The 124,279-nt window shown below is 41.9% G+C and overlaps 4 protein-coding genes and 1 long non-coding RNA gene across 8 annotated transcripts; 4 read left to right on the top strand and 1 right to left on the bottom strand.

The window, feature by feature from the left end:
- Positions 1-392: 392 nt before the first annotated feature.
- On the top strand, positions 393-33,064 carry LOC140993649 (autotaxin-like). The gene is made up of 25 exons (XM_073463153.1): positions 393-566; positions 4,023-4,125; positions 4,583-4,732; positions 5,365-5,490; positions 5,595-5,655; positions 6,032-6,129; positions 6,255-6,334; positions 6,471-6,590; positions 7,143-7,198; positions 8,118-8,183; positions 9,456-9,528; positions 9,606-9,714; positions 10,241-10,366; positions 10,451-10,482; positions 10,592-10,719; positions 10,934-11,012; positions 11,106-11,193; positions 11,408-11,580; positions 11,669-11,729; positions 11,987-12,126; positions 13,124-13,265; positions 13,388-13,465; positions 15,924-16,056; positions 16,301-16,457; positions 32,439-33,064. The coding sequence occupies exons 1-25, from the start codon at positions 549-551 to the stop codon at positions 32,607-32,609; spliced, it is 2,568 nt and encodes an 855-aa protein (XP_073319254.1). The 5' UTR covers positions 393-548; the 3' UTR covers positions 32,610-33,064.
- Positions 33,065-37,084: 4,020 nt separating this feature from the next.
- On the top strand, positions 37,085-77,405 carry LOC140993514 (venom phosphodiesterase 1). The gene is made up of 25 exons (XM_073462973.1): positions 37,085-37,253; positions 38,839-38,908; positions 43,997-44,152; positions 44,261-44,386; positions 44,854-44,914; positions 45,484-45,581; positions 46,933-47,012; positions 48,105-48,224; positions 49,202-49,311; positions 51,715-51,780; positions 51,876-51,948; positions 56,704-56,812; positions 58,702-58,824; positions 59,794-59,825; positions 59,935-60,062; positions 60,837-60,906; positions 61,605-61,692; positions 61,776-61,948; positions 68,767-68,812; positions 68,955-69,109; positions 70,194-70,329; positions 72,973-73,050; positions 73,133-73,265; positions 76,044-76,200; positions 76,841-77,405. The coding sequence occupies exons 1-25, from the start codon at positions 37,215-37,217 to the stop codon at positions 77,012-77,014; spliced, it is 2,601 nt and encodes an 866-aa protein (XP_073319074.1). The 5' UTR covers positions 37,085-37,214; the 3' UTR covers positions 77,015-77,405.
- A 3,506-nt stretch (positions 77,406-80,911) lies between these two features.
- LOC140993722 (tumor necrosis factor receptor superfamily member 6B-like) lies at positions 80,912-95,151 on the top strand. Of its 4 annotated transcripts, none has more exons than XM_073463241.1 (5): positions 80,912-81,156; positions 87,634-87,707; positions 90,590-90,977; positions 92,533-92,706; positions 93,883-95,151. In XM_073463241.1, the coding sequence occupies exons 1-5, from the start codon at positions 81,102-81,104 to the stop codon at positions 94,218-94,220; spliced, it is 1,029 nt and encodes a 342-aa protein (XP_073319342.1). In that variant the 5' UTR covers positions 80,912-81,101; the 3' UTR covers positions 94,221-95,151. The 4 variants fall into 4 exon arrangements, with proteins under 4 accessions (XP_073319342.1, XP_073319344.1, XP_073319345.1 ...); XM_073463243.1 differs by lacking the exon at positions 80,912-81,156 and adding an exon at positions 84,477-84,912; XM_073463244.1 differs by lacking the exon at positions 80,912-81,156 and adding an exon at positions 87,425-87,491.
- LOC140993723 (uncharacterized) lies at positions 87,426-90,719 on the bottom strand. The gene is made up of 2 exons (XR_012178679.1): positions 90,465-90,719; positions 87,426-87,734 (listed from the first exon to the last, which is right to left on the bottom strand). It is a non-coding gene; the product is annotated as an uncharacterized lncRNA (long non-coding RNA).
- A 25,055-nt stretch (positions 95,152-120,206) lies between the features above and the next one.
- LOC140993882 (kelch-like protein 10) lies at positions 120,207-123,601 on the top strand. The gene is made up of 5 exons (XM_073463437.1): positions 120,207-120,288; positions 121,522-122,005; positions 122,213-122,821; positions 122,991-123,140; positions 123,259-123,601. The coding sequence occupies exons 2-5, from the start codon at positions 121,589-121,591 to the stop codon at positions 123,577-123,579; spliced, it is 1,497 nt and encodes a 498-aa protein (XP_073319538.1). The 5' UTR covers positions 120,207-120,288; positions 121,522-121,588; the 3' UTR covers positions 123,580-123,601.
- The last annotated feature ends 678 nt before the right edge of the window (positions 123,602-124,279 follow it).

Raw genomic sequence — 124,279 nt, forward strand, 5'->3', positions numbered from 1 at the left:
CAGAGGTCAGGTCCACTGTATGTTTACAGCAAGCTTCCCCAAAATGCTCCTTTAAGACTGAACATTGGACATTATACAACCCCTCTTCTCCCTCAGAGTGCCCCTCTCTCTCTCTCTCTCTCTCTCTCTCTCTCTCTCTCTCTCTCTCTCTCTCCCTCTCTCTCTCTCTCTCTCTCTCTCTCTCTCTCTGGGTGAGCGGTTCAGTGCTGCTGACTGTGTTGGACTCCGGAGCGTCACCCCGACCTGACGCACTCTTGTACCAGAGCGCAGCTGTCACCATTACTTCATGCGCATTGGCCCGAGACCGAGCGAGGCAGAGGCAAAGCAAAGGCAAACAACTGGAGAGAGAGAGGGAGGTAGAGATAGATAGATAGATAGATAGAGATAGAGAGAGAGAGAGAGAGAGAGAGAGAGAGAGAGAGTTGGACCCTCTGCTCCATCGATCCGCAGAGGCGCACAGTGGAGACTCTACCGGACGTTTGGCTACAGTTTCTGAGCTTTCGGTTTTTTTCAGGGGGAATGCCAAAAGTAGATTCGCTGCTTGGATCATGCAAGTGGAAAATTTGGTAGGTAAGACCGTGACAGCTGTGTCTCTGTTGTGTTTTATTCCCTCCTGTCTCTCGTGTCGCTTCGTTTTTAGCGTTCATTTTGGTGTTTCCCAGCTCTCCCCCTCCTCCTCCTCGTCCTCCTCCTCCTCCCTTCCTCTCTGCGCTCTTGCAGAATAGATGTATCGACCTGTGAGGGAGAGAAAACTGCACTTTGACTCGCATCAATACGAGCCACGAAATGTGGAAGCTTTACCTTCTTAAGAGAGAGAGAGAGAGAGAGGAGAGAGAGAGAGAGGGGGAGAGAGAGAGAGAGAGAGGAGATTACATAAGTCTGTATGAATTATAGAGCAGGAGTGACTGGGGACGAGATGTGATGATGATGATGATGATGATGATGATGATTCACAGCTCATTGTCAACAGTCACACAGGTTTGTTTACCTGGGGGAGGTAGAGGTAAGCAAAAGGTTAATGGTCACACTGTCATCATCATCATCATCATCATCATCTTCAATAACTGGAGGGTTATCTGAAACACACCTGACAACACCTGTCTGTCATTTCTGATGAATAAGGTCAAATGTTTACTGTCCTCATCATCAAAACGTCTCACTGATGTATTTCCAACTTTAAAGGAGCAGTTCACCCAAAAATGATCATCCAGTCATCCTCTCCTCGCAGCCTCGTGCTGATGGACAGTTGAAGTAGCTGGAGACTTAAAAAAATGGCTCCATACAGCTCGACCAGCGTAATCCAAGTCTCCAGACCGCTTCAGATCCCAAATGGATTTTCTAAAAAGAAGTTGTTTACAGTCTCGACACTTTTCAGCAGCTACGGTGAAGATTTAAGCTTTAATAAAGGGTGTAAATGACGTCTTTTCAAATTAATTTGGGATCTTGGGGCTTCTGGAGACTTGGATTACACCAGTTTGGGTTTTTGTTCAGTGTTTTTCCTACATTTTTAAAGCTGCTTCAGTTGTTAAGGAGAATATCTGCAACACAGAAGCTCCAGAAATGTTTTGTGGACGATGAAACTTCACCTGACTCTTTGAGATAATGACTGAATTTTCATTTTTGGGTGAAGTGTTCCTTTAAAGTTGGAGACAGGCAGGCAGACTGAAGCTTTCTATCATATAGATATTATTAGGACATTTATCTAATTGTCAGACAGGCGCTCTCAGCTGCTGTCCTCCATATAATCCTACAGCTGATTATGATGATGATGCTGAAAGTGTGACCACAACATTTTAGGGTGAACTTATCCTTTAATACTGCAGTTATTGCAGTAAACATGCAGCGTTCTGGCCAAAATCATGTAAAAGTGAAATATTCAAGTGGGAATGTTGCTCACTGAGATGTTCAGAGCGCTGGCTCCTCTCTGGTATGTGCCAGTATCTGAAATTTCATGTTTAAATATGCAAAAAGGTGTTATTTCATTCCAAAAAATCACCAATTTGCAGGACAGGAATGTGAAAATTATTTTCTGGAATCAAAGAGGGTAATTTAGTGCAGTAACTACTGTCAACAGCAATAAAAATAAATCAATTTTTCTTCATGTTTTAAGTGACAAAATGTTCTGTAAATCAGGCTGGAGGAGCTGCCAGAGTGGAGATTTCTGTCTCAAAGTGTGAGAAAAAACTCTCACACTAAAAGCTCATCATCATTTTTTGGGATGATTTCTTTCTGCAAAGTCTGAAAGGAAACAAGTTATGGAAGTAAAATCTTAAAGTCTTTACTGTGTGACAAACAAATATGTGAGCAGCTACAAGTTAGGAGCAATCTACCAGTTAACGAACTGTTAATGAGTAGTTCCTGAATTACTGTGATTAAAGGACTGTAGCAGATGATGACGAGTCTTCTCCTCCATCAGGATTGTTTCTGAAGGGTAAACAATAGTGAAGTAATCATGATGTAATGAAGAAACTACTCAGTATGATGTGTGAGAACAAAAAGAGCAAATAATGATTAACTGTGAGTTACAAACTGGTAACGACTCATTCATTTCTAATTACTTAATCAGGAACGACTCATGAAGAACGTGGCTGTTATTTATCACAGATTCTCACAGACGACAGACGAGGAGATACCTCAAATAACACTGCAGTATTTTTAGTCTATATCATGAAACATAATTTATACCTTGATGTTTTGAAATCTTAATCTTAATGGATGCAAAGACGGGAAACAACGATATCGATGTTGTGACGATATTATTATTATTATTATTGTTCATCATGTAACAGTCAGTTTCATCTCATGACCCATGTGGCTCGGCTCCACTGCTGAGTGATTACATCGGTTACTTAACTCTCTGGTTCTGGCTCTGAAATCTCCTCCAGGGAACTGCAGGAGTCCTTGACAGGTTTCCAGGAGCTTTCTTAAAAATATAAGTTCAAGAGTCACTCAAGAGAGTGATGTCCAAGAACTCCCAGACAAAAAGAGATGTCGCCGTACTTATGTTAGTGCAGAGACTATTATTGGACAGAAACTTAATCGCAATCTATTTCACCAAATATTTAGTTGATTAAGTCGCTTTTCAAGCAGGAATGTCAAAAGTGTTTAGCTCTTCTCTGTTTTATATAATTGTTAATTAAACATCTGTAGGTTTTGAACTGTTGATGAGAAAATCCAAAACTTTTATTCATTTGATATTTGAAAGTATATGAAGAACGTTTAACTGAAAAAACAATCAAATATTTGAAATAATCACAAAGTGAGCAAAAGCTTCACCTTTTCTGTTCAAGTCAACCTGTGACAAACTCTGACACGACAGGACTCAGTGTGAGCTCAGCTGCAGACTCGACACTGCAGATCATCTGTGTTTTCTGTTTGATCGCGTCCTTAAATGTGAAGAAAGGTTCAGATTCAGTGGTCGGATCTGAAGATGTTACTCTGTGAGGCTGGAAGTCCTCATCTAACTGTTTTATTACTGACTGAATTTGATTATTTTCCATGTTTGAAGCCACTTTCTTCTGCCCATTATTGATCTGATACCTAGAAGATTTTATTCTGACAATAACGTGACGTTGACCTCAGAAACTATTCTTCCTGATCTTTGCGTACAGGTTTGTTTCACAGTTAAGCTCCACCGGTTTGTTTCTGTGAAGCAGTTTAGATCTCAGCCCACTGAACATAAACCAGCTCCATGCAGCACATTGTGTGAGAACCGAACCTTTATCTGCAGTAGGCTATAAAAGAGACGGACACACTCAGGTCTTCCTGGCTGCCCGTTGACCTCTGACCCCTCTGGTGAGATGTGAACATGAATGTGTCTCAGAGGAGGAAGAAAACAAACTCCTAGTTAGGGCAACACGGTGGCACAGAGACCATCTTTACAGGCTCTATTCTGGTCGGACTGAAGCTGTCCTCGCCTCAGAGCTGCTGCTGAGCCTGACCTTTGACCTGCAGGAGATTTGGAGTCGATAAAAATGTTAATAAATCTTTTAATGTGTGTTTTTGTGTGTGTCCTCCTGCAGGTAGTGGTTGTGTTCTGTCTGTGGAGTACTGATGTCAGCAGAGCTTATGTTTTTCAAGCCAGTCGACCAGACGGAGGAGACAACCCACCGCCTCACACTAAAGGTGAGATGAGATGGATTTTCTGTTATTTTTGTTGGTGCTGACCCGAACGCTTGGAAGCGTCCATCGTTGCCATGGTAACTAACGTCCAAACCCACTTTAAAGAAAGCGAAAAAGTGGAGCATTTTCTTCTCCGTGTGCACAAATGCTTTCCGCAAAATGTCATCCAGGCCGTGCTGTAGATGGTTTAAATGTATTTCAGTGTGGAGTTAAAACTCATTGTGCTATAATCTGCAGAGACTTCGAACCATCACAGTGACATTTAGATGTTTTTATATTATTTTATCATCACATGTGAGCAGGGACCATTTTGGTGCGTTCATAAATGCTCTGACGTCTCAGGATTAAGAGTGTCTGGCAGAAAAGCCACTTTAATCACTGTTTCATCATTGTGAAGTGAACTCTGAATGAACCGTCTTTTACAGTTGTTTTGTCTAACCGTGGCTCTCTCCCCCTCCAGTCGTCTCAGAGTGGGTCAGCTCAGCGGGCTCCTGCAAGGGGAGGTGCTTCGAGCTGGAGGAGGCCAAACCTCCAGGATGCAGGTGTGACAATCTGTGTAAAACCTACTACAGCTGCTGCTCCGACTTCGACGAGCACTGCCTGAAAACAGGTCAGTCTGACGTCGCCCTGCATCACTTCTCCTGGTTTAATCTCTAAAATATGATTATTCTGCAAAGAGCTGCGTTTTCTGTCCTTAAAAATGACTTTAGTGGATCAGCCAAGGGACTATTTTCATGCTCATTAACACATTTTGTACACATATTGATGCTGCCACTCTTGATATATCAGTAACAGTAAGCAGTCGTGGAGTTATTTATCTATTATTAAATTTATTTGGAGTAGTACACAGGCAGTAGTAGCTCCAACACCTCGAGGGCTAACTCTACAACATGATAAGTGCTTTCTGCTGGAACACAGATGTCTAAGAGGCAAAATGCTGATTTCCATCTGATGCTAATTTAGATCTTGGCCCGGGTGAAGAAACACAGTCGCAGCTTCAGCTTGAAAACATTAAGCAAAGAATGCTGGGACATTTTCCAAAGTCTGACGAGTGTAGATCATGAACGCTGCCACCGTGAGCTACTTCAGAGGATTATATTACATGGTCGGCTAATTTGTGACAGACTGTAGGTGCCTGCCACAGTTCAAGATATTAATCCCTGGAGGTTTTCATGTTGTTGCCAGCCTCATTAACGGGTTTTTTACTGAATTAAACTGATATATTCTCCTGTGCGTTGTCAGCGGGAGGCTTCGAGTGCACTCAGGATCGCTGTGGGGAGGAGAGGAACGATGACCACGCCTGCCACTGCTCAGAGGACTGTCTGGAGAGAGGAGACTGCTGCTCCAACTACAAGTCACTCTGCAAAGGTACTTATCCTAACACATTTACTCTTTATTACAGAACAATTAGACATAGAGAATGAACGGGCGTGGAGGTAGATAACGACTCTGTGCTGCTTTTTTCATGTCAGGTGAGACTTCATGGGTGCAAGGAGACTGTGAGGAGATCAAGAGTGCTGAATGTCCTGCAGGGTGAGTCTGAAACCGACGTCCAACTCGACAACAATCCAACATACGAGCGTGTTAACTAAAACAAAACATGCTGTGGTTTATATGCTTTGCACGGCTGGAAACGAGATATTGTCAGAAATATCCAGTGGTGTCACGCTTACAAATGTTGAAACGCAGGCTTTTCTTGCTTAGCTGTAACACCACCAACCCTCCCCTCCACCTCCTGACACGTATTTTGACGTTGATATGATTTGTTTGACGTGAACGTATCTGTGGTTTGCAGAAATGTAAAATGGACGATGATCTCCAGCTGATCAAATCTCCTTCAATGATTTACATTTCCTTCGTTCCAGAGAAAGTTAAAGAACTTTTAACATTTTGTCTTTGCATCCCGCAGCTTCATCCGTCCTCCTCTCATCATGCTGTCTGTCGACGGCTTCAGAGCCTCCTACCTGAAGAAGGGCAAGTCTGTCATCCCCAACATACATAAACTCAGTACGTCTTCTTTACCTTCTCTTCTTTAAGTCCAGATTTGTGTTGTGACATCTAACTGCAGGTTTTGATCTTTGTGCCTAAAATATAAGTTTGATGATGAAATGTTAACATCTGTTTGCTCTCAGGAACGTGTGGTACGTCAGCTCCTTACATGCGACCAGTCTACCCAACAAAGACCTTCCCAAATTTATACACACTGGCCACAGTAAGTGACCCGGGCTGATGTCGCAGTGACTGTTTTATATCTTGTAGAGCTAAAGGAAACAGTAAAGCAGGGCTGTTGATATGTTTTACACTGCTGCAGAAGAAATAACTGAAGTGATGTTGCTCTCTCCCTGCAGGGTCTGTACCCAGAGTCCCATGGGATTGTGGGTAACACCATGCACGACCCGGTGTTCAACGCCACCTTCAGCCTGCGAACCAGAGAGAAGCTGAACCATCGCTGGTGGGGCGGACAGCCTGTGAGTGAACACAGTCCAGTTTCACTTCCTGGAGACCAGCTGAGAAACTTTTTATGAAGAGCTTCACTTTTCAAAATGCTCTTATTTGACATTTTTCTCTGAGTCACATGGGAAGACTGAAGAGATTTTATGTTCAGTGGCATTGTGGGTAATGTAGGCGTCAGGTTTTGAAAAGGAAGAAGAGTGTGTGGAATAAAACAGGTGACGTCTCTGATCGTGCTGCATCGATCTGTTCATAGTGAGTCCAACAACGCTACTCAGTGGACTCCTTTCACAACCTGCACAGCCTACATTACCCACAATGCAACTTCACCACTGAGTGACATCACTGGAGGCATTTTTTTCAGATTACACTTGATTTCAGGCTTTATACAACTTATTTCACAAATGCTTTAATGTTCAGTGCAAAACAGCATATTGACTTATTGTAACTGGAAAAAAGAAGGTGTACTGCAACAGTATGATCTCAGGAGCAAAGGTGAAGCATTGCATCATGGGATTTTGTGTGCTAACGTCTACTTCTGATGACGTTCCTTCTTTCCTGTGTTTCAGATCTGGGTCACATCAGAGGAACAAGGAGTGAAAGCAGGCACTTTCTTCTGGCCTTGGTACTTAAGTTAGTACTGGAATATTTCTCATTAGCTTCAGACACTGAACGCAGCGCTGCACCGGTAACTCATGATACCTGTGAGGCCGAGCAGAGATCATGAAGGCAAACAATGTCGGCAGTAGTTTGGGTTAACTTCACTTTGTGTGTTTCTGAAACAGACGTACAGCGCTGAGCGACACCCGCACACTAAACTTCAGGTCATGTTTACACTGACGAGGGCAAGTTGGACAAATGTTCCAGTTTTCAGTCCACTGAAGCGTTTTCAGGCTGTTTTGTGAAATCTGAAACAACAAGTAGAAAATAGAAATAGAAAAAATAGAAAACTTATTGTTATTTAAAATTAATTTCCTTTTTCATTAGTTGATATTACAATGCCATCACTGAAGTAAAGCTGCAGGAGCAGAAATCAGTTTGTATTTAAGATCCCAAAGCTTATCTCAGCTTATCATCACCTAAGTCTTTATTTCAGTTTAACTGACGGCACGGACGGATTAGTTTCAGCAAACATCTGCACGTCCATGACACAATGATCACGAGGGGAAAGAGAGGCCGAGCGCTCGTCACATCCTGAGACTGACTGACAATGGCCTTACACACACACACACACACACACACACACAGAAGACAATAGCTCGACACACTCGGTCACAACAGAGGCCATTGAAGACTCAATGCGGCTGAAGCTCTGGCCTGTCGAAGCACTGAGCATAAAATATACTTAAATAGAGAAACAATATCTTTATACACTGATGTATTGATGCTGATCGGCTACTGTCGACATGTTGCACACACGGTTACAGACGGATCAGCTTTATATTCTCAGGTGGTTCTTTGTACCCAGAAATGAATTATTTGTGTTGTGCAGTTCACTTTTATTCCTCCTTCTTAAATCATCCGTCACCATGTTTTGTTTCCAGGGTGATTCCTCTGGAGAGGAGGATCCTGACCATCCTGCGCTGGCTGCACCTGCCTGACGACGAGAGGTAAATCTTTTCTTCAGACTTAATATTTTGAGAAAAATACAGTGTTTTCTGACTGGGGTCTGGTGGCCGTTGGGCTCTCTGATTGCAAAAACTTTGACTTTTTAGTCGCAGAAAAAGCAGGTGAAAGATCAACACGTTATACACAACACCAGGCTGCTGGAGCTGGGCCGACTAAAATGAATGCAGCCATTTTAATGTAATTAGTTGTAGTTTGAAGTCAAAATGTGTGACAGAAAAAAAAGTCTCTCCACCAAAACAATACACATTTCTCATTTCTCTTATAGAGCATTAGTTAAGTTGTGCAGGTTCACCTTCCTCCTCCTCCTCCTCTTTTGCTCTCACTCCTCCTCCATGTTCTCCTCTCTGCTGCTTCATCTCTTCCCTGAAGCAGTCGAGGTCACCTGAGGCCTCGTTTATCCTCTGACAGGTGACGTCAGTCAAGTTGACAAGTTTGAACAACTTTTACTGAAACACACATGCTCACTTTCCAGATGTAATTTCACTTTTTATACGTTGCTGAGTTCTTATTCTCCGCTGGACTGAAACTTGTCAGACTCGTGAAGGTCTAAGTGACGACTGAGCGCTGCGCTGTATGTCTCGATGCATAAACAAGTCATAGTCTTCTGCAGCTTCAACTGAAATTATGTACAACTTCTGTTAAATGTCGATAATCTCAGAGATTATTGTCACCCTTGCATGGGCTTGTAGGAAGTTCTGTGTGTTTTATATTTAGCCGGTGAGTTGGTTGAGTGTCTCTTGAGGACTTGAAGATAAAAGCTGTTTTTAGCGTCGAGCAGCAGCCGGGTCAGTGAAGGGGTCACGAGCTGATGAGTGTTTTTACAGAGCGGCTAGCTGGGAAGGTTTTTTAATGTTCCTCAGTTCCCTGTGGGTCGAAGTGAGACGCTCTCTGCCAGAAACAACAAACTCAGCTGAGGGTTTCATCATCACGCTGACCTCAAAATGCTCCCACGCCTGACTGATTAGAGGAGACATGACGGGGGACAACTACATTTTTCATGCAGTGGTCAGTTTAGAGATTTTGGCCTATTTTGCTGGTTCGTCTTCTTTCAGAGAAGAGGAGAGAAAATGTCCAAAACAACATTCAGGTGTTTTATTTATTATTATTAGGTATTTTTGTTCAGATGTCTTCTCTGGACATTCAGCAAATCAGAGCTTATTTAATCACACACCCTCATAAAATATCAGAAAACTTGTCAGCTGTACTTTCTCCGTCTTCGTTATAAATCATGATGATGTGTCGTCTCTCTTCAGGCCGTACGTCTACGCCGTCCACTCAGAGCAGCCCGACACCTTCGGACATCGGCTGGGACCGCTCAGCAGTGAGGTGAGTGTGAAGACGTGCTTCATCACATCAGTCCGTCGTTTATGTTTCCTGATGTTTCTTATTTCCTGTGTCTGCAGCTGGATAACCCTCTGAGGGAGATCGACAACATCATCGGTCAGCTGATGAACGGTCTGAAGCAGATGAACCTGCATCGCTGCGTCAACGTCATCATCGTAGGAGACCACGGTACGACCGGCACATACTGCATAATGCTTTGTGTTGGTTATGTCTCTTTTCTTGAGTTACATATGGCCACAAACAAACAAACAAACAAACAAACAAACAAACAACAGAACCTTCTTGGTGGAGGTTAAAGAACGCTGGTGCCAGTTTAGTTTAGTTTAATTTGTTTAAGAAAGTTGATCTAATCTAAAGACGTAGTGAGTAATTAATCCAATGAATCCTTTACTGGTATCGAGGATTTAGTTTGACGTGATAAAACATGACGACAGACATTTTTCATCTTGAGGATTCGGTACAGAGAAGAGTGTAACTGATGAGCGCAGACTTAGTGACGGATGAAGTAAAGACAAAGATTCGGCTCGGGTCTCTGGTCACATTCTGGTCTCGAGTTTGGCAGCTTCACGTGGGTTCAGTTTGCTCGATTCATGAAGAAGGTTCTGTACAGAACTCCACTCAGACGTTAAAAACGTAGAATACATCCAAATCTTGACATATTAATAACACACCGTGGCTGTCCTCTGTGTCTCAGGTATGGAGGAGGCTCACTGTGATCGGACCGAGTTTCTCAGCAGCTACCCGCTCAACATAGACGAGATCACGCTGATCCCCGGCTCGCTGGGCAGAATACGACCCCGCGACCCCAAATCCACCACATGTAAGACGACACTGACGAGCCTGTATCTGGTGATTTAAAAAGATCAGACTGGTTTTCATTTTGATTTTATATTTTCTTTTACAGACGACCCAAAAGTCGTGGTGGCAAACCTCACTGTGAGTACGACAACAGAACCACAACCGGATCCTCTTTTCATTTCTCAAACTGTCCAGTGTGTGTGTGAGGTCAGATCAGGTGATTCACCTTTTAACCTCCTTGTTGCAGTGTAAAATGCCGACTCAGCACTTCAAGCCGTACCTGAAGCAGCATTTACCCAAGAGGCTTCACTACGCCAACAACCGCAGGATCGAGGACGTCCACCTGCTGATGGAGAGGAAGTGGCACATCGCCAGGTAACAGTCAGGACCTCGTAGATCCACCGGACACAGAACGACACTTTCTCCACCTTAATGTCCGATCACGTCCGAGTTCTTTGATTATTCACATTTCATCCAAAACAGTCTAGAGTCTCATAAATGTTCTTGTTTTTATATGTTTTAATAAATTAAGGATGCTGAAACATTTGATTGTTTTCAGTTGTTCACATTTTTTGTGTGTTTGCTTCAGGAAAATGCCGGAGAAGCTGAGGACTCGCTGTGGTTTCTTTGGTGACCACGGCTTTGACAACAAGATAACCAGCATGAGGGTACAGTAGGCTTCACTTTAATGCAGGTGTAACACTGATATAGAAGAGAATATGTATATTTAATGTGTGCTTTTCTTTTTTCTTCTCATGCAGACCATATTCATGGGTCACGGACCGAGCTTCAAGTTTAAGAAAAGAGTGCCAGAATTTGAAAATATAGAATTATACAACGTCATGTGTGGTGAGAACATTATTATCTGTCTGTAATGCTTCGACGTAGTTTAAAGAAACTAAAGAGTGGCTAAAAAATATGTTTCTCTTTTCAGAAATCATGACTCGATTAGCTGAGATGATTGATCTTCATGTGTTAGCAGAGATCTAAACCTTTTCTTTACAGCAACATAACAAACTGAACCTGGTCAATACGTTTCTGACTGTTTCTCCTCCTGTCTCAGACCTGTTGGGCTTGAAGCCGGCCCCGAACAACGGGACGCACGGCAGCTTGAACGCCATGCTCAAAGAGCCGCCGCACCACCCGAGCATGCCAGAGGAAGTGACATCGCCGTCACCGGCGTCTGACTCAGGTGCCGCTCTGACCCACGACCTGGGCTGCAGCTGCGATGACGAGGTCAGAGGAGGACGGTGGCGCCACACGGAACAAAAACCTGAGCTGAGTAGACGGTATTCATCCATCAGAATGTGTTTCTGTGTTACAGAACAAAGTGGAGGAGATCATCGAAGCCTTCACTCCTGCGCCAGACGGGATCTACGGTTACAGTACGTTTCTCTAAACACTGCTCAGATGTTTGTCGGTGACGGCTGAGGAAGGGTCGTCCAAGTGTTTCCACTTTAAAAGCTGCAGCAGTAGTTTTAGTAACAACACGAATAAATATGAAAATGTAAAGCTTTTGGATGGTTTTTGGCCTCTTTGTTGAAACCTTATCCTCTCTCAGGTTTGGTGTTACTGTGACTTAACTGACGTGTGTGTGTGTGTGTGTGTGTGTGTGTGTCTGTGTGTGTATGTGTGTGTGCAGACAATACACACCTCCCGTTTGGTCGTCCAGCCGTGATGTTTGACACTCAGTACAGTTTGCTTCATCATGTGGAGTTCATCAGCGGCTACAGCAAAGAGCTCGCCATGCCTCTGTGGACAGCATACACACTGCAACGACAGGTACGCACACACACACACACACACACACACACACACACACACACACACACACACACACACACACACACACACACACCCCGGGAGGTCTGTTGTCAAAGGGTTAAACATTTATGATGATGTATTATTTGTTTTCAGGCTTTTGATTTTTAACAACAATGTTTTTCACCTCAGATGTTCCTTGAATGCGCATGTGTTCCCCATTCACTGGCTAAAAAAACACATCCTCTGGCATCTGGTTTTTGTCTACGATGAAACGGATGCAATCAGTGTCACTCACTACACACTGCGTGTAATGACTGCAGTAGTCACGGGTGTTTAAACGGCTGTGATGGAAACATTAAACATACGATGCTCGTTGAAGTTCAGGCTGTGGGGACGTAAATAGTTTCCATCTGTCTCCATCAAGCAGCAGTCAAACATCAGTTGTGGATGAGTTTATCATCGCTGGTCTCCAGCTGCTTTGTTGTTTGTTTTTCTGTTACCGCTTTCAAAACAGAACAGTTTGTTTATTCCCCCCCCCGCCGACCTCATTCAGCTCCCGACTCCCTCATGTCGTTAAACTGCTTGTCAGGTTGTAAAACTGTGGTGCAGGCCGACGTTAATGACGGAGCGGTCGCGTGTTAGAACATGACGGAGCTGCACAAACACGCAAACACAAACACAAACATGTCCGACAACACCGGCGAACACACAGGCTGTGTGTCTGAACACACGCGTGTTACAGGAGCAGGCTGCAGGTTTACGAGGTGCAGCTGCTCACACGTCGGACGCGTAACTACACACCATCATCAGTGAATACCTGCACATAAACACACACACGGCATGGAAACAGGAGCACCTACTTGTTTTTGCCTGCTTCAGAACGACACTGCTCTCTTTGTTTGTATGTTTCACTCCTTCTCCTTCACCACATCAGCTCAGGTTTATTTACGATGCATTTTATCCAACATGACATGAATATAAAGCCAAAATATATCAAACACGTTTTGTCTCTCAGGAGGACTTGACCCCTGTTCCAGATGTTTCGCCCGGTGTTCAGTGTATCCGAGTCGACTCCAGAGTGTCAGCGGATCACAGTCAGAGCTGCACCACCTACAGCCAGAACAACCAACTCACCTACGGCTTCCTGTTCCCCCCAGGTACACCTGCAGGACGCCCAGGAGAGGAGCGTTCATACTCCAACATTTAACGTGATCTTTTCTCGACATATAAACTCAGCGAATAATACGAGTTTCTGTCAATCCTGTGGTTTTATTGACAGAGCTGGCGTCGTCTTCAGAGTCCAGATACGACGCTTCGCTCATCACCAACATCGTCCCCATGTACCCGGCCTTCAAGAGTGAGTCACACATATTTGTTTCATGCTGATGTCAAATGTAGGTTGTCAAATTTAGACAGTGAGCGAGAAGGTTGAGAGAGAGACACTGCTCTGATCACTGATTATACGACTATACTGTGCCATGAATGTGGCAAAAGATGCATTATGCAATAAAACTGTAAAAATGAAAGCATCAGGGTGGGAAATGAGTGACATACAGTAATAAATAACTGTGTTTGCACCTGAGTGTGTTGCATCCATCTGCTGTCAAACATGAGATATCATTTATCTGGTCACACAGGAGCCTATAAACCAGTATACAGCAACACGTAGGAACAAACTGACAGTAAAACTTGTTGTTTTACATTTGCCGAATTTACGAGAGGGGACAGATGATAAAGAATTCGTCACAGACAATGTTTCACAAAGATTATAAAGTTCCTCGAACTCAAAAACTCACAAAAGTCTGTGATTTCTTAAGGGAGTCTGGGGCTGATTTGCCACCACCTGAAAGTACTCATGTGCAGGTCCATGTGTGGAGGGCAGAGATCAATATACAGCACAATGTAACCCAGAAGTTTTACTGGGAGATAAAAGCAGCGACAGTTCAGATGAATTTAGTGAAATGTGGTTATTTGTGGTGCCTGTACCTCAGGAGTGTGTCTGTAACAAGCCTGCAGCCGCTGACATCTGAATCGAAAGAGAAAGTCTTATCTCCTGCAGGACTTTTGTCTCGTCTTTTAAGTTATTTCTGCCTCATTCAGCTGTCTGTGATCATCAGATTTACGTGTCCCTTCTCTCTTCCTGTACACCACCCGTGTCACATGAGACAAAGGACAGATTGGTGGTGATGTCAGGTCTGAGCGAGGACGGCCTGATACCCATTGTTGGTGTAGAGGAGAGAGGACTTATCAGGACAGAGCACACTCTCTCCTCTCTCTCTCTCTGAATCGCTGTCTCATGCAGATACACAGAAGTCATCATTGTCGTCAGCTCTGTGAACACAGTGTGTGTCCGGAGATGTTATTCCACTTTAATTTATGAAGGCTGGTAAACGGACAGGTTACATCAGGATCAGGTTGTGGTGACAGTACTGAGCCGAATATCTGATGCAGAACAAGCTTCAGTTGCCACAGACTCTCTTTTTAAAAGGACCTAAAATAACCTCTGATGTGTCATGAAGATAATTAAGACACGTTTTATTTTCCAACACATTTTGTGATGATTAACGTCCCCGGTAAAATGTGGTTTGATCATTCCTCGAGGTTTTATCTGCCTTAAAAGAAAAAGCAAATAATGAATTAATTTATAAATTGTATGGAATGAATCACTTGGCTATTGATGTGCAGTAAACACGCAGATCTTTTAAAGACAAGCTGTTAAATATGATTAAACTCAAACCTGTCAGGGGAATTCTTCAGAGAGGAAGCGTTTTTATTATTGTCCCCTCGAGATTACTTTCAGAGCGGCTACTAATTGTTTCAGAACGTGAAGAGAGGCATGTTAATCTGTGATCAGTGTCTGGATGGAAAACTCAGTGAATCTGCTCCAGAATCAGAAGCTCAGTATTGAGGTACTTGTTCTTTGAGCGTTTTCTTTTCATGCTATTTGAAGACGGATGTAGACAACAACGTTTTATGATCCCTGGGCTTTCTACAGCTTCTCACAGTCAGTGCCAAATAATGGACATGTGTTCATTTTTATGCCTTCATGCCAGCAACAGCAGTCCTGCAGGCGTTATGTTTTTTGGGTCGTCGGTCCGTCCATTCGTCCGGGTCTCGTAAACGTGATATCTCAAGAATGTCTGGAGAGAGTTTCTTCAAATTTTGCACAAACTATCTCTCGGACTCGAGGATGATTTGTTAAGATTTGAGTAGTCGAAGGTCACTGTGACCTGACAAACACATGTCAGTGATGACATTTTAAAAAGTCTACGGGTCAACTTCACTGTGACATCATAATATTCTGCAGAAAATGTTCTGCTCATTAGTCGAAACCACAACTCAGGAAATTGACCTGTGGCACACAACTGCAATCCAGTAGTCTTAGTTTCCATTGTGGTTTGTCTGTTTCCACTTTGAACAAATTAATTTAATGTTCAGTGAAAGTAAAATGTGATGTTTCACTTTGTATCAACATCTGTCTGAGATCTGATCACAATGTGAGTCGGTCAGGCTCCAGATGTGATCCAGCTGCATCCCAGTGGACTCTTTACACAGCAGACATTTTGACTTGTTGTGGAAGCAGAAAAAGGCACAGGTGTGACCAATAGTGTTAACGATGGCTTCATTCAAGTCATTTCAGCGAGTGAGTATGTGCAGCATCAGCATGTCTGTCCTGAAAAGGGTCTGTCTGCACTGACAGGTACACCGGGTGTAGATGAGGTGGACTTGTTCAGGAAGGAACCTCCATCATATCAGAGGTTGATCAGAAAGTCAATATTTGTATAGTTGTATCTAACCCTGGTTTTTGTCTGCAGGGATTTGGAGTTACCTGCAGGGGACGCTGCTGAGGCGCTACGCCGAGGAAAACAACGGCATCAACGTCCTCGCTGGGCCCATCTTTGACCTCAACCACGACGGCCTCCGAGACACCACAGAGAAGATTAAAGAGTAAGAAGGAGTGTCATGGTGGTTAACGCCGTGGAAGTAGCAGAATCTGAGCTGAACCAGCAGGCTCGGTCGTCCTCGAGTGGCCTACGAGTGTATATTAAATCCTGCTGTTGTTTTAGGACGGACCGGTAGGAGTGAAGATTTTAAAACACTAAAAGAAGAGTAAAGAAAAGTATTAAAAGAGGAACTGTAGCTCAAGAAAAAAAGGTTCCACATGAGCGTCTGACCTCCGTCCTCTGTCCAGGTTCACGGCCGACGACGCCCAGCCCGTCCCGACCCACTTCTACACGGTGGTGACGAGCTGCCAGGAACAGAACCAGACGGTGGAGGAGTGTGACGGAGCTCTCAGGGTCTTCTCCTTCCTGCTGCAGCACAGAGCGGACAACAGTGAGGCTTGCAATGTGAGTACAAAGTGTGAGACAAAGTGTCTCCAGCAGGGGGCAGCGCTGTCTCAACTGTCAGTCATCACCCAAGACCCAGAGACAGCACAGTAACTAAGTACATTTACTCAAGTACTACTCTTACGTTTGATTCTTTACTTTTTACTCGTACTTCAGTTGAGAATTTTCATTTTTTGCCTCTTCATACTTCCACTCCACTGCACTTTGGCAGCAAATACTGTACTTATACTCCGTTACAATTATTCAATAACTTTAGTTACTAGATACTTTGCATAATTTATGCAGCAAATTTTTTAATTAATTTATTTTATCAGCAATCAGGAAAAAAAAGAGAATCTAGATAATGAAAGAAATGCTGAAAATCAAATTTTGTAATCGTAAAAACATGTATAATTCATACGAGTGACTTTTATTTTGCCACAATATTTTTACTTAAGCTTGTAAGTACGACTTTTGGGTACTTTTTACTACACTGCTAAGTACAAATTCAAGGTACTTGTACTCTACTTGAGTATTTCCATTTTGTGACACTTTCAGGGGCAAATATTGAACTTTTTATAGCACCACATTTATCTGAAAGCAGCCTTACAAATTAAAATTGTACATGCAAAACATATACGGAGCTCAAGATGCATTTTACATTTTAAAACCATCAAATTTGAGCTTTAAGAGTAGTCAGTTGATCTGAAAATGAATCAGCAAATGTTTCAATAAGAAAATAAAAGTTTATCTTAAGCCAAGCTCAGCATGGAAATGCAAAGAAGAAACTGTGCACTAACATGACAGTCACTCTGGAAGAGATCATAAATGTTTTACTCAGAACAAGTTCTGTGGATTTTGTCCCACTTTAGGCGTTTCTTAATATCCAGGATGAACAGGAGGGATGATTACTCCAATAAAACCCTGATTCACAGTTCATAGTAGCTCCTGACTGTTTCCTAACACAGTCATGTTGTGAGCAATAACACCAAACATCATGTGGTTTGAGTTTCTTAGATGTGAGTCATGGTCTTGATTTATTTTGACGTTCCAGTTGTTGGTTGGATTAAATAACACGTTTGAGGATGTGACTTGGAGCTATGAGTATTCTGATTGGCATGATCATGGGAATTTCTTTGGATCGTTTATTCTTCGGTTTGATTTTTGAGCATTTTTTGGAGGTACAGGCAACATTTTCTGTCAAGTTTATGCAATGATGGACCCAAACACAAGACACGCACAGAAGCAGGCAGGCAAAGGAATAAAAGGTGTGCTTTAATGCTGCTAACCAAAGTTTGAGTAACAAAAAGGCAGACAAAGGAAAAAGGACAAGGCAGAAACACACAATGACCGGAGAACAGGCACAAGAGCACAGGAGACATGTGGACAAAAAAACAGACAAACCAAACAAGAGTGAGGGAACAAAACAGGCTTAAATAAAAGCTGAACTAACGAGAGGATGAGGCGGAGATACACTGGGGAGAGGGCGGTGCTAACGAGGCTAACGAGGCTATGTCCTTTCCTGCACAGGTGAGCAGGAAAGGACCAGGACATTTTCCAACTATGTAAAATGCAAAAATACAGTTTATAGTATTCGATCTAAATACTACAAATGAAACTGAAACCTAATTCAAAATAAGCTCTTCTGTGATATTCATGTTTCAACCTGCCGCAGTCACACTCATGCAGATGTCATCCATGATTACACAATACAGTTAATAAGCTGTTGTTGAGCAAGACGGTTTGAGATAATTGTTTTGTGATGAGACGTTGACGTTTACTTAAATCTGTGCTGCTGTGTTTTAACATAATGGTGGCACCTGGAGAGATTTGAGTTTGTAACATGTTATAACTTTTTTACTTAAAGTACATCTAATAATACTTTTAGGAACTATTCAATACTTTTCACTCAGGTAAAGGATGTGACTGATCTCTGTGACATTAAACTCTGACCTCTGATGAAATTTGGAGTTTCCCAGTTTCACGCCTCGTCACCATCATAATAACACCAGGTTAAGGTCATGTTTTCTGTCCTCGTGGTGAGACAGTGAGTCACCTCATTGGTCATTTTGACCAGCTTGTTTTGGATGTGGCTTTGTTTTGACTTTCCCAAGACTTTGGACCAAATCTCTTGATGTCTGGTGGAAACTAAGCTGTAATTTAAAATCCAAGATGATTTGTGGACTTTTTCGAAACACCCATTAGCCAGTCAACTTGTATTTTATTTTCATTTCTTTAAATGTCACCAGAAAGCGTGAAACACAGTCGTTGAATCTCAATTTTTCGGTGAAGGACACCGCCAGAACCCTGCTTTAGTTTTGAAATCTGTTGGGAAGTGCGGTTCACACAGGCCCCTCAAGACCTGTAAACACAGTTCAATGTGTTTCCCTTTAACGGCCACCGACCAAAATGCCTCTGGATAGATTGACAATCGATCAATGCAACAAAGCGTGCCGAATAATGATGACAAACACATGGGAGTCGGGAAAGTTTTCGGTCAGTGTCAAAGCAGTAAAAACATGTGGCCTGGCTGCTAAACAGAACACGGGAATATGTTTCTCACCGCAGTTGAGGCAGGAAAGGGACAGAATCATAACTCATATTCTCAAAACTCATAATGGTCACTGCTGAGACCGGACCAGTTAGTCATCATATAAAACCTGCTGCATATTACAGAAGCGGTTCTGGTCGGTCCATCACAGGAGGACAGAGGCAAATCTGACTGAACGGAAGGTTTCTGCAGCAACGAGGCGTTAAAATAAACATCTACTGATTATAACTAAAAAGTGAGAGGCAGACTCTCAGCAGGGAGAGAGCGAGAAAGAGGGAGCGTAAAAATATGGACAGAAGTTCTGACGTGATATAAAAACCTTCAAACAATGAGGCTGTTTATCGCTGATATTTACACGCTTGTGATCAGATCTCACTGTGGTCTACATGCATGTAAACACGTACATCACTCGGACAAACACACAAAGTTTTTAAGACAAAGAAAGAAACAACTTCATGTAAAACATTTGCCGAATTTACGAGAAGGCCCAAATAATGAAGAATTGGTCATAAAGAGCGTTTCACAAAGTTTATAAAGTTTCTCGTCACTCAACAACTGATATAATTGAGTGATTTTATAAGGCAGTCTGGGCCTTTTCATCTCCTTGCTGTTGCTGACTGTGCAGGCTGCTTTGACCTACAGTATGTTTGTCTTGACGTTTGCAAAACGTTCTCAAATTGTTGTGAATTGTTGTTAATAACTATTAAATATAAGTTTTCCTGCTTATTCCAATGCTTTTATTCCCTGCAATACATCAAGGAGCCACCAGGTGGAATAGTTGCTTCAGTGCAGCTTTATATAAGAAGAGCTCAAATATAAAAGCATACGAGTAAAACAAACAGAAATGTATTTAATACCAATAAGTATACTAGAAAAGAGAACAAAAACAGTATCACCACACAGATTAACATCAAAATGCACTCAGTTCAACTCACCTTACCTCTTACCTGCTTGATTTGAAGGATTTATTGTTTCAGACCTTCATCACTGCATGAATCAACAACATCTTTAGCCTCGAGCGAGTGTTGATCAGACAATATCAAACACAAGTTTTATTTTTTTAAGTTTCTATTTCTCTCCCATATGATCGTGAGATGCAAAACTCATCTCAGTTTCCTTACAACAGATTTCACCGACCAGGCTGCATGAAAACAGCAGAATCACCCCAAACCGGATATATACAGACGTGTTATTAAAGCAGGTCATCAGTCTGTCATTACCGCTGTTTCATTACCAGAAATCTTGATGGTTAACAGACGTCTATTTTGGCTCCGAGATGAAAAAAAACACCCCAGAGGCCCCGTTCTTCTGCCGCTGCCGGGCCGCACACACACTCAGTGTTTACACTGCCCTGCAGTTATTTACACAGCATAGATTAAACTCTGTCTATTTTTAAGGGGTGAGCCATTACATGTAGGAGACAGATGAACCTAAACAGCCACCATACTTGCGCTCCGCTGCTCTGACTCTGTTGGGTCATCCGTGTGTCTTGAGTCTTACATAAGCTTGTTGTTTCTCTCCGCACGATATCGGTTCATCTCACTTTGCATCTTGGAAATCCTCACACTTCATTTTATTTAAGTTACAGCCAAATGTCTGTGGCCTGAGGAACTCTATTTCCAGGTTATCCGTACCTTGTTTTTATACCTATTTAAGATTCAATATGTTCATTTTTCAGTCAAATCAGACCTCTGAAGATCGTACCATGCAGAATATAAACATGCTGTTACCCCTGTTCAACCCTGTGTGATGTCCTTACTGTACAGGCTTTTGAAGTGCAATCTTTGGAAGGCTAAAATTAGGAGTTATGTCCTTGTTGCCAGGTTTAATCACAAGGATTCGGTCTTCATGACAACATAATTATGTAGGTGACAACATGTGATTATGTGTATAAAATTAAGGGGAACTCCCTCTCTACCAGCCCCAGCTTTATTTCGCAACATCATTTTTAGCTTCCCTATTTATTTTGGATTGAAAATATCCCAACACTCAGTCACTACAGTTCCTTCAAACCAAGAATAGGAAACAATACTTTTCATGACATTTTAGTGTCATTATGTTGTGACAACACTATGCTTATGTTCTGGATAAGTTGAGGCACATAAATCACTTGGTACAGGTGAGAAAAAGTTCACGTTGTGGTTTAAAATATTTGATTTTGTTTTTTGATTTTATAAGTCAGCTTGTAAACACGTCATCTGAACATGATGTTAATATGACATGCATGAAAGAGGGGCAAAGGCAAACAAATCCCCAAATACTCACACAGTGAGTCTCAATGGGTGTTGACTGGCACGTTTTTAGTATTTCTTTGCCAAAAAGAGAAAGTAGAAGGAGACTGGTGGTCTGGTTTCACTTACTAAGAACACTGGACCCAGGAAATCCCCTCAGAAAACAGTGCTGGGAAGTGAATCATGTTAAATTGACAGCAAAAGAGGATACCTGGAATACACTCTCACTGAAACGCCCTCTGAGTCATACTTAAGGAGGTGGTCATACTAATGACATCGGGCAGAACAGGGATTAAGGGCCACATCATGATGACTCCCTGCTACGTGCAGGAACTGCTTGTAGCCTTTTGAATACATGTTTCTCTGTAGAGCCATTAGGCTGTGTGTGTGTGACAAACTGCACTCTGCTGGACTGGACACCCAGGAGTTGTTTGATTCTTACTACAGAAAAAACACTCACTCCTTTTTAAATATAAACCCATTGCAGGACTGTTGGAGTCGCTGTTTATGGAAAACTGAGTGACTCTTCTGAATGAGTCCAGTCTCTGCTTTGTTATCTTGACCTCAGCAGTATGGAGGCCAGTGCAGCTCAAACCAAACCCCACGCTCAGAGTGAACTCTGTCTCTTATCTTTGTCAGATTTGTGTGGTGATGATCACTGTTATTATTCAGTTTGATTCATTTTAAACACATTTGTCACCACTTTGTTAAGGTCTGTGTTAAAATGATTCACCCTCCTTAGAAATATTCTGGGGAAGAACTCACTCATAGCAGTGAGACTTACTGTATTATTGACCCTTATCAAGAGTCTCAGAGCTGCGTTATTTTGGATCAAACACACCAGCTCCTTCGGCCTCTCCTCGGTGTCCTGCTGCTCCTGTCGGGAGCCGCTCTTCACTCTATGAGTGTCTCTGGGCTCGTTAGACAGAGCAGACAGGCCGGCTGTCAGCCTCTGCCGGGCTGCCACCCAGCCTGTCTGCCACCCAGCCTGTCTGCTCTGTCTAACGAGCCCAGAGACACTGCAGCTGCGACAAGAAGTGCTTTTTCCTTTTTCTTTTTTCTTTTTAAAAACTCTACATTAGCCTCCATTACTTTTAAAGCCTGGAAGCAGGGGCAAAGTTATTTTGGCTCTCAACCAAAATTCAGATTTGTTCTGGGCAGAGATATGGCTTTTAAATATGTATATGATAATATTTACTATATATAAAAGTATTTACTTTAAACACAGCCAGGCTAACTTCAGTTACCCCAAGCTTCTAGTTTTTACGCTAAGCTAAGCCAAGCTAAACTAGGCTAATAGCCTCCTCATCGGTGGTATCGATCATCTCATCTCACGCTCTGATTCAAAGTCAGTGAATGTTAAACCTGATTGTCCTGAAAAAGAAAGAAACAGAAGTGAGAAGTTCAAACTCAAAGGTTTTCCCTGTGCAAAACAAAGAAAGTACCAGTATTGTTTGCAGTATCTGGGACATCAGCTGACTCCAGCTGACTGCTCACATTACTGACTTGAGATTGTGGAGGGAATCCCGTTTCTCTAGTAAACAACACTGCAGCAGATTGAGGCATGTAGCATGTAAACACAGGGCCTCATCATGACTCACTGTGATACTATATTTTATCATAAACAAAGATCTCCCAGTGACTCCGAATCAGTTTTGGTGACATTTAACAATCTGAATCTGAATCTGCATGTGTCACAGGGATTTAATGTTGCTGTGTTATTAGCATCTGAGTAACACATGTTGAGAAACATAACAAGTTTCCTAAACTGCAGCCGGATGTACGAGGAAGTTCCCTAATGAGGTGTCTGCTGTTACCTGCTGTGTCGGCTATTCAGAGGAACTTCTTGAACATTTAGTCGGCATTGGTTGCAGGTTTAAGGTTTATTACTTTTTGTTTCATCATTAAAAGTCGGACAACAGTAGCTTTTTACTGTTTAAACTTTATCAGTGCTTTAGAGTCAAAACCAGATGTTGTGTCCTGTAGAGATAAGCTTATTCAACGAGATGTCATTGTCGATTGTCTGAAGTTTAATGTCATCGAGTTCAGAGCGGGAGCAGTTGTGTCTGCCTCGATTCAGATTAAATCTGAAGAAGCTCTGACAACCTACACAGGTTAGTTCTTATGAACTATGTGTGAACCGGTGCAGCAGAGCAAATCCATTACCTGCAGTCATTGAAACACAACACAATCACTATACACAGGCCTAAAAAAACAGGGATTATCCCTGTTTTTTTAGGGATTTCCCGGTCTGGTTAGATTTAGGCACAATAAAAATGTGTGGCTAGGATCAGGAAACATTCATGTTTTGTCTTAAAAGTTCTTGGTTTTGTCGCCACAAACACGGCGGGAAAGTGTGACATCCGAAAAATAACAACTGGCTTCATGGTGTTAAATGAAATGTGGTCTTGAACAGTCGTCTCTGGCTTGGCAGCCTTCTTGCATAGCTGCAACGAAAGAACAATCAGGTCCTGCTTTGCTACTCGTCTCTGCTTGTAAGACGCTGAATAATTTATGAAGCTAAACAACTGCATGACATTTACCTGACAGCTGTAGTTACAGTTTTACCTTACTGCATAAAAAAACTATATGATAAACTCACAAAATACAGTGCATTGTGTGAAGTTGAATCAACCTTTTTAGCTGCAACACCTTAAAAGTCTAAAAAATAAATCCAAAGTTGCGCAGCAGAACCTCTTTATTCTTTCCTGAGATCAAATTTATTTATTCAGCTCAAGGTCATAAGTTCATTCACTAAACATGAGGGGGAGACATGAGCATCAGGAGGGGGGAGAGACGGAGAACGGAGAAACTTTATAAATTATTTTTCTTACTCACACTATGAACAACAGTAACTGAATAGTACGCAGATGATGTGTGGGAGCTGAACTGTGTCTCCTGGTGAGGTGGTGCTGTGGGCGTGGGAGTGTTCAGTACAAGGCAGGACAAGTTTGTTCTTGTCAGGCAACACTATCAATGACAACGTAATCTGACTCGTAATCTCCCCACACAGTAGTTACACAGAGGCACATTTCACAATACAAAATCAGCACACAGCCAACAGATGTCAACAGTTTGTGATTTTGTGTAGCGAGTCTGTTCAAGCTGAACGTTGAAATAAAACCGTCCGGAGACGTTATTAAAAAAGCTCAAATGTTTGCAAAAGCACAAAATATTTGAATAGTATATATTATTATATATTGAATATTTAACTTAGCAGCTACCCTGAAGGACTTTACTGAAACACTGTTTTGCTGTGAAGCTCCAGAAATGTTTTGTGGATGATTTTCCATCAGCATGAGAGATAATGACGGGTGAACTGTTCCTTCACGGTCCAAAACCCAAATATATGTTGCAAATATTTATATTTGAGTCGATGGAATCGGATAATTTTTTGGGTAATTTGGTTAAAAAAATGATTTATATAGTAAATCATCTGTCAACATTTTTGGAGATTACCTTCTGACTCATCTCTCCGTGAATCCATCTGTATTCATTCGTCTCACTTCTCAAGAAGTGTTGTATTGAGGAACTTCTAGAAAGGAAAGCAGCTTTAAGTTGCATTGCTCTGTCACGAGGAAGTAAAAGTCCGAGAGGCCACATTTATTCTGAATCTGCTGTTGACGGTTCCTCTGAACTGACCTGTACATTTAAGTTGTGTCTGGGAAGTTAATGTGCTGTAACCCTCTGCCAGGAAGCTGTGGGGTCAATTTTACAGTCAAGTGGTTTTCCTGCCAACCTGAAAACACTTAATGAGAATCGAACAACATTAATGTAAGATCCTGTTTTTCAGGGCCACAGAACATTTACGAGTGCACGACCTTAAATCTACGCATTTCCTCAACATTTTAATGGACGTGTTTAGTGTCACAGAGCAGCTCTCCACCCAGATACACTCACACATCTCCTGACAACAAACCAATAAAAAAAGGCAAACGGCATTAAAGAGAAATCCCTGACTGTCTTTTGGTGCTTATCGGAGGGCTTTCCTAAAAAATGACGGGTTCAGTCACATGTAGTGAAACACAAACAGTTTTGACAGTTTTACATTTTTGTTGAATATCACTTGCACTTAACTTTCACTTCACTGTGAGTCACTCATGGTGTGAGTCATCTGACATCTTAAGCATGTAATAAAATGCAGCTCAGCATGATTTTGCTGCAGTGTCAGTGTCTGTGTGTTACTTGCTGGAATACCCTTTTATGACTCAACTGTTTGCCTTCAGAATGTTAACAAAATGTCAACGCGTGTGTGAGGAAGTCATTATCTTATCAAATGTATGGGATTAAATATTAAAATGCCACAACTGATGCGAGACACTGCAGATGAACAGGGTAAAACCTCCCCAGTTGATGACCTTCAAGAAGACTATTATTTTTCAACCCCTGCTTATGCTCTGCCTGGGTTTAGGCACAAAAACCACTTGGTTAGGGTTAGGAAAACATCATGGTTTGGCTTAAAATACCTACATGGAGAGTCAACTTCCAGTGAAAAATAGCTGGTTATGATTGCCACATCAACAGATGGGAAAGTCATCAGGTCTCCTTAAGAAACACCTGGTTTTGATGCCAAAAAATGGCTGAAATCTCTCCAGGTGTCCTTAAAAATATCCAGTGGTGTGACTCCACCACCATCCCGTCCACCTCCTCCTACGAACTTTAATTCCCTTGCTCTTGTTTCACACCCTGGACAGCTAGATCATTGAGCGCACACAACAAATAATATGAAACAGATGCACTATTAAACGTTGTGAAAAACATCTGACAGTGATGACACTGACATAACGTTTGTTAAACACATTACACAGACCTCCTTAAGGACGGCATTATAAAACTTGCTGCCTTCACCTGCAGCTGTGCACAGCTGGACATCCCGCAGGACGCAGACAGTCATAAACGCCACAGCTCAGCTGAAACTAAAAGCACAAACTGAACCAGTAAATCAAAACAGAGCTGTTCCTTGTGTGTCTCATCCAAAGAAAATACCATCACAGAGGAAACTCCACTCTGTGTAAGTGTGTGTGGGCATGCGACTGCTTTTGGAGATAAGTGCAGCAGCCTCGAGCTGTTTTAATTAGAAACTGTATGAGTTCACAGTGGCCCGCTGACATGATACAGCAGCACGTGTGGGCGCTGAATAGCATGTTTTGGAAAAACACTTGTGTTTGTTATCTGACCTTTAAAGGTTTTGCATGATGATACTGTACCTCTCACGCAGTCATAGGTCACAGCGACAAAAGATAGTCGTCTTTCTGCAACATCGGATGATTAACAACCCCTCAAAACAATCTAAAGCATAAATGTCACAGATGTTTCCTGTCACACAGAGGCGTCACTGAATCATCCTTCATGGGAAACCCTTAGATAATTAATTTAAAATGTGACAATGCACATCTGGAATCTTATACTCTAAACTGCTTAAAGTGGCAGTTAACCCAAAAATTAAAATTCAGTCATCAACTCCATGCTGATGAAAAGACAAGTAAAATAAATCACTGCAAAATATGGTGTAATCCAAGTCTTGAGGTCTTGCATTGATTTAACAAGATGTTATTTACACTGTCAATTCATTAACTCCAGACAGGGCGCACGCTACAGCCTTCAGCTTGGCAACTAAGATTTGGGCTTGAATCAGGGTGCAAATATTGTCTTTTATAGTCAATTTGGGATCTCAGGGCATCTGGAGACACAAAGGAAAACCTAGAGTTTTCCAGTCTCCAGCTACTTCAGTTGTTTAGGAGAATGCTGCGACACTGTTTTGCTGTGAAGCTCCACAATGAATTTATTTTAAACTGTGACACTTCACCTGACTTTCCATCAGCATGAAGGTGAGTAGAGAATTACTTAGTTTTCAATTTTGGGTGAACTTTTCAAGCAAAAATAGCCCCCCAGTCTCTGCACTGTCTATTTGCACGTCAGTCTGCATGATGATGTTGTCTCATGGGGCTGTAAGAGCGTCCCACCCTTTTGCTTCACTGTTCACTGTCATTTCATTATCTCGTTAACCATCCATTTAAATGATGTAATGGAATTTTACTGAACCAGATTGTCCAGTACCAGCCAACAGATTTCTTTTTGGCCTGGAAAGATCCAACGGTCTTCCATTACGTGCTCATCCTTGATGAAACACTTTGTGATATCTGATGGAGTGGGTTTGTGTGTTGGTGTGTGTTTCTTCATGCTGAACTTAAGGCCCAGTTGTTTGTTTTTTACTGAACCATCTCTCACGCAACACCTCGGATTCTCAAGACCAACTTTGCCATCATGGAAAAATACTTTTAAAGCTGTCAGTGGGCGGTAAGGTGCTTTCAGTAGCGTGACTGGATATTTTCATAGCCGAGCCAACTGACCTGCGTGAACAGGATAACAGATTGTGGAAAACATCTGATTACACCTGTGGCCTGTGGGCATCCTTACTTCAATGCAACACAGATATAGAAGTTGTATCAGATTTTTCCACCCACAGAATTAAACCGCTTTGTTTTCCTCTCCCTTTGTAATGTTCTTATCTTCTAAATGAAGAATTCAAGCTGACCTTGTGGTACTATATATGTGTTAAAGATGTTATCTGAAAACGCCTGAAGAAAACACACTGTAAAATGACCAAAATGATAATATAATTGGATAATATCTGATTTTTGATACACATAAAATGGGGAGCCACCACTGACTGCATAAAGTATGGATGGAGCTTCTGGGTGCAAAGTGCCTTCAACCTCCATTCTTTCTACTGGCCAGCAGAGGGCGATTCCACTATGACCAGTATCAAGCCCGGCTGTTGAGCTTGCATCACTCTCTTCCACATTTCCTGTCAATTCTCTACTTCTGGTGCTACCTAACAAAAGTACAAACAAATCCTGTTTTCTTGGATTCTGGCAACTTTCTGAGAAAAATTACACTTTTAGCTCGCCATCAAGAGAGACACTGTGGTTTATGCAGGAGGCACAGCAGCTTAACTTCACCAATCTTTTAAATCTCCCAATATGCCGACTGGATTGCATCATCCGGATGAATCCCGAGCTCCATCAGTGCTGTCTAAAAGATATTTTTTGCAGAAACTATAAGTTGTAATTCTGTTTCCTGTTTAGAGTTTCCTCTGTCCTCTCGAGTTTATAATTGAAGCCTTTAGTTTGGCTGTTGAAATCTGCTGAGATATTTGCTGCAGTGTCATTGCCGTGCGCGTGAAGATGTTTAAATGACTTAAAGCAGCCTCTCTAATCGCACACAGAGTGTACGTGTGTTGTGAACATGCATTTGTAGTGTAGGTGCATCTTAATGCCCCCTCAAAAATAAAAATAATACTAAAAGAAACACTGCGATTGACTTTATACCAGGTTTAGACCGTGGCTGCTGGGCATGAAAATCACAAATGATTCGGTCAGAAATCGAGGTGTCACGATTGCGCTTTTAAATAACAAAACTGATCGAAATCAGCGTTCAATTTCAACAATCAAATTTAAATGCAGTATCAACGAAAAGTCAATTCGAATCATGAATCTGGAGAATCGTGACACCTCTAGTCAGAAACTAATAATGACACTGCAGCACTGTATAGCCACTTTGCGCCGGGCATAATATGAATGACAAACACTGTACACAGTCAGTATTTTGCAGTAACTGTTGGTGCTATGGAGTAAGAGTAACTGGAAGCAAAGGCCTTTAAGTGCATAATTACTTACATAGTAACTGGACATCTACTACACCTGACTCATATACTTAGTCCAATTTCATTTCACAGAAATCTCCCTCTAATTCAAGGGAGGTTAGTAACATGTGCAGCAGATGCATTAGACATGATCGACCTGGTCTGCCTCTTCATGAATAACTCATTGCTAATGAAGCCAAGTCACTGCAGCGCTGACAGATGAAAAACAAGTACAGACGGTGAAGAAATATCTCAATTTTATTTGTCGTAACCTTGGATGACTACAAGGTAATAAGAAGAACAAACATGTATGAGTGGAATTTCCCCGTAATTGATTTTGAGTTTAGTTGTTCCGGGTTCCTGGTTAGTGGCGATAAATCGCCATCTTGGTTCCAACGAGTACAACAAATTGTTTATGAGAATGATGTTGGAATGATGAAGCCACATTTAGCTGAAGTAATGTTTAGATTAATGTCACCAGCAAATTAAAGCCTTGGGAAATCACACAGACGCTGTATTTTACAAAATATTAGACTATAAAGACTGTTTGAAGTGCTGTTTCTTCTTCCACTGAAGGGTAAACAGCATGTGACAGCTGAGTGCAGTACAAAGTGTTTAACCATAAAAGATAGTGCCTGCTGATCCTTGATGGGAGCCTTTTGATGTTCCTACTGGGAGCAGTTTCATTGTATCAGCTCATGTTGACAGTACATTTAGAGAAGGTTTAAAATGGCTTCTTAGAACTATAAAAATCGTAAACATTCATAAAGCGCCTCAACACTGATCTGAAGTCTGAGAACAATTTGTGATAGTTTTTCCAGGGTAACATTCAAGCTTAATATTCAGAGTCTTATTGCAGCACACATGCAACATTTTCCCACTTCCATTGCCAGCTGTTTTCACTTTTGAAGAGCTTCATAAAAGATCTTATTAGAGATCGGGCTGTGGCTGAGGAGGTGGAGCAGGTTGTCCACTAATCAAACAACATCTATCACCTTTTCTATAACTACTTGACCATTTGGGCATCCATGCGACAGTCGTACCAGACTGTCGTTGTACGCTTTTTTGGTTTTGGTTTAGTTGGTTTTAAGCACTAAAAGTACCCTAGATTTAGAAAAAAAAAATTGTGGAAAACCAAAGCCAAAACACTGCAACAGAAATATCATCTTATTTACTATAAATCTTACTTTTAATTCCCAGGAAACAATGCAGAATGAGTCATCCCTGTGCCGTGAGCCTTTGAGAGGGGCAGGGTCAACAAAATTAAAAAAACATGGTAAAACTGAACTACAGCAGTTAAAAAACAGTCTGTGCTCCAGGCTGTAATAGTGTAGAAGAAGCAGCCAAATACGATTCATTCCCATGAAGCATGGTTTGGCATAATGCACTGGTTGGTCTGGGCCCTTAGCAGAAAGCAATTTATCTCATTGTATTTTTGTTTTTAATCTGCCAGAGAAATTGGTCTGCTTCCAAACTATTTATACAGGGTGGATGTGGTTACTGAAGATGAGCACTGTTTTAAATCAGTTCAAGAACATGGTAACACAAAACAGGTTGCAACATTAGTTCTTTGTCTTTCTAACCTTGCCAGAGCTGGATTCACTGAGACTGACTTTGGCTATATGGTTAGATTTCAGATAGACAGTATGAAGTTCATTAGATGCACAAGGCTGTCTAGTCATTGACTGTATCAGCAAAGTATTCTGAGTACATATCTTGTTCTGTATCTTGTTCCTTCTGTTGGGATTTTTTATACGTTTTACCAAGGAAATTCAATGACTCAACAGCTAATACGATGATAAGGTTCATTGGAAACACGGCTGTCAGTTCCTGAGAGCAGGATGGCTTAAAATTAAGCTATTTTTGTGCATCAGTGTAATTCACAGTAAATTAGTCTCTGTTTCGTCTGTACTCCTGACAGTTTATATAGCCCACATTGTAAATCTGTGTGCAGCAACATTCCAAGGTCTAAACACAACCTAAATCATTTGTCATTCTCCTACTGGTACCTGCATCAACATGCAACACAGCCTCGTGCAATGTTTGAACACACGGCTTGTCTTAGTCTAAACACCCACTTAGACATGTATGCAGATAAATTGTAGCACACCTGAATGTCTGTACTCAATATCCAGTTTCAGTCTAATCTCTATAAAAAGATATCTACAAAATCTTCAGGCAAGAGACAGGACTGTGTTGTCGGAAATGTTCTGGTGTCCGTTTGTAATCTGGCTGGAATTGACCAATCACTGTTGAGCTGGGTTTTGTTGTGTAGTGTCTGTGTGTTTCTTATATCTCTTGAGTTCTGAGTGACAGGACAGGACCAAATGTTTCCCTTTAAGTATATTTGGGAAGGGGACAACGTAGGGGTCTCATGTCCAAGATAACAACATATTAGTCCTGCAGTGTGTGTCAGAGAATAGCTAAAGGTTGATTCAATGTATACCTTTCCATCTAAGGATAGGAAGAGGTTTAGGGTTGAGTCAATGTACACATTTCCATTTAAGTATAGAGAGACTAACATCAACATAGTCACGCACACACCTCCACGTACACATATTCCCTTGAGAGAGAGATGTTATGCAGACCCATCCTTTTCCAACAGGATAGAGGGGCCCTCAGTTCCCCAAAAGTAAACAATTAGAGAAACAGGCGGGCATGAGCGAATGGACTCTAAAAAAGGACCCGCACACCAGAGAACAGGGGTGAATTTGGTTGATCTCCTAAGACTGAGGGTCCGAGAGGAGTTCTGATAGAGCAGAGGGCAAAGCACTTTGGGCATCACTTTGCCGAGATTTGAGAATACCAGGGAGTGGCCACACTCTAGTTCGGACGCTGGCTTGAGATCTGTTTCAATAAAGATTGCTCTATCATATTCACCCAGCCTTGCCTCCGCAGAATTTTTTAATCAACATACTACACACCGACACCTTTGGAGGACGACAGCCCATACACTTCAGTTGCATGCAAGTAAAGTAATGTGTATTGAGAGAACAAGAGGTGGAATTCATTGGCCCAAATGCAATCTCTTAATATGTTAATATGTTGTAAAAATTAGCCCTCCCCCCAACTTATTTTTTGTTTTAGTTTAGTTTGATTATCATTAAACACCTATGAAGAATTGCATTAAAATAGAGTCGTAATTTGAAGCTAATTGGAAAGAATCAGCAGCTAGTTACAAAACAGTGTCATCTGCATATAATCACACTCAGAAGAGATTACTTAATTTATGGACTGAATTTGTGACCAGGACTGGATTGATAATGGAACTTAAGCATTTAGCCATTCATGTCTTCACACATATACAGTTGTGATTGGAAAATCCTTGTGTTTTCAGTGGTTGGTCAGACAAAACAAGCAATTTAAGGATGTAACTTTGGGCTCAGAAACTTGTACTATTTTTATAGATTAAATTGTATCAATGAATTGCTACTGCATTATTTTCAGCCCTACATTTAATCCTTTTTTGTTTATGTTCATTGCTGCATGAAAACATGACTAAAAAAAATAAATCAAACACTAGCTTTAATGAGCTAGGTGATGATGATAACGACTTTCTGTCTGTGTCCCTGCAGAATGCAGAGGAAGAGTCACAGTGGGTCGAAGACCTGCTGAAGCTCCATACGGCCCGAGTCCGAGACGTGGAGATCCTGACGGGCCTGGACCTTTACCGGTCTACCAACCTCACCTACACCAGCACCCTGAGCCTAAAAACCTACCTGCACACCTTCGAGAGTGATGACTAGACGCACAGAGACAGACACATATACAGGATGTAGCCCTTTGTAGAAGTTCTGCATTTTCACCGCATGCTCGCTGGACAGCCGACGCATCGTTGTTCCACTCCTGAGGAACTGCCCGAGAAGAGCTTGGAAAAGGGAACGCATTTTTTTGAAAATTGAAAAGATTAAAAGAATGGTTTGGCAAGTAGTTGTTTGGAAGATTACAACAGGAATATTTAATGATATTCAACAAATCTGGGAATGAAAAAAAGCTAGCACAGGAATGATGCAGGATGTGGGACTACACATATAAATCCATCCATACATCCTCCTGCCAACATTACGGACCATATCGTTGTTTTAGCCTCTTAACTGTCAACAGTGTATACTTTGTATTCCTACTGACCATCCATTGCATGCTATAGAATTTAAACATTTTTGATGGTGTATTATCTTAAACATAAAAATCACTGATCACAGTCTCTGTTATTTTTTTGTCAACGTTCTAATATCATTGTAAGGCAACGCCTGGAAGACTTCTATGGTAAACCTGAACTCAATTTTACTCAGCCTGAAGGTCTGCAGCATGATTTGCCAAATAGTCAGCAGTAATGTGAAGTATTTGCAGTTAATGGGCTAAAACATCCAAAATTGCAGGTGTTGTTCTGCACAGGAGTAGTTTGACATTTTGGGAAATGCACTCATTCTCTTAGATGAGAAGATTGATGCCACTGTCACTGAGCAGCTGTTTAGCTTTGCTTAGCTTAGCATAAAGACTGGAAACCAACCCAATCATTGGAATAATTGTTCACTAAGTGCTTTCCTGCAAAACCACAGATTAGTTAAAACTGGAACTTTCTTTGTGCTGCAACTTTACATCCCTTTAAGAATAGATGGTTTTTGATGTGACAAAAAAATGCCAGAAATGTCCACAGGTCTCCCTAAAAAGACATCCACTTTTGATGGCACAAAAAAGGCTGGAAATATCAAACTGAGGTCGGCCGTTAGCCAGTCTGTTTTGCTTCTAATAACGCCACTTCCGTCCCCTCCTGATGTGCAAGTCAGCTAATACGCTTTTAAATGTGAACATGATATGCCACGTTTGCTACAGATGTCAACCTTGGATGTATCTGTGGTTTGCAGAATCGTTACCTGCTAACATTATATCCTGGTGACTGGGCTGAGAAAACAGCTTGACTGGCCTCGTCCGAAGGCAACAAAATCCATCTACCAGCACCTCTAAAGCTCAGCATGTTAAATCGTGTTTGTTTACTCCAAATAAGCGTATATTTCCCAAAATGTAAAACCAGTCCTTTTCAAAGAACATGCAGTATACATATAAATAGTAGCAGTACTAGTCATGTGTACATCAGGGTCAGAAAGTTCCCAGAAGCCTTCAAATGTTCTTAAAGTGTGTGGCATTAAACACGCAAGAAAAACTAAACTAAACTGAGCCTTTTGTGTGGTTCACCTCCATATTTCAATGATTACTAACAATGGTTTCCACATAAACATATGATGAAAGATTTTATCGTATCACTGAGAGACCGCTTCAACAGCTCCTTCTTGTTTTTGAGGGCCTGCTAACAGTTTCCATCAGTGGGTTGGAAAAAAATATTTGGTAGTTTCATGAAATTTCCCCTCAAACAGACGTAAGTGGTGACGCCACTGACACGAACACTGAACACATCTGGACACATTACACACACACCGCTGCAAGTATTGTCTTCGTGTTGCAGTATAACCGATGTAGTGCTTTTATCAAGGAGGTGACAACACTGATGCTGATGCTGCCTTAAAGGAAAATCATTTTTAATTTAAAAATAAATGGTCTTCATACTTTTGGTTTAATAACATTTTACTTTAAAAATGTTACACAGAGGTTTTACAACATCAGTCCGTCAGTTAACGTCCAGTTTCACATCCACAGTTTCTAACACTCACAGCAGTTGGAAGTGAAATCGATGGTAAGCATACTTTAGATGGTTATAATGAACATTAACATTAATATTAGTTAACAATCTCCTTCATGGTGGTCCAGCCGTGTTCTGCAGAATTTTTACGTCCTTGTGTGTTTGCAAAATGACTCAAAGACAGCTAAAAGTACAAATGTCAGAATCAGGTTGTAAAAGAGATTTTTACTTTCATTCAGTATCAGTGCTCCAAAAATCTGAGCTAAGTTTAATTTTCAGTTTGTTACCACAGTCACTTCGTCTCTTTATTCAACCTCCTGCTTTCACACTTTTGACTCTGCACAGACAGAAGCAGTCAGAACCTTCTTCTTTTACATGTTTGTGATGTTACACTGATGAGTTAACACAGCTAGCAATCAAAGTTATCAGTAGAAAAGTGAAAATAATCCTCAAAAAGTGAAAAATAAGCGTGTATATTCCTGTAGTCTTTCAAATAAAAGACATAGACAATTGGAAAACTTGAAATCCCTGGAACGTATTTCTTCACTCAGTGGAATGATTACTGCTTCTGCAAATGATTGGAACGGTGATGACTGACAAACCGCAAGAAATCTGATCTGTATATTGTCATTCATCATCTGCAACCATCTGTGTTTTCACTGACTAGCAACCTTTGTACATTGTTTATTTACAGGTAACATCAGCTGCATGATAGAATAGCTACAAGGAAGAAGTAATGAAACACTTGCCTGACATTTTCAAACAATATTTATACTTCGGTGCTCTTTTCTTTGTTTAGTTCTGCAGTTCCATCTAAGTAGTGTAATGTGTCCGGACCCACAATGACCAAAGGCTTTAATCTCCAATTGACGTGTATCCACGTCAGGAAAATCACTTCCGTCTGCAATTCTTGCAACACAATGAGCTGCATTTGCGAGTGAATCAGACACAGATTCTCTAATTTTCCACTTCTAACTGAACACCAGAGGTTCAAGGTTCATTCATTTATCGTTCTACAACTCAGGGTCATGCAACAAAATGCAAGCTCTAGTCCCTTTAAGCTCCACGCAAAAAAATGGTTTGGTTCGGCTGGGTGGCAGGAAAATGTTGTGGGCACTGATCAGCTAGAGGTCTGCCGCACTTTATCCATTTCCCATTTTCAAAGTTGACGAACGTATTTCCATCATAGGTACTGTAATACGTACGTACATTGGTAATACATGCTTCACTAATAAAAGTGGAAAAATGAGAAATTAAAACAGCAATTTGAGGAAAGTTTGAGGAAACTTCTGGTCGCCGCATCGCACCCTCTGTCCTCACCGACCGAAACAACTCGAGCCATGTGGAAGTACTCAGCTGTCGTTTAAATCTTCATCCTACGTCTCACATTTCACTGTGAAGCTTTCAATTAGATATTCTCAGCAAAGCACTTATATAAAAATGTGATCGCAACCAGACTCTTCTTAATGTGCAATCCATTTACAAATGAGAGCCAGACATCATCATTTACTCAGAAGCCCTGGAAATACAACTGCATGGCTCGCAAGCAAATACTTGTTTACCATCAAGAGAGCTTTTAATTGCACAACCGTTTGCACATCATTTTAAAAACTCACGGATTAATTTTGAAGACATGATCCTACATGAGGCCTGCTGAATCGTTTGATGAAAATGTTTTGTTGGCTCATGATAGTGGAAGGTAGACAGCTCAAGACGAGTGCGGACCGACTAGCGTGCAGGGTCTATCAGGCTGAAAGTCAAAAGCTGCATGTTGACTTTAACATTAGCGTCTTAGCTGAATTAGCTTGCTGGCTAGTTACCCAGCTAATAGTACGTTTAGGTTAACAAAGATGCCTGTAAAGTTCTGGCCTTGAAGTTGAGACACGTTACTCACAGTCAACTTGGAATTAAAATGTAACCTGACAATACGCAGAATAAACTAGAACCACTCAGGCAGGTTTTCTTTTTCTCTTAAACACACAGACACTTACTACACAATTTAGCCTTGTTGAACCGTATATACTAACGTGCTGTGTCCTCCATATTGCTGCACTTTATTGCTTTGCCAATCAGACGATGTCTTTCAGTGCAAAGGTCCGGATTTTTTTCATTATTCCAAATATAATCAGCTTATCAAGTGAGGATACTTGTCATGGTTCCAAGTTCAAGGTTTCTGATGACTCCCATCCGCTTTGATACAATGAATGCTTATTTACTGGCAGCAATCAGTATTTAACATCTTTTAAACATTATTAATAATCCATTACTGGCAACAATATCTGTAATTAATCTTGATCGCTCTCAAATAAACCAAAAAATATTTCCAAGCTATCAGCTGTTATTGATGTTCACAGCACTCAGAGCGTGTTACATCGGCATGTTTGAATCTCGGCCATATGTTTAGTGTATCCTGGACGTTGGCCAATCATTACCCACACTTACCCTTTTCATCCTGCACGTATCAGGTGAATTCTGGAGTAAAAAAAGGTGTCAGAAGTATCGTCATCTGGTGGTTTGACAGACTGACAACACAGAAACGTGAGCTTATCTTCACACTCTGGTAATCAGTTACTTACCTGTTGCTCGCACTTAGTCCAGAGGTCACAGCTGTGATGTGTCTCTTACCCTCAAATAGAGGAATGTGTTTCAGTCTGTGTGTGTCTGTCTTTCTGTCTGAGTGCTGTGAGAGTGAACGACTGCCACATTAGAAGCCATCATGGGTTTGGGGAAGGAGTCGCGGAAGAAGAAGATCATTGTGAGTATCTTTAGTTCTGAATTCACAGTAACACAGACCTTTTTATGTAAATGTTGTTTTTTAGACTGAAAACAAGTTTAGCTCTCAAATGAATGCAGGATTTGGTTGGTACAGCGTTTAACCTCTTCACACATACAGATATGAACTATTACACGCAGCTGTGGAGTCATGGGTTCATATGGGAGCCAAACCCCCTGGAGGAGTGATTGTGTTTGTTTATCTTTAATTCATGTTGTGATCATGATATTACAATATGAATAAAAAGTACACAGAGTGCTGCAGGAATGAGTCATAAAACCTGGAAACAAGTTTTTTAATTGGGTTTTCGGTTAAATATCTGAAATAAAGTCAGTGGCTCCAGCTGAGGACAGTATCAGGCTTTGTTCTACAACATAAAATACATCAGTATCAGTATCGGTTGCTAACAAGTGTCTAAATGAGACTACAGAGACTCATCTGCTCACTGGTCCGTCTTTACAGGCCAATTTTAGTTACAAATTATTCTAACTTGATGGTCAATAAAGAATAAAGTATGTATAGTATTTGCTGTAGGAGGTTTAATGTAGTTTGTAGCTTTTTCCTTTGGGCAACTTCATTTACCTGCAAAAACTATAAAAAAATGTTAATGTGAATTGTTCATCTGTTTTTACTTGTACGTCTCATGAACTCGTGTTTGCCACAGAGCTTATTTTCGGCAATAATCCAAAATCCAATGGAAAAATCACAACGCTAACTTCAAGGTTAGCCTAAAAAAACTTACTTCCCTGCAGCAGGAATTTCTTCATCTGCAAACTAGTTCTCGGTATGTACCACCGAACAGTTCCCATCACTGACAGTTCATTCCCGTTTGCCGTCAGAGTTTGATTGTCTTAAACTCTCACACACATAAATGCAGGATCATCGTCATCAAGCGGTTATCAGGCGCAGACCAGTTCAGCAATCTGCTTCTCTTTGTTTTAAATACAGATTTAATAGAGCACTTTTCTCAGCATTAAAGTTGCTGAGGCAAAAAACAATCCAGCCATCGAGTTTTCCATAAAGGTCAATAACTGAAATCAGGCCTGACAAAATTATCAGGATGTTTATTTAAACGATTGTTCTCGAGTGCTCAACAAACAGCTGAAGATAATTACATCGTAGGCAAATATTCAAACAGTTTTATGGGCTCTGTCAGCCGCAGGCTGAGTTTAAACTTTGTGTCGCTGTGAGAGCTTTAAACGAACGTACGTGTGTCGGTTATAAGAGTGTGACAGAAGCACAGCGACCTGTTGTAGTGACATGCTGCAACAGAGCAGGAATGTGAAAGACGGGCCTCAGGTAGTTGGACTGATTATACAACATACTGTGTTTATGTAATCAAATGAGAATGTTGCTGTGTTTTTCTTATAATTGCTACTTTGTCGTTGAACAAACAGACACTCCTCCTCCTCCTCCGCTCATAAACAGTTTGACCTTAACGTCACTGTGGTCGTTTGACATTAACTGTCATCACACTTGTTATCAAATCTGTCTCGTCCTGTCAGCTCAGGATGTGTTTGTGTTGGCACGCACTCAAAGGAAATCTGTTTTGTGTGTCTCTTCACAGATAGGAGTCTTAGCAGTATCCATCGTGACCATCATCCTCGGTCTTGGACTCGGTCTTGGACTGAAAAAAGGTGCAGTCAGACACAAACACACACCGAAATGCATGAACTCCTGTCAGCCTCACGCTTTGTAGCAACACTTGTTTATCTTGACTACAGCAGTTGGCTGCTACATATTCAACCCAAAGCTAACCCTCCCCTCTGCTCCTTAGTCATTTAATCTCATTAATCTTCTTATCTGTGGTTTACAACCCAAACTGTTAAACTTAAGATGCGCTCCAGCATTTCTGATGACTCAGATGTTTAATGAGTCATCCTAAGTCAAACAAATCTGAATTTCATGCCATGACTTTTTTGTTTTGCAGCTACTTGCTACATAAATATCTGTCACTTGTCGTCTCTTTGCATGAAAGAGTCACAGTCTGTCATTATCAGTCTCTAAGTGTTTTGCTGATTGGTGTTTTGCTGTAGCTTCAGAGATCGTCTTTCAGAATGATGTCGAAAAGGTGGAAGTCACAGTAAACTGCCCACTGTCAAATGAAACATATTAAATCCACATCAAATTCTACTCACTCATAGATAATAACCAGGTTTTTGTCAATCAAAATCCATGTAGTATTCCTGGAGAAATTAATGAAAATGTAGAAAAGAAGGACAAAAAACCACAGCAGATCGAAAATAAATTGAACATGTCTTTGATAAAGGTGGACATTTAATCATATGAGGCAAAGAACAACATTTGACTCGATCTGCAAATAATGAAGTCTGATAAAAAAGAAAATCAAATTCCTCCATGAGGAAGAATAAAGTACGTGTTCTTCTTCTTCCTGTTGATTATTGAATCAATACAAACAAAAGCTGGTTTAGGGATTTCTTTTTTAGCAACTAAGCAGAAATAATGAGGCTAAACTCTGAATATGTTTACACATAAATGTGGGCAGAATAGTGTCTCGCTGTGCTGAATATTATATCATAATATATAATATATTTTATCATTTTCATAAGTATAGATGCAACTTATAACCCTCGGCTACAATATCTATGAGCGTGATGTTGTAGTTTTTTTTTTAAGCCTCTTCTGCACAAACCGGATTTGGAGATCAATTCCTTCAACATCCTTCACGTTCCTGCTGCAGCTGGATGTATTTTAATGGGCTCTATTCTGGGCTGAGACGCATCCTTCATCCAAATACAATAGTTATTGAATACAGCTGGAAAAACCCTTCTGCACTCACAGGGCGATCAATGAGGGACATTGATCGCCCTGTGATCTAGTAACAGAGAGATTTCAACATATTTGAAGGATTTGGTGAAACCCATGTCCGTCTGTGCAACAGCAGTCACAGCTGGAGGCAGCAGCAGGTGTTTGGCACCGCTGGTTACAGAACGTCACCACTGTAGTTCTTATTCTTCTCGTGGACGGGCCCGTTGGACCACCCTGAGACTGAGACACGTCAGTTTAGTGGAGGTTTTTAGATTTTCAGCCTCAGGACTGCTGAACCCTCTGAAGTACTCCATCATCACACGATGTATTTTTAAAACAGTGGGATGATGTTGTAGTGTCATAAAGCTGCCACTAGATGTAAATATAGAGTCGTCCTTTAACCAACATATTGATTGTTCAGAAACTCTAACTTGGTCACAAATGGGCCAAATCGTCTTGTTGGTTTGAGCTGAGCTGCCAACAGAGAGAAGATATCTGAGTTTCCCCGAGGGCCACATTCTTGAGGGACACCATTACTTCTTCTATGCTGTGTCTGTCAGCTGAGTGCAGCTGCCTCTGATAAGACTGAAGTCAACAGCCCTTGTCCTCGGATGCATTTGTCTCTCACTAGGCAGCAGCACACCTCAGGATTGTAGTGGTTTGCACACTGCGTTAATAAAACGCTGCTTCTTAAGAACATCTGGTCTCTTGGCATCTTTCCTCATAACCTCAAGGCCACCAGCTCAACAGAAATCCCATCACACCTGCACCCCTCTCCTCCCCACACTGTCTGGCTCTGGCTTTCACGACTGAAAGCTCATCTGCACGTTCATCGGCTGCTCACTCAGCACCTTGTCACACAGTGTTTACAGGCACGTGTGAATCATTTGAGCAGCGTATGGCTCGGCAGAACACGCAATCACCATGACGCTGAGCTAACCATTTATTTTTTGCGATCATGTCAGTCCAAAGACGGCGCTGACTCATACGAGAGACAGTCATGCTGTTTCAACACAACGCCTGAGAATTTGGCTTTGATTGAAATGCATTTCTGAGTGACTAAGCAGCTTGCAGGAGGCAGATTGGTTTATTCCATTTTTGGCATTACAAACCTTTGTAAGTTTACTCATGGACAACTTTGACTTTGGCTGTACATTGAGAACAAGTTTTCATTTGGTTTCCTGGACGTGTTTTTACGAGTGTAGGTGGGTGAATAAGTAAGAGCCAAATGACAAACATGCAGTCTGCTGCACAGCGTATTGTTCACTGAGGCCGAAGGCGCGTCTCCATTGGTAAATCCGTCACACATCTCTAATCCCTCGATAATAGTTTTAGCGATGGTGTCTTTGGTGACAGAGTTGAGTCATGTCAGCGACGTGTGTGTGGAATAACATCATGGAAATACTTCTGGATATTCTCCAGAGAAATGAGGCAATTGCTATTATTTAATCCATGTTACTGCACAGTCTGGTGTTTTCTGTGAGTGAAGGCACGTGATTTTATTTGGAACAACAAGGGCGCACACTTTAATCACATTTACAGCTGTGGTTTACATCGCTGCACACTAAATGCAGAGCATTTAAAGAAGTCACAACAGGTCTGAGTTTGGCCGTACAGGTCGATTCACAGGAAGGTTTGTGGATTATCAGGAGGAAGTGGGGAAAATATTTCTGGATCCGTGCGTTGCTGTTGAGCTTTTCTTTTCTTTTAGTAAGACGAGCATTACAAAACAATTTAATTTACCTCCATTGTACTCAGGCAGCGGCTGCTACTCCGAGGCTGTCTGCGTGACCTGTTAACACTGTGGCTCAGTAAGAGTTGAGTTTCACTTCTTGAAAATTTCTAGTCTGGTAGGTCATGGGTTACCACTTCTGCTCTGTCACCATGAGTAGATATACTCGTTTGACCACAAGGCTTCGCGCAGACATCTGCAGGGGACACACACCTTGATGTCTCATGGGAGTCTCACGTGAGAGTCCCGTGACAAAATGTGGGACATTAACACGTCTCTTGTGAAATCATGTGAAACTGTAAACTTCCAACAAAGATAGAAGACGACGTATGAGTCAGTGTTTTCATGAAAAGCCATAAAATTACAGGAACAAACTCTTGATTTTAGCAGTCATAATTTAATATTTCAAGATTAAGTCTATTTTGAATGGCATCTGAATGGTGTGAGTCACGACATCACCACAGTAAAACAAATTAAATGTATTGAATACATAAAAGTCATATTTCAGACTTATTCTACATGATAGAATAAAGGTGTTTTTATTTCTAGAGATTATTTTGAGAATATTTGGTAAAAAATACAATCAGATTATTATATTATTAGAGGTAAGTTTAAAGAGCAAAGTTTAAAAATACCATAAGAATGAAGAAAAATATTTTGAGGTAGAGGATTTGCTTGTACATCATAAAAAGACACTAAATTAAAGTGCAATTTTGAGGAAGAACATGAAAATAAAGTTTTAATAATGAGAGATTATTCCATTTACTGTACAACATTACATTACATTAATACTTTTAAGTCACAATATTTATGGAATATAACTTTAATTCCTTTTTAAAAGTTGGAATTTGAGAAGAATATTAATTATATTAAAATGTTTGTTAGCCTTCTGTGTTTTCTCCATGATAATCAGATTGAATGTGTCATCAGATGTGTTGAGTATAACCGACATTATATTAGTAATCTTCCCATCAGACATAACAAAATAAAGCAACATAATTTACCTGTGTGTCAGAACCAGGTGATTTTCCTCCAGACTGACGAGACGAACCGCAAGAGATAATACGCAGTTTATTATCGTTGGAAACTCCCGGAGAGTCACATCCGTCTGATTCATTCATTTTGTGTATTTCTTTTTATTATGAATTATAACTCATTCTCCTTAAGACTAATTAAATTACAATGAGTTGATAAGTTGCACATGGACGAGTCCAGGTGTCTAAAAAGACACAGCTGGTGAAACATAAGAAATTCCAGAACAATTCACTCATTGAGAAATTAACCCGCTACAGAAAAAGATCTCCAACACACGCACGTTTATCTGCTGTTTGTTTTAAAAGAAAAGAACGGCCGAGCCTTTAAAACATCTTTTAATCAGGACCGACTGGCTCGGGGCTGAGAGCCACAGTCGGGAATCACTTACAGAGTTATGGATTAATGGATGGATATTGTTTGTTTGGGCCTTCATACAATTTGAGTAATCTTTTGTTTATTAGAAAAAGTGCATGGTTGAAGTCTGCTTGTACTCGCTCAATTACAGTTTCCACTGTTAAGGCATGCCATCAGAAAATTAGAGCGTAGATCACAATTCACCTCTGTCTTCACTCCAATATGCAATAATCCTGGTTATTATATATCTGCTTTACACAAACTACTGGGAAGTTCTACCATGATGTCTTTTAGTCAGCTGAAAAAGAAATATGGCGTCAACAACAGGATTTCTTTCGATAGTTGCAAGTAAGAAACTTTGTTACAAGGGACACCACAATCCTTCAGTGTCAAAATATTTCACATTTACAGAAATCTGTCAGGTGTATTAGTTTCACCTATTCACTGTTAACTCAATGTTGAACTCAGTTAGTCTGTGGCAATGTAGGAAAGTACAGCAGTTCTGGCAGGTCACAGGGCAGGAAATGAATAAGATTCTGTCTACTAATAGAAACAACAACCGCTCCACCAAACACTTCTGTGCTTCTTCTGAACTGGATAATGGATAAAATTCCATCTAAGGCTCAGAGGCAAAGAGTGACACTTGAATACGTCATGTTGGACTATCTGACGTGTAAACTACACAGCAAAGATGATGTTTTTCGTAAAACATGGGAACCTTCCTGTCATATATTGGTTTGAATGTTTCCACCATTCTCACAAGAGGGTTTGTGTCATAGCTCCGATGCTCTGCCTCTAACTGTACATGATGTTTCACACCCTGGATGTCCTCCAGACGGTTGTCCTCCAGATCCAGTCGTCCCTCACACGTCCTGCAGGAACCGTTGTTACGAGCCGTACGATGGCGACGTCCCCGGCTGCAGGTGTGACATGAACTGTAACCTCACCAACAGCTGCTGCTTCGACTTCACCGACACCTGCACCCTCCCGAGTAAGACATCGTTTCTGCAACAGTCAAGTTTGACACCTGTCGATCATCTTGCTGAGCTGTAAATCTTTATTTGAGCGTCCCAGCTGACTCCACGATTGTTCTCCACAGGTGAGCAGTGGGAGTGCACCAGGGTTCGCTGTGGAGAGAAGAGGCTGGCGCAGAGCAAATGTCACTGCTCCGACGACTGTCTGTCTGCAGGAGACTGCTGCACAAACTACAAACATGTCTGCCACGGTGAGAGCGGGACAAGAGAGGACAGGAAAGATCAGATACAAACGCAATTAAGCTGAAGGCCGTTCAAGAAGCTGTAGATATGAACATGCACCATGCAGGTTATTTAGGTAAACTTGATGTAAATAACCTGGATTTAACTGAAGAGGTGCTGATACGAGAAGGAGACTCGCATGTCTGATTTCAACACTGATAATCGCTTGTAAGACTTTGTTTGTTCAGGATTCCTTTCAGCATCAAGTGGCTCTTGAGATCATAAATCACAGTTTACACGTTAAAGTTTCTTTAGAAGATCAGAGGTGTCTGCTAACGGGCAGGACGGGCCCGAGCAGGAGGTTTTGTCAATGATATATTTAAAGCCAGATTCATTCCTGATGTTTGTCTTTTGTGCTCTATTTGAAGTGTCAGATGTCACTTTTCATTTAATGGTTTTATCCTGAAATATACTGAGACTCTTATACGTGCTGCAGGTGAGAGACAGTGGGTGGAGGACGAGTGTGAGGACCTGTCAGCCCCAGCGTGTCCAGCACAGTAAGAATCAATGAGTTTGCTTTTTCACATCTATAAACATGTACTAACTCGCAGTAAAGCACGTACAGCTTTGGTTTGAAGGCTGCTGCAGATTGAGGCCTGCAACTAACTAATGATTATTTTCACATCTGATAACTTTGCCAATTGTTTTCTAGATGAATCGATCAATCGTTGTCAAAAAAAAGTGAAAAATGTCCATCCCAGTTCCTCAAAGTCTCAATTTGATGTCTTTAAATGTCTGATTCTGTCAGATCTTCAGTTTAATGTGATATAAATCAAAAGAAAGCAGGAAATGTTCTGACTTTTTAACCTTGACAGTGCTGACCTCAGAGTGTCTGCTGGTTAACGATGACATAAGGAAAATGGCACACGCAATTCCTGTTTTGGTCGCATAATTGAATTTGCGGTGGATAAAGGTCGAGGTGTAACGTGAATTTTTATTTCATTGACATTTTGGTTCTGATGCAGTCAGCTCTTCTACTGGACTCTGGACCTCATCACTGTAAGTTGAGTCTGTATTTTAATCTAATCTTTTCTCTTCCTGATTACATTTTTTCTCCCTGTCGTAGCTTTAAGCGACAGCCTCTGCTCCTCGTCTCTTTGGATGGACTACGGGCCCAGTACCTGCAGAAATGGAGCCGTCTCATCCCCGTTCTGGACAGACTCAGTGGGTGTCGACCACATTATGCTTCTATTATACTTTTAGTGTCCTGAGAGGAAAGATATCTTACACAAAGCTTAGATATTTGGCTCTATAACACTCCTGCAACGTAAAGAGGTAGTTCAGGTTTATGAGTTACTTATCCACAGTCAGTGTATCACAGCACAACTTATTTTAGCAACATAAAAAACTGACTGAAAAGATCAATATCAGTTTAAGTGTACACTATATTTATAAAGTATTTTCACTGCTTTACCTCCGTGAGAGCTCTTTCCCCCGACCGGAGACTGAAGCCCCTCAAAGTCACCAGACTCCCTTCATAAAAACAGTCATTTTACCTCGCAGATCAGAGGAATTGCTGGTCTACCGTTGCCTCGAATGGTTAGTTGTTCGTGTTTGTGTGTAATTCTGGGCGTTTCAAAGGTTTAGCTCAGATTCACCAAAGTCACATTGGACCAGAAACAATCAAACAGATCAGGGCAGTGGAAGATCAGCAGCTCCTGAGTCCTGCACAGTTAAATTACTGTTTTTTATCAAAGGAGTCTGGTGGCTTTGGGGAAAGTAGTATAAGGTGAAAGTATTGTAAATATAACGTCTACCTACACTGATATTGATTTCTTAACGTGGCTAAAAGGGTTTTTTCCAAACAACTTGTCCACAGCAACACTAGTCCACCTGCTGCTTCTCCAAACTGAGGTCATGCAACCGCATGTTAAAAAAGCTGAACTATCCCTTTAAGCACTTGCTGATGAGTGATTGATACTGAGCGATACCAAAGCGTCAGCATGTGACGAGTTGGGAATGAGATTTCTTACGAAGCGGACCTTTTAAGGAAGGACAGCAGCGGTGGATTTGCATCCTGCTCACAGGATAGTTTACACAAGTATAGTTGGACTGGTTTCGAAGATTGCCGAAGGATATTTAGATTATTAGCCAATGAAGAGTTTAGATTCCAGATCTCCTACCTTTCTGGCTTCTGAATCATTCCTGAGCCAATCGATAGACGAAAGAACAAAACTTTGTCATGATAAGACAAGTCCAGCTGCTCATGAATGCCAACTTCTAATGAATTCTGACATCTGCCAAAACCAGAACCAAACCAGCATTCATTGTTGGTTTTGCCCTGCAGGAAATAGTTCAATGGAAATTGACCTTGCACAACCTTGAAGTTGAAGTCTATGCAAATTGAGTAGTCTAGGGATCATTGTGCGTCAGTTGCCTTTACCTCCATAATGAATGTTTTGAGCCCTCATGGAGAGTTTTGACATGCACAAGCATCATTATTGTGAAGTCTCCAGCTTATTCAGTTATCTCCGGCCAGCTAATGTGTTTCCTCTTCTGTTTCTTTACGTCACAGAGACATGTGGGACCTCGACACCGTACATGCAGGCAGCGTTTCCCAGCAAGACATTCCCCAATCACTACACCATTGTAACGGTAACACGAAACACTGCTTGACAAGGGAGTCATGTACGCATGCAGGCACTCATGAACATTTGCAGATGTGCCTGTATGCGTGTTTTGATTTCTTGCTGCAAACATTTTGCAGTGACAGATTGAAAGTAAAATAATGAACTGTTGTTACTGTTGTTACTTTTACTACTGTGTGTTCAAACTGCAAAATAAGGTCACTTATGACTCTTTCTATAATGAACTTTTCATCCATGGAGGTTTTATATTTGACAAACGTTCCTCTAGCACAGAAAATTCATTTAAAAATCTGTGTCAACACAAGGTAGAGACTTCATACACGTGAGAGTGTCATCCAGGTCGGACACAAAGATCCACAAAGCCCGACTTCACCGACAGACACACATGACATCAATGCAATATGTCGGCACACACAGCGAACAATGACCTCTGAACTTTTGATGACTTTTTACTTTATGTAGTGTTTGTGTTGTGAAACGTGCTGTAACAACAACATTGTCATTTTCATTCAGTTGACTTGTGCTTGATAGAAGTCGACTCCCGCCCTCCCGTCTCCGCCCCGGTCTGTTAATTCAGCCGCTCTTGTTGCTTGTGAACTTTAGAGACTTTCCACACAAACATCTGTTTGCGGCAGGCGTCCATGTTTCCCAGAGCAAATGCACTGTGATGCATTTAGATATCAACTTCCAACTTGCAGTGGATTGCAGCACATGGTCCGAGCATAACCGCATAACCAGGAAGTAAACCCGGAAACTAGAAGCAACGACGTGGGTGTTTGCCCAAGACGAGCAGTTTTTATTGGAGTTAATAGGCGCCATCTTTGGGTCAGGTATCTAGTTCCTTTATACATCTATGGGACGGCAGTGTTGGTCTGTTGGTGGCTTTGTGCACCACTTTGGTGAAGACTAAACTATCTCAACAGCTTTTGTAACCTGATGCTCCAGATGGGTCGTTAATAATAATCATCTACGAAGGCGCCGCTAGAAACTGTTTGTTAAACACCAGCTACAAATGTTTACTCCTCTCCTCTCCTCTCCTCTCCTCTCCTCTCCTCGCCTCTCCTCTCCTCTCCTCTCCTCTCCTCTCCTCTCCTCTCAGGGTCTCTATCCAGAGTCGAATGGTTTAATCGACAACGTCATGTATGACCCGGTGTTCGACGCCATCTTCAGTCTGTCCGGTCCGGAGAAAGATAACCCTGAGTGGTACCTCGGACAGCCTGTGAGTCTTCTTTGGTGTGATTCATTGAAATTAAACTCGTTACAGATGCAGACTGGATGATGCATTTACAGAATGGGTGTTGACGCACAATGACGTAAATCATAGTTGTCTAACTATCTAAGTTAGTAAACCTCAACGTACTCTGTGCTATCTCAACTTTGACTCTGCTCTCTCCAGTATAATATTAATTGAAAACATAAAAATTCAAGAATGTCATTTACCCCCAAAAAACTGTTGGCATTACTTTCCTTCAGCCAGTCTGCAGAAAATCATTTCAGGCTGCATAAAGCTCCAAAAACTCAGGGCAAATAAGTTTTCCCGACCGTGATGTGAGCCCAGCGTAATAACTGAAGGCATTTTAGTTGACTCTGGTTGGAGGACAGTAATACCCCTTGCAGAGATGTGAGAAAGCTCCAGTCATCCGAGTAATAAAGTTGCAAACCAGACAACAATTATCATACCTCATACCTCTGGTTTCAGCACACACAAGAAGACTTATAGCTCAAAACATGAGACAACGGCTCAGACGGGCATCTTCTCTTTACAAAACACAACTCAGGTCATCGCACACTTTTCCACCAACATGCAACGGCTTCTGTTTCGTTTCCAGACCGGAGCACCAAAAAACAACAGGTTTTCCTCGACATGCAGTGAGAACAGAAGTGGGCGTGTCATGTTCTACATAAAGCCTAAAGTCACAATCACATCACCTCAGTGGGTTTTTTACAATCTGCACAGTGAACGACATCCTCTGTCCTGAGACCCTCGAATCGAATGAGGAAAAACCTCAGGAAGAGCCACAGAGGAGGGATCGGTATTTAACTCAAACCATTTAGTGGAACAGCAGATAAAGAACAGCAGAAGCATCTGAGAGTGATTGACTTTCAGCTCACAGCTTCTGATGACAAGTCACAGATTATAATCAGACGCCCGGCCTGTGTTTTACTGAGGACCATCTGTTCTGATTGTCTCTGTAGATTTGGCACACGGCTCAGTACCAGGGGTTGAAGTCGGGAACTTTCTTTTGGCCCGGATCAGACGTTAACGTCAACGGAAGCTTTCCCAACATCTACCAACCTTACGATGGGTAAGACTTTCCTGTTTCCACTGGAGAACCTGGAGTCCAAAGGTACTGGTTGTGCACCATCACTAATAAATAGGCAGTGTAAGGTCCGACACAGCACAGATAAACTCACAATAAATTAAAATATGGGTCCTAATAAGCTGCTTGCACTCTATGTGGACACTTTTCCGGTGAGGACAGCGGCACTGAAATCAAAGTTAAGACATCTGTACTCCAAACCAGACGCGTTTCTTTTGTACGCAACAGTTTCCAAATTTGTTTCTGGTTTTTCAGCATCACCGTAAATTTTTTGATGATGATGCACATTTCCTCCCCTGGAAAGCAACCTAGTAAAACCAAAGTGTACTGTTTTATCTGCTGATGGTCACCTGACTTCAAAAAACAGCTTTTCAAAGGTGAACATGTGCATCTGTATATGACTCAGGACTTGAGGTGCAGCATAAGTAAATAAATTAAATATATTTTTTTCCTGGAGATCATGTGAGAGACTTTAACGTGGTGTCAGCGTCTGAATGAGCACAAAGATCTCAGTCATGTTGATGCTGAAAGATCAGAAACTAAATTTGGGAACTGTTAACTACAAGTGAAAGTACAGATGTCATAACTTCTGTATTTCCTCAGAATCTGGTGCCGTCCTCCCCAGACAAAATGTCCACATAGCATACCAGCAGATGAGGACCCATATAAGAGTTTCTGCACAGGCAGCAGCAGCAGCAGCAGTAATTACACCCACATAGACGCGTTTCCCCACAGGGAACATCTAATGTGTAATTAAACTTTTCCCAAGAGGTCGCTGTTCCTGGGATGCTTGATAATATTAATGTTGCATAAAATCCAATTAAAGTGATTAAAAGCAGCTATAAAAGGATCCCAGCTGATAAAGTCCGAACAGATGTTCATAAACTTTATAAGCCTGTTGATTGACCTTTCTGTCTGTAGGTGTGTCACTCAGTTAAAGGCCTGTTTTTATTACCATTCTGTTGAACTGCTAATAATGTTGCATTTATATCCTGTTGCTCCATGACTACATCTGTTCATTCCTCCCAATGTTCTAATTAAAAGTCTCTCAGCGACCGCGAAAACAATTAGTTTGGAACAATAAGTCATTTTGTTTTTCTAAACTGGTGTCAAACTCAGAGAAATAGAGTCCATCATTACCTGAAAAATGTCAGAAGAAATGACTTTTTGACTGATAAATAATAATATATAAATATCTATACTGGGGTCTGGCTTCAATAGTGCACTTGTCGGGGACTATTTTCAGCGGCGGATGAGGATTTGGAGCAGCAGGACAGTGAATGCAGGACATGAGGCTCTTTTTATAGATGTGTTTTTTTCCATTTAAAAAGGAAAGACGCAGACGACTGAACTTACGACCACTGGTGTTTCAACACGTGGAGGTTTTCACCCCCATCACACCTGCCACACTTCAGTGGGAGCATGGCAAAATGTTCTCATCCCAGATATGATAATGTCTGGAAGCTATTTCTATTTAACTGGCCTGACTCAGTCTGACCTCCAGCCTTCCTTAGAACGGTTTGAAAGGTGCCAAATTAAACCCACACACTTTTACTGTAAGTCACCTGAAACTAAACAGTACGTTTTGTTCAAACCTACATTACCATTACCAGCCGTGACAGCGTGGCTGGGATTTTCCTCTTTTAAGTCTGGCACTGTTCACTTGTTTGGCCAAAGTCCGCTCTCTCACATCATGTGCTGCGTTGCAACATACACACCGATGTGGTGTGATCCAGTTGCATGAATAGCCTCCAGTCCAGAGCTGCTACAGTACTGGTGCTGTCAAATGTATTAAAATATCAAAACATGTCGATACTGAATATTTAAAATGGCTTCAGTACTCTGCTCTTTGCAGGATCAGTACGACACGATGGAAAAAATACTCTCACAACAAGACAATTAGAAAAGGACTTCTTCAGCTCAGCTTCAGGATCTCTGAGTACAAACAACAATTCTATACAATAAATTCTACGTATATACAAACATCTGTTGGTTAGGAACAGATTATTCCTTGAGATAAAACAACAAGCGTAAGATACCTAAGGGATGTAAAGCAAGTTATGTGACATCACTCACATCACTTACGTACATTAACTTACTGTCAACACCTAAATCTTAGTCACAGATGGGCTGTGAACTCCCGGAGAGAAGGTCTTACTCATCCAGTGAATGCATTTCCATATAGAAGAGTAGAAAGAAGAAAAAGTTAATGATTTTTTCCGTCTGCTTCAGTGAGTTTGGTCTGACTGGTCTGTTACAGGAAAGCCACGTCCTCGACTCCTATTCAGACAAACATTTCAAAAAAAGTTCTTCAAACATATCATTTTGTCTTCAGGAGACATTTAACAAAAACAATGTTCACTAACCGTCATCCTTCTCTGTTTTTAGTAAAGTACCATTCGAACAAAGAGTTTTAACTGTCCTGAAGTGGCTGCAGCTGCCTGATGGTGAACGGTTAGTGGTTCCAGTGTTTCCATGTGAAGCAGCATAGATTCGACTTTTAGTTTTGTTTGATAAATACCAAGTTTCTCTGACCTTTTTCCCTCCAGACCAGACTTCTACACGTTATATCTGGAGGAACCTGATAAATCTGGACACAGCTACGGTCCTGACAGCGGAGGGGTGAGTTCGCCGCAGATAAGGCTCGTTATAGCACAATTAAAAAGTCTGAAGTCCAGATAAACGATCTCCATAAATGTTTAATGACATCGCTAATCGAACAGCTACAACAACATCAGCAGAGTCTTGACTTTGACATTAATGAATAGCTACAGTTGTTTATTGAACATGCAAACATCAGAAGTGACTCATCCATCAAATCACTTTATGGTTGATTTTATCGGACTCCTTATCTGGAAAATGAGATGTGGTCACAGGCTCTTGCATTTACTCCTGGTATTAATTAAGTGTTCTCGTTGTATCGATTCTTCCCGCACTGTGATCAGATTGCAACACACATCTCTGTGAGGTGGAGCTGGTTGATTTGCTCCTCTCCTTGAGCTGACATGTCGCAGGTGTGAAGCAAGGCTGCTGTACGAGCTCGACGTATTTTACTCTGTGCAGAGGAAGGGCTGGTCTGCAGGGCGGGAAGAGGAGCTGTTGGATGATCAGATTTTTAGGCCTCCATCGCAACCAGTCATGTCTGGAGGCATTATGGTTTTTGGTCAGTGGTGAGTGCCACATCTCAATAACATCTTGAGGGAATTTATTTAAATTTGGCACAAACATCCACTTGAGCACTTGAGTATTACCAGTAAACTCGGCCCAATCTCCGGAATAAATATTAGTCCAGACGTTTCTGCAAAACCACAGATAAATCAAAACTGAACGATTCCTTATGTCGCAACTTTCCGTTGGTTTAGATTAAATATTTTATTCCACTCTTGTCACAACGCTGTGTTTATGCTCTGGTTAGATTAAAACAAACACTTGGTCAGGGTCAGAAACCATCATTACTAATGTAAGTTTGAGTCACTGACGCTCTGATCTTGCACAACCCAGGTCAAACTTTTTGCAATACTGGACAAATCTGGACCACTTTAAAATAGGTCACACTCTATTATATTTATATAGTTTATTATGTCTTTTAAGTACTTTTAGTATTGTTTGTTGTTTTGCACCAAAATACCTGTTTTGGTCGCCACAGAAACAGATGAAAATGTCTTCATGTATCTTTAAAAATATCCAGCAGTGTGACGGTCGTGTGGCAGCCATGTTGGCTGTAATAATGACGGTCGCAGCTCAGATGTCGACTGCTGAAATCAGATGTTTAAAAAAGACATACGACCCAAAATCACCAAGATTCGACACAGAACTACAATCACAACATGACCCATGTGTTTGGTGAAATATGTGGTGGACATTTTACGTTATAAATGACGACTTCTGTAATTATTCTTGTTTACTAAAGGACCACAAGTAGTATTAGTCTCATGCAACCAGGATCAAGGTCACAGTGACGTCATGTCTGTCACGTTCTTGTGAATGCGATGTGTCAGGATAACCCCTCGAGGAAATCTCATTATCTCGAGCACAAACATCGGCTTGAACTCGAGGATGAACCGATGAGTGTTTGGTGGTCAGCGGTCACTGTTACCTCACAGCTCAGGAATGCAGATGCTTATTATGACAAAATTAAACGGAATAAAATGACGAAGTGATTGAATTTTAATCCAAAAGGTCAAAGATTAACTTCACTGTGACATCATAATGTCCTGTGACTGTAGAGGTCGTCTGTGCTGCCGGGTTCAACACGTGACTGAAGCATCTGTAGCTTCTTTGCAGCAACATCCATATTTGAAACATTGTACTTCACCAAATCCTTGTATATTAATATTTATATATATACTGTATATACACAACAGATCAAAGACATGAGGTTACATTTAAAGACTCTGCAGATAAGGCCGCACAGATGTTTTATTAATGTTACCTGATTAAACCTCCTCTCAGTACTGCATGAGCATAAACAGACTTATCTGATGGACACGCTGCTGTTGGACGTAAGGCTCCAATCTAACAGGTACTTCAAAGCTGTTGTTTGAGTCTTGGTGGCCGGGGACAGTTCCCAGCACAGCTTTGATCCGTTTTAGCCCCAAAAACAAGTTTAGACACAACAATGACACGATAAAGATCAACAGCATGTTTTTGTTTCTCATGACAAAAATAATCTGGACAATAATGAGCCAATCAAGCTAACGATGAGTCAACCGTCACAAATACAGTCGGAAGGCCTACAACCGAAGTTTGGATTCAGAGAGTTGGATGAACAGATGTGAAAATGTGAAAGTCACAGTTATCGAATTACCTAAACAGACAACGAGAGCATGTGTTGTTTACATCGTGGGTTGAATTGGATTAAAACATGAATGTAGCTGTGAACCAGCTGCAGACTGTCACCGTCCAAGACAAAATAAAGCTGACAACACAACTTACAACACAACTTTTCAAAGTGGACACTATCGATCCAGAAGGTAATCAATCCTCAGTAATTGTTATAATAATAATAATTATACTGTTGTTATTGAAGTTATTCAGTTTCAGGCTGACGTTTCATCAGATGTTCTCTGTGCGGCCGCTGTGTACTGATTGTAATCGCTGTTAATCCAGAGAGACGGCACCACATGTTCTCTGTGAAGGAACAAACCTACAGACTATTCACAGCTTCATGAGAAGCTGTCAGATCATGTTTAATTGCTCAGATTAAATGTTTTCCTTTAATCATTGGCTGTTGGAGCCTGTTAAATATATTCTACAGTGGATATGAGTCCAAGTGAAAAAATGAAGTAAAACAACAATTCAGGGACAAGTCTCGACCAGAGCTCCTGTAATAAACCCGCTTGTTAACAATTTACCAGATATTTATCAGCTTCTGAGCAGTAACTGTCACCTTGGGAACATTTAACACTAAGATAATCTGCCTGCCTGAACTCTGAGTATGTTGGAAAACACAGTGGTTCACGTGCGAAGGAGTGACTCATACACAAACAATGCAGCTAAGTGGTGTGAAGCAGGTCATTTCCAACTGCGAACATCTGTTTTAAGAACAAATACAAGGATGTTAATGAACACCTGGGGAAAATTTCCTCTCTTAGTTGTGTTGTGAGTGTGAGCATTTGCATTTGTTGTTTCTTGATGAGTCAAAAGAAGATACAATATAATTTTCTTATCGTGAAGAATCAGTCTGCAACATGTTAGTCCGTCTGTCAGTACTGTCGGACATCCTGGATGTGGCTGTATGCTCAAACATGGTGAACATACCGGCTTAAAATCAGCATGTTTGCACTGTCATTGTAATTATGTTAGCATGTAGCCACGTAGCACAAAATTCACTTGGTTAGGGTGAGGAAAACATCACGGTTTGGCTTTAAATACCTGTTTCGGCTGCTGGAAAGGTCCCCAGGTCGTCTTAAAAACATGCAGTGGTGTCACGCTGCAAGTGCCGAAACGTGAGTGCGTTGCGTCACATTTTGTTCGAATGTCAATATGATATGTAGCCTGCGATGCCACATCAAACTTGGACGTACCAGTGGTTTGCAGAAACGTTAACTGCTAACTTTACATCCTTTTGCTTGGTGTGGACTGTGGAGCCTCCATCTCTGTCATTAATCTGTTGCTCCATCTCTGGCAGGCCTTAATGTTCATCTGTGCTTCTCGTGATGTCAGCAGGACACAGAGATAACATTTACTTTATGTAGATGAGCTGCAGGGAGTCCTCTCTTCTAAGGGGCCTTGTCTCTGGTTGCCTTAGTTGTGTACTGAAACTGTCTGCCAGAGATGATCTGACCTCTGACACGTTCATCTCCACCCATCATCCGTCACAGCACAAACAAAGACTCTGCATGATCGGGTCCACCCATTTTATCTAGAAATACACCTTCAGTTTGTTGAAGACGTTTCACCCCTCATCCAAGAGGCTTCTTCACTTCTAACTAACTGGAGGAGTTGCAGTAAACTCTGTGTGAGTGTCCTTACAGAGTCGTTACGGACGCGTGCGAGCTCTGAGTTTCAGAGTCGTTCAGAGCTCACACGCGTCCTTAAGTTAGTCAGAAGTGAAGAAGCCTCTTGGATGAGAGGTGAAGCGTCTTCAACAAACTGAAACAAGCCCAGTTGCCCACGATACAGCAGATTTACCATGACCTGGATGACTAAGAACCTTCATCATCACATTTAACCAAACAAGTAACTCATCCTGAAACCATCTCTTGGAAAATACTACCAGCACCTATTTACAAACAGGAGATGCATAATTGGTCATGTTGCTAACGAGAGACCGCCGCCTGATTACTACGGCCCCATATTCAGATTACAATCATGGTTTTACCAGCTGTTGAACGCAAAACACAGCTGAAAAGTCGCTTACAAATGCTGCAACACAGACTCAAACTGCAGGTGGAAATATGGCTTCCTCGTGTCATCTGTGGATTGCAGAAACATTAACTGCTAACGTAACATCCTGGTGGCTGGGCTGCACGTCCAGCTGCACGTCAGAGAGCTGCTGATGTCAACATTTGTCAGTAACGGATAAAACAAAATGCAACTTTTAATTGGAAACCTCATACTGTAAAATCTGTTCACCACACACACCGTACTGAAACATGCTCATCTCCACCCTGCCACACCTCCTTCTGGCACAAGCAAAGACGCTGCACTGCATCATATCAACCCATTTAATCTGGAATGACACATTTTTATCCAACAAGGTGAGCTCATCCTGAGTTGGGGTTTATTGTGATTGAGCCAATGAGTCAGACAACGTGAACATATACAACCAAACAAGGTGTTTGGCCTCAAGCCACTCACTAATTATTGCAGTTTACAATTCAGAATCATGATTTTGAATGTTGAACTTTGTTTCTTTCAACCGTTTTCCTGCAGCTGGTTCAATCCATCCAGGGCGTAGACAAGATCGTCGGTCAGCTCATGAACGGCCTCAAGCAGATTGGCCTCCACCGCTGTGTCAACATCATCATCTTGGCAGATCACGGTAACACAAGACGTGACATGGCTTTGTTCAAAATACCCCTAACAACGTGGTTTATGTGTTGTGATGCCTGGATACACATGATCAATATCAACATACTGAGCTATGAATCATCAGCTACAATGCAACAAGTCCCTGTTCTTTATCAATATCATTATATCATTATTTAGTCACAACCTGCCGCTGAGTCAACTCTGAGTATCATGTTGTAGTGTTGAAGCTAAAGTCCTTTCAGGGCGCGGATCATTTCAGTAATCCATCACAGAGAAGACTGCCATTAATCAAACATTGTCAAAGATATAAAAGAGTCACGCTGTTATGGAGTTCTGGTTTCATACATCAACAGTGCCACAACAAAGAGCAACAATTAGAGACACTCAATCCTGATACAAAGGAAATCTGACAGAGTATGAACGCTGACTCTGTAACCTTATACTGTGCGTCTGAGGACAAGTTTTAACACTAACTTGTGCAGGTGATTTCCAAGTCTTAGACTGTGGGCCTCCTTTCAGACAAAGCTCCCCACCTTAGTTTACTGTACTTAGCGTCCGTATGATGTCATGATGGTATCATGATTATGTAATTTGATTCCATAGACATTCAAAATGATATATTATTGCTGTTTGACAAAACTTAAGGCCGTTATTATTTTGATTGAGGACAAGGTGAGGACCCAAATGCAGACACACACGGGAGGAAGGAATACGGGAACTAAAGCTTTAATAAAACAAAGCTGAACGATACGAGAAAACAAGGAAAACCGAAAAACGAGTCACGATGGACAAAAAGACAAAGTAAAAACTAAAACAAAGTGCAACAACAGCAAAGTACAAATCAATGAGAAACAGAAGGGACAAAAACCAGAAACATACCCAGGCGAGACACGAGGAGACACTGGTGATGACACGACGGAGTAGCGACACAGGCAAACGTGGACGAAGACAGAAGACGACGGAACGAACTGACGAAGGCATCAGGGAGAACAAAGACTATATACAGACGCACTAATGAGGGCATGAGGTACAGCTGGAGTGAGGAGTGGACAGGACAGATGAGGGAAGGAGGGAAAAACACACGGGAGGAACTGAAAAGCAAGACGCGACACACAAGGGTACAATTTCAAAATAAAACAGGAAACACAAGAACGACAAGAAACAGAATCACGACAAAGGCTCCACCAAATACACAAATAACTTCTGCCCGAAGACATTTATTGGTTTCGTATCTGGGGAAAGTGGGACACACACACATTTACACAATTTTATGTGATCTCCTTTTGATAACAAACCGTCTGAACAGATGTTCAAAGTCGTCAGATCGCTGTCCTTTTCACGCTACACAACCTTCTGCCGCGTACAGTCGTTGAGGTTCTCACACTTCACGACTGATCAGCGACAGGAGGTAACACACTGATTGTGCAGCAAGGAGAAAAAAGAGGCGAGCCAGGATTACTCTGCACTGAACAGTCTGCCTGCTCGTATTGTTGTTACACCTACTGAACATTTCAAGTGTAAGCAAATGGATTTTTACAGTGTGATGAAACCTTTGGCTTCCTGACCAAATACCTCGATACTGATATCACACCAATACCGAAAGGATGACTATTAATACTTTAACACAGTGAGATTTCTGATCAATAGTCATCTAAGAGTCTAACAGTCTGGTACATCACTTTACTGTAACACAGCCTTTAAAACCAGGAGAAGACAGCACTTATGTCATATCATCATATAATTATATTGTGTGTGAAATGGCTGCAAATTACATGAAATCAAAGCGTCTGTGAATCAACGACTCATGTGTTTTTGTTTGTTTGTCAGAACAAAGAGAAATTATCAGCGTTCTGGAGGATAATATGACAGAGATCATATAACAGCTGTGTACTGTTGCAGGTATGGAGGAGACAAGCTGCCAAAGGAAGGAGGTGATGCAGGACCTGGTGGGAGACGTCAGCAAATACTGGGTCACCGAGGGACCGTTTGGACGTATCAGAGCCAGAAACAAAGACACAGTCAGTGAGTGAACGTGCGACAGAATCCAGATGATCGCTGCTTTTATGAGAAGACTTGTAAAAAAAGACATCAAATCCTTAAAAGCCTTGACATTTCATCAACCCTTCCAGAAAAAGAATTAAATCCACCTGACTGACGAGGTGCAGTGGACTGGATCCTGTTGACATGTTTTCAGTCATTCAGTGGAACGAACGCACCCACAGACTTACTCCTGACGTTCAGCCAGCCGTGTGACGCATAGTAAGGTGGCTGAGTGGGTGGTCCTGTCTATCTAGGTTAATAGATTAAAGATCAAACCACATGGCAGAGTCACATAATACAATGTGTATCAGTGTTTTGCAGCCGTATCGTGGCGCCTGTCCGTTAGGGTCAACGACTTCTCACACATTCCCAGCCTGTGACAAACGCTTGAAGTCATCTCGTCACCGGATGTTCTTCTTGTAACTCGAGGGAACAACAATACTACTGTTTATTTAATTAATGGGTTTATTTGATTATAAATACAATAACAAGCATCCAGTGGGCTTTTATAACAATGTGCGGAAATCTGTGATATTTGGAGAAACTCACAAAAGCTGAGATTCTTCAATATTTACACTGGATGTCGTCTGTTTATTAGTCAGAGCCTGCATGTTGGATTTAACTCCAATCACTATCATGTTTAATATCTCAGAAACCACATTTAATGAAAAAAATGTGTTTTCTTCAGTGAACGTCTTCCACCACTCACTCTCTAAAGCTGTCCCGTCGTCAAAAGCCTAAAAAGCCCCCAGAATAAACCCAAATGTGCGTCTCTTCCTGTCTTTTTATTGATTTTGTATGTAGTCCAGATGCGCAAATAATTCCCCATTAGTTTTAGTTCAGATTTGGGCTGCGTCATTCTTAAATTCGGGAAAGCAGGCAAACATTTGGGTGTTGTAGTTGCTGTAGCAACAGCAATGTTGACGTCATTCGTTTTCTCCCTTTCAACAGTTGACCCAGCTGGACTTGTCGCTGACATGACTGTAAGTATTCAGAGATCACTCCACCGCCCACGATAAGTAAATGGGATAGATCATCAAAGTGTATGTGAACACATGAATGTGAGGATTTCAAATTTTTGGGTGATTTCAGTGTAAGAAGCCGGACCAGAAGATCAAACCGTACCTGAAGGCCGACCTACCGAAGCGCCTCCACTTTGCCAACAGCCGTCGCATCGAAGATGTAAATGTCCTGGTGGAGCTGAAGTGGCTGTTTGAGCGGTAATCCATCACACATCTGGAGTTTGTTTGCAGATCATTTGGTTTTATTTTTTTGCTGTTTCAAATGAACTTTTGGGAGGACAAGCCATTACCTCACTCTCGCTATTGAAGTCTGTGGGAGATGCATGGAGAAACACACTAAACCCGACGTATCTATGCTGATGACTATGACTTGACCAAATGACTGAGTGCTGATGAGATCGCAGTTCCACCATGAACAGGAGCAGAGGCACAGCAACATCTATTTAAATCATCAGTGGTAAACCTCCTCTCTGAAGTGTGTTCTTTCGTTTCCTGGAGGCTTTTCTTCATCAGGAGTCATCAGTTTCTACATGCCTCTCCCATAGACTTCAATACAGCTGACACCACAGTCTGGCACCACAAAGTGAGATTTAAGTGAGTCAATGCCTCTTTCTTCTTTATTAGGCTCCTTTGAAACAAAGACACAAGGCCACAAGTCTGTGTGTGGTTAACTCCATGGGACAGATCAATAGGTCAACCACAATGCATGAGATGGAAAACCTCATTATCTTCATTAAGAGAATGCTCATCGTGCAATCTGGTCATTATTCATTCTTTATAGGAGGTTAATGGTGTAGTTTTCCTACCACAATGCCTGTGAGGTAATTCTCTGTAGGGGGTTTACAGGGGACCTTTAACTTTTATAAATCACACCTGGTCTTTGTTCATACCTTTACCTCCCTCAAGCTCTGCACACTGATCTCATTTGTTTTATGCCAAAACTGAAGAAGAGTCGTGTTTGTTTTTCCACAGGAGTCCAGGATCTCTCACCTTCTGCGCTGGTGGGACTCACGGCTATGACAACGACGCTGAGAGCATGCACGTGAGCACTGAGGATTCCTGCACTGTTCTGTCGTATTCGTCGGCAGTAACGTCCTCTAGAGCTGCGACGATTGATCGATAAACTACTTATTAATCGAATCATTGGTTTGAGTCAAAAAAAGCCAAAAAAAGCCAAGATTTTCTGATTCCGGTGAATATTTTCTGGTTTCTTTCCTCCTCCATGAGAGTAAACAACATTTTTTCATCATTTTCTGACATTTTAAAGACCAAACAACGAATCGATTAATCGTGAAAATAACTGACAATGACAGCAATCGTTAGTTGCAGCACTACTGTCTTATGCTACCCCTAAGCAACAGAAAGTGAAGATATAACACGTTTGACATCTTTGTATTGTGCTGCAGGATTTCTGTTCAAGTTAGCATGCTAACCAGCTAGCCCCTAGCCACATTGTACCACAAGAGTTGATAGTCTGATATTAAAGAAACGACAACAATCCCCCCGGTGCTCCCAGCTCCCAATGCAGACAGCTAATAAAACTGCTAGCTGTACAATTAAATGAGCTAAATAGCTTACAACACCTGCGCTATGCTGAATTGGACACGTGGTCAATTCTTACATACTGCACCTTTAAGTTTGCATGTTTTTTTGTTGTTTTTTTTACCCTCCTGACCTTTTTTTCCCCAACATGGCCACCACGGCCCCGTTTCAAATGTCTCACTTCCTCTTTTCTCGCAGGCCATGTTTCTCAGTTATGGACCCAAGTTTCATTACAAAACGGAAATCGAACCCTTTTCCAACATCGAGCTGTACAATCTCATGTGTGGTAAGTTTGTGTGTTACGTCAACGTTAACAATAACACGCATTGACTCAACCTGTAAACATGAAAGGGTCATTGTTCCACGCAGACATCCTTGAAATTTCTCCCACCGACAACAATGGGACTCATGGGAGTATGAACCACATCCTGAGGGAGCCGTTCCACACACCCAGGCTCCCCGCTGAGCAGAGCTCACCCGATAACTGTGCGCTGGTGAGCCTGGGCCCTGCAGACAGCCTGGGATGCTCCTGTCCTGTCCTGGTGGGTATCATTACTCTTATTTGCCTTGAAAATCTAAAAAAAAAAAAACTGATTTAAGAAGAAGAAAGGAAATAAGTAATATCATTCTGAAGAGCTTGTGGGTTTACATGATGATGGCCTGAGAGCACATGCCAGAAAACCTGCTGTTCAGGTGTTGCTGGTTCACCGTGCTGTGTTTCAGCATCAAGAACATCTCTGGCTGGATTTTCTGTTTTGTTTCAAACCATTCTAGAAAAAAACAGATATCCACACGATATCAGATGTTCACTTCAAGATAATTGTAGCCCACAGAATTCATGATGAATTGTCTCCTTCTAATCTTCTTGGCAAGGTTTTGTGCAGCAACAGTGGGCACGCACTGTGGTAGTGCCTAACTACTGCTTCTTCTTCTTCTTCTTCTACTTCTTCTTCTTGCTCTTCTTCTTCTTCTTGCTCTTCTTCTTCTTCTTCTTCTTCTTCTACTTCTTCTTCTTCTTGCTCTTCTTCTTCTTCTTCTTCTTCTACTTCTTCTTCTTCTTGCTCTTCTTCTTCTTCTACTTCTTCTTCCTCCTCTTCTTCTTCTACTTCCTCTTCTTCTTCTTCCTCCTCTTCTTCTTTCTCCTCCTCTTCTTCTTCTTCTTCTACTTCTTCTTGCTGTTCTTCTTCTTCTTCTTCTTCTTCTCCTTCTTGCTCTTCTTCTTCTACTTCTTCTTCTTCTTGCTCTTCTTCTTCTTCCTCCTCCTCTTCTTCTTCTTCTACTTCTTCCTCCTCCTCTTCTTCTTCTTCTTCTTCTTCCTCCTCTTCTTCTTCCTCCCCTTCTTCTTCTTCCTCTTCCTCTTCCTCTTCTTCTCGACTGTGACAATGCAAAAACAAAAAGAACTGGGAATGATTTAGGAGGCACTGGATTAGCGGTCTCACGATATAATGATAATGATATATCCCAACAGTACATCAGACAAATGACTTCTCACTTTACAACAATACATGATGTAATTTGGATGATGCTCAAAAGATGTGCTCAGATTTCAAACAGATATCTGATGTACGTGCAGGAACAGGGAGCAGTGTCTGCATCATGCAAACCTCACTGGAGGTTTGCATGATGCAGACACGATGATATCACTTGTAATGGGCGTGTTTCACATATTCCAGAAGGAAAAAAGCTGTCAAGCGAGTTCTGGAAACATGATCTTGAGATTCTTGGTAATTTGAGTTGCTGGAAAGCAACAAGCACCAACTGATTTTCTTACTCTGTATACAAAAAGGTTGCCAGCTCCTGTTTCCTAGAAACAGTGATAAACACCTCATTTTTCCTAATTAGTGTTTCATGAAGGAACCATTTGCTCATTTATCATCTGATCTCTCAGCCTATGAAAATATGATCCAAGCTCAAGATACGAGGTGTCGTACTTCATCTTGTTCCGACTTCGTGGAACGTTCTCGGCTCATTCAAGCGCTTGACCTCCAGTTTGTCTCGGCCAGATGCTGCTTTTCACTTCGGTGGTGAGAGCAGTATTAACTGTTTTACTCCGTTTCAGCTCAGCAAAGTGTCTTTATATAACGTATATCACAGTGGGTGACAAGGTGTTGGAAACAAACCACACCACAAGCTCTCACCCCTGGCACATAGAATACTAAGTACAGAAAGTACAAATCATCAGATGTTGGCTTGTAATAAAAAGAGTTAAACGGGTGGAGATTGCAGTTTTGCATTACAGTTATTACTGAAGTCCTATTTCTGGGATTGGATACATGTGGCCACTTTAAATCCAACAAAAACTGCAAGGGAACAGTAAAGCGGCCAGCTGGTAACAAACAATATGTTATTACAGCTAAAAGAGGACGCTGAAATATGCTTCTGAAAACATTTGAGGAGAGAAACAGACGATGAGCAGGATGTGTTGCCCAGTTTAATATAATTCAGATCACACATATTTATAACAAAAGCCCAGAAAGAGGAAAAACTACTAGCATTTTAATTTAATCATTACAGACCAGTTACATTAATGAAACAAATAAGTATACAATGACTTTATGATTACGTTTTTTGAGTAGGAATTAAAGATGATTTCATTGGTCGCCTGGCAACAAAATGCCATCTACAGGTCTTTTGTTGCTGATGGCTGATGGTGGGTATCAGAGGAATCACCAGACTGTTTTCATAAACACTTAAAAGTTCCTCGCAGTCACTTTAATCAATAATAATTATCATATTCTTGATCCACCTCTGGCGAACGTCCTGGTCCTCTGGAAGAATCCGTGTGAGGAGTATCAGACAGACAACTAGTCTTTTTTTTTTCAAAGTTTGACTGTACAGGCTCTTTCTGATTTCCTGGATTATTCCTGTAAAAAGTAAAGTCACATAGAAAGTGAAGATAGAAAGTTCATCTGACCACAGATGTGATACAAAGATAACAGATGTGGTGGAGATCCCCTTCGCGCCACACTAACAACTCCTATCATAGTTTGTTTGTAGCAGCTCTGATATTTAAAACTTACTTTCTCTTCAGCCGAATGTCAAAAATCCCTCTGGGTTTTCAGTTATTGCAGCAGAGTGAGTCCACCTGTTGTGCAGGGTGTGTGGAGACTGCATCCTAATCAGTGATTGAGAGCAGCTTGAAGCATTCCCATCAGAGCCAGTCAGGGTGTGACGACGCCAAGTGGTTCTGATTCTGTCCTGGACTCACTGCAGACCTCATCCAATCAGACTTTCAGCGTGAATCTCTGCTCTGATTAGGCCCATTGAGATTTTAATCAAGACAGTGAGAAAGGCCTTACAACAGCCTGCAGGTTTCTTTTGTTTTCACTGAACCCCGTCACACCCAGTCTCCTTTACACAACTTTAATTTGTTTTTCATTTCATTTCATTGGTAACACTTTAAAGGGCGGTGAAAGTAAGAAACACACTTCAGATCTATTTCAGTCCGTGTGGTTTGTGGCAGGTTCTCGGGGATTACTGCTGTCTTTTTTTCCCCCCACTGTGGTCAAGTGACAAGACAGGAAAACAAATAAAACGCAGTTTTATCATTTCCGGCCCAGAAAAAATTGCCACGCTGAGCAGTTTCTGTATCAGAGTTATACTGGTATTAGGTGACACAGGGCGAGTAAATGTAGCCAGTAATGGCCTGATGCATCTTACCACAGAAGCTTAGTCACCGGAACAGAGAAGACAGCGAAAAAAAGTCAACGATGTCTCTTTTATCCATCATTTAGTTTGTCTTTACAGTGATTCACGGCTGCTTTCCACAGCTCACTGGACAAAGATGAGCTCATTGCTTTTGTTACCTGGAAGAGAGGGACCATTCTCCTCTGACCTCACCCTGAGATCAGATGTTGTGTGTGTGTGTGTTTGGCTGAAATAATGTGGTGACCAAGTCTCTATCAGCTGTGTAGCTGTGGGAGTGCACTGATACTCTTGTGATTGTTAGGAATTGCATCCCCATGAAGTTGGGAAACGCGGGGTCAACAAGGGTCAAGACAGCCTGACTTTGAGTCCAAAATATGAGCAAAGCTTCAAAAATGTTGCATCCCTCCAACTCGTACTACACACCACGATAGCAACGTTCACCAGGGCGCTCCCTAATCTAATCTGCCTCGCCGATTATCAGATCAACTACTCTCAAAAAATACCTTTTCTGATTACCTGAACCAGTTTTCAAAAAAAAAAAAAAATGCTCTGCTCTGAAATGGTTAAATCCACACAAGAGAAAAGGTGACTGCTGCGTGATTGTTTAAAGCACCGGTCAGCGTTAAAGTAACTGGTGGTATCATTGTACACAAGCCTATATAATAATAACAATAATAATAATAAATAAACCACAAATAATTGTGTTGCAAGTCAAAGTCTTGTCCCTGTGAAAGCAGGATCAAAAATCTGCTGCACACGTGGAAAAAAACCACCACATGCTTTTATAATTAGACTGATACTGCAGTGGATTTATTCCTGCTGTATCTGCCAAGACATTACAGACTGCAGCTGTTTCAGGATGCTTCTGTTGGATTCCCAATAGAGATGTAGTTTCACATTACACACACTGTGTCTTACCGTTTGTCTATAAATCAAATGTGTCATTGACACTAAACTGTGAGGATGTGGTCAGTGCAGAACGACGCCGCCCCTGTACTATAGCATCTGCAGGGTGGGTGCGGCTCGGGAAAACTGCGTTCATTGGAAAACTATGGCTGATATGATTTGAGGTTAGTGGAAAATGAAACACGATCGTGATCCGGTTAAATATAAGGTGAACATTTACGACAAGTCTGTGAAGGAGCCCAAACTCTGGTCTTCTGCAGGAAAGCTTGACGGATTACATCCAATCCACCACCCCCTACTTCTCCACTACTCCTTTACTGCCATTGGATGTAAATCTGGCGGCGGAGAATCATCCAATATGGATTTAATAAAAACTGGTCTTTGTTTTCCTGAGGAAAACTGAGGGTCAGTAGATGTGTTGTTGTCAATCCAGCCTGTGCCAACCGTATCACAGGAATCATTTTAGCTGAAAGTTTGGTTTCATTTTCTATTTCTGTCTTGTCTTGCTGTGATTATGCTGGAAAACATCATGGATTGGCTTAAAATACTGCATTTTGTGGACAGAAACACAGCCATTCTGTCCCCACAAACATAGCTGGAGATGACCTGACTTCCTGTAGAAAATACCTGGTTTTAGTCACCACAAACATGGCTGGAAATGTCCCATGGTCTCCTTCCAAACACTCACTTCCCCACAAACATTGTTGGAGATTGTGTGTCTTCCTGTTAAAATTACCTAGTTTTGTTTACCACAAACACGGCTGGTGATGCCCCAACTTGCTGTGAAAAAATATCCTATTTTGGTCGCCACAACGTCCTGCGGTCTTTCTTCAAACTGAAAACAAATCTGTTCTGGTCACTGAGCACTGCTGGAGATGGTGCAACTTCCCTTTGAAAATTATCCAGATTTGGTCCCAATAAACATGTCTGCAGATCTTTATATCTATATATTAATAATATCCAGTGGTTTCACATGCACAAATGCTGCAACGCAGACTCGGACTGCGGTCTCTCCCAGTGTGAAAGTCAGCCTACGCCTGTGCACACTTTTCTGTAATATTTTTGCTTGAACTGGTGAAGAAGACGACACAAATCTGTTTTTGCTTCCTCTGTTTCGCTTTCTGTGGAACTCTGTGGAGACGGATTCACATGGAGATAAGTTGGGACCATCTGCTGGTAAAATCTCTCCCACATGTGAGAATCCTGCAAATAGTTGGGATGGTGTAAAAAAAACTAAGACCTCACATCGCTGTGGTTATCAAATCTGTTGAGTAAATCAATGACTCACGGTTGGATTGTGAGGTTATTGATAATAAACAAGAGCGCTGCAAGACTGAACTTGGGAACAGAACGGTTGTTGCAGCAGATGTTCCACAGAACAACTTGTGAGGCAATGAAATATATTAAATATGTGGCCGCAAAACAACTTGTGATAATGACTCGATGACAGCGTGCACACCCTTAGTTAATAATAACCAGCTTGTTTGACCAGCGAGCAGTGAGAACGTGTTGGACCTGATCACCCGACGTCTGTGTACAATTTTTACATTTGACCTTCACAGTGTTATACAGGGACTCAAAGGAGTGAAGCTTATTCTGGTCAAATGTTTTAGTTTAAGTTGAGATCCTGGCTGCAGCATCCGGGAACCTTTCTGAAGACTTTTCGTACGAACGCGTGGCAGAAAAAAAAACAGCAGTCTGGATGAAACAAAGGTGTCAATGAGGATCTGTCCACCGGCTGTGGAAAGGAAGACGTGAGCTATGATGCGTGGGTTGATCTTGATTTCTCTGTTGATCAAAGGAGACAGTACGATCAGTGCTAATACTTTTGTGGCTGAATGGGATCAGGGGTCAGCATCTGGTGGAAAGACTGAAACCAGAACAGTGGAAGCTGTTATTGCTCAACAGTGTTGTGTGAATGAGACTTTTGTCTGTGTAAACTGAAAGTATATACTCAGTCACACCAGAGCTCCTATCACTTGCTCTGCTCTCTAACAGACTGGAGGTTATTTATACATAAACTGTGTCACTGTCTGAAGTCTGGAGCGTCTCTTCCATGCAGGACTATTTCCAAACACACCCACCCAGGAACTATGTTTAGCCTGAAGCAATGCACCCTGATGTGACAGGAAGAAAAATGATCAAGATCTCACCGTCTGTTTGATCACCACAACCACCAGGATGACGTCCTCCTCTGTAACCGGAGGGCTCGTCTCTGTTGTCACTTGTTCTTTCTCAGGAAAGCGGATTGCTGATCTGTTTTCCCTCGTTCCTTCTCAGGAAACTGAGATCAGCCCTCCGCTTTGGTTCATTGCAGAGTACGTCCACTTGTCCACACTTCTGGAAGTTGTAAGAAAACAGATGGCGAATAATGGAATAATTACTTATCTTACACGGCTTTATTACTGATGGAGACTTACAGAGCAGCTCCTTTACCCAGGCTGTAGACTCCTCAACTCATCCTTTGCCCTACACCTGGAAAAAATATATATATATCTTTATGATTTATTTATTATTTAATCATCCATTCATATTGTTTTGTTTTTTAAAGTAGCATAAAGGGACAACAAGTATGATTTTAGTGGTACGATCCTGATGGTATAATGATAAATTAATCTTGAATCTTGAAAAATAGAGTTAAGTTAAATTTGATTTGAAATATTTCAACAAAAACTGTGTGCCGAGGCAGAGCTTCTTGATATTGTTCATGAAGGATGGAAGCTGGACAGGGACAAACTTGTCAGTGTTGGGTAAAAAAAACAAAACGACAAACACTTGAACTTTCCTTATTTTTCTTTCTCTTCAGACTGATAATACGATCAACAGCCGTCTGAATCTGACAACAGAGGAAGGTGAGGAGGTTTCATCTGATCAACTTTGTGCCTTTAAGAAACTTTGTTTTACCTTCTTCTCTAGATTTGTCAAATTCTAGATCATTCTTTTTCAATCGGTTTCTGACGATTCTGAGTGAACTGCACTTCTCTCCTCTCTCAGTGTCCGCTGCAGAGGAGAAGCACATGCCGTTCGGTCGTCCTCGAGTGCTGCAGCCCGACCAGACGTACTGCGTCCTCCACCAGGAGGGATACATCCTGGGCTACAGCCACACGGCCCTGATGCCTCTGTGGAGCTCCTTCACCATCGACCGGCCAGTAAGGGGTTATTAAAAGTCTCTGATTTTCAAATTGGAAATGTTTGAATGTTTTTGAATCAGAATAAAATAAAAACACACATGGTGATAGACTGTGATGCTGAGGAATAATGAGACCCTGTCCAGTTTGAACTGTGCACGATTTCAAGTTAATGTAACTACTGATCGCTGATTGACAGTACACAGATGTATGTGTGTGTGTTTCATGTACACACACAAGTCAGCAGCACCTCGATATTTTCTGACGTCATGGCACGTTCAGGTGCAGTGAGAAAAAGGTACCGACCTTTGGGAACAGACTTTGCAAGAGCCTGACGACGGCCGACAAAAATGTCTGATTCTTTTTACCGTGTATGCCCGACTGAAGGCTCTTTGAGTTGAAGCACGCAGGCGTATCGACTGTACCACTGACTTTCTTTGCCTGTGAGCTGGACAGTCACTCGATCTTTGTCCTCATCCTTAAAGAGCACCTGATTCTTTACAACTATGTACATCACTCCATTTTTACTTACGACCCAGTGCAGCAGAAATACGTCAAACATTCATCCAAACGTCCGAGCGCCTGCACGGCACACGACGCCCAACAAAGATCAAATTCTGTCTGACTCCCGGATAAATTGTGCATCTCAGCGTCTGAGTACACCCAGCGTTACGTAACCTCTAAAACTCCTTTGTGGGAAAATGATTTTGTCGACTTGCTGTTGTTGGCTTCTTGTGGTCCTGTCGTTATGCATCCTAGCGTATCACAAATGTATTATTCAAAGAATCAGTTCTGATTAAAACAAGCAAACAAACCCAAAAGCAAACCCCATTTTTCTTTCCCACGCGTCTGGCGTCTGGGGTCTGACCTCTGGCCTCTTGCTACGCTTTGATTTTCCTACAGTTTTTAGATCACAATCCGAAGACCAAAGCTGCCCCACAATCTTTAATTGTGATTTTAAAGTTAAGCACACACTAAAATTATCCGTGCAATATATCATAGGGTGTTTTTTTGTGTTTTTTTTTGCCTTAAAGGGTGAACTGTTGGTCTGAAGTTGTGTCTGGACCTGATTTGAGGTCTGATTCTGATTTCCTCCTTCCTGTAGACAAACTTGGACCCATTACCGCCACTGATGCAAGACTGTTTAAGGGCTGATGTCAGAGTCCCATCGTCAAAGATGCCCAGATGTGACCAGTATGCGAATGCTGGGAACCTGACCCACGCCTTCCTGTACCCGCTAAGTACGCATCAACACCCGGCACAGAGCAAACACACCCAAACAAGAGTCTCACAATCACACATTCATAGATATTTTCCTCCTATGCCCTTTTTCCATTATGTCTGCCGGCCTGGCTCTACTCGGTTTGACTCGGCGTGGCAGGGATTTTGCTTTTCCGTCACAACTGGTCTATCTGCCTCAGGATGAGTCTTAAACCAATGAGGCGCTTGTCTCGGTCCTCGCAGTACTATCGAAGAATCACCGCTAACAAAGTGGCTCCGCTAATTCAGTTACGAACACGTTTCATTTACTATGACTTCTTCACAATAAAAGCCCCCTTTTATTTAGTCATTTAAAAGCTTTTATTAAGAAGCAGCATCACAGGAAACGTTGTGTTTTCAGCAGCAGTAACTAAACACGACTCCTGAACCAGCTGAAAGTGAACACGACCAAACAGCAAAACACAGCAGGTGTTTGAAAGAACAAACAGGACGAGAGAAACTGAAGAGACTCAGTTTCTCTCAGGTTTCCTGCACAGACATTGAGCAGAAAAACTGGTGATGGGAAAGCAAATCAGCGCCTCTCGGTTTGTGGAAAAACGAGATGTGAGCATCTCCTGAGCTGCTGCAATCACTTTCTCTGCTCGGGCCTCATCAAAACAACCTTGGTTCTGTATGTTTTGGCTTCTGACGAAGTTTACATCACTCGAAACTCTGGTTTCTGTTAATCTGTGTACGTGTAATCGTAAACAGAATGAACCGTTAAATGTTGGGAAACGCTCTCATTCTCCATCACTTTTTCTGCAGCTTGCTCTTTCTAAGTTGCTCAACCACACAAGACAGAGAAAGATTTCCCACATGTCTGACATTGCATTCGGAGTAGGAGTCGAGCGTGACACTCTGGGCCTAGGAGTGCCAAATCCTCTGGAACCAATTCATTCATTCAAGCACGCAACACTGTGGCCTTTACTACGTCATAATCTAAACTCTCCTCAGTGGATAAGCTTACACACACCTCTTGGGCTGTTCCCACCAGTTTACACTGCAGCAACAAACTCCACACATCGCTTGGCCATAACCCTTTACGTCGCTGCGATGCGTTCAAAGGTATTGAATTATGAATCCACTTCACTTTCTCTAAACGGTGGAACTATGGCAATATGCCTACTCACTTCAAAATGCTCGGGAGAAGTAGTGGGAGGACGCATACTCACAGGGGCAGAGGCAGCCTGGTGCATAAGTCGGTCCAGCTCTTTGGCCCGTACGCGCAGATGCATGAGCTCAACCTCGCGGGTTTTAGTTTCGAGCTTGACCTCTCTCATGCGGAGAGCCAGCTTGTTGCATCAGAGTCGAAGAAGAACATTTTAAAATGTAATTTATTCTATCAACAATCTGACAGAAAGCAAAAAAATGTTGACTATCAGTCCTGATAATCGGTCGGGTGCCAGTGTGGGTTCATGAGTCCGTGCACCTGCTACCTACACTGTGTGGAAATCTGAAAAATAAACTCAAAACCGCTGGTGAGGTCAGTTGCGGTTTTGGTTAAGCTGAAAAAGGAAACAGTATTATGTTGACTCACAAAGTCAGACAATGAAAGTGTGTGTGTGTGTGTGTGTGTGTGTGTGTGTGTGTGTGTGTGTGTGTGTGTGGTGGGGTCTATTTTTTGCTTTTGTCTCCCTTCCCTGGAAAACCACACTGTCACTTCACTGTCACTGATTGATTTGTCAGCACTTTGTCAGTCAGTTCCGAGCAGACTGGGCGGTGCAGGTTAACACTCACTTGCTGTTTTACTGAAACACATCATAATTATGATTCTGATGAAAAATGCACAAACAGACGTTCAGCGGTTTTAATCTAATCTTTTTTTTTTGTTTGACGCAGTACACTGAAATCACCGCTTCTCCACAACTGACCTCCTCGTCTCGATCCACTTGAAGTAGCACAAAAACATTGCGGGGGTGTACTCGACTTTGTTCTTTGTCCAAGAATTATCAATAACTGCATCAACGGGAACTTTGTCTCACTCCCTGCTTCGCATTGTGACTTTGACATGTTGGGTTCTACAGAACTGAGACTGTTTGTTTTGTCATGTTCTACTTTGTGTGTGTGATTACATTTCATAAAGGACATCGTGAGTCATTTTTGGTGGAAAATCAACACATCAATCACCCTATTCATTACAACTGAATAGGGTGATTGTCCTACCGGATGGCCAGAATGAATGTCAGCTAAGTACGTTTCCACAAAAACCACATGTTAGGGTAAAACTGGATGCTGTGCTGATGCTGTGGTTATGTTTAGGCACAAAAAACACTTTGTTAGGGTTCAGTAAACATCATGGTTTTGGTTGCCGCGATCACGGTTGAAGCTGGTTCAACTTCCAGTGGAAAAAAAGCCGGTTTTGGTCGCCATAACAACAAGTAGGAAATATCCTCAGGTCTCCTTAAAGAAAAAAAAGAAAACACCAGCTTTTGACGTGACAAATACGTTTAGGACATATCCAGTGGTGCCATGTTGGCTGTAGTGATGCCACCTCTGTCTCCGCCGCCTCCTGACATGATTGAGCATGAAACAGAAAATCTCTTTTTCAAAGGATAGTTTGAGGCAGTTTAGTGATCTGTCTTCACATATTCAGTGAAGTTCATCCATAAATTGTGTTCTTGCAGATCTGAACGCGACGGCGGACGAACAGTTTGATGCCCTGCTGATGAGTAACGTGGTGCCGATGTACCCCGAGTTTAAGAGTAAGTTATTGGTTCGTACCGCAGCAAAAACCTCACTGCTCAGCTTCTAATTACTTTAATTGAATCGTTTCTCCTCTTTCAGAGATCTGGGACTATTTTCACAGCACCCTATTAAAGAAATATGCCTCCATCTACAACGGAGTTAACGTTGTGACAGGTCCCGTTTTTGATTACAACTATGACGGCCGGTACGACGCTCCGGAGCAGATCCAGCAGTAAGTTTCATTTCCTTGTAAAGGACGTTATAAGCGTCACCGCTGTGAGCTTTTACTTCATCCACAAGGTTTAAACTTCAAATGATTTTTCTTTAAAGTATCCTTGTCACATTTTCCATCATCATGAGATAAAACCCAGCTACGTCCAGAACCTGTTCGCACGTAAATATCGCTTGACACAGCAGGTTCTGCTCGAAGCATTTCACCATTTTCACACCGCAGGAATTTCATTGAATAATCGTTCCCATCACTGAGAACAATATATCAGCCTTTACTCAGAATTTCACATAAGTTAAGTGTGTAGGATGTGGAAGGATTGCGTTAGGGCAAACAAACTTCAGCAAAACAGGAATTTTTTTTTTTTTACTGTGTCCTAAAGACACTTTCTTGAGACAATTCATGTTGTTTTTTCCCATTCAGCAGTCGTATGGTTGGAAAAGACCCCAGTCTGTCATTGGCCTAGTATCCAGGATACTAGAAAAAAAATAGGAATGTTGTGACAGCTGTTTCCAGCTGTTTCCAGCTGTTTTTTTTCCTTTTGCTCATCCTCACAAACGGAGGAATAATAGGAATAATAGGAACAAATTATTAGGAAGTGGCACGTTTTTGCTGCTTGTTATTCGTGCTCGGTTGTTTCTGCCCTTCCTTTTCTTCACTCTATCTATGGTCTGGAACAACATAATGAATTTCTAGCTCCCGCTGTGATTCAGTGGCAAAAAATGTATTTTGAGCGCTGTCAGTTCAGATCAGGGTGGGTATCTAGTCGTGCTGCTTAGTCGTCGCCTCAGTCCTGGATATGAGACATACTGGTTTTGAGTTGCCTGTGGAAAGAATGAACATGTAAGAGCCTCCGGTTCCTGAGTCAAAGCCGGCGAAGAGCATGACGTGTGAAAAACGTTTCTGTCTCATGTATTTCTCGGTCTGTTGTCTCTCGTCTCGTCTCTCCCCGTGTGTGTGTGTGTGTGTGTGTGTGTCTATCTGAATCCACAGATTTGATTTGAGAAGATTTGCAACACATGTATTTGGTCTGTGAGTGCGGCGCTGTAAAGGCTCGAAATGCTGCATTTAGCTTTAAAATAACAGCTTCAAACTCCTGTTGATGGTACAGTGTCGTTAACAGGGTGACAGGTGCCACTCTGCACTAGAGGGCACATACACGTTCTCATGAGTGGACCACACCCATCTTCAAACTAGCCTTCATTTCGATCTCAACTACACAACTGTGAAGATTGCTAATTTAAAGGTTGTTGATCCGGATCCGGAGAGGTCCGGGTCTGGGGGATGGCATCATCCAAATCCAGGAATGTTCTCACATTCCTGGACTGGGTCGTCTAGGACCAAAACTACACAAAATAAGCCACAAAAAAGTCAGTAAAGTCATGCTCTCTGTGCTGCGACCGCGCTACGACGTGATGACGTATGCACAAGAGGTAACTGTGCTCAGGCCCGGTTGGGGGCGGAGCAATGTGAGGGACAATCGTGCTTCTGCACGGTGCGGAGCAACTGGACCAAGTGTGAGTGCGCCCCCTAGTGACTGCATGGGACTATGGTCAGTTGTTCATACTGTTGTGTAAATGTATGTGTCATACTGTTCAATATTTCTCTATGTCAATATTCATTTATTTAGCTTGAGGGTAGCAGGGCCTTTATTTGAAGCGGGCTCATATTAAATTAATTCCTTCTCTTTGATTAACAAATACATCACAAAGGGTTCTTGTTGTCTGATCTCAGGTACGTTGCTACAAAACACAGTTTGAATGAGGCGTCAACACTGATACACCCACAGTGACTGAAATAGGACGTTTATACTTTAAATGAGTAATGCAGAATGTTTATTTAACTAAAATGGAAATGTACTTGCATGTTACATAACAGGCACTGAGAGTTTATCCACCCTTGTTGTTTTCTCTCACCTGTATCTGGGGCCAGACTTTATTTCTCCTTGTTGATCAGAAATCACAAAGTGCAACCTCTCACAACTCATTGTTGTGTTGTGTGGTTGCCAAGGTATTTATCAAGTGTTGCCACCACAAACTTGGTTCACTGCATGTCTCTTTCTCTGGAAAACTGTTGTGTTAAAGAGTCACAACGTATGCCCTGCATCCACCTTATTTTCACACGAATTTTATTATCTTTTTGGCGCCTGACATCAAATAAACAGGGATTTTGGTCTCCAAATATTAATAGGACTTACCCACTTGTCTTTATGAGAGGGATGTTTTTCAAAAGAGGGTTTGCTGTTTTGTTTGGGAAAGCCGTTACCCAGAGGACTTCTCTGGAATAAGACGCGGCAGCATTGCCAACAAAGACACACAGAATGCCAACAAAGGTTTCTGCAAAACCACAATTTAAAATATAAATATCCAGCGATGTGACTCCAACTGCGGCCGGTCATGGCAGCTTCCCTGGGGTTTGTTTTCATTGCTTTTGGTTTTGGGCCCTTCAGTTCAAATGAAGGAAAGTGATTGAGGTTATTAAAGTGTTGTAACTGCCACATGGCTTCTGCTGGCAGACTGATTACTGTCCAAAGCAAAGAATGAGCGTAAGGTTCCCAGTATGACCTCAAAATGCTGACCTCAGTGCGATGAAAAGGCAGTGAAGGACGAGTAAAGCTAAATGGGGGAAATCCTTGCAGCAGGTTGAACATCTGGTGGAAAGACGTCAGTAGCCTCCATGGTTTTACACTCATATGTTCAACAACCACATTTATTATACTTGCGGTGACTTTTGCCAATGAATAACTGTTTTTTTTCCTTTTATGTGTGTGTGTGACCCCAGATTTGTGTCAGGCACAAACATCTCCATCCCCACACATTACTTTGTGGTGCTGACCAGCTGCAAAGACTCAGCCCTACCGGTGAACGCCTGCTCGGGGGAGCTGCAGACCGTCTCCTTCCTCCTTCCCCACAGACACAACAACATGGAAAGCTGTAAAGTAAGAAATCACAATGTCAACATTTGTCTATCTGAATAGACACAGTCATCCTCCTCCGGCCACATTCACACTGCAGATACATGAATACACCGAAACTCTTCTCGTCATGGCCACGTTATTGCCTCAATACATCAGGTCCGCCGCTGACTCGGGCTCTAAAGCACAACGAAGTGGAAAATATTAAGAATAAACACATTTAAAACAGACAAATAACTGAACGATTTAACTACGTAGCCGACCCTTTAATTTAATTTACGCTTCACAAAAGTGGTGTTCTTCTGTGACGATTACCTCGATGAACACAACGTGTGAGTATCAAGAGATTATTTTCTGCTATAATCAAAAATCCAATTACATTTCTGCCGATGCTCATTTCCAGGTTAGCCGAAAAAAATAGACGTCATCCCTGCAGCTCTCTACAAGCAAAGTTATTTTCTCCACATTAAAAACCTCTCACTCCTCAACCAGGAAGACATAAAGACTATACTTTATAAATGATTGAGGGGATGAGATGGTTATTTCTGAGAGGAGGAAGCTACAGAGAGCAGAAAAAACAGCCCTCATTCAGTAACACATCATCACAAGCTGACCTTCGTTCTAACAGTCACATTATAGAAATAATTGTGTGTCACATTGACAGAGTTCACAACCTGAAGCTCAGTGGGTCGAAGATCACATGTGGTTCCATCAATCACGAGTCAGAGACGTCGAATGGATCACAGGACTGGACTTCTATCAGGACAGCGGTCGACCAGTCCCGGAGCTGCTGAAGGTGAAGACCCGCCCCACGGCAGCCGTTCAGAGGAAACAATGAAGCTGCTCATTTTCTACAAGAAGAATCACCGAGATTGATATTATTAATATTGAGTATGTGTAAAATATTGAGTTATTAGTCTTTGATTGTGTCACTTTGTCAACACTGAACTGAAGGTTCAATTAGTTTTATTTATTGAGTGTGAAATTTTAAACTGCTGATTTTATTTTTGTATTATTTAATCATATTATATTCATGTTGCCATGATTTGTATCTGAGTGATTTATCATTATTAGAGTCTTTCTTTGGAGCTGTGCTGCTGCAGGACTTTAAAAACAGTAACAGATGATCACATGCTTGTTTTTCTTTTCCAGTTTAGGAAAATATTAAATATTGTTTTTTGCCGTTTGTGTCTAACAAGAATTAAAAAAACAAAACAGTGTCTACGAGATTTAGTGTTGCTGTTGAATTCTTTTGAATATATTTTCATATCCAAAACCAAAACTGTCTGCATGTCTCCAGATCACTGGGATACATAAACACTTGTATTTTTGTTTGTTTTTTTTTTGGATAAGAAGCACTTGTTGGTCCATAAATGGTCATAAATCATTAATGTGATGAGAGGTGCAGAAGTAAACTTAATTAAAAATGAATTTTCCAGGAACGTGATGATTCATGTTGGACGAGACAGCTTGTGATTGAGTATAAACATTACTTTTTGTCTTGTCTTGGCTGAATCACATCCTTCTTTAGTCAGAACACTGCCTGTGGTCGGCTGGGACGAGACTAATTTTAAACATAATTTAAATAATGACGCAGTTCTGGAAAAACAAAAGTCTTGCTGATGCACATGTCGAGATAAAAGGGGATTTTATGCTGAATGGAAAAAAGGCGGGAAAGGACAGGTTTTTATGGGGTCATTAAGTCTCGGTAATCAGGATGTGTCATCTTATTTAACATCTTTGTTATCACCTTGACACCCAATCAAACAGTTTGTACTGTAGTGTAAAGCACATTGGGTGGATCAAAATTCATTTTAAATTCAATTTATGATTATAACAATCCCAGTGAAGTTTAGTTTCTTTGCACTGATGTCATTTTAGACGATAAAGCTTGTTGTTAAATTAAATTATTCTGCCTTCTTTGCAGAAATATGTGTGCAAATCTCCCGATAGATCGATATCAGAAATATTTTTTACTACTCCAAAAATTGATTAGTGGTCGATCCTCTACACCACAGTATCTCTTGACCTTCTCGGTAGAAACAGGTTTTGCATTAAAAAATAGAACGGATGCACAAACTGCATGTCAAAAATAGAAACTCGCCAATAAACATTCAAATAACATTAGACATTTATTAAAATAACAAACGATTGCCAATATATAGCCAATGATTGGTCATAATTACTACAGCCACTAGAGGTCGCTGGCTAACAACAAACATCGATATGCGTCGTAAAAAGCATCATTATAAAGAAAAAATCAAAGGAATAATGGGAATGAGAGTCTGACACACACAACTACCTTTACTGAGTGAAATCTTTGTTACATGTCACTTGTTCTGTTATTAAGACACTTTATTTTGTGCTTTTAAGGTCTGTGCAATGTGACATTACTGTGACCAAACTCCATTCGAAAATTAGGTGTTTTATGGCTGGGTGGTATTTTATTCCTGGTAAAAACTGTAGTTACAACGTCATCAGACTCTTTTCTGACTCACTTCGATTTACGGGCACAATCAACACACATCATTTACTCAGTAACCTCATTAACTAAGCTGTGATGAAGTGTTTGTCATCTTGTTTGACATGTAGACTTGCTTGGTGTCCCAGTTTACAAATTTAAGTCTTAAGTTTGTTATTGTCGGACCTGCAAAATGCAACACAGCTAGTTGTGTTTAATTTCACATGTTATCACAATGCTGGATTTCCCCTTAAAACGTGGCCTGGCCCCTCTGACTGATGCCTGCTCTCATCTAGTTTTTATGATGTGTATATTTATGATGAGGCATGGACAGAAATATACGGAAGCCCTAAAGGGCCATGCATTCATACATTTTATTTCCTCCATTTTCCCGAGATAACGGGATAATTTTCTCGAGATCTTGAGAAAACAAAACGATAGTGAGCAGTACATGCTGTAAAGAGGTGCATTGGACATTGTGGCTGAGAGAGTGACGTGATGTGAGCGCAGCTTTGCTCAAAGTACCTGAAGTGGATTTCTTGCAATCTTCCAGCAAAGTGAGACATGAGCCAGACAGACAACAGCACAAAGTCATGCTGTTCTGTTTCCAGGCGTCGGCAGCCTGCAGGTGCCTGGGAGGTCTTTCATCTGAAAAATCAATCCAAAGTGAAACATTTTACATAAAGAGGCAACAGTCTTGACTTGCCAAGCATGAACTTTCAGTCTCAAACTGAAACTCTACACACTCTGACCAGTGTATTAAAGTCTGACACACTGACTCCATTCAGTGAAGCAGCAATGCTCAGGGGATAGGGGTGTTGTTCAGGCGGAAACACCCTGGATACTGTTGGATAGCCAACACATTTAGAACAGATATTCATGTTGCCTGTAGAGGATATATCCTCGTGACTTTGGTGATCATTTGACGTTTCCTCTAGCGCCAACATCAGGTCAAACTTCACATTTGTCCAGTACTTTGGTTTAGGACTAATGAAAAGGTGCCAGATTGATTCCATCTTAGAAAATGTGTTTAAAAAAAGGGCAGGCACTTGCAAGAAATACTTTTCAGGTGATAAGATGAACCATCACCAACTATCACGGGCCGACATCAACCGATCAGATCAACAGTAGGAGAGCGTTATCACAGAGAAGAGCCGAGACATGTTTTCCATCGAGGAAAGTTCTTTGCTCTTCTTTCAATGACGTAAACGGAGATAACAGACCAGCAGTCACTTATCTCGCTTGTCATCAAAACTAAACCTCGTACCGCAGCTGGCAGGAGTCCCACAGGGCAGTGATTGACACCGGATAAATTGCAAGCTCACATGATCTTGCAAATCCAGCCAGACCAAACTAATGACGTTGAGCCTCAGCCTCAGCTGTGCTCTCTGCTAATGTTAGCATGCTAACCTGCTGATAGTGAACTTAAACATGACAGCATATTAGCTAAACACGGCCCAGATAGCACACACACATCTTGCACAACGAATAGAAGTTACGTTGGAACAACGTACGAAGCGTCGCCAACATCTTCCCAAGAAGCAAACGCTCTCCATACTACGTCTTTCCAACGTAACTCGCTCTGACGTCTGCAAGACGTATGTGTGTGTGTGTGTGTGCACAGCTGTAATGATCATTGCATTCACCTACATCACTGAACACTTCTACATTAAAGACCCCCGTGTTTTCATGCTTCAGTAATAATTGTTTCTCCACCAACCCTGCTCCTGGAAATTTCTCTTTATAAAGCACTAATTTGTTTCCCCGATTAGATTGTGTACAGCACAGAAGTTGCAGGCAGGTGGTCGGGGTGGATGTTGGGACTAATAAGTGCAGGACTGTTGTCTAAAACAGAAACTAATGCCCAGGGGAGGAGCTAGAGATCATATTGTGATGGGATCACACCAGCTGTGCAGAAGGTCAGGGTAAGCAGTCGGCGCGAGACGGGCAGTGAACGGTGGGAACAGGGTTACAGCGATCTGCATCTTGAAACAAGTGTGGACCAGGCTCGTCAAGTGGGGGGGCTGGTCCCTTTCCCACTTCCTACCCCTCTTCTTCCGGCGCCCTTACTCAGAATACACCCACTGCCTTTTTTCCGCCTTTATTTTCCGCCTGGCATGGTAACAGATTCTGTAGTGCAGTAGCTCTTTCTTTAAAAGGTGAAAACAATACCAACCCCTCTGACTTGACATCACAAAGGAAGGTGACTGCATTTCAGCCTTTCTGTTTTGTGACTCATTTTCCTGGTGTTGTGATTGTCAGTGGCTCACAGCACAGTGGCTCACAGCACAGTGGCTCACAGCACAGTGGCTCATGTTGCTCTCATGGTCTGTTGGGACTGTGTCAGAGTGGATGTGTGAATCAGACAGCAAGTCCCTTTCTGTATCCTCATCGTGAGACGCTCGGTTTTTCCCTCTTTGACACCCTAAATGGAGATGGAGACAGCCACAGGTGCAAACCACTTATGAGCGTACAGCGATGTCATCCCTTCATTGTAACCCTGTCATGCGTCTTAAAGGGTAAGTCCTCTAAATTTTACACACACAGGTCCTGGAGAGTGCTACTGCAAAATGTGAAAAAGTACGAGCAGAAGCAAAATCAAAAGCTAAATTATCGTCCGTCAGGCAACAGGTTCTGTGATTTTTATCATTTTCTTTATTTATTTACTTCCTTAATTCACATGACTTTTTTGGGGGGATTTGACAAACGACAACACAAAATTCACGTTATTTATTTACTTTCTTTGTCGCTCTGCATCTATTATCTGATGTTACCTCAGTCACTGATGTTTTTCAAACTCTGGCTCTGACTTTAACCTCCGCACTGTAAAGATTTTCACCTCACTGCATCAGACCTTCCCACACTTTGTTTGTTCAGTCAGGAAAAAGATGTTTCCTGCCTCATTGAACGACTCGTTTCGTTCAGGTCACCAGTACAACACGCACACGCTGCTCGCACGACAGCTATAAGAGGCTCAAACACACGCAATCGGTAATTACACAGCGAGGTCAAGTGCAGTAGGACAAACACATGAGTAGTAAATATTCACATATGTTCTTTGAAAGCCTCGCAGGCGCCGTCTGTTTTATTTCTCTACATGTGAGGCTCCACTTGTCTGCTGTTTATTTGGAGATGATGTAAGCCGCAGTTACTTTAATCTCTTGAGTTCACCTTTATATAAATAGAAATGTTTCCATTTGCGTAGGAAACCTTTCAGTCACATCAGCAGGTGTTTACTGTGAAGCTTTTACCGCCTGGAAACGACCGTACAAATGAGAGCAGCAGCTGTAAACTGTGACACACCTGTTAAATCTGATGCACTTGGTCAAGTGAGCTTTTCTTAAACGTGTCTGTTTTTTTATTACACAACATTATGAATGAAATGTTTTGCACACGTCACATGTTTAAATGTATTGCACAAAGTACTGGCTACAGATCAGCGGCATCATCAGGACTGTGACCTTTGTCAGCCACTGGCCCCGATATCTATCAGGAAAATAAATACTGAGCGGTGATCCGGTCAGGCCGGCGCCACATCTATCAGATTTCACTTCCCCATCGTAGACTTATGTAAGAGTATCAGGGCCAGGGGTGAGAAAAACAGCGCGAAGAGGAAGTTTTTTCTTTTACATTTGAGGAAAAAAGTGGAAATGTCGAGAATAAAGTCAACTCTTCTGGTCCATCAGATCCAGTCAGGGGAGCTACGTGAGCTGCTCCAGCCTACGCTCTCGGCCATCCCTGGAGTTTAATGTTAAAGTTGAGTTTCTGAAGTGACGGCATACTTAACTGATACATGTATCATATCAATATCGTGAAGTTGTTGCCAACCTAACATAATTCAAGTCATCAACCAGCCGCTGAAGCACAAGAGGCCGACTAAAACTGTGAGACGCTATTTTCGACTTGTATTTCAACTTTTTCTGCGCGATCAACCGAACCAAACCGCGTGCGTATGACGAAGGTCCTGATGTTTCAGGAGCGGCGATGTTTTGGGAGTTATTCAGTCGTTAAGATATCACATGTGCAGATGTTTATATTTCATGTTTTGAGAGAAGCATCTCAATAATATTTGGAAAATTCCCATAAAGTCTGGTCCAGATATTTAAGGCCTCCAGAGCTTGAAGCTTAACTGACTTCGCCTGACATTAGTCATCACCAGGAAGTTGTGAAACACTTGATCACATATTTAATGGATCACCATGACATCCTGTTGATGAATAGCAGTGCCCCTCTGACTCAGAGTTTTGGTTTGTGGACAGTTTTCACAACCAAATATCAACACAGCGAACACGCAGAGTGAAAGTTACGAGGAGTGAAAGTTACGAGGAGGTGAAGACAAACAAATCACCCAGATTTATATTCTCTTCTTAGAAACAAGCGTCTCGTCGGTACAAAACAAAATCATTATCTGAGAAAAAAACTAAAAATTATAGAAAAAATGACCACTGTTACCACGGCGACGGGGAGTCACAGTGAGTAGATGATGCAAACAGCCTTCTCTTCTCTTGTATACGAAAAAACATGTCACGACATCTCTCAGCACTGCCGAAGGGAATTCTTGTCCGCAAACGTCATCGTCGGCTCAGTTGGGTCATCGTTTATTTGGATGCTACCTAGCTGTTATTGTGGCAACCGCTGCTCTTCCCCCAGGATCACGGATGGTTTTATTGGACAAATGTGCAGAATTGATCTTCTACCTCGTACAAGAAGACGTGTGGTGCCGATTACTTTCTCTTAAAGACAGTTGATTAGTGAGCAACCAGCAGTATTTTGACTTCACTGGGTGTTTTGATGGATTGCTCGATGACGGAGGCAGTTTAATGTGACTCCTTTGTACATTCCTTGTGTCATCGCTGCGGGAACTCCGTCAAATTTATTATAAGTGTTCAAACTTTAATGTTTCAAAACAAAATTGAAGATTACCTCTTAAATTGTCTACGATGGACTCGCTTCACAGCTGCAGATTGCCCAATCCGTCTCTCCGTCCTCTTCTCCTGTCACTCTACTATGCAGAGTCGGGTGTGTGTGGTCCGCTGGCTGAGAGATCAGAACCAGCTGCTGAAGCAGAAACAAATGGGACTGTTAATCACTGTTAAGCACATCATCTGTAATACTGGGTGTTCGTATGAGCAGCTCTGCGCCGTGTCTCTTGTTGTTGCAGCCTATAGGTGTTAATCTCTGTTCAGGCTTCACCAGGAGACTGGGCCGAGAACATTTCCCGACCACTGCTTGCATATTGGCGGTGAGGTTTTATTTTGCTCCTATTCACTCCACATTTTGATTATTTGTTTATTTGATTTGAGCAGCATCCACGGGTCCTTTTTATCTGACAAGGAGTTACTTCTACATCTGGCGAGCTGGGTCTCGTTTGGACTGCAGGAACTTTCCCCCGGGGACGAGGAACCTTTGGAGGAACTCGTTTCCAAGGGACCAAATTAAATTCCTGGGTCAAGGACTCATTTGCAGAATGGATCACGAGCCATCGCCCTCATGTGCATGTTGCTCTTGAGACCGAGGGCATGATGGGAAATGTCTGGCTGTCGCCTGATCAAAGAGCTGATTGGTTTAGATGTTGACTCAAAAATAAGACGCATCGAAGAAACTTTTACATTTTTTGGTGTATTGGAGAGGTTTTGACTTTGATTGTGTGAAGGTTTATCCTGTTCATTTGTGTATATGATATATTATAGTTGTTGCCTGTCTCGAGGGGGGCAGTATTTTCTAAAAGCACAAGAAATTTTGGGTTTTTTTTGCAGCGCTGAACATTTCTGAAGTGCTTGTGGCCTTTATTACAGTCAGCATTTTTAAAAATCTGCAGCCACAAACCAGTGTTGTTGTTTGTTCATTGTGTCTCGACACGCCAACAAGGATTTACAGAAGAAGTCGTGTTACTCAGAAACGATGCCTTTAAAAACAGCTCATATGACAGCCGGATGATTTGCCTGATCTTGCAGTGCAGACGGAAACAAAATGTTCTCTGAAAAGCTGTGGGGCTGAACGTTTGGGTGGAAATGAAGTGTTTCTCACACTCTTCTCCTCTGGTCTGAAGCGTATCGTCCTGCTCCGTCCAGCGTCTTAGGTTGTGTTTTCTTCGTTTCACTGTTTTTATTGTGTTACTTTCTGTTTTATTGTGTGTTAATTAAGAGTCCCACTTCCTGCCTTTGTGACTGTCTGCTCTTATTTTCTCTCTTTGTTGCTGCTCGGACGCTTTACCAACCCAACATGTGGCTGTTTGACGTCCTGGGAATGAGACTCAACAATCAACTATCTTTGTGGTGCGTTCAGGAACAGCTGGGACAAATCCTACTGACTCTACCTTTAACTTTAATAGTCTTTGAATTACATTTATATGACGTGAGCTTCAGTCAGCTTTGACCACAAATGTCCTTCAGAGGGAGACTTTTTACTCTGATACTCTGAGTACATTTCAGAGCCTGTACTCTATTAGCACTTCTACTTTTACTAGAGTCTGTTTTTAAGTGTCTGAACTTCAACTGGAGGAGAGGATGTGAGGACTTTTACCACCTCTGAGCTTCTGTTCACTTTCACTTGATGTTTTGCTTTGACGAGTCGCTGTTGGCCCGTTTGCCTTTTTCCCCACATCCTTTTCTTTACGAGCTGTTTGTGTTGTTGTGTTTATTGTTTACACAGTTAATAGGTTTTTAAAATGGTGGTTGCCGGCACATTGCCAAATCTTCGGTCAAACTTCCTGTGGTGCTGGAGAGCACCTACTTTAGTTGGAGCTAAGAAAGTCTCCTAAAATGGGCAATCGTTCACAGTTCGGATACTATAAAAACGGTCTGAAAACACCTGCTTTTAGCTTTCTTCTCACTTTCTTCTCACTTTTCTTACACACTGCTTGATCCAAAAGAAATTCATCTAATTTCTTGTGTTTTTAGAGAGTTAAATTGTTCTGATGATCCACTTGACTGGTGTCCACACAGTAGTTTTATTCCAACCACAGTTTCCCCTGCCTGTTTACTCTTCTGTGCATCGTTCAACAAGTCACAAAGATAAAATCTGAAGTTGTATGTGATTCAAGTTCGAAAGATTAGTCAGGCGGTCAAGCGGGTGTTTGCTCGACTACTCACTGTCACCAAATTGAGAACATATTTCTGCCTCACATGCCTCGATAAAATCCTAAAAAACTTCTCATATCCTCACGAGAGGCATACCACAGTTTTAAACTAAGATAAAAGGCCTGTGTGTGCTGTGATCGTAAATTATATGATTATACTTTACCAGGAAAAGTGACGGTGTTGTTACTCACAGAATGACAGATGATAACAATACCTTGTTAGCCACTTTAAACACCAGGTTGGCGCCTGTCATCGCAGTCTGGAAGGTTCACTGCATCCTGACGTTGGATGCGATCCTTAGCGCTGAGTGGACGACGATACGTCTTGTAGAGCAGCCAGAACCTTTCAGGATTAATCAGAGGAGGATAAACGGACTCTGCAGCTAACGATGCTTCGTATTACTCACAAAAATGTTGTCCACAGTAGAGCCTCAGGCACAGTCAACAGAATCAGGACACGGTACAGTTTCTTATTTTCTAACATCAGCTTTCAATGTTTTTTTTAAATGTCTATCAGTAAAGATTGAATAAAAAATTTTCTTGCATTTTTAAACAACTCAATTTATTCGCTTTACACTTTATTTCCTCCTTTTTCCTCACAATCCTCAGCAGCAGAGATTTCACAGACCTGACAATTTTAACCAAACCTCATTTAATATCTTAACCTGTGGACATCTTGTATATTAGCAGGTTATTAAAGGGAGCTGTTCATCCCAAAAATGACTTGTTTTGACACTACAGGAGCCCAGAGGTCCAAACTTGATTTGAAAAGATGTTATTTACACCCTCAAATCTTCACTGGGGCTGCAAAGCTGAAAGCATTAGTGTGCAGCCTGTCTGAAACAGGTGCACGAGCACCACCATTTTGTGTTTCTTGGTTGTTTTTTAAGTTTTAAAACAAGTCTCCGGCTACTTCAGCTGTTTAGGAGAAAACGCTGCAACGCCGAAGCTCCAGAAATGTTACAAAACTTCCCCTGACTTCCCATCAGCATGGAGGGAGGAGATGATGTCTGAGTTTTCATTTTTGGGTGAACTGTTCCTTTAAAATCTTTAAAACTTAATGTGATCTTGTGTTTATTTTTTTATAATTATTTTTTTTTAGTGTTTCAGAACTTTTATCTAGTTTTACCAGACTTACCAACAATAAAGCCAAAGTTTGCCTGCTGAGCCACTGATGTTACATAACAACCCTCCGATCACTGCTATTGATCAGCTGTAAACTCACTGTAGATCTACTCTGATCATTCAAACAGGAACAGGAAACCAAAATATGAAGGTTTTTGGCAGCTTTAAGAGCAGGAGGTCTTGTCACACAAATCCATTTCAGTTATTTTATAATGAACTGAAGTTATTAAAGGAGAAAAAAAAAAGAAGCAGTGGCATCATTTGTCCACTAGGTGTCACAAACTGAACATAAACAGACCTGAGCATGTGGCCGGGGTCAATAGTAAGAATTAATAAACAGGATGAGTCAGCAGTGCTATGGAACAAATCAAACCCATGTCTCGTCATGTCTGGCCATGTAGCGACGTGCTGGTGTGCGTAGAGAGCGTGGACGGACGCTGAAAGGAGGAAACATCTTGTATTTGTGTAAATCTTCTGTCCATGTTGGAAGAAGATGAGCAGTTTCCATGTACATCCCAAAAAAGTTGTGTAAAAACATGAATAAAACAGAACGTGATCATTTCCCTTTTTGATATTAACTCAACCTCATTATAAATATTTATTTCCAACAGGAGCAGCAGCTCCAAAACACCTGTCTGGATCATCCCACAGGTAAACAGGTTTACAGGTAACAGGTGATAGCATCATGATCGGGTTCATCCTCGACAGGCTCGGTCGCTCACAAACAAGGAAGTGGCAGGTTCATCACATGATTGTATAAAGTGTATTTTTTGTTTTTTTGTTTGTTCTGCAGCTCTGTTCTACTGTGAAGATCCAGAAACGTTTTGTCGTCTACGAAACTTCACCGGACTTTTCATCAGCATGCAGGTGAGGAGACGAGCTTACAAACAGCACCTTTAAAGGGTTAAATGAGACAGTTACAGTGTGTTAAAGATACATGATAATGTTAATAATACTTTATATAGAGAGAACTTTTCAAGACCTAGAAAACAGATTATTAGATTTTATGATGTATGTAAGAAAACAGACATGAAAGAACAATTCAAATCAGATTAAATTAATGGTCCATTTGTTGGTTTGTCGGCAGGATTACACAAAAACTACTGAACAGATTTTCACTAAACTTGGATGAAGGATGGGTCTCGGCCCAGAATAGACCCGGTTAACTTTTGGTGCGTATCCTGATAAAGTGACGGATCCAGGAACGTTTCACTGTCACTGGTTTCTCAGGGAGTAATATATGGATCTTGATGGGTTTAACATTTAAAGTGACACACGGCTTTGGGGTTTGATATATAATTAGGCTTGATTAATTTAAAGGGAACTGTTTGGCCTTGGCGGAGGTATGTGCTCTATTTTTCAGTTTGATTTGCTTCTTCTTCTCACAAAACATGATTTTAAAACATCATTTCGAGGAAGTAATTGAAACCAGTGCTTGTGGTTGGTATTACTCCATCACTCCATCATCATCCAAATGAGATGATTACAACTTGTCTCACTCTCCTGGCCAGACTTTAGTGACTCGGAAAGCAAAGACACCTCCCTGTCACACCCATTTTGTCATCTGGGGTCCATGTTTCCAATATTTCAAAAGAATAACATTCTCTCAGCATGAGCTATATGATCGTGTGTAGGCTGGTACCGCACCTTCTAACAGATGGATAATCTTTGTCTGATGTGTGTTTATTTATATTAATTAATTAGTCTTTGGTGTTTCTTTCCTTGTTAGTGCGTAATTTCCCGTTATGGACTTTGACTTTTCAACTGGGTTTTGTAATAATCTTAGTTAGTTGATTGTAAGTGCTATATAGGCAACTGGACCTGTTTCATTCATTTGCCTATGATCCAGTTATGTAAAAAGTGGGCGCCTCTGCAGGTTTGACCAGAATTACAGGTAAAATAACTGTTTCCGTGCGAGGGCCTGTCGATCGACAATTAAAACAGACAAACAGGAAAGAATTCTCCTTTTGTTAAATCCTGTTGCAGAGCATCTTTTCCTTTCATTTCTTTAATTGAGAGTCAAAGTGCAACAGAAAGGAGCTGTGAGCACCTGGCAGTCAGTATGAATGGGAAGCCCCTCGTATGTGATTTAAACAGAGCTGGAGTCATAATATGAGCTTTGTCTCTGTCCCACCAGCGTCAGGACGAAAGTGGATGAATAATACAATGGCTGACATTGAACGCGTCGCTATATGACAATATAGAGCTACACAGACATCATTAAAGACAAACGGATGTTTTTCCACACAAAGAAAACATTTATTCGTGTATAACGTTTGCCGAATGAACAAGCAGCCCCAAATAGTTGTGAATGTGATGTAGACAGCGTTTCACAACGTTGACACAGTTTCTCCAAACGCAACAAGTCTCAAAATTGAGTGATTTTTCAAGGGAGTCTGGCAAAATGAAGTAACAGGCTTTTAGAGCGATGCCGCGAAGAAACTGGCACTTTTTTTTTTTTTACAAGGAAAGAAGCATCTTAATGTTTTGTACTTAATGCCGAATATACGAGAGTACAAGTTAAAATGTGTCGCAGCTGTTTCATAACGTTGATTAAGTTTCTCCTCACGATGCAACAACTCTTAAAACCACTAGATTTGTAAAGGGAGTCTGGGATATTTCCGTTATTTGTGGCATTTATCACGTCACTATGTGACCCATATTCATGACTTTCTCTCTCTTTTACACACACACACACACACACACACACACACACACACACACACACACACACACACACACACACACACACACACACATCAGCCCACTTCTCGCAACAATTGTGTAAAGAAACATGATGTGTGATTAAAATAACGGTCGTTGATCACAGATCTGTGATTTTCCTGCTTTAATGGGACACCTGGATTTAAACACCTGCACCAAATCATCTGCTCCGGTCAGAAGGAGAAGCCACGGTTTTATAACAGCCAGACAACAAACAGTATCTATATATTAACTTCATGTACAGAGCTGAGAGACGAGTCAAGGCATGTTTTAGAAATATTGCATCGTGTCTGCTGAACATCCCCACTTTAATATTTATAATATTAATATCTCCCCTCTAGTTTTTTTTTCATGAGTTTTGGTCCAAAATCCTCCATTTTTAAAAATAAATGTGTGGGGGGACACACACATTGTTGGGGAATCCTCCACTTGACCGACGCGTAAAGTGGCACGACCCGTCTCACCCCCTCAAGTGTTATTGGAAACAATCCATGATTACAATAAGCAGAGATGACTCCTCATGCGTCAAGGGCATTCCCGCATTCTTGTTTGATCCGCGGGGCGTCACTAATAAATAGAGGAGACGTGGTGGAGAAGGCACCATCCTCCTGACAGAGCGCTGCAGCTGCAGACACAACACAATGATGACGGTAGGTGGGGACGGAGGGAGGGAGACACATGCCGGGACGTGTCCCTGCACAGAGACACGTCTCCGTGCAGGGGACGATTTATTCAACATGACCTGACGACAGCTCAAGTTTATTTCTTACTTCTGAATTATTGTTTTTGTTTTTTGGAGATGATGGAAACATTCTCCTGATTCTGGAGGATTGTTGAGTTGATTTAAGTTAAATGAAATGACAGAGTGTAGCTACAGGTGGATGAAGAGTTCAGACTAACCTGCTCCAGGTGTGACTCCAGCTGCGTGCACGTCCTTGTTGTTTTCCTGTATTTCCTCGTCTTTCCTCCCTCTGGCTCGTCATAAGACTCTCCTGTTTCCTCCTTCCTTCCTTCCTTCCTTCCAGATGTTGCGCTCTCTCCTCCCGGTCCTGCTGCTGACTCTGGTCTACGGTGCCGCTCCGCCTCCCACCTTCAGAGACACCGACCCGATCACCGGCGCGCCCCTGGAGTGTGACCGCTGTCCACCGGGGACGTACCTCCGTGCGCGCTGCACGTCGACGCAGAGGAGCAAGTGCGCGCCGTGTCCCTCGGGATCCTTCACGGAGCTGTGGAACTACATCGGTAAATGTCTGCGATGCGGAGTTTGCGGGCAGAACCAGGTGGAGAAGACGGCGTGCAACGCCGAGAGCGACTGTCAGTGCGAGTGCAAACAGGGATATTACTACAAGCAGAAGTACGACATGTGCCTCCCGCACAGCGTGTGTCCCGCCGGCCAGGGCGTCCTGACGAGAGGTAAGATGCTGCTGCTGCTGCTGCTGCTGCTGCTGCTCCAGGTGGGGGGGGGGGGAGGGCTCCATCGTGTCGGGAGATCAGGGACCAGATTACCGCAGTGACATGTTGCAGGCTCGTGTCACTTAAACATATTCAGTCAGGCAAGAATACGTCTTAAAAAATGATTTCTTGATTTTTCTTTTTCAATATTTGACACAAATATTCCCATCAGCTGTGTGTCAGAGAGATTACTTCAACCATGTGAGTAGTATCCGATATTACATATACTTAAGTATCAAAAGTACACATGAAAGTAAGTAGAATATATATTTAACTGATTATCAGATCAGATATTCAGCATTTTCCTGATAATTGGTTTCAGTTTTTTAATAAAATAGTTTAAAATCGTGCTACTTCGGCTCTGTAAAGTAACTAGTAACTAAAGTAATCAAACAGTAAGCAATCTTTGGCTCCACAGTGTAGAGGAGTGGAAGGCAGTAGAAATACTCATGTAAAGTACTTCAAAATTGTACTTGAGTAAATGTACTTAGTAAAGGTTACTCTGGTGAAGGAGAGTGTCCGCTGATGAATAGTACTTGAGTATAACACTTAAAGTATCCGATATTATATGTACTTCAGTATCAAAAGTAATGTTCTGGCACACAGTTATAAGTAAAAGTAAACTATGTGTACAGTGTAATGAGAGTAGACTGATGATCAGATCCCAATATTCAGCAGTAAATCAAATAAATTAATTTAAACATGCACAGGGAAGTATAAAGTAGCAGATAATGACAAATACTCCAGTAAAGTACAAGTACCTCAAAACTGTACTCAAGCACTTGAGTAAATGTACTTAGTTACATTCATCACTGCCCATAGCTGATGATGCAATGAGCCCTTTTAAGGTCCAAAAGGCGGAACAGCATGTAGACGTGTCAGAACAACACACACTGAAGGCCTAAGGACAAAGACTCCGATACCCACAGCGCCTTGCAGGGGGAGTCCCCCCCAATCCTCTGGCACCTCTGGCAAGCAGCTCCACAGGTGCATATAGCCTAACTAATACTATACTGTTGCCATGGCGACAGCATCAACAACACGAGCCCCCCTCAGACCAGCTGGTTGTGATGAGTCACTGATGTTTGCTGTGAATGTAGGAAGAGAGAGTTGAGCAGCAAGATAAACAAACTGATGTAACCATAGCAGGATCCCTCCGGCTTCACCAGCCACACACAGAAACATGTGTTAGACTGAAGGTGACTGCCCCCTGAAGGTGAACCGCAGCAACTACATCTGTATTTACAGTGTTTACATGTTGTTTTGTTTACGCTGCAGCAAACATCAGTGGACCGATGCGCCGCTCTGCTCTGACGCCACTCATGCAGCAGCATCTTTTAAGCGATGATGTCGTTATCCTCAGTTTGATTAGTGCCAACATTTCTCTCTCATGTATTTCCAGAGTGTGTTTCATCTGTCGGATGGAAGCAGCGTTGTGTTGTAAACAGATGTTTTCATTAAAGTATGAAGTGGTTTGTTAACAATCCTCTAAAACAAATGCACATGTGTCCACCAGGTACACCCCAGCAGGACACGGTGTGCCACGACTGCTCCAACACCACCTTCTCTGACGTCAACTCGGCCCTGCAGAACTGCACGGAGCACAAAGCCTGCGACGCTGCAGGGCAGCAGCTGCTGCTGAGGGGCGCCAGCTGGCACGACAGCGTGTGCACGAGCTGCCAGTCGACAGGTGAGATCACCCGTCTGTAAAGTTCATACAGGGAAAAGTGAACGATGTCCTCAGCACCTGTGGTTTCACATTTACATGTTTCCGACCTTAAAGGAAGCAGCTGATTATTATTATTCATTTATTTCCCAAGAAAAGCTGTTGGAGGTATCTGTTTGTTTACAGGGGCACACGATGACATTAAGACATTAAAAACAAGTTGGAAGATTAAAACAAGTTGACATAAGCTGAAGTAGAAGAGGATTAAAAAGAGACAAGACTAAAGAACAAAGGTCACAGTGCAGCTCAAAGCCTTGAAAGTGCTCCAGTGAAAGACAGAGGCAAACAGAAAGGTCTTCAGCCTTGTTTTAAAATAGAGTTGGAGCAGACCTGCAGTTTTCTGGGAGTTTGTTCCAGATGTGAGCTGCATAATAACTGAGTGCTGCTTCTCCATGTTTAGTTTTGACTGTAGAACCTGACAACCTCAGAGGTCTGGACGCTTCATAACGTAGCAGCAGATCAGAAACCATTCAGCGCTTTATAAACCAACAGCTTGTTCTTTGGCAGACAGGAAGCCGCTGCAAAGATCTGAGAACTGGACGCATGTGATCTACTATTTTTGTTTCTTGTTTTTCCAAATCCTGCTGAGACTTAAGTCCTTTTTTTGTGTGTGTGTGTTTCTGGACTTTTACGACACTTCAGCAGCACCAAACTTTCCACTTTTATTCCCAAATATATTCCAAAGGTTGTTTTTTTTACAGAAACTGGGTTTGTTTTTATGGCTTTTTTCAGAAGTTATTAAAAGATTGATCCAAATTTCCCTCTACACAAACCTTTAAAATTCTGATGAGTCAACAAAATGACAACAAGAAATCTCCCGTTGCTGTTGTGGAAATATACACACGAGTGTATTTTTAAGTGGGTAATTCATAATAATAATAATTTAAGCACTGTCCTGTCCAGATGTGACAATCAACCCTCTGACATCATCGAGATTTGAAAGTCAGCTGCCTGCAGATTGTTTCTTCATCGAGTTTAAAAGCTTTGCTGCAAATAGTCGTAAATGGCTGCTGCTGTATCGAACCCGTACAAATCTGCCCCATGAGTTTCATCTGAAGGTCCTGTCACTGCCGCGCTCTAAGGCCAATGCTTTCCACGTTTCCTTACAAGCTCCTGATTGATCTCCTTCCTGTCTTGCAGACGGAGCCGACTACCTCAAGGAAATCCTCCCGGCCTTCTTCGTTCACCAAAAAATGCACAGCAGGCGACTGCGTCACATCCTGAACAAGCTCCCGTCTGAGAACAGCAGGAGACTTGGAGCGACGTCGGGACTCAGCGGCTCAGATCTTCTTGAACGAATCAACACTTGGGCCTCTTCCGCCACAGCAGCTCAGATCCGGCAGCTTCCGGCAGTGCTGAAAAAAGCGGGAGCGACCGGCAGCAGTGAAAAACTGCAGAACAAGCTGCGAAGGATCGATGATCATCTGACCGAGCGGTGTTTGAGTAATGTGGTGGAAGAAGTTTTCCTGCCATTGTAGGCTGAAGTAGAAAATATCTCCTTAGTAGAACCAAAGAGTTTGACTGGGCCAGTAGCCAACTGCTACTGCCCTGTTCAAGATGCTCTGTCAGTACAGGCTTTGGTACTTTTTGCATTAGTTAAAGGAGAAAACCGCCCAAATTAGAGGAATAGTTCATTTACTTCTATCTGCATCTAGCTAATTAATTAGCCTGTTTGTCGGTACATTTCAGTTTTTGTTGTTTTTTCTCTTAACATAATGATCCGAACAATCCGAACGTGATTGTGTCCCCTAGCTTGAAATGACGTGCTGTCCTGTGGAGCTAAATTTAAGGGGGAAAAAAATAAATAAAATGTTATAATGAACTATGCGACTTTTTATGAGGACACTTCATTTCAGGTCAGGTGATTGACAGGAATGAAATAATATAATATAATATGAAGATTTGTTAGAGGAAGAAGTCTGTGCACAAAAAAAATCAGTAGTTTATATTCCTCATAGAGATCACAGTGATCACACGTGCACCTTTTTTGTATATATTTGTGTTCTTTAAGGTACGATAAGGTTGCTGCAAAAGATATTTCTACATGTAGCATCTGATGTTTTATATCTGGGACTGAAGACAGACGAGAGAGGAGCTTCACAATTGACGCTTAAAACGAAGAAGGAAACAAAAGAAAAAGACAGGTGTTACCCTTTCAAGTATAAAAAAGTGTTGGCCTGCAGTATATCTACCTCTTCCTATGTCTGCAGTTAGCACTGAGACTTTAATTTATTTCGCTATTTATAAGAGGTAAGTTGTTTCCTGAGAGGGACAGACGTGGTGAGTGGTGGAGCTGACGTGTTTGCCATGCATTATTTTTATACATAAAGATTGAATATTGTTTTATGCGAGTTTTGCATGTGTGGCTGCTTTGAATGACGCTCAAATAAAGACGATCGCAAAATGTCATCGATGGTCGTTGATTTCTTTATGAAGAACATCAAACTGAAGCAACCGGGGACAAAAACACAGAAATACCTGAATAAGTCAGGGTTTGTGGGACATTATTCATTAAACTTGCTAAAGAAATCAAAAAGGGGTTCTTTCTATAACCATCTTTGTATGAAAAGAGGTATTGAGGTATTTTGCTGAAGTTTTTAGTCGCTGCAGTAGAAAATACAGCCGAGATGAAAGATGTTTGAGATGAAGACACAAAAAACAAAAATATATCTTGATAAAGCCAAATTGTTGTTTCCAAAAAGGACCCAAATACAAGACACCAAGGAAGAGGAAGGCAGCGAGGTTTAACCATCCAAAGCAACAAAACAACAATAAAAAGCATAAGTGCGTCTGAATAAACCAACAGTGCAATGCAAATTTCAGGACATGGAAACTGACAAAAGAAACACAAGTAAACAACAAGATGAAAAACACATGTACCTAATACTGAAGGCCTGATGGTGAACAGGGGAGAAGGTAGTAAAGAGATTCATTAGAATAAAACCTAGAATATTAAACAGGAAATATGGTCTTGATTTCTCTCCTGGCTGCTACGCTCCAGTCCAGTGTTTATCTTTTATCACACACTGGGTTTTGATGCACTACGTATATTATATCTGGAAAAACAAGAAACAGATGGGACGGTTAAGACGTGAAAGAACAGCTCACCCTCATCGGGTCGATGGGGACTGTGTTTTGTGGAGCTGGTGGAGAAGATGCCAGGAGACCCGATGTCTTAAGAAGCAGCGTTTGTTGACAAGCTTGATCAAGGAGAATAATAGCGACCATCGCCTATTGGCTGGATGTCCTTGTTAACTTATGCGCAATCTTTTTGGGCTGACGCACATGCACGTTGTACTGAGACAGAACAATCGGTCCAACCTTGGTTTCCACAAAATAAAGGGTCTGGTTTTCTCCAGTCTTATCAAAGGCAGCTGCACTCAGACACAGAGCAGAATTCCCTCACAGGGACTTGGTTTTAAAACGTAGGAAATAAACAAAAACATAAAATGACTTCAAACGCAGCCCGGCATCAAAGAGACGTCAAACTGAGCAGCTGAAAACTCACAATGAAACAGAAAAGACGCGTGACGTGAATAACATTGATCATCTCATCACAATGCGATGTTCTGCTGGGAAACCTTGGGTGCTGCTTTCACCGAGTGCACCCCCTCATCACGACAATGACAGGACAGGACAATGTGCCCTGACGCACTGCAAACACTGCTCAGGAACAGCTCGAGGAACACAGTGAAGGACCCGAGGTGTTGACCGGGCCTCCAAAGTCCCCACATCCCATCTGATCGAGCATCGTAAGACGTGCTGGAGCAGGTCTGATCCTTGGAGGAGCCACCCGCCAACATACAGGACCCAGAGGATCCGCTATAAGACGCCCTGGTGCCAGACACCACAGGACCCCCTCAGAGGTCCATGTCTTGACAAGTCAGAGCTGTTTTGGCTGCACAAGAGGAACCTTCACAACATTAGGCAGGTGGTTGTGATGTTGCGTGCTTCTCTCGTACAGTATGTGATTATCCCCCGGATAAGTAATGGCAGGAAAAGCCCTTATGTCTAAAAAACCCCACAACGAAGACGAAGATGAGACGAAAGTTTGTCTTTGCTTGTCTGTCTGAGGTTGACAGTCTGTCTCACTGAACTCCACACAATCTTCCCACAGAAATGAAAGACTGATATGTGGAGGTTGTTCTGTGAAATACTTAATAACAAGTCAACATCACGTTACCGTCATCCCGTCTCTGACATGACTGTGGTTTCTCCCTGATTGCAGTTACACGAAAACATTATCAGACTCCCGGCTGAAATACGACTTCCTCTTTCCTCTGGCATTTAAGAGCTGTGGTTCCTCACAGAGATACTATAAGGGAATAAGGTGGTTTAAGGCCACATGGTGCAGGGACAATAATAATTAGAGAAGCAGAGGTAGAACATTTCCATTCCTGAGAAGTGTGTTACTGACCGGGGTGAGGTATCTGAACCTTTTAATCTGATCTCGTCATGGCTGGTTCCTCCTCGTCTCCACTGGGGGGGTTAGAAAGAAATCCTAGGCTTCAGATGCAGAACATCTGTAGTGATTGATCTCACAGAGGGCTGATCGATGACGGCAGTTGTCCTCCAAAGCAAATTACAGGAACAGCAGAAGCCTCGGCCAGAGTTCTCCCAGCGCATCATAAGGTCATAGTTGTAAATATGTCGGTATATATCTCCCACACAGGAGGTTCCTCTTTCTGTTCCTGCACCGGATCTCATCTGAGCCTCCTACTCTCACCTGGGTTGATCAGATGACCGACAAGTCATCCGCTGGTTAACGTCCGGAGCTGCTCCCTGGGCATTGACGCTGGCTGCAAACCACTCCTCCGGGATGGGTGACGTGCAGAGATCAAGTTTCCCTTTGATATGTGATAGAATAAAGATTGTAGTGGCTGGATCGTTCATGACAGGAGCAAAGGAGGAAGTCGATGTTGTTATAGAGCTTATAGGTCAACATAGAGAGGAGGTGGATGAGTCAACACATGTGACACCACTGTTCAGACAGTAAATGTTGATGTCTTTAAATGTCATTCCTGTCATTAATCACATGGTTGTTTTGACTTTGTGATCATGGAAGTCACCTTACTTTAATAAAGAAGTCATCTGAACACGAATCACAATGTTTTTACAAACTGATCGGGTCATGTTTGTGCGTTAACCCCAGCGACGTCATGTCGTAAGATCATTTCTCATCAGCGATGTGTAGCAGTTTTGGAAAGAGCAACACCAAAACCACTGACAGGTGAAGTGAATGACACTGATCAATAGCACCACCTGTCAGTGGGTGAGATATTCGAGGCAACAGTCAGTTCTTGAAGTTGATGTGCTGGAGTATCTCCGAAACTTGTTCCCGGTCTGCAGTGGTTAGTATCTCCCAAATGTGTCCCAAGGAAGGACAACTGTTATCACACACGGCTTCTGGAGACTTTGATCACACCGGTTCAACCACAAGGAGCCATTTAATGGTTTTTCTTTCAGTTGTTTTTTTATTTTTTAAATCAAGTCTCCAGCTGTTTCAGTTGTTTAGCAGAACGCTGCAATGCTGTTTTTCTGTGAAGCTCCAGAAATGTTTTGTGGACTACGACACTTCTCCCAAATCTCCATCCGCATGGCAGCGAGGAGATGAGGACTGAACTTTCATTTTTTGGTGAACTGTTTCTTTAACAAAATGGTTCCTGTTCTTGAACCCTTTTCAAAACTCCCAGCCGTGATCGTGGTCTCTTCTGAAAAGGAGCTCATTTCTTTTTTTAATATCAAAATGTCAAAATGATTCTGATGTTGAAGTGATAACAAAAAGTGACACTCATATTATTATTATTAAGCCACAAATGTATTACTCATGTTTAGGGAGTCTATTTCACATCCCAGCTATTTGTTTTCCACAACCTGGAATCCCAAAACACAATTGGGAGTTTCCGTACTTGGTGAACTGTTCCTTTAGGATCAGTGTAGCCTGGCTTTTAAGAGATGATATCTTAAAAGCTGGAATCTTATCTTCACCCAGGGGTTTCTTTACTGTTTGCGAACTCCTTTAAAGTGGTCGACAAATGAGTCACAATAGAACGAAGGAGACTCGTTGATTCATTGAACCTCACAGACCGAAACAAACAAGTACAGTCAGACAGAAAACACAGAGTTAATCGAGTACTTTCTGTTTTTATAGATCTGAGACTGGAAGGTACATACAATAGCAAAACCAACACGTTATGAACTCATGTAAAAGGTCAAAGGTCGACGCCAATGTGAACTTGATGAACTTGAAGCTGTTGCTGTGAAATGACGATGAAGTTCACGGTGCAGGTCAAACACCTCCTGTCAGCTACTTCTCCATACTATCAAGAGTCGTGGGAGTATTTGATATCTCTACAATAAATGTGCTGCGGCGTCTGACACTTTCTGCCACAACCACTTCCTCATAATATGACAAAGCAAACAGGAAGATGATTATATTTCTACTTACAGGACATTTTGACATTTCCTCTGAATCCAAAGCCACTGACCTTTATCCTCATGTGAGTATGACTGAGGCATTTAGCCTTTAAAATATACATCAAGGGGAAATATCTATGTGACATCTGAACCTAAAGTAGTAGCGTGTGTTCTCATGCAACCTGAGTTGAGCTTCAGGGAGACCTGGCTGCAGATCCTTGCATGCAGTTTGCAAATTAGTGCCTGGTTCATGTCTCACTAATGAGAGTTGCTCATCAACAAATTTTCAGGTCCTGGCGGGCTCAAACATGCGTGTGTTACGAGAAAAAAACGACGTGACTGCTGCAGCGCCCCCGCAACAGGCAGCTGTTATCGGTTTGAAATGACGAAAAGTCAACACCTGGATTTAAGTAAGCAAATACGTAAGATGCAGCGAGGAGCTTCTCATTTCTTAAACAACCACATCTGAGGTTGTGGAAAAGATTTCACGCTGTTTCAGAACAGTTATTTTATTGGCCTGCATCAAACAAAAACAGCTAAGGAGAAGCTGAAACTACTAAAACTGTCAAACACATCGTTAAAACCTGGAAGGATAGTTAAGTGAAATCAAATGGTAAAAAAAATTAGTAAGAGCATTTCCAAACGCACAATGTGGACTCAAGGGATTAGGACTAAACAGCCGTGTGGCATTAAGAAGTGCTTTATCGTACGAGCCTCAGCATTCCTAAGCCAACACCGAAGACTTCCAACAAATCCCTGCAGGAATGTAAATTGCATCATCGTCATTTGTTCTGGTGATTGGGTCTGAAGTCCGGCACGTGGAGGCCTTCATCCTCAATTTGACTGTCTCTTTGAGATTGTGTGTTTGTGGTAGTTTTGTGTCTTTCAGTGACATTTTGCAGTTTCAATAGTAACTTTTTAGTAGCTTTAGTAGTCGTCATGAACACTAAGGTGTCCTGTTGAAATGTGGCAACCGTGTTCCTGGATCCCTCCCACCATGTGGAGCTAAATGAAACCTCTCCTTCATCAATTTGTTTTGAGCTGTTGTACTTGATTATCTTCTGGCCGAGGTTCACATCTTTCCAGTCTGTGGTGAGATTTACACAGATTTTCTGTCATCTCTTTCCCCCAGACATAACAAAGTGCTGTGAGTGCATCAAGCATGAAAAAGTTTGATAATTATCTTGTCGCTTCAGGCGGAAATCAGACAATTTTTCCCAGAATGAATGCTTTCGTGACTGACCGCACACGTTCATGCGGTCGGCATCACATTCCTTCTCACTGGGAGTAATTAGTTGTACAAATGTGATTATAACAAAATGTCAGGAGCTTGTTTTTTGAACTTTTATGAGACCTCGACATCCTCATGGCCTTTAATACTTTTATAGAGGCATCATTCTGCACGAGGACAGAGAGACGGGATTCGAGGAACTGACGACACGTCGGCCTTCACATCATTTCTCTGAAGGGGTTATAACGAGGCATTCGGGGAAACAGGAAACGTACACAGAAGGAGGAGACTCCCACCTCAGAGTGGAACTAAACTCGTGTTTCTTTCTTTTAATTAGTCACGTCTAATTCAAGTGCACTGATTCGCCTCAGGGACCGAGAACAATCCACACCGAGAGTCCACACCGCAGCGGCAAAGACCGTAGCGGACGATGGCGCTGGGATCACTTTTGATGAGTTGGGCCGCCAACGAGCTCGGACATTTTTCTACATAATAATGTTGCAGGACTGCTTTTGATTGAAAGAATGAGGGTCACTTCACATGCAGCAGACAGCCTGTGAACACTCAGAGTACAGAGCGTGTCATGCTTTGGCTTTTTAGTTTTGTGACTTGCTGTTTTATTTTGTAAGGTTCTTCCTCATGTGTCATGTTTCTCCTGCTTTCCCGCCCTTTGTCTGTGTCTACCCGTGTCTCATAAGTTAATCAGTTCCTAGTGTATTCGAGCCTGCGTTTCCCCCCTCGCTCTTTATTGGTTTGTCTGTTTTGCATTTGTGTTTCCTGGTCCTGTCTTATCAGCGTGTCCATTTGCTTCCTGATTCCACGAGTCGTTCTGGTCGCGCTTTCATTAAAACGTACTTTCAGATTTCAAGCGTCTGCATTTGGCTCCTTTTGGGTTTTTCCCTGTGATTCCAGTAAGAGCAAAAACAGTCACACTCTGAATAAAGCAACTAACTTTATCCACGTTTTGACGCCATGTTCGTCTTTATTAGAATCAAACAAAACTTCTGACTGAGACAGGAAGAACCGAACAGTCTTTTGAGGAGTCTCTGAGCTTCGTTTTGTCTTTACTGATGTCCTCTCGTCGATCGTCAGGATAATCGATGTTCACAGCTCTCTCGTAACAGTGTTTGATCCTCTGAACTCCTCGTGTGAAAGAAGAATTATGTAGAAAACCTCCAACCAAAATATCTTTCTGGGGTCTTTTTGTTTGTTTCTGTGCAACATTCGTTAGTAACAGGTTGTTAATATCAATTTTCCGACACAGCTGGACACAAGATGTGGGCCTGCTGCTACCGTTTACGATATTGTATTATTGTATTGTATGTGGACGCTAAAATCGACGCTTATAACTTATACGATTCACAATATGTTACCCACGTTGAGGATCGCTTCACGATACAGCGATTGCAAGGCAATAATCGAATGATACATCACAACATCTGTCTAACTGAAGAATACAAAATGCAACTAAAAAGGCAAAATGCAGGAGTTGTGTATTTATTCACTGTGTTCTGGTGTCTCACAGAATTAGACATGAACTGATATAAAGCAATATATAAAGAGTCTTAGCTGAGTGCCTCTTTATTACTCTGACTGCAACACGTCTGTCTTCATTTACACAGCACAGACTCACAAAGTGCTTCACATGCAACATATCAACAAAGAATCACAGAAAAGTGGTGTTTTGAGACGTGGTTTCGACTCGGGCACTGATTCAGCACGCCTGATCTCTTCAGACGGGCGTTTCATAGTCTTGATTTTGAAATTGATTAAAAGATTATTGTCTGATGATCTGAGGCAACGCGTTTGGGAAAGGTGAGAGAGAGCAGCTCTGTCAGAAGGATCATTCTGAAAGACACCAGTAATCTTGTTTATTAGCGTATATTAGTCAGTTTGAACCACTTATTAAATAGAAGATGTGCGCGGTAAATCGGAGGTTTGAACCAGACGAACAACCTGGAATATTAATTAGATTGCAGCAAATTTCTGGTTCTGGTTTTTCTTATTGTCTCACCTCAGCTTCGGGCACGTTGCCAGTCGGGTTAGTAATATTAGATCAGCCTTGAGCGGTGAATCAGTTCTTGTTCCGCCCACGAAATGATGTTTACTACAGTCTGAGCCTTTGTGCAGGACTGAGCAGTGATGATAATGACTGTGACTGTGACTACTCACTAAATCATCCTGAGGGCACATGATTACGACACGGTCCACTTCACCTCATGCAGTCTGCGCTGAGCTTCTTGACACACATTGACTCTGATGTCTGAAGTTTTAAGTGGATTCCCCCTCAGCTTAACTTTTCCTGGTACCGACCAGCAGACCTCCTCCAGCAGGGGAGTTGATCCATGTCAGACTTCTTCCCACACATTTTTTCTGTTTCACAGAAAAATGCACAGTCAAGATCTCGTCTATCAAAGGCTTCAGTTGATCTCGACTGTTTCACTTCACTCAGGTCGTCCCCCCACACAGAGCGGTGACAACATCAGAGTATTTTAAAAACTCCACTTTCTGTTTTCACTTCTGTTTTCAACCATGAACTTATCTCTTTGAAAGTAAAAGTCTTTCTTTCTAGATTCTCCTCATGATTGGACTTAAAGAGTCTCATGGTCGGGCTCAAGGGCTCCTCCCTCCACCTCCGCTGTTACGATCACCTCACAGTGCTTCCTCATCTTTAGTTACTTCACTTTTCCAGCCCCAGTCATCATGAAGCGAAGGTTTCTGCAGACCGCACGTACGTCCGCGGTTGACATTCGTACCAAGCGCGTCATGTTTCTGTTCGTGACTCTGTCATTTTCTGTTTGAGTCGACTTCTGTGGTGTGTTGGGTTTTTGGTCCTCGTTATTCTGCATGTGGGAGCAACATGAAGAAGCTGATTTGCATTTTATTCACTCAGAGTGTTGAAACAACACGTCGACTGATGTTTGAATGATGAGGAAGAGCAAAGGAAAAGTTCCTTACCATCAACCCAATGTTTACTTTCCAATGCTGTGTTTCTAAATGTCCTCAGACTTTCTGAGGTTGTTGTTCCCACTTGAGAAGACATTCAGTCTGGAAATGAACCAAGTTCCTCAGATTAGGAGGCAAAACTATGACACAAAGTTAAAAATAAATTGTGTATACATACAGTACAAACCCATAATTTGAGATGCCCCTCAGCTGACCCGTCCTCCCTCGTGTTAAATATTCATTTAAACACAACACAAGTTTTATTTCCGTCGAATGACTAAGAACGGTTTCGAAACAAGACCTTGTGTCAAGTCATGCAGGATTTCAAAGTGATGAATTGTTTTAACAGATCTGAACTGTGATTACAACTCTGCACGAGAACGTATTATCTTCACCACTTTTGACTTTTCACACACACGGTTCTGGTTTTTAGACTGGTTTACAGCTCAGCATGACCTTTAATATGAAGTGTTTGTGCCGGCCCCGGCAGAGCGTAACGTAGAAAATGCTTCTCTGTGTGAAAACTGTGTTCTCGGCTCATTACTTTCCTGAGGATGTCTAATTCTGGGAATCAAAATAAATCTTCTGAAAGTCAGGACACTGTGTAACTGGGTCCTTTCTTACATATTGTTTTCTTAAAAACTAGAACAACTGTCTCATAGTTTTCAAGTGACGCTCAAAGTTTTAAAGAAGGTTCGTGGGATCAGGGGTCCTAATTCTTCCCCGAAGGCCACATGACACTTCGACACATCTGGTATTACATTCAAACAGACTTACCCAGTAAAACTGCCCTGCCTATGCAACACCACTTGAGCAACATGGGCAGTAACGGCCTTACTCAAGTTGGTAGGATTATCCTGGTTGGGACTTTACTTACCTGGAGAGGCTGCAGATTAAAAAGTATGAGCTCACTTAGGGCTGATTTACGGTTGCAGGCCGTAACACATGCAGCTGGTCTACAGTCAGGAGGGACAGCGACAGCCGACGAGTGCGGTGTGTTTGTTGGAGAGACTTCAGGACACAACCCCCCGTTACTGGCACCGCTGCGTAGCCCGGAGGAGAGACCGGAAAATGGGTTGACTCCAAACAAACCAATCACAGTCGCTGCTGTCTGTGACAAGTAGTACATTTCTCTGGAGGCTACACCATAGCTCAAGCTTCAGCTGTATGTATTAGCTGCTTTTAGGTAGTTAGCTGTTAGCCGTGCAGCTAGTTGCCCTTGCCTGATTGAGTCTACCCAGACCGGAGCAGGGAGCGATGGGGATGAAGAAGGCACAGCTGGAGAGGAGCGAGAAGGAGATCAAGGATTTATTTCAGACCAGGTTTTAGCCTGTTGAAGTGTGTAACAAGACAGTCAAGCTCAGAAGGTGTACGGTTGTTTTTTCTCCCTGTATGATAAGGAAAACAGGGGTAATTATATTTACTTTATTGACATTTTGTAAGCTCATTTTCTTTGTTTATTACACGGAGAAACCTGAGAGATCTTGTGAAACGTGGCAAACTCGCGGCTCACTTACATCTTCCAACCGTCCGGAGGTACAAAGTGTTATAACGACACAGATGTCTTTGACATGTCAACAATGTTGTTTCTGTTCTGTTGATAATGTAATTTTTATTATTCAATATCACATAATGCACCTGTTTCATCAAGTCAAACTTTTGAGAAAAGTGGCTGTAACTTAAACCTCATATGTTACTTTGGCGGCTACATTACGATCAGTGCTCAAAACATCCAGCAGCGCTGTCCAAACGTCTGCGTGCATCATTTCTTTCACAAATTTAGCAATCGAATTTTCTGCTGAACATCGGACGTCCTCTTTCTCTGTATGCGATTTCTTCAGTGTTCAAATCCTAACATAATTTTTCGAACTCCTCAGGAAGCTGCTGTTGTCGACCGAGCAATCGCTTACAGGAAGTGCGGCCTTTTCTCTGACGCATGACACTTTGAGGACCGGCAGTTACTGGAACCACTTGACTTTCAAGGATGTTTGTGAGCTGCTGAACCTGCTGAAGCTGCTCCACCTGCCTATTTCATCACCAAACAAAAGTTTTCCACCCATTCTCCAAGTATATGCTGCTGCGCACTTAAAGCTCATGGGGCTCCACCAAATTATAGCCTCGCAAATCTGTAATAACACTGTTTACAGGAAAAGAGCTGCAGACGTGGAGACATGTAGAACAAGTTAGTGTGAGAAAAGTAAAAAGTGGAGAAAACAGGTCTGATGCGAAAACGGCCTTGAACAGGAAACAGATTTTTTTTTACGATTGTTACTGCATCTGTTGCAAAGGAAAACTATTTTTGTTACTCAAGGAAAATTCTGGGAAATCGCCGTCATTATTTGAAACTTCTTCAACGGAAAAACAATGTACCCCTCAGGAAAAAAAAAAGTAGACGAACTAAACAGTTTATGTACAGTCAGCCACAGTTTACAGATCAGCTCTGACGTACTAACATCGTGCACACTCAGTTTTCCTGTGAGCAGCGGGGTTTTGCTTTCTGACACCTTGTAGGAGCAGCTGACCTATTTTCAACACTGTCGTCTTCTGAAAAGTCTGAATTTACACCGGCCTCTACAATAGGATCAATGATGGAGGGCCTGGTTCAAAGACCTGCTTCTGTCACCCTCACTTTTACAGTTTTGAAGTTGATTTCTGGCCTCTTACTATCCAGCCTCCATAATCCAAAGAGAAGAGAGGATTTGTAACCTCGTCGTCAGAATAAACGTTTAAAACTTTACATTTAACATGTTGAAATTTTGACTTTCTTCATGTTGCAACTTCACATTTCTTTCGGTGTAGTTTCCAGTTTCATGTTGTGCTTATGGTCGAGGTTAAGTCTGCACAAACACCACCTGGTGAGTTTTAGGAGAAAGATCCTTTTAAAAATTTAAAATACCATCTTCCAATGTCTCATCAGAAATATCCCCTTTTGTTGACACATACACAGCTGGAAAAAGTCCCAGCGCCAGGAGTACCTGGTGCCACTAACACAATGGGAAAAAGTCCAGACATCTTATCATAAATATCCAGTTTTGTTGCCAAGACCGCGGCTGGAAACTACCATGACGTTTGTCAAAAAAAAATCTGCTTTGTTGCCTTTAGAGTGACTGAAAAGAAGAAGATAGATGAAGACAGCTGGAAAATGTCCAGGCAAGTCATGAAAAATAGCAGGTTTTTATTTTATTTTTGCAGCTGGAAAATGTCATTACATCTCATCAAAAATCTTCAGTTTTGTTGGCACTAACATGGCGTCTTTGCAGGTCTACCGCAAAGTCAAGAGTAATAGCCTATTATTTGTGACAGTAACACCAGGATCTACAGTAAATGACCTTTCTGCATTGTGAGAATGATTCATGTGTATTTCAGGAGCACAGAGGCTCCGGCTGGGTGGACATGTCATGAGTCTGTCACAAGTGCTTCACACTGAAGAAAAAATTTCACCCTTCAGTCATTCACATCATTTGTTTTCTTTTTGTTCTCCTGACAGTTCACGGGAATATGAAGTTGACTTGGAAATTCCAGACTTAAAAAAACACATGCTTGTGGTGAATGTGGTGAAACACCCATTGTCTGAGTAAATACACCTTACAACACAGCGATCCCCTGGTCAGCGACCTCAGGAGTTCTGATGTGCACAATCCAGTAAGTCCCTCCAGTCACCTGTTCTTGAACCAAAGCAAACATGGATGTCAAAGAGCAGCCTGAACTCTTTATTTGCATTGGAAAAAGGCCCAAAAAATGAGTTAGGGACACTTCAGGTACCACCGTTTGCTTAATATGTACAAGAACGACGAGAGCAAAGAGTCTCCAACACCAGCTGACCCAGACAGGTTGCCAACGACACAGCAGGACGTTTCTCTGAGCTTTTATTAAAAATAACCCATATAAGCATTTATTCAGCTCTAGTGTGGTGAAGTTTAGACAAACATGTGACGCACTCCCCTCTTCTCCTCCGTTCTCCTCCATGTTTAAAGGTGTTGTCACAGCTGCACATGGACACGGAGATACAAACATGAAATAAGCACAGGAGGTGTATTTGAATAGATCAGCTTGTCTCCGTCCTCAGTGAGTGTGTTGTGAGGGTGGAGGTCTGGAAGTCCTGCTTTCGTGTTTTTTTTGTCTTTTTCAATGTTCACTCTGAAGTTGAGGCTCCTACAGTGCACTGTGTGTCTGGACCAGACTTCCTCCATCTGTTTTTTTGTTCATTTTGGACAGGCCTCCAGTCTCCCAGTCCACATGTTGCTGGTTAGATGTTTGCTTTGTTGTGGCCGTAACGAATGACATTATGTGAAGGAACGAGTCGCCTCTTGCTTAAGGTTCAACCCAGTCACCAGGATAAATGCGGACACACATTTCCGCAAATAAACAGTTTCATTATGTTGCTACTTTACCTTTTTAGGTAACATTTTCTATTCCTGTCTCTGGTCACTTACTACTTGCACAAACACTTGGTCAGGGTTAGAAAAACATGGTTTGGCTCAAATAAGCCCACAAGTTTCCACAAAAATGGGCAGAAATCCCCACAGAGACCTTGTAATAATGTAATAAACCTTGTAAAAATGCACCCTTCCACCTCCTGTTGTGAAAGATGCCTTATAAGCATATAATGTGACATGAAATACTGCTGCTGACAACATTTCCTGGAGACCAGCTCTGCATGGACGGGCACAGACCAGCCCCCTGAGACCTGTGCCTTTCATCCGCAAAATGTCACTGAAACACACAAAACAAGCACAAACACAGAAGAGACACAGCCTGGATGTCTGTCTCCAAACCAATCATCAGAATAAACGATAGCAATTTAAATGTCTGCATGGACATGTTGAAACACTGTGTCTTCAGTGTTTGCTCAGGTACACAGTGAAATGATAACTGGGCAAACATTGCGTGTCAAAACTGCTTTCTGTTGGCAGCAGCCAGAAGAACCTTATCTCCATCATGATCCCGATATCTGTCACACTTTCCACTGAAACTGAACGTTTGCTTGTTCTGACCAGAGAGAGACAGTGACTGTGCTCCTCATCATTCACTGATATATTGCTAATATAAACAACACTGTCAGTCACTGTTTTATTTGTGTAAACCTGAGGCAGTTTCACTTTGACTACAGCTCGTAATAAAACCCTAACCCCCCTCAGTAAAAGTGAGGTGTAGCTTCATAGTGGAAACATACAAATCGTATATCCTGACCTTTATAGCTTAAACTTATCTGTAATGCTTCTTCCTCAATAAAGTATCACATAACAAGCAGTTTATTGTGTTTTCACTGTCACTTTCAGCTGCTTTATAGTCCCGCAAGCTTTTTTTTTTTTTGCATTTTATGGTGCTGTTTTCGTTAGTTTAAGTTTGGGTTGGTAAGTTATGTTTGCAGAAAATGTCTTAACATCCTGACAGCAATCAATAAATCAAATGATTGGAGAAAGAAAAAGAAGACGTCCACGTCGTGTTTCCACATGGGAACGTTATCAGAGCTGCAGATCTGGAAGCAGCTGTTTGGTACGTGTTCAGTTACCACTCCGGCTCGAGGGCGGCAGTCTGGCAGGGTTGACTAGTTTGAGATGTTCTGGTTTCTGCTGCCGTCATTCAGTTGAGCATATTTGAAGAATCCACTACGTCATCAGGTTTGACTGATTAGGTGGATGAGCACTTTTATTTTGTAGGTTAGAAGTTACTTGCGCAGTGAGTCAGACACGCACCCAGCTGCTTACTTGGGATGATTCGGCAAAAACTGCTGTTTAGCTGTGCCAATGTTTTTTATTTTGTTTTTTTTACTCCTATAAGCCGGCGTGTGTGCTCCTGCCAAGTCTGTAGCTTTTTCCTAAAACAGCAGCTGTGGCCTTTTTGGATTCACAATAGTTAATGGATTACGACATTGACCTGGTTTTACTATCCAAACAGGAACATAAGCCACTGACGTCAGGCCCATCTCCACACTCACAGCTCACGTGTGACAAACATGTATAACAAAAACCTTTTGTTCAACATTTTTTTTACATTTAGTGTTTGTGCCAGTGACATTTTTTCTTTTATTTTTAGTTTAAAAAACATCCAAAATCAGAAAATCACAAATTCAGTTTCAAGAGTCAATATCAATTAAGGCAACAGGAATAAATATCAGCCTTTTTACCCCGTTCTTACCTGTAGTGAGCGCTGGATCGCACCTGATCCCACTCACCAATCAAGGCCCGGGACTCATAAGCCTTTGGAGAGCGACTCACCAGGGTCTGTGGACCAGATGGCTGCATTTGTGCTTGTGTTGTCTTTTCTTTTATGCTTTCTGAATGACTGTTTTGCAGCTTGTGTATCTTCAGAGCTCCGACAAGACTTCCTGTTGTCCCAGTGAGCTCTCTGAGGATTAACTCTGAGGTATACTTCCAAGAAAAGAGTAAATACACTGATCTTTACTATCAAGATTATTTTCCATGTTTTTGCATCTTTTGCGTGTTTAAAGCGTAGAATCAACCTGTGAAAGGACGTGCTGAGGGCGTCCGTGCTAGTATTTTTCTTCTTTCTTAAACAGCGACTGTGGCTGCTGCCCGAGACAATGTCTGTAATTTTATAGCATTTAGCAACAGCTCTTCTTTTTCTCTCTCTCTACACGGAGTGCTGAGTACTGTACGTGGGTGTGACTGATCACAAATGAGGTCAAACGGCGATCACATCATCAGGTTTTGCTTTTGTTGTGTTAACCATTCTACTGACTGAATACAAAGTCAGGATTCTGCTGAGTCACTGCTGCACTTTGTACACCTACAACCCTCAACAATGAACAGTGGCAAAAGTTCACGCAACCTTTCCTCCAGTAGAAGTTCAGATACTTGTGTATAAAGAGACTGTGGCAAAGGTAGAAGTACTGATTCAGCTTCTTTACTCCAGTAAAAGTAATAGAGTACAGGCTCTGACATGTACTCAGAGTATCAGAGTAAAAAGTCTCCCTCTGAAGGACATTTGTGGTCAAAGCTAACTGAAGCTCACGTCATATTAATATAATTCAAAGACTATTAAAGTTAAAGGTAGAGTCAGTAGGATTTGTCCCAGCTGTTCCTGAACGCACCACAAAGATAGTTGATAGTTAGTTAGATAGTAGTCTCATTCCCAGGACGTCAAATAGCCACATGTTGGGTTGGTAAAGCGTCCCGAGCAGCAACAAAGTGAGAAAATAAGAAACTCTCTGCAGATACGAGACACTAACACGCCTTTTCTCCCCATTCCAGCCTCCCTCTCTGTCTGTTTACGTCTTCTTACGTCTTTGTTTCGTCTCGCTGCGTCTGAAATCAGTCTGGTGATGTTTGGGAAGTAATAATATAATTCCCCTCAAATGCATCAAACCAAAGTAACAAGCCTGTTTTGTAAATGTGAGGAGGAGAAAGTTCAGATGTTTGTGCTCAGATGCGGGGAAGGAAAGTCAAAAGCTGCCAGGAAACTAAATACTGCAGCCACGAAAATAACTGAAAATGTGTGTCCAGGTAGACAAATAAATTATTAATAAAGTTGACAAAATACGACACAGAAACAATAACGATGCAGAATTATTTTAAAGAGAACCAGACGTCTGAGAGAATCACACTCACTGTCGACCCTACTAGTCACCCTGAGCGTATCTGTGGGTGACTCCTGATAACTGATACGTGGTGAGATTAGATTCACTAAGAGGAAAACTTTGGCACCAATAAATCTACATCTGCAGTCAGGAGGACTGAGAGAGGACATGGCCAGCAGCATTATTGAGAAAGTGTGTTTATAAAAAAGCTGCTCTGAATGAAATTAAATTTTCCCTGGAAAGAAGAACTTCAAAGACTAGAAGGCTATAAGATTAATTTATAACAGACCTGCTGCAGAGCCTCCAAGCTGGACACACAAGTTTCTGTTACAATGCTTATTCAGTCTAACATTAGGGAGAAGAAAAGTTACAAGAACCCAGACTCTTGACGTAGTCCTACGGGTTTTAATATAATTAAACCCATAGGCTGTTGTCGAGCTAGTGAATGTGGTTCCTATTATGTGTTTTCCGGATCGAATGTTGTCTTCAGGGGGCTTCATGAGGACAGAACATTCAGAAGACAGTGGCACATGTAAGTTCACAAAGTTGCACAATGGAAAAAAAGAAAAAGACTGAGACAAAATGTCCCTGCAAACGGGAAATCACTAAAGATTTACAACTAAAAGCTGGCAGCAAATGGTGACGTTAACAGACTCTTGTGATTTTACTGACAACAACATCATTTTGAGGATTCTGTGCTTTTATTCACAAATGGCAGAAGCCTGAATCTGAGGTAATAGTTTGACAGTTTGGGAAAAGAGCCAGAGTAGAGAAGAAGTAAGCACAAACATGGCATTAAAGCCCAGACATCGACATGAATTGATCAGACGTTGCTATTTTATTATTTATTCGAAAGCTCTTACGGCCTCAGATTCAACTTCAGATCGATGCTTTTGATCGACAGAGTCGAGAACTACATCCAGAACGAGTTCGGCAGAAACGCCAATGAACAAACTTCAGTGCAATGAGGATTATTGTTCATTAGAGGACAACTATTGACACGTTTAAGCCGGAGGAGATTCTTAAAAAGTATTTTGTCGATGCTCATTTCAGCCAAGTACTGAATTACTAAATATTATGTACTTTATACCACATATAACTAAATGAGGCTCTTACCAACATTGCTGGACAGTTGAGTAAGGATTTCTCTCAGTAGCCCAGAATAAACTGTTGTTATTGTCCATTTCTGCCAACCATGGATATGTTAAATTTGTCACACGTATCATATCACCATGTCTTGAATGCGTATCACATTAACCTCAGATTACATGTAAGTGAGCTGACTTTCTCATCAGGACGAGGATGAGGAGATGGCGATGGTGTGAAAGCTGTGTGAGGCAGCTGCCAAGAGAAGGATCTCTGTTTGAGACCAGAGTATACGTCAAACAAAACTTAACGAGACGTTTGGACATTTTCTAGCTGTCTTTGTGGCAACCGAACCAGTTATTTTAAGTGAAAACATGAACTCTTCCTGAGTAAAACCATGTGGTTTTTGTGCTTAACCAGAACATAAACGCTGTCAACACATAACATCGAGAATTCAAACGTAAAGAAACCTAGTTTCAACCTGTCCCTACAGGACATTTATTCTGGCTGTTGTGTTGCTTTGTAGTATGTAGGATCTAAATTTGTAATCTACCTCCACCCATTTTACATGAATGATGCACTGATAATTATTCCAGGAAGCAGAGTGGCCCCCTGCCATCTGACTCCAGTTCTGCAGAATCTGGCAGAAATCTGAGTCTTTCCAACTCGCCTTGTTTGCCTTTCCGCTGGTCAATGTTTATCTTATCATACTGTACGTGCGGTTTTTGCTGCAGCTGCTTGTCATTGGATAAGTGAATGCAGGTAGCACACCTGCTCAGCTGCCTAATCAGAGCATTGAAAACGCTTTCTTTTACGTCCAGAGCACATTTAATAACCATTCATTGAGCCAAGTCACGCATGCACACAATTAAAACCACTTCAGTGTCAGCGCCACATTAGCAGCCCACATGTTCAACTTCCTCCTGAATCACTGGGGACAGCAGTGACTGTGTACTGGTGCGTTTCTAATTTTCTGAGCCAGCTGCTGACCAGAGAGACGACTGGCTTTCCTCTCAGTTAAGTGATGAATGCTTCTAAAGCTAAAACGTGTTTGGGGTTTTGGATAATTACTTTTAAAGGGGCAGTATGTAAGACTATTAGTTTAGAAGTGAACTATCATTATCAACAGAATACGAAGACACAACAGTGTTGATGTTCTGTTAATGACGTCTATGCACTGTGTTGCAGAGATGTCTACTGACGTTAGCATGCTAACCAGCTAGTACTGTCTTTTACTAACACTGTACTGCAAGAGGTGACTCTGAGTCTGACAGCCCCCGTAGTTTCAGCAGGTGCCACATTCGGTCGTTTTACCATCTTTCTGAGCTTTTGGTGTACTAATGAACAAAACAAACGTACAAAATGCCAAGAAAGGAAGTATTTCTACACCTATTGTTATTACTCTGCAGAAAAATACAACCGCACACCGTCTAATTCAAGTTTCTCTCTTTTACTGAACTAAGACGAGCTTAATCATCTCGGTAACTCATCGTAAAACACACAGAATGGATCCTTTAATTCAGAGTAAGATGAAAATATTCTGGCTCTACACGCTGTTTAGCCTGACTCTTTCTCTTTCTCTTTCACGTCATACCTCTCCTGTCCCTGAGAGCCATGTCCTCCTCCTGTAAATTCGCTGTAAATTCCCAGGAATCCTCATATCCGAGGACCTCTCCTGGTCAACCAACACTGAAAAAAGCACAGCAGAGACTCCACTTCCTTCCTCCAACCTTACTCCACTTCCTCCACTTCCCTGCTCCGCCGCAGGCAAAGCATCCCTGCAGAGAGTAGTTAAATCAACTGAAAAAACAACAGGCCGTCCCCTCTGGAGGAAATCACCACTTAGCTCACACACAATCAGAGAGCCTGCTCGCTCCGGTCACCACCTTTTTTGGACCGATTCTTCACATTTACACTAATACTTCACATGTTATTCATTGTTTTTAATCTATATCCTGTGATGTTGCACCAAATAGTTCAGCTCCCTGTCTGACGGGCCCGGTCGAGCTGAGCCATGTCGACTCCCCCTTCAATCCGAGGTTGCGGTGCAGGCAGACTCCACTCAGCTAATGGGGCCACTTAGCTCCACGGCTAATTGAGCTTTATGTTACAATGATTGCTGTATCATTCATATACATCTCATGCATCGGTTCCCATCTGATTCACAACATCAGCAGTTACCATCTCACTGTCTCTGATGCTGACTTCCTGTATTATTCAGTGAAGACTGGAAACACTTCCGTAACTTCTTCCCTGACTGGCTTTTAGCATTCACTTTCCCTAGAAAAGTGTAATTCCTTTGGAGTGAGTGCAGTAATGTGAGAGGAAGCTGAGGGATTAAATTGCATTAAACGCATAATGAAGAATAATGATTCACTTAGAGACTGAGCTGGAATTTGCACCATCTCTTCCTTGGGAATGTTCACATCATCCTGTTCACGGTGACGGATCACAGTTCTTGTGTGTGCCAACAAATGAAGACTGCAAAGTAAAAAAATGACTGTCAGTGTAAAGTTCACAAACATGATTATGGAAGCCATAAACATGTTATTTCCTCTGTTTTCCAGTGATAACGAGGTAAATTGTATTTAACAAGCGGTTGTTCTGTCATATTCCTTATGGCTTCATGTTTATGAGATCAGCAGTGTCATGTCAGCATAGATACAAGGTGGTCTTGACAAGTGTAGCAACTAATTTAAGCTGGAAATGTCAGATCAAGGAGTACAAATTATTAATGGCAAAAATCCATGACAGAATGACATGATTTGCTTTGAAAAGCCCCCTGTTTATTTTTTTGATATGCCGTTTAACCAAAATGTTGTTTTCACACTGACTGAGTCAGAGTCTGTGAACACACAGCGCCTGAAAGAGAAACAAATGAGTCAGGAAATGAGCTACAGTAAATACTGTGGACTGAAACCAGCAGCACAGAAGATAGTCAAAGTGAAATTTGCGTTGAATATCGTCTCAACGCGTTATGTTAATTATAGTATCTAACTCCTGATTATCTGCACTCCTCCCTGTAAAGTTTTCCAACCGCTAAGCTGCAAAGAAAGCAGCGTTTCCCTCGTCAGTATTATGCAGATGAATGATTCGTTGGGAAATCCAACTCCAACAGGAAGTTGTTTCATCAAAAGCCATCCAGCCGCTGAGTTCAGCGAGCTTGTTTCAGCACCTTGGACAGATCATCTCCGACCACACCCACCGATGTAACTGAATACTGTAATGCAGTGGCTTTCCATTTCCCATTTTTCTAGGTGAGGGTTATATTTCCATCTCTTGGACAGGCGAGGCATTACAGCATTTAAAGACAGAGGGTTTGCATTGCTTTCATTGGAAAACTCAACATTAATTCTTTAATTAAAGAAACAAAGAACAAAGACATTTAAAGAAAATGAAGAAAAGAGACTCACAAAAGCATCTTTAAAACTACTGAAAACAACATATCTTCAAACAGGAATGTTGCTGCTGAATCCAAGAGAAATAAACCAGCAGCTGGGTCCTTTTTACAGCACTGACTGGTATTTGTCTCCATCTAGTGGTTCAATTAGTTTCACACACTGAGTCCCCAAATCCATACAGTTTTCAACAGACACAGAGATGAAGTGCAGAAAAAAAAGACAAAACAAAACTGTCCAGTCCAGTAGTGGAGAGGGCGCTGGTCATTTTAATTGGGTAACTGATGCATGTATCAAGCTAATTGCTATATTAGCTCCGTGGCTGAAGCAATGGCTCTGGTCATTATTTCAACTCAACTCCCCTGTCTCCTCTCCTTTCTGCCCCGAGCTGAGCTGCATCACAGGCTGATACAGAAAAAGAACAATTGACTGACCCAGCAGCTCACAGCTCACTCGCTCTCCCTCCCAGCTCGTAGAGCGACTCCCTTACCTGAGAAACTCGCATTCGATGGCGCACACTCTGGGTGACTGACTCAAGTGACTCAAGTGACTCAAGTGACTCGAAAACCTGATTCACTTTAGAGAGTGACTCATACAAACTCGAGTCAGTAAAAGGAATCGAGTGTACCATCACTACGGCAGAGGCTATGTGGAGTCCGAGTAGATTGTATGGTTTCTATAAGCTTCTAACCACAACAGATCTTTAATATATAAAGATCGTTCTCTTCAAGTATCCTCATGGTGTGTTTATTGAAGAACCCAAATCACTAACAAAACATGGTGTCAGTAGATGGACTTGGACAGAAAAGAAGATTTTGACTAACAGTTGTGACAAAAACTAGCCGAAACTTCGGGCTATGCTAGCACAGTTGGAGGCTAGCAACTGAACATCAAAGCTGTGAGAGGACGTCGTTAGCCTGTTTTCCAAAGGAGAAAAAAGGACTAAACACAGTGGAAATGCAAGCGTTACAACCACCAACCAATCTACAGCTGACAGGTAATGTGGCTGAGAATTGGAGAAGATTTAAGCAACGCTTTCAGTTGTACTTATCAGCAATAGGCACCAACGAGAAGAATGACAGAACGAAAGCATCAGTGTTCTTGCATGTCGTGGGTGATGAGGCCCTAGACGTCTACAACAGAAAGGTGTCAGCCATTGAGAACATGCCACGGCCGCAATGTAAGAAGGACGTACAGAGATTCAACGGGATGATAAACTACTGGGAAAGTTCATACCATCATCTCTCTGAACGTATGGCACCCCTGAGACAACTCACAGAGAAGAAAACAGAATGGCAATGGAATCATGAACATGAAAAGTCATGGGGAGACTTGACGACACAGCTCGTCAAGCACGTCTGCAACCGTCCCAAAAAGAGCCAGAGCTGACCTGGAGCTCACTCGCTACCTGCAGGGGGAACCCATCGACCCTAATGAAAACCCCCTGGCATGGTGGCGCAACAACCAGGAGAGATTTCCCTTGCTCTCCACAGTGGCACGCAAGTACATGTGTATTTGTGCAACAAGCGCACCATCCGAGACGGTTTTCAGTGTCGCTGGAAATGTTATCACCCCTCTCAGATCCTCTCTCAAACCACATAAGGTTAACATGCTGGTTTTCCTTGCGCGTAACAAGGACATGACCGAGCTATAAATCATCGTCCTTTTTGTGTGTGTGTGTGTGTGTGTGTGAATGTGAAATTGTAGTGCCTGGTACATCTCATTTTGTATACTTAATTTAAAAACAAAACAAAACGGGCACTTGTTTTTTATTTCAGTAAGATGTTGCAGCCAAATTTGCATTTAAAAGTTCAGCCTTTAAAGTTTCCTGAATTTGATGGTGCAAGATGGTGCAACAATATCGCATACCACAATATTGAGCCGCCCTGACTCACTGCAGGGTGAAATCCTTAACCGTGACAGACCTATGAACGATTCCACCAGTTTGTGTCAGGACAAGAAATCACTGTTGAAACAGACCACAAGCCGCTGATAACATTGTATCAAAAGCCACTGAATGACTGACCACTCAGAATCCAACAAATGATGATACGGCTGCAACGCTACTCATTGACTGTGACGTAAACGCCTGGAAGCTGATGTATTCTGCACACACATTGTCAAAAGACTGCGCAAACTATCATAGAGGGAAGGCCTATCACTAAACATCACAGAATACTGGAACTGTAGGGCAGAATTCTCAGTTGTGGAAGACATCATCTACAAAGGCAGCAAGACCGTAATTCCCAAAAGTTTGAGAAAAGAAATGCTTAAGAAGATACATGCAGGGCATTTCGGGATTGAAAAATTGGGAAGAGAGCACGCAAGGTGATGTACTGGCCACGAATCAATCAAGATGTTGCAAATGAAGTATCAAATTGCCCAACATGCCTGAGATATCAAGCAAGCAATCCAGCTGAGCCTCTTAAGCCGCACCCGGTGCCTGACAGGCCATATCAGAAGGTGGGCGCTGATTTGTTTGTTTGTGCAGGCAGACAGACTACTATTCCCTGTATCCAGAGGTATGTAGACTGCACACCACTGCAGCAGAGGCTGTGATAACATCCATGAAAGCGATATTCTCCAGACATGGTGTGCCAGGTGAGGTGTTTACGGACAATGGAGCACAATTTTCCAACGCCAGTTTTAAGCACTTTGCTCCGAAGGGAGTGATGATGCTGCTGATCAACCTCTACACTCAGTGAATCCATCAGCTGAGGCAGTGGTTTCAGTGCAACAATCACCTGTCCACAGACCTTCTAGGAATGTGAGGCCACCTGAGAGACTGATTCTCTTCAAGTTAGTGTCGTCACGATACCAAAATTATGACTTCGGTACGATACCTGCCTAAAATATCTCGATACCGATACTGAAACGATACCACGGCGGAAAACTAAAACATCATCAAAAGTAATGGAATAAAATATTAGATGACAGAATGTGGAACTTAAAATGATTTATTTCTTTTTATTAATTAAAACACTTAAACTTAAAAAGTCTAAATAAAAATATTTATTTTTGTAAAAGCTGCTGAGCTTTATAGCTACTTAATATATAACAACATGACAACAATGAAATTATTATGCAGCTGTTTAAAAAATTAAAAATAAAGATTTGTCACAGGTAACTTAGCTGTCAATGTGGTTACAAGCATCTCTGTAACCAAGAAGACGAAGTGTCTTCTTGTTTTGTTCATTTGTCTTGTTTGCTCTCAGAGATTATTAAATCACCTGATTTTCCATTAAAAGCTGAGTGCTTGTAGTAGAAAACAGCACATTAACTGCAATTTTATTCAGCATAAAAATAATGAACATAAATGACATTAACTGTAAGTCTGGCAATTCATTAAATAAGATAATACTTTATTCGTCCGACAAAGGGGAAATTTGCAATTTGCATTTCATGTTGATAAAGTTCAAACTCTGGATTATTAGCCTGCAAACTACATTAGTGCACTAAAGTACAACACAAATGACCAGACCTGGTGGAGGTCTGTGCTCTAATCAGACCATTTTCTAGTAATATAAATCACAATATATATTATAAATTATTGACAATAATGTACATGCTGTGATTATATTACTAGTACTGATTGACTTAAAATGGATAATTTATAAGTGGTGTTGTTGATCAGGATACTTGTGAACACCAGCGCATGTTACGGTAAAGTTCATGTTACCAGTGTGAACGTTGCACTCAAGCCACTTTCAGCCATGTCTGTCTCGCTTTGCTCTGAAAAAGTATTGTTTTTATCGGCTGAGTACCGCGGTACCTTTCTAGTGTATCCTCGTGGTGTGTTTATTGAAGAACCCAAATCACTAACAAAACAAAGTACAACACATTAAGCTGCTTCTTTCCTTGTAAAAAAGTGCCAGTTTCTTCGCGGCATCGCTCTAAAAGCCTGTTATTTCATTTTGCCAGACTCCCTTGAGAAAACACTCAAATTTGAAACGTGTTGCGTTTGGAGAAACTGTGTCAACGTTGTGAAACGCTGTCTACATCACATTCTTAACTATTTGGGGCTGCTTGTTCATTCGGCAAATGTTATACATGAAGAAATGTTTTCTTTGTGTGAACAACACAACCAACTACTTATTTCTATCAATAAAAAATATTATATTTGTGAGAGACTTCATTTTGAATATTATGGACTTTTGGAAGAAAGTATGCTGATTCATTTATAGGCTAAATATAAATCGCTATTTTATCATATTTGTCTTAAATCCAGCTCCATTATAGCAGGTAAAGCACATCCTGACAGCTCCGAGTATTACTGTCAGATACTGTTCCCCCTCTGTTCAATATGAAAGGAGGCTCACACATCTTTCAAATTCATACTGCTGACTTCTTTCCCCACACACTTACTTCACTTAAAATATTCATCACATGAATCATAATCAGTTTTTACACCTTTACAACTTTATGTGTTTGTGAGTAAAATTGTGCAACTTTTTACAGTGTGTGTTAGTATATATACAAAACAGCCATGTTTATGATGTGTTCTGTGTCCTTCAACCCACCAAAGAGGCCATTTTAATAAAACATTATCCAGCTACTGTTCAACTGGACTGTTTTAAATAAAAACTACATGTACAAATGAAATAATGTTTGGGTGGTTGTATGGTTGTAAACATAACATTTCACAGTTTGAACTGACTGTAGTCATGACGACGTGATGATTCCATCATGATGTGTTTTGAGATCAAACCTGTTGAGACAAACCGACCGACATACTGAGGAAACTAAACTAAACTAAACTTCCAACTAAAACTCAAGATGAGTGGCCGAGGCACATCTTCGGACCAGCCAGGCTCAGTGTTTAATGATCTCCGTCTGGAGGGACACTTCTGTGATGCAGTCATCAAAGTCCAGGATGTGGAGTTTCAAGTCCACAAGCTGATCCTCTGTGAATGCAGCCCGTACTTCCGGTGAGTCAGTAATCTGATATCAGGGAGAGAGATTATAAATTAACATCCCTTTAAATATGCAGAAAAACTAAACGATAGGTTCCTGATTAATCACAATAAGCAATGAGTTGGTTTGATTCATGAGCAGCTGTGATGAAACAAGTTGAGCTAGAAGTCAGGACATGAACGACCTGATGCAGAATATAGACAACATATTTTAAGTTTAATGATGGTGCAGGTTCCCTGTCCGTCCACAGTCAGATATATGTTTAAATTAAGGTTTTTTCTGCCATTCAGTTGTGCACATTTTTAATTATCATTCATGTAAAGATTAATTTTGACTCTATATCCTGTCTCTCGGTGCCATGCTGCAGTACTTTAAAGCAGATTTTGAATTGAAAAGTGTATAAATAAAATATAATAAATGGAAGTTATTATGCACACTTGAAACAGCTGATTTTTGATGTACTTTTGTCCAAAAATTTAGTTCACAAATTGAAAAGTTGGAAAAAAGAAAAAAGAGAGAGAACACGTATAATTTCCAGTCAATACAAAATGGTAAAGTAAGATGATTTAATTGCAATGATCCTAAAATGTGGTTATCAAACAATAGTTTTACCAGGAGACCTCATGTAACTCAGAAATTACCTCCCCACGTTGGGTTTTGTGTCACGCATTCACACAGGATAAGCACAGTCTGTATTTTATTCATATTTACTGACATCATCATGATGTCAAGCATAAATACACATTTGCAGATCAAGAAACAGACACTTGTACTTGAACACAACAGCCTTTTGTGTCTCCTCACCTTCTCTATCGTTGCTTTTAAACGTCATCCTGGTCGATCTCACAGCACAGCTGCTGACTGCTGTTCAACATTTATGAGCCACAATCACATTTCATTTCCAAATCAACGAGATGCCAAATGGAAACCGAACGGGTTTCATGTTACAGGAATTCTGTGTTTGGTAAAATACGATAGGAAATATGTGGTGGGTTTTTTACAATACAAATTATGGATTTGGATGAGATTAAGATCACAGACAATCTGAGGTCCCCAGGTGATACTAGTTCTGTGTGGATAGGGCTGAAGACATGTAACAGAGGCAGGATGTTATACAGTTTAACAGCAAACAACTTGCGTAAACCTCACTTGCAATTTAATAATTATAAATCAGTGTGAGGACGAGAGAAAGATGATGAATACTGTTTCTTTTCAATCCTCTCCTGTGTTTTCATTCTGACCCACAGAGCTCTCTTCATACGCTGGTCAGCCCCAGACAAGAAGGTCTTCAACATCCCAGGCCTGTCTCCTGACATGATGCAGGTCATCATTGAGTTTGCATACACCGGCTCTCTCTCTGTGACGGAGGACAGCGTACAGGAGCTGCTGATAGCAGCCGATCAGTTCAACATCATGAAGATCGTACGAGCCTGCTGCGACTTCCTGGAGGAGCAGCTCAGCCCGGAGAACTGCATCAACATCTGGCAGTTCACCAATGTCTGCCCCTGCTTTGAGCTGCAGAGAAAGGCCTACCAGTTCATCCTTGATCGCTTTGAGGAGGTCGTTGCCAGTGAAGAGTTTCAGGATCTCACTGTGCAGGAACTCACTGCCATCCTGGAAAGACACGACCTCAATGTGAGAGAGGAGAGTACTGTGTGCGAGGCCGTCCTTCACTGGATCAACCACAGGCCTGAAGAAAGACAAGGACACCTGCTTGTACTCTTGTCAAAGGTAAGTTCTGCCACTAGCTTTAGCTTGGATTTAGCTGACAGCAGAAACATCAGTATTGTAAGATCACCTGGGTGCTTTCAGACCTGCAGCTCCACTACAAACAAACTGAGAGCTGTAAGCTTGAAGTCATGTTGGACCACAGACTGTCTACAAAGAGGGCAGAGCTTCAGTTCAATTCAAAGATTTTCTCTTGTTTTCTCCGTGTAGGTCCGACTGGCCTTAATGAGTCGAGATCACCTGGGGACAACTGTGATGTGCAATGAGCTGGTGAAGAGCAACGCTGAGTGCTGTCAAATGGTGAAAGAGATCATGGACAACAAAGACCGCCTCACCTCACCTGCCCTCGTCATGCGTGACTCTGTCGCTCGTCCTCGCCTGCCTAACGCCATCCTGTTGGCCATCGGAGGCTGGAGCGGAGGTGATCCAACTAACTGCATTGAGGCGTATGACATCCGGGAGGACCTCTGGATCGACCTGACAAACAACCAGGAGCACCCTCGTGCCTATCACGGCACTGCCTTCCTCGACGGGTACGTCTACTGTGTCGGTGGCTTTGACAGGATGGAGTCTTTCAACAGTGTTCGCAGGCTGGATCTGAGCACACACACCTGGCAGGAGGTGGCACCCATGCACTTCCGCCGCTGCTATGTGTCCATCACTGTGCTGAATGGATGCATCTATGCAGTGGGAGGCAATGATGGGCATGTACGCCTCAGCACCGCAGAGCGCTACAGGCCCGACACCAACCAGTGGACTGTCATTCCATCCATGCATGAGATCAGGAGCGACGCCGGCTGCGCGACACTCAACGACAAGGTGGGTGAAGTGGAAGAGCAGCTGGGACGAGTAACAGAGAGATGCTGACTGAACATTGGTCATTTGATTACACATTTACGCAATTTTTTCTTCAGGGGCGACAAAGGTTGCTTATATTGGTAAATTTAGTAGTTAGTTAGATAGTTAATAACGTTAATGTTCTTCCTAGATCTATGTTTGTGGAGGTTTCAATGGGAACGAGTGCCTGGAAACCTGCGAATACTACAGCCCGGAAACCAACCAGTGGACGGTGATCGCCCCCATGAGCAGCCAGCGCAGTGGAGTTGGCATCGTGACATATGCTGACAGCGTCTTTGCAGTGAGTAGGCTACATCAATGTCAACCTCTTGAGACCAAATTTGTGCCAGCGTGTCTTGTAGATGGTTCATTGAGGGCCATGTGCTCAGAAACTGTTTATTCAACACTTCCTCTCGCAGGTCGGTGGCTTCGATGGCAGCGCCCGTCTGCGCAGCGCTGAGGCCTACGATCCCCACACCGACACCTGGCACGAGGTGTCCTCCATGTCGACCACCCGCAGCAACTTCGGCATCGAAGTGATGGACGACCTGCTCTTTGTTGTGGGCGGCTTCAACGGCTTCACCACCTCCTATAGCGTCGAGTACTACGACGGGATGACGGGTGTGTGGTCTGAGGCCTGTGACACGAAGATTTCCCGCAGCGCCCTCAGCTGTTGCGCGGTGCGCGGACTCCCCAACATGGCCGAGTTCACTGTGTGTCGTGACGCCAGGCTACTTTAAGAACTGGACTTAGTGGAGGAAGAATCCACCGAACAGTCGTGTTGATTTATTTTATTTGTCTTATCTATTGAGAGTATTTTAATATTTGTTTCACATTTCAATGTCTGAATAAGGTCTTTGCCCTTTGAAAGGGTGAACTGGCATTAATATGCCATTATATTATCATTATATCAGTGGAATGGTCTTAAAATGACAATGATACCAATGCTATTTAATCCATTTAAATTAATTGTGTGAACAATCAAATCATCTCCAATAGTCTCAACATTTTTTCTGGTCAGACTGAAGTCAACAGTAGATTAAATGTTTGTTTTTTCTGATTAAACTTTGTACTTAAATGTCATTTTTATCAATAAAAGCCTCCCTATATTATTTTTACTAACTGTCATGTAATCGCTCTAATTTTGAAGTCCCTGTACTAAACTTTATTCTTAACTCTTTACATTTGATTTTACTGCTTCTACTGTTTTTTATTATATTTTCTATGAAAAATCTGCATTTTTGTCATTAGGTTCCAGGTCATGTGACCCATCGACTCAAAATCAATGCAGAAATATCATCCTGTAATGGTTGAATTGTGTGTGAGTGGTGCTTTACAAATAAACCAGCCTTGACTTGAACCAGTTGGCGGCATGTTCCAGTGTTCATAATGGCACAGTGTCTGCATTATTGTATGGTTTTGGTTTTATGTTCTGTTGTT

Source organism: Pagrus major, chromosome 3 (genome assembly GCF_040436345.1).
Source record: "Pagrus major chromosome 3, Pma_NU_1.0".
NCBI lineage: Eukaryota > Metazoa > Chordata > Actinopteri > Spariformes > Sparidae > Pagrus > Pagrus major.

Bases quoted from the DNA above. Each gene is read 5' to 3' on its own strand.
- LOC140993649 (XM_073463153.1), top strand. The intron at 7,199-8,117 runs GTACTTAAGTTA...TTTTGTTTCCAG, and splicing joins GGCACTTTCTTCTGGCCTTG to GGTGATTCCTCTGGAGAGGA. The intron at 9,529-9,605 runs GTGAGTGTGAAG...CTGTGTCTGCAG, and splicing joins TGGGACCGCTCAGCAGTGAG to CTGGATAACCCTCTGAGGGA.
- LOC140993882 (XM_073463437.1), top strand. From the start codon at position 121,589: ATGATGCAGGTCATCATTGAGTTTGCATACACCGGCTCTCTCTCTGTG. The intron at 122,006-122,212 runs GTAAGTTCTGCC...TTCTCCGTGTAG, and splicing joins TGCTTGTACTCTTGTCAAAG to GTCCGACTGGCCTTAATGAG. The intron at 122,822-122,990 runs GTGGGTGAAGTG...TGTTCTTCCTAG, and splicing joins GCGCGACACTCAACGACAAG to ATCTATGTTTGTGGAGGTTT.
- LOC140993722 (XM_073463241.1), top strand. From the start codon at position 81,102: ATGAGCGTACAGCGATGTCATCCCTTCATTGTAACCCTGTCATGCGTC. The intron at 87,708-90,589 runs GTGAGGAGACGA...CCTTCCTTCCAG, and splicing joins GACTTTTCATCAGCATGCAG to ATGTTGCGCTCTCTCCTCCC. The intron at 90,978-92,532 runs GTAAGATGCTGC...TGTGTCCACCAG, and splicing joins CCAGGGCGTCCTGACGAGAG to GTACACCCCAGCAGGACACG.
- LOC140993514 (XM_073462973.1), top strand. From the start codon at position 37,215: ATGGGTTTGGGGAAGGAGTCGCGGAAGAAGAAGATCATT. The intron at 47,013-48,104 runs GTAACACGAAAC...CTCTCCTCTCAG, and splicing joins ATCACTACACCATTGTAACG to GGTCTCTATCCAGAGTCGAA. The intron at 76,201-76,840 runs GTAAGAAATCAC...TCACATTGACAG, and splicing joins ACAACATGGAAAGCTGTAAA to AGTTCACAACCTGAAGCTCA.